This window comes from Vulpes vulpes, chromosome 16 (assembly GCF_048418805.1).
Source record: "Vulpes vulpes isolate BD-2025 chromosome 16, VulVul3, whole genome shotgun sequence".
Lineage (NCBI taxonomy): Eukaryota > Metazoa > Chordata > Mammalia > Carnivora > Canidae > Vulpes > Vulpes vulpes.
Window position 1 is genome coordinate 29,264,433 of NC_132795.1, and position 126,494 is coordinate 29,390,926.

The 126,494-nt window shown below is 42.0% G+C and overlaps 1 protein-coding gene across 4 annotated transcripts; it reads left to right on the forward strand.

The window, feature by feature from the left end:
• Positions 1-1,688: 1,688 nt before the first annotated feature.
• On the forward strand, positions 1,689-113,998 carry STAT4 (signal transducer and activator of transcription 4). Of its 4 annotated transcripts, none has more exons than XM_072742825.1 (24): positions 1,689-1,765; positions 21,601-21,729; positions 23,321-23,465; positions 72,170-72,268; positions 74,342-74,434; positions 75,534-75,612; positions 77,756-77,841; positions 79,472-79,623; positions 82,672-82,830; positions 83,541-83,633; positions 86,742-86,801; positions 87,112-87,129; positions 87,218-87,311; positions 89,142-89,186; positions 102,077-102,160; positions 103,963-104,061; positions 106,499-106,634; positions 108,344-108,393; positions 108,853-108,947; positions 109,245-109,381; positions 109,721-109,912; positions 111,275-111,341; positions 111,691-111,940; positions 113,714-113,998. In XM_072742825.1, the coding sequence occupies exons 2-23, from the start codon at positions 21,602-21,604 to the stop codon at positions 111,896-111,898; spliced, it is 2,319 nt and encodes a 772-aa protein (XP_072598926.1). In that variant the 5' UTR covers positions 1,689-1,765; position 21,601; the 3' UTR covers positions 111,899-111,940; positions 113,714-113,998. The 4 variants fall into 4 exon arrangements, with proteins under 4 accessions (XP_072598926.1, XP_072598924.1, XP_025858427.1 ...); XM_072742823.1 differs by lacking the exon at positions 1,689-1,765 and adding an exon at positions 16,876-17,092; XM_026002642.2 differs by lacking the exon at positions 1,689-1,765 and adding an exon at positions 16,876-17,092 and having other exon boundaries at positions 111,691-111,799.
• Positions 113,999-126,494: the final 12,496 nt, after the last annotated feature.

Genomic DNA, 126,494 nt, shown 5'->3' on the forward strand with positions numbered 1-126,494 from the left:
GAGGTATAATTAAACCACCTGAATTATCTTACAGGCACCTGTATACAGCTATAAGGAAATTATTTAGTATAATGAAAAGTGAGAGTTTACTTAAGCTTGTCAGATATCTTTATTTTTTTTTTAAGATTTTATTTATTTATGAGAGACAGAGAGAGAGGCAGAGACACAGGCAGAGGGAGAAGCAGGCTCCCTGCAGGGAGCCCACTGTGGGACTGGATCCTGGGTCTCCAGGATCATGCCCTGGGCCAAAGGCGGAGCTAAACCGCTGAGCCAAATAAAGCTTATTTAATGAATTATTATCCAAGAGAACATAGGCAATAACAAAAAGCCACAGAAAGTGAGAGAGATATAGAAACATGGTTGCAAGGGTAACAGTTTACTGATACATAAGAAAAATAAAAATAGAAGTGAACAGGCAAAAAGTCTGAAATAATCTTTTCACCACATGTTTTGTTTCCGGTTTGTTTTGCTCTAGACTATGAAAAAAAAAACAAAAAAACAAAAAAAAACCTGCTGGTAAAAGCGCTTCTAGTTGGTAGGAACAAGAACATATTGAAGTTAGCAACATATTCAAACTGTACAAAACAATGAGTTTTAAAAAGTCAGAAATCTGGGATCTACAGACAAGCCTGGAATGATACTTTTAACTGCAAGTTAAAAAAAAAAAAATGTACAAAAGGGCCCAAGCCTGTGATTAAAAGAGCTGTTTAAGACATTAATTCTCCTTTGAATTTTTGTCCTAGTTGTATCAAATCTTCCAAGTAATGGAAAAAGTAATCAAGACTTAGTTACATCCTAACTGTTTACTCTTTTGATAATTTTTAAAATAGAATAGTGAGTACTGATGAGATCATAATCAATATGCTCCCTGATGCAGCTATTTTCACTAGGGAAAAACCTTACCCACTGTTAGTCGTTTTTATTTTCTTTACATGTATTAAGGGCCTTGCAAAAACAAGTGTTTGGTGAATGAATGAGTGAGTGACGGATGAATAAATAAGAGCATGAAAAGCAGTCATCTAGTGACAGCCCTTTTTCTCAAAGGACCTAACAATCTTCATAGGCCCATGCTTGAAAATTCAGTTTTTTAAAAAAGATTTTATTTATTTATTCCTGAGAGAGACACACACACAGAGGCAGAGACACAGGCAGAGGGAGAAGCAGGCTCCCTGCATGGAGCCCGATGCGGGACTCGATCCCAGGATCCCGGGGTCACGCCCTGAGCCAAAGGCAGACGCTCAACCCCTGAGCCCCCCAGGCATCCCGAAAATTCAATATTTTAAGGACAGAAAATGGCATAGCATCCTCGATTGTTTTAATTCCCTTGGTTTTAGACCCTGGCACTAGTATCCGGCTCTTAGAGAACCTTTGTTCTCTAAACTTGCGATCGCGGCCTTGCCGTGGTTTCTCTGGCTCGTCTGTGTGATGGCAGCGCCAGCGCCAGCCCTGATGCACAGCTCTCATTTACTTAATTGTTTGTCAATGGATTAAAATATGCAGGTTGGTCTGGGGGGAAATGCAGTTCACGTAAAGCCAACACTTCGTTCTAGTCACATTTGTGGCTATTTTTCCCTTCGCTATAGCAGCTGAACTCACAGGTCTTTAATTTTCAGAACAAAACCGTTTTTCCTTTTATTTTTCAACCATTTTATGTTGGCTCTTTTCCCAGTATGCTGGCACTTCCTCCTCCATCCTCCACGAAATGTTAAAGGATAACAGATGTGACCCTGCAAAACTTCAACCAATTCAGCAAGTTCGCCGTGAAGTAAGTGGCCCTCCCCATAGCTTCGAGTGCAGCTTCTTGATCGACGACCTACTGTCCGTTTCGGTTCCCTCTCTGGGGCCCTCTGTCCTTCCTGCTGGTCTGTAGCCTGGGTACTATATTGATACTCTATCAATCAGGCAATAAGTGGTTGCTTCTGATAGGAATTCAACCGCGAGTTGCTCCAGGGGAAAGGAACTGGTTTCGAGGTTAAGTGGTAGGCTCGGGGCTTCAAGGCTCTGGATACAGTAGGCCTGGGGACGTATGATGTCTTTATTCAGTACTATGTGCTGTAGGTAGAAGAGGCCACTGATAATTCCAGGTGCTTAGCCCTCACCATCCTGGAGACGGGGTCACGAAGACGGAGCACCGGACAGGGGCCCCACCAGGCGTCCAAGAGCCTCGGTCGCTGCGGGAAACCAAGCATCGCCAGGAGGTGGCTTCTGTGGTCTTCCCAGTAGAGCCCACAGTGACGTGGGAATGTGGCAGCCGGTCTGGATGGTTCTGGGCTCCCATGCCCTGAAATGATAAGAATTCACTTTGAGAATTTGAATCAGCTGCATATTTGACCTTGAAACATGCCCAGGAACGGGGCATAGTGTCCATCGGTAGAAAGACCTAGGCCTCAGGGTGAGAAACCAAGGTTTCAGCGGCGCTGCTGAATAAACGCAGGTGAGTAAACCAGCCGGAGACAACAGGCCCTGTGAGCCCAGGTTTGCACAGTGCGGTGCACACCGAGGCGAGGGGCCGTCCAGATGGGAGGCTCTGGGCTGGCCCTCCGAGCCGCCCTTGTACCACCCTTGTCCTGCCGCCCGGCAGCCTCACAAGCGTGAAGCACCTGCGGCCAGGACATGTGCTCATGGCTTATCTCCCAAGAGAAGCACCGCACTGCCCTGGAAGCTCCCATCTAGGGAGAGAAGTGGGGTGTGGGTGCAGCCAGTGAGGTGCGCGGGGTGCCCAGGGCTGCCAGAGGAGGCCGGGGGGCAGTGGGACTCTGCTTCATGGCCTCGACCTCAACAAGAGGGCCAATCCCTCTCCGGGGATTACGCCCTTCGCCGGGGCGACGCGGTAACGGGAGCATCTGATTGTTCTCCTTTGCCACCCGCTCTATGAAATCGTTCGTCCTCATTACTAAGCAACACCCAGGGCCCTTCCTGGGGTGACGTCGGAAGTGTTGTGGGAACCTAGCCCTCTGCTGTAACCTCAGCTTCTGGTTTGAGCATCTTTAGAGGGTACCCCATTAAGGCACACCTCTCGTCTACCTGGGGCAGTTGCAGACATGGGCAAGGGGACGCTATACTTAGAGGACAAGCTACCACCATGCGATCGTGTCACCGTTTCACGTGCCATTGGACGTGGCCGCACATGGCAAGCTTCCCCAGCCTCAACCTGCAGGTGGGGCGCCACTGAGAAGGGACTGGAATAGACAGTCCATTACCCTGGACCTCGGTGCTTAGGGGAACGAGTGTTGTTTCATGTAATGAACGATGATGAACCCTTTCTGTCGTGATGGCGCTTGTCAGGACGCCGACCTGTCCTGCAACCTCCTTGTGAGTTCCTGCGGCCCTTGCTTCAAGGACGGAAGGGAATGCACAGGCCTTGCCTCAACGTAAGAAACGAGTTGGGTCTTTAGAGAACGTTCTCTGGAAAAACCAGCTGGCCAGCCAACGCAGAAGCAATAGTGGCTCTAGAAGTTTCCAAAAGAGAGGATCTCAAAGTGGCAACTGGTTTGGAAAGGAGAGCCAGGGGGCCTGTCCAGAGGTGCGTCCACACATGGAGCAGTGTCCTCCCTTAGCTGATCCGTGTTGGCAGGTGACGCGTGAATGTTGGGAGAGGAGCGAGACCCCGATTATCTTGGCTCTACCACTCTGTGTAAACCTGGACAAACCCACATAAATAAAGGGCAAAGACAGGTTCTCTCTCAGTTGACCAAATTCCTGGCTCTGGTCTCCCCTAGATATGAACCTCCTGGGGTCGCCCTGCGGGTATGGAGGGCGAGCAAGGCCAAGAGGGAAGGCCTGGAACCCTTGGACCAAAGGCCTGGGGCTCCCCTCGCCCACCCCCCGTGAGGGGCCCCCCACCGCCTGGGCCAGAGCCAGGAGCCAGCGAGGAGGGGCTTGGTCACTGACTCTGGAGACCCTGCGGGCCATCTCGGGGACGGATGGACGGGAGCCTAGAGAATCACAGGCGTCTGGTTTGCATGTGAAAGGAACCCAAGGCCCGGCTCGGCTGCCTGGGAGGCGGCTTCACTGGGGGGACAGTGCCCTCTGCTGCTTGGCTAATGTTCCAGCCTCCAAACTAAGGAAAGGACCATCTCTGCAACTCAACGGACACAGGAAGGTCTGTGTAATAAGACGGGCCATCCTTAAAGTTGCCCTTTCCCACCCAAAACTGTGTTGTCACTTGTGTGCGAGAGTTTCCCCCTTTGCTCTGACCTCGCATAGATCCGGTCAGAACCCCGCAGGCCCCGTGGAGGGGACAGCGTGGCTCCTGTCAGTGGGGACTTGAGAGGCCGACAACTGAAGGAGGCTGGAAACCCTTCACTTTTAGGATTTAGCTTCTTATTTTCACTCAGTGGAGCTTCAGACACAGGCTCCCCTTCTGGGATCTGTGGAGGCGTCTGATTGAGTTTGGTTCACCTGAGCTGGCTTTTGGACGGCGCAGCCCTCAATAATTTCTGTGTAAGAAGGAAGGATTTACCCCTTCCTTCGACTTTTTTTTTTTTTCATAAATCATTTATTTGTTATGGGTGGTCCTTTGCTTTGGGGATTTTTTTTTCTTGTGGCAAGGAATTCCAAGTGGGCAAAGTTCTGCTAGAGGCTTTTTCTGTAAAGAGAACCACAACCCGGGCAGGCCCAAGATAAAAAGCCTAGTGTGAGACACTGGCGACAAAACTAAACATGAAGCTGAAGTTCCACCCAGCTGAGTCTGCATCTGGTTGCCTCATTCTTTTAAGATCAAACTGATAAAGGGGGAGACAGAGAAAGTAGCTGTTCTCGTTCACATCTTCCAGATACTCCTTCCTCTCTTGCTATTTGAGGCAGTGTTTGCAGTGACTCTCCTTTGTCCCCTCCTCCTATTTCTCTCGTTTGGGGGGGACCCCGGGGAGGTAAGGGGCAATCACGTCTGGGGCTAGGGCTGGGAGGCAGGGCTCTGGCACAAGAGGGCATGAGGGTGGCCTTCACACGGGCGAAGGCTGCGCTGGGTTTCGTGGGATGTACTGGGGGGGCTGATGAATTATGCCTACCCCCGAGGTTTGCTTTTTCCTTAAAAATCACGCTTTGCAGCTTCTCCTGGGAGAATTTCCAGAGACAGAAGACGTGTAGGCGCCTGTTAGCACAGCCGTGCCCACCGCTTGGCGGCTAGGTGCATCTGGCCCAGGGCCTGCCTCACCGGGTGGCACCACTGCTGTCCACCTTGGGGGTCCTAGGCCAAGCCCTGTCACCTCGTCGTGCTCAGCCACTCTGCTCCTTCTGACCGTTGACTTTCCTCCCATCCCTTCCCAGCTCATTTCCCACAGTAGCCCAGGACCCCAAGGTCTGTGGCTCAGAGGTGCTGCACCTTCTAACATCTGCCCCCGCTTCCCTGCAGGGACTCCGACTGGCGACCTGGCTCAGAGCCACAGAAGGAATGGGTCTGCTCAGAAGGCAGATCCTGAAGCCCCCCTGCCCCCCTGGGACCTCAAATGTCCCACAAAGAAACTTAGAAGTAGGAGAAAGCATCCCTTCTTTCAATTAGATGAGGCCCCACATAGAGGCTCATGTCCTGGAACCAGAGCAGTTGGGACCTCAGTCCCCACTGAGCCTCCCAACTGGGCACCTTTGCGCAGTGAACAAACTGAACAACTGTTCCCACATGTCCTGGTACCAACTAGCCTTGTTTATCATGACTTGCCCAAGGCATCTTTTCTTTTGTTCAGGTTATTTTCCTCGCTTTCTGGGAGGATGCCGGTCAAAGTCCTTCATCGGTGTCTTAGCTTCTTTAGGCAAACAGAACATCCTTGCCCTCCGCCTTCCCGAGCACAATTCTTTCACTCTTCACTCTTTCCGTTAGCCATATCTCCTGTATTTTCCGACTTCTTCAATTCGTTTTGGCCTTTAACTCTTCTGTATTCCTGTGACACTTATGCTTAGTATTGTAGGTCAACTGAGCACTTCTAGTTTCCTATGTGTATTTTCTCTTCTCTGCCAGTTGATATAGCCTTAAGAAGATTCCTCCTTAAATCACTCTCATTGTGATAAGCACACTGCAGGAGCTCAGTAAATATTTCATACTGAATTGAATGGATTTCATACATAGCTCTGGTCCTTAAAAGAGTGTCTGGGGACTTCTGCTTTGAGCATGATGGGCTTAACAGGGATTAGAGTTGCTAGATAAAATCCAAGAAACCCCATTAAATTTGTATTTTAAACATACTTATACTATAAGTATGGGTCATACATATACTAACAAGTATTGGCTGTTGATTTAACATTCAGATTTTACTGAAAGTCTTGCTTTGTTCCCCTAAATCTGGCAGCCCTTCCAGGGGTGGCTTTACCCTCCTACCTTAAAAACTTAAATTAAAAAATATATATATATGAACAATGGTTTTCAGGCATTGGCAAACAGAGACAGTGAGAGAGAATGATCTCTGAGAGAAGTAAAGAACTGGGCCTTCTCTCTGCCTTATCTCACTCTCTGGAGAGCGTTTCCATACTGTGGCACAGAAGGAGGGAGCGCAAACAGAGCCTGACAGTCTCCCAAGATGAGAAGACAGAGTCAAGAGTTTGGGGAGGCCGAGTGGACTAAGTTTCACAGGGCCGTGCACCAGAGAAGAGACTGTGGACCACTGCCCCCGATTCTGCTGAGTATTGATTAGTGCATGTGTACGAAGGAACTACCCAAAGTTAGGGGAATAAAACCACTAGAAAGGAGTGAGTAGAACTTCTAGAGCTCATGCAGAGCTAAGGATGGGATTTACTTTCAACAACCAGAGTGGAGAAAGCTTATTATCCATAAGGAAGGTAGAAATTGTCAAACTGGGTAAAAAAGACCCAATTATATGCTACCTGTGGGAAGCCCATGTCAAATATAAAATAAAGTTGAAGGTAAAATATTGGGAAAATGGCATACCATACTACCATGAATCAAAGAAAGCTGAAGTGGATATATAAATACAAAATAAAGTTGACTTCAGAGCAAAAAAATATTATCATGGTTAAAAAGTCATTTCATAATCATATAGGGAAAAATCATCAATTGGACAAAAGAATCCCAAGTGTTTATGCACCTACACATAAAGCCTCAAAATACATGAAACAAAAAGTAACTGAACTGGAGAAAAATTCAGAATTACAGCTGAAGATTTAAACATTCCTCTGATAATAATAATTGAATAAATAGGCTAAAAGTCTCAAGTGAAAGAAAAATCCTAACACTATTAGCCTATTTTACCGAATTAATATTGACAGAACACCACCCAGCAGCCACAGAGAACACATTCCTTTAAGTGCATCCTAAACATTAGCCAAGATAACCATATTCTGTGCCATAAAACAACTCAACAAATTTAAAGTGATTTAAATTATAAAATATATTTTCCAACCACAATGGAATTAAGTTAAAGTAAATAAAAATATACCTAGAAAAATCTCCAAATAGTTGGATGCTAAATGACACACTTCTTTTTTTTTTTTTTAAGATTTTTGTCTATTTATTTGAGAGAGAGAGAGTGAGCGAGCATGAGCCGGGTGGAGGGGTAGAGGGAGAAGCAGACTCCATGCAGGGAGTCCCACGTGGGGCTCGATCCCAGGACCTTAGGACCATGACCTGAGCCAAAGGCAGATGCTTAACCAACTGATCCACCCAGGCACACACTTCTAAAATAAAACAAAACAAAACCCATAAATCATAGAAGGAATCACAAGGGAAATCAGAAAAGATTTTGAAGAAAATGAATGAAAATTTAACTCTAATATATCAAAATTTGTGAGATACAGCTAAAGGGGAAAGATTTACATGCTTATATTAGAAGAATCAATGACCTAAGCTTCTATCTTAAGACGCATGAAAAAGAAAAGCAAATTGAAACCAAAGTTAGCAGAAGGAAATAATAAAGGCAAGAGCAAAAATCAATGACAGAGAAAGCAGAAAAATGATAGAGAAAAATCAATGAAACCAAAAAGCTTGTTCTTTCGAAAGATCAATAAAATTGATCGGGATCCCTGGGTGGCGCAGCGGTTTGGCGCCTGCCTTTGGCCCAGGGCGCGATCCTGGAGACTCGGGATCGAGTCCCACGTCGGGCTCCCGGTGCATGGAGCCTGCTTCTCCCTCTGCCTGTGTCTCTGCCTCTCTCTCTCACTGTGTGCCTATCATAAATAAATAAAATAAAATAAATTAAAAAAAATTAAAAAAAATAAATAAAAATAAAATTGATCAACTTCTAGTCAGATTGTCCTGGAAAAAAGAAAGCCACAAATTACCAATATCAGGAAGGAGAGGGGTGACATTACTATATATTACAATTAAGGGAATAAAAAGAATATTGTTAACGAATTTATGCCTACAAATACAACTACTTAGATGAAATGGATAGCATATGTGCTGCTGAAGCCAGCCCTAGACAAAATGGATAAATTCTTTGTTTTTGTTGTTGTGTTTTTAAGATTTTATTTATTTATTCATAGAGACACAACTAGAGAGAGAGGCAGAGACACAGGCAGAGGGAGAAGCAGGGAACCTGACGTGCAGGGAGCCCTGACGCCTGACGTGGGACAGGATCCCAGGTCTCCAGGATCACGCCCTGTGCTGCAGGCGGCGCTAAACCGCTGCGCCACCGGGGCTGCCCTGGATAAATTCTTTGAATGATACAAACTGTCAAGCTCATTCAAGGGGAAATTGGTAACCAGAAGAGTTTTCTGTCTAATAAATTGAGTAGATCATCAAAGTCCTCATTGCAAGAAAAAATTGTAACTATGCATGAGGATGGATGTTAACTAGACTTACTGTGAAGATCATTTTACCAATATATACAAATATCAAGTCATTATGTTGTACACCTGAAATTAGTATAATGTTATATGTCAATTATACCTCAATAAGAAAAAAAAAATTGGGTTTGTAAGGTAAAAATTTCCACTAAGAAAACTCCAGGCAGGGATAGCTTTATTAGTGAGTTCTTTCAAATTTAAGGGAGAAATAATACCAATTCTACACAGTCTTTTCTAGAAAATTGAAGAGGAAGAAACATTTAACATAGTCTGAGACCATTATTACTCTAATAAAATAAAACAGACATTACAAGAAAAGAAAGCTACAGATCAATATCTCTCATAAAATAGTGCTTGAAAATCCTTTTAAAATAATAACAAATTAAATCTGGCAATATACACAAAGGAATATACATCACAACAAAATGAGGTTTATCCCAAGAATCTAAAACCAGTTTAACTTCGTAAAATCAATGTAATTAATCACATTACCAGACTAAAAAAATATGGTCATATCAATGTAAAAAAAAAATTCCAAAAAACAAGGAATAAAAGTGCACTTCCTTAACCTAATAAGGGGTATGTTTGAAAATTTTTGAGTTAACATATTTAATGGTAAGAGACTGAATGTCTTCCTCCCAAGATCGAGAACAAGGCACGGATATCTTCTCTCATCACTCCTATTCCGCATTGCACTGGAAGACCTAGGTAGTGTAATAAGACAAGAAAAAGAAATAAAGGGAAAATTGGAGAGGAAGAACTAAAAGAAGAAATACAAGTTTTCCAGAAATAAAACATTCACAGATAATATGGTGCATGCCGACAATTCCAAAGAATCTACAAAAACCCTCTGGAACTAATAGGGGAGTTTTGCAAGATCACAGGATACATTGTCAATATACGAAAGTTACTTGCAATGAACAACTGGAATTTGAAATTTTAAAAGACTATAAAAAGTAATTTGATATAACTCTAACAAAAATGTTTAGGATTTATATACAAAACATTAATGAAATACACCAAAGACCTCAGTAAGTGGAAAGATATACCACACCTCTTTTTGATTTGGTGTTCCTTTCTTTCATTTCCTTCAATATGATCACAATAAAAACCAGACCAGTCATTCTGAAGCCTGAGGAGAAAGAGGAGATATCCAACAGAGAAAAAAACATAATTTAATATAGATCATTAAATATGGGTCATTAGAGTTCATCAGTAGAAATCTTTTACTAAGCTCCTTTATTCTTTGCAAGTTTTGTGCCATGTTTTCTTCTCTCTCCCATTCTCTCCTCCTCTTTAGCTCCCTTTATATCTTTTCTTTTTCCCTTCGTTTCTTTTCTCTGCTATCTGCTCCACATTCCCAATTTCTATCTATGCCTTTAAATGGAGCCCTTTATCCATTTTTGTTTTGTTTTGCTTTCTCTTACTACCTCAAACAGCTTAACCAAGGATTTTTTTTTTTTTTCCTAAGCAAAGAGAGTCGAGAGGGGCGCCTGGGTGGCCCAGCCAGTTAAGCATCAGTCTCTGGCTCAGGAAATGATCCCAGTGCTCAGGCTCCCTATTCGGCAGGGAGTCTGCTTCTCCTCCTCCCTCTGGCTCCTCCCTGGCTTGCTCTCTCTTGCTCAGTCTCTCTCTCTCTCTCAAATAAATAAATGAAATCTTTAAAAAAATTTTGAGAGAGACAGAGGATAATCTCCTCTACCCTCTTCAACTTGGCGTTTAGATAGAATTGATGTACATTACATCTTTATATTGACTTTATTTAAGCATTTATAAACCTATAAATGTTAGATATTATTATAATTATCAAAGGTAGTGGCAGTCCTAGTGAGAATGAAGTGCCTGGACAAGGCAAGTCAGCTGAAAGAGCCCTCCTCAGAACAGACTAAGGTGGTGAGGCATTCCATCAAAGAATGGATGTAATACAAAGAAAATGACATTTCGTTCTGATCCACTAAATATTCAATTCTGAGAGAGACCAATATATGAAAAAGTACATTAAATGGAAACAGAAGAAGAAACAGAAACACACTGGTAAAACAGTCACCTTTCACACACTATAAGCAGGATGCTGTAGAACCACATAATTTGCTAAATGGTTTGGAAATCTGTTGGCAAAGTGGCCACCATCCCGGCACATGCAGGACTGTTAAATGCATGGCTAACCGTCCATATAGCAAGGCAAATCTGGAGAATCAGAGTATACGCATCATCTTTGATTAATAGACTATCCAATGAGCCTCTCTATTTTGGAATCCGCGTTTGGATCCTTAAACTTACTTCTTCCGTAGCTCTTTGGGAAATTCATTGCGTTTCTTATATGAGTAGATACGATTTTTAGTAAAGCCAATGATTACAAATGTTTCTGGAGCCAGACAGTCTTGAGTTTGACTCCGGAACCTGCCCTTTACCTTCTGATTACCGTTGACCAGTCCCTCTAACAACCTCATTAAGCCTAATCTCTTTGTCTGTTAGAAATCAGAATGATCCTTAATGCTTTGGAGAATTGTGAGGAATTGGTAAAAACAATGCCTGTAAATCTCAGCACTCCATCTGGCATGCAGTTGGAGCTGAAAAAAGGCTGTTGGTGGAATGTTGTGATTTATAAACTGCGGTGCTCCTGAGGTGGCAGTAGAGGGAGCACAGTCCTTGGAAACCGGTCCTGAGGACACAAGACAGGTCTTTAAAGCCCTTTGTAGACCTTGCCCCTGTTCTGCTGGAGCTTGAGGGACCTGCCTCCAGATGAGCTGAGACCCACACCACGCTGTCTTGTCCCAGTTACCCTCGCTGTCCTGCTCATTTGATCCTAGCACAGGCTACCGTGGAGTTCAGCATGTCTGTACATGCGCGTTCTCTGGACCCAGCATCGGACTCCCTCTAGTTTCTTAAGGACACATTAGAGAGGAAGCTTGGATGGGACGGGTAAGGTGCTTCCACAAACATGAAAATGAACAAATGTTTACATTCTTCGCACAAGAATTGGGAGAAGGTGAAGCTTGCTCACAACCAATGTCAGGGAAAGTGATAGCCCCTTCCCTTCTCCTCCCCTTGACTCCCCCAGACTCAGAGGCTGTAGAAAACCAAACAAGGGGTAGTGGAAGGGGAGGTGGGCCGGAGATGGGGTGACTGAGTGACAGGCACCGAGGGGGGCACTGGACGGGATGAGCACTGGGTGGTGTGCTATATGTTGGCAAATCCAGCACCAATACAAAAATATACAAAAAAAAAAAAAAAGAAAGAAAGAAAAAAGCAGTAAAGAACTGACTGTATCCTCTCGGCTTCTGATGCACAGATGTGAACCTGCCTATCTCCCTTGACCCCTCTTCATCTCCATTTGGAAACCCATCCAGAGGATGAGGAAGGAGAGAAGGGGAGGAGAGTTATCCTAGTCACTTTCAAAGCCTCCCAACTTGGTTGTTATGATTCTATTAAGAGCAGCTCTTATCGAGTGTTATCTTAAGAGTTCTTATCGAGCTCTTATCTTATTCCTTACACTAGATTTTTGAATCTTCCCAGCAATTTTATGGCGGGATATACTATCCCCTTTTTTACAGAGTTTGGGTCTTAGAGAGGTTACATAGCTAGAAAGTGGCACAGTCAGGACTTTCCTGCAAGTCTATAATCTGATATTTCCCAGTTAAGGGGAGGCAAAAAAAATTAGAAATAGAGATTTAACTAGGGGAAATGGAGCATGGATTCTAGGGGGACAAGAATCTGCTGTGGTCTTTGAGCTTAGCAAACTGGGGCTTTCACTACAATGTGCTTTTCTTTGGTTTTATTTCTCTTCTCCTACTTCTCCAGTCCCCCCTCCCCCCACCTTTCTTCTTTGTCTTTGACTCTAAGGGACTGATGAAACCAGGGTCCATGTAGGGCCAAGAAATTGGGGACCTGGCTATTTAGACTTAACTCTGACAAAGAAAAGTGGACATAGAGATACCTGTTCTTAGAAGCCGGGCTCAGTTCATGAAACAGGACGGTAGACAGAGGTTTAAGGAAGATGCTTTAACCAAGAAAAAAAAAATGTTCATTTGAGGACAGATTCCCTCATGATATACCACTGGATAAACTGATGATGGTGGATAGGATACAGTAGACAGAGCAGAGGTTTCAAAAGTGTCTGCAGATTCCCAGGGGATAGTCGCCAAGACCTTTTTAAGGAAAGGCCATCTGTCTGTGAAAATAAAACTATTTTTATAATAATGTTTTGCTTTTTCACTCTATCGACATTTGCACTGATGGTACCAAAGCAATGGTGGGTAATGTTGGTGCCTCAGTGTGAACCAAGGCTGTGATGCCAAATTACTCTAAAAGTCATTGTACTTTTTTTAAGATTTTATTTGCTTATTCATAAGAGATACACAGAGAGAGACAGAGACACAGGCAGAGGGAGAAGCAGGCTCCCTGGGGGGAGCCTGATGTGGGACTCCATCCCAGGACCCTGGGGTCACGCCCTGAGCCAAAGGCAGACACTCAACCGCTGAGCTCCCCAGGTGCCCCTCGTTGTACTCTTTATCACCACACACTTAAAACTATTTAAATGCTAGTTTAACTTATAATGTTTTCAGTAAAGCTGGAAAATTAATTTTATTACGTTTTATATTAATGTCTCCATAATATTCTAGCATGAGAAGTACACACATTAAGGTGTGGTGATCGTCTCAAGAAAAGCCCTTGTGTGATTGTCACAGAACATCATCCTTACTCAGAAGAATGACTTAAACTGTGGTTATTCAGACTTGGGTATTTGGAAGACGTTTTCCTGAAAATGAACGGTTTGTGACTGTCACTTCAGGGAAAACACTTGACAATGTCTGTCTCCAATAATAAAATTGAAGTTTTCAAGCAAAAATTAGAATATGGAAAACTTGCATCCTCCCTCTGGGCTTAACAATTTCCAGTGCTTAAAAATACTTTTCTAATAAGATCAGTGGCGATATTAACTAATACGGTTTTCTGACTTGTACGATGAAGTGTGTGAGCATTTACAAGATCTGCATAATATAGTGGATTCATGTTTTCCAAATAACCAATGTATGATATTACAAAATTGTATGGGTAAAATTTCCATTTAAAATATAAGATGTGCCAACAGATTTTAATGTGAGTGTATATATAGAGCTTACTGTTGGAGTTTCACATTCCACAGTGCAACCAACCCTTAAAAAACTATCACTTGTTGAGTTTTGTTGTGGTATCAAAGAAGGATCATCTGAAAAGGCTATTAAAATGCTCCTCCTGGGACACCTGGGTGGCTCAGCAGTTGAGCGTCTGCCTTTGGCTCAGGCCATGACCCCAGGTCCTGGGATCGAGTCCCCGCATCGAGCTCCTGCAGGGAGCCTGCTTCTCCCTCTGCCTGTGTCTCTCCCCTTCTCTCTCTGCATCTCTCATGAATAAATAAATAGTCTTTAAAAAAAATGCTCCTCCTTTTCCAATTACACATCAGTGTGAGTCCGGTTTTCTTCAAATACTTCAACCAAAACAATATTTTGCAAAAGATAAAATGCAGAAGTCTGCTTCTGCAGATTAAGAATCCAACTGTCTTTTCCCAGCCCACACGTTAGAGATTTTTAAATGTAAATCCATGCCACTCATTCTAGTTTTTTAATTTTTTTAATTAAAAAAAAATTTTAAAGATTTTATTAAGTAATCTCCACATCCAAAGTGGGGTTGGAACTCATAACTCTGAGATCAAGAGTCACATGCTCTGCCAACTGAGCCAGCCAGGCACTCCCTTCCCTAACTTTTTTATATTAGAAATACACTTGTTTTTCATTCAAAAACATTTATTTTAACACATAATGGGTTTATGATGATAATTTTTAATAAATAGTTTTTCCTCAGATTTATGATTAACACAGTAAATATGAATTTGATGCAGAAGAGTAACACACAAAAATTTTTGGAGTTGTCAACAATTTTTAAGAGGATAAAGAGGTCAAGAGATCAGTTTGAAAGCTGCTGAGGGAGTCCTGAGGCGAGGTCCTTAAAAGGAAGAAGAGAACGGAATTGGCTTTGTAGAGCAGGCGCTCAACAGTTGAATATAATGATGGTAAAGACGCACAAAACCAGTATGACTAACACTGGAAGGCAGGAAGTGAAAAGTGCTAAATGAGTGGTCTAGATCTGCACTCACAGGGGAGCCACCGGCCGCAGGAGGCTCCTGAGCATTCAAAGCGCCCAGGCCAAATGGAGATTTCCTCAAAGTGCCAATTACGCACCAGACCTCAGAGATTTAGTTTGAAATACGGAATCCAAAGCATCTCATTAGCAACTTTGATATGGATTCTATGCTGAAATGTTAATATTTTGTATTATTGGATTATTTATAGCCTTGAAATTCATTTTGCCTGTTCTTGTTACCTTTTCCAACGTGGCTACTAGAAAACTTAAACATGTGGCTTGTATTTTATTTTTCTTGGGCAGCACTAGTTTGGATGGGAAGTGTGATGAGAATTCAGAGCAGGGAAAAGTTGCTGTGGGTTGGGGTCATCAGTGAAATCTTCACTAAGGATGAAAGGATTTAAAAAAGAAAAAAAAGGCAAACCAAAAAACAGACTCTTCACTACAGAGGAGAAATAGAAGGTTACCAGAGGGGAGGTGGATGTGGGGATGGGTCAAATAGGGAAAGCGGATTAAGAGTACACCTATCTTGATGAGCCCTGGGTTGTTGACTTGTTAGACTTGTTGAATCACTATATTGCACACCCGAAGTTAATGTAATGCTGTATGTTAGCTACACTGGAATTAAAATTAAATTTATAAAAAGAGGGATAGGATTTCAGTAAGTAGACAGCTTGGGGAGGAAGCGGCAGTTGAAGGGAGCACCAATACTGAAACAGGAGAGGTTCTTCTAGGGAACAGAACAGACTCAACTGCCTTGGATCCTGGGCTCCAGGGTAGGGATGGGGGGAGGGGGAAGGGGTGCGAAGGGGAGATTCCCGGATAGGTTGGGACCAACTTGTACAGAATTTTGAGTGCCAAGAACTTAGACCTTTCAGGAGAGACTTGCCTCCCCAGAGGAAACCAGACTCTGCGCCTAGCTTATGGGATAACCCACATTAGGGACTTGCTGCAGGTGGGGACTGAGCAGCAGAGCCAGCAGCCACGACCAGGCCCACCTGGCGTGACGCCCAGTATGCTTGGGGAGTTGACCCACTTACTCTGGTGATTCTGGTGCGCGTGGGAGGGAGAGGGGTGAATTTAAGCAGGTGATCAGATCACAATGTCGGGAGGGAGAGGAGAACCCAGGAAGCACACCTGAGTGAGGGAGGCCCTTACCGGGGTACCTTGCTCTGACTCCTGTGTAAGCAAATGGGGCCATTCTTTCTGCCTCGGTCAGTCTGTCCTCCTTTATTTTGTCTTCATGTTCCTGAACATTAGTAGGATCGTGTGTGAGGAGTAGCCTCTAGCTCGGAGAAGAGGAAATATGTCAGATCACCGGGGTGGGAGGGCCAACATGTGGCCTCACCCAGGCTCAGAGACACCTGATGGAGTCACTCCGGGGGCTCCTCCGCACCATCTGTCTCTCCAGGTACAGAAGAGGTGTTAGAACCAGAGCAGGCCAAGGCTCCCTCGGCCCGTGATTCTAGAAGAGGCCCGTGTCACAAAGGGAGAAAAGCATCCCGTGGCAACCAGGTGCGGGGCTCCGCGCAGGTGCAGGTGGTAGGAGGGCCCCGCAGGTAGGAGCGGCCGGGCTCTGGGTTCGGCTGCCCCCCCCCCCCCGCTGCCCCCCGTGAGGGAACCCCGCGAGCCTGGAGCCCCAGAGGTCTCTGAGCCTGGTGGTCGGGTCCGGCGCCCCCTCCTCCCTAGGTGCCCCCCTCCTCCGCAGGCGCTCCCTCCTCCCCAGGTGACCCCTCCCTCCCTCCCCCCCAGGCGCCCCCTCCCTCCCTCCCTCCCCAGGCGCTCCCTCCTCCTCAGGGCTGGCGCAGCAGGGTGAGCGGCCTGGGGGGGCAGGAAGCCAGGGACCTAGGTGCTAGGTGCGGGCGGGGAGGTGTGCGGGCGAGCGCGGGAAGGCCCAAGAGGGGGTGCGGAGACCGGGCGGCCCCTGCCGCACCTGCTGACACCCGGGCGCGCGCGGGGTGATGGGGGGCGGGGGGGGGGGGGGCTGCCGAGCGGCTCCCGCCTGCGGTTTCTGCTCTTTAGCGTTTCTAGAAGAGAGAGTGGGTGGGAACCGACGCCGGTAAAGTCCCGGAGCCTCTGGGCTGACGCACAGGAAAGCCTCGAGGGGGCGGAGAAATGCAAATCCGCGGCTGACGACGGCGCCGGCGGCGGGTCCTGGGTCCTTGGTCCTGGGTCCTGGGACTGCGGAGGGCGCCTCCCACGGGACTGGACGCCACGCGAGGCCTGTCCCCGACGCCGGGTGAGTGGGCCGGGCCTCCTGCTCCTGCTCCTGCTCCTGCTCCTGCTCCTGCTCCTGCTCCTGCGTGGGATCCCCTGCAGCACGGCCCGCGGCCCTGCACGACGAGGGTGGGGGGGGAGGGTCCCCGCGGCCCTGGACCACGGGGGAGGGGGTGGTTCCGCGGCCCAGCACGACCGGGGGTTGCTCCCGTGGGCCCTGGACGACGGGGAGGTGTCCCCGCGGCCCTGCACGACAAGGGTGGTGGTGGCTCCCGCGGCCCTGCACGACGGGGGAGGGATGTCCTCGCGGCTCTGGACGACGGGAGGTGGCTCCCGCGGCCCTGCACGAAGGGGGGGGGCTCCCGCGGCCCTGGACGACGAGGGGTCTCCGCGGTCCTGGACCACGGGGTGGGGTGTCCCCGCGTCCCTGGACGATGGGGGGGGGAGGTGTCCTCGCGGCCCTGGACGACGGGGGGGGGGGGGCTCCCGCGGCCCTGGACGACGAGGGGTCTCCGCGGTCCTGGACCACGGGGTGGGGTGTCCCCGCGTCCCTGGACGATGGGGGGGAGGTGTCCTCGCGGCCCTGGACGAAGGGGGGGGGGCTCCCGCGGCCCTGGACCACGGGGTGGGGTGTCCCCGTGTCCCTGGACGATGAGGGAGCTCTGGCGGCCCTGGACGATGGGGGTGTCCCCGCGGCCCTGGACCACGGGGGGGTGTCCCCGCGGCCCTGGACGATGAGGGAGCTCCCGCGGCCCTGCACGACTGGGGGGGGCTCCCGCGGCCCTGGACGATGGGGGTGTCCCCGTGGCCCTGGACGATGAGGGAGCTCCCGCGGCCCTGGACGACGGGGGGGGGGGTGCTCCCGCGGCCCTGGACAATGGGGGTGTCCCCGCAGCCCTGGACGATGAGGGAGCTCCCACGGCCCAGGACGACGGTAGGTGGCTCCCGCGGCCCTGGACGATGGGGGAGTCTCCGCAGCCCTGGACCACGGGGTGGGGTGTCCCCGCGTCCCTGGACGATGGGGGGGAGGTGTCCTCGCGGCCCTGGACGACGGGGGGGGGGCTCCCGTGGCCCTGCACGACGGGGGGGGGGCTCCCGCGGCCCTGGACGACGAGGGGTCTCCGCGGCCCTGGACCACGGGGTGGGGTGTCCCCGCATCCCTGGACGATTGGGGAGGAGGTGTCCTCGCGGCCCTGGACGATGGGGGGGGGCTCCCGCGGCCCTGGACGACGGGGGTCTCCGCGGCCATGGACCACGGGGTGGGGTGTCCCCGTGTCCCTGGACGATGAGGGAGCTCCTGCGGCCCTGGACGATGGTGGTGTCCCGGCCGCCCTGCACGACGGGGGGGGGGGGGGGGGGGCTCCCGCGGCCCTGGACGATGGGGGTGTCCCCGCGGCCCTGGAAGATGGGGGAGCTCCCGGGGCCCTGGACGACGGGGGGGGGTGCTCCTGCGGCCCTGGACGATGGGGGTGTCCCCGCGGCCCTGGAAGATGGGGGAGCTCCCACGGCCCAGGACGACGGTAGGTGGCTCCCGCGGCCCTGGACCATGGGGTGGGGTGTCCCCGTGGCCCTGCACGACGAGGGGAAGTGTCCTCGCGGCCCTGTACGACGGGGTTGGCTCCCGCGGCCCTGGACGATGGGGGTGTCCCCACGGCCCTGGACGATGGGGGTGTCCCCACTGCCCTGGACCACGGGGTGGGGTGTCCCCGCGGCCCTGCACGACGGGGGGGAGGTGTCCTCGCGGCCCTGGACGATGGGGGTGTCCCCGCGGCCCTGGACCACGGAAAGGGATATCCCCGCGGCCCTGGACCACGGGCGGGGGTGTCCCTGCGGCCCTGGACGACGGGGGGTGGCTGCCACGGCCCTGCACGACAGGGGGAGGTGTCCTCGCGGCCCTGGACGACGGGGGGTGGCTCCCGCGGCCCTGGACGATGGGGGTGTCCCTGCCGCCCTGGACCACGGGGGGATGTCCCCTCGGCCCTGGACCACGGGGGGGGGGTGTCCCCGCGGCCCTGGACAATGGGGGAGCTCCCGCGGCCCTGCACGTTGCGGGGGGGGGGTGTCCTCGCGGCCCTGGGGGATAGGGGGTGGCTCCCACCCCCCCCCCCCCGGGCTCCTCCGGGCAGGACTGTGGGCCGGCGGGCCTGGCATCCGGAAGAGGTGCTGTGGCCCCGACGGGAGTGTGGGCCCCCAAGGCCTCGAGCTGCCCTTGGGCCGCACCGGCTGCCCCAGGAGAGTGGACAGGCACTCAGTTCTCAGAAGGGATGTTGCCCCGATTCCTTGTGATGGAGAATTGGCCATTAGAGGCTGAAGGGATGACTGCAGACCTCTCTAGGGGCTGCCTCGGGGGAGAGGGCCTCAGCCGCCCTCTGGACGCCCCGGGGCCTGGGACTGAGCTCCCCAGCTTTGCCACATGTTCAGTCCAGTGAATTCTCAGAAAACAGATCTTGGTCCAAATCATAGCAGTGACAATTGTAGTGGCATTTGCAGCTCCTGCTCTCTCACCAGTGCCTGGAATAAGTTGTCAAGGACCTAGTAGGACAGTGTCACTGTGGCACCGGAACTATTCCAGTTTTATGTGATCCGTTTATCAGTCTATCTGTGCGTCTGTCTATCTGTCTGTCTATCTCTACCAGCATCTGCAAAGACAACGGTGTCTGGTGTCAGGAGACCTCGGATTGGTCCTTGGGTGCTGTGCATCTTGGATAGGAGTCGTCTTCCTTGTCCTTCCGATTTTTTTTTTTCATTTCTAAAGTTGGAGTAAAATTTACTCTCCACCTGCCCTGTTCGTAGCCACCCCAGAATTGCCACTCCCTTGCCAAGCACTCGCTGAGCACTTACAACATGCCTAGAGTGGTGCATGTAAAGGTCTTCAAGATACGAAATGATGTAGAAATAAAACATTATTTCTTTTTCCAGTTCCTTTCTTTTAGCAAAGCATTCCTCTATAGATTTAGGTCAGAGAAAAGGTGCCCTGAGAATGGTTCCATTTGAAACCGGAGGAATATGTATATGAAATATATGAAATATGTTATTGTGACCTTATAGGCAAAATAAATCTTAACTTACTTACAAGGTAGGCCAAAATATTGTGGTGATTAACCATGTAAAAGTTTTGTTCCTTGATCTAAAATTGCTGATAAAACAATCGGAACTTTGGCTTTGGAAAAAGCAAAATACTGTAACTTAATTAAGACTGTGCTATTAATCCTCCTGTGTTAGGAAATGCCTAAAGCTTCTAAATTGGCCAGAGTAGGGTACTGTGGAGGAAACGCATGCTTTTGTTTTGTGACAGGCTGCCAAATACATATCAAGGGTGGTTCCCTCCTCAGTTAACCTGAGGGGTTAACCACTGTCAGGTGCACATCAGAGACTAATGAAGAGTAGACTTTAAAAGCTCTGCACAGTCATAGTGGATCATCATACAGAGAAATATAAATATATGTTGATTTAGAGATATTTCTACCTGAAAGAATTGGAGCCCACAGAAATGCATATGTGAAACTCTTCATAAGGCAAAGACCACATTCGACTAGAGGTCTAGGAATGCGAGCATGAGTCTGGAAGCCAGACACATCTGAAATAAAGAAGGGTTGGGAAAAAAAAAAAAAAAGAAGGGTTGGGTAGGAGAGACTTTTATTAGGGGCGATTCACGCGGAAAGTCTTACGAGGTTCTGAGAAGGTACAGTTGAATATGTTTGCCTTCTGGTTGCTCAAAGTCAAGAGTGCAGAAGAGTGCAGAGGGAGCAAGGGAAAGAAAGGAGTTTGTTGACAAAACAGATTTGTGTGACAGAGTGGAGGTGTTGAGGGGGAGTGAAAGCTTTCTGGAGAAAGTTCTGGAGTTCCTGTTAGACCAAAGCAGGATGTGGTTTGGGAACAAAGAACTTTTTTTCCTTTATTAGAGATGACTTAGGGAAAAGCTAAGAATTGCTTTATCTTTGGATGGAAGGCATTGTCTCTTTACTCTTGTCTTAAATAGGGTGACTATAAAAGAAAAATTTTTCCAGTTACTTAACTAATGGACGACATTGTCTTTCTTTGAAGTCTGAGCGAGGGACACCTGAGTGGTTCAGCATCTGCCTTCAGCTTAGGTCATGATCCCAGAGTCCTGGGTTCGAGCCCCACATAGGCTCGCTGCGCTCAGCAGAGTCTGCTTCCCCCTCTCCCTCTCCCTCTGCCTCTCCCCCACTTGTGCTCATTCTCTCTCGTGCTTGCTCACTCCCAAATAAATAAATAAATAATTTTTTTAAATCCAAAGGAAAACGCCCATGTACCACAGTAAATTTTTTTAAATACTTTATTTATTCATTTGACAGAAAAAGTGATAGCACAAGCAGAGGGAGTAGAGGGCAGAGGGAGAAGCAGACTCTCCGCTGAGCAGGGAGCCTGATGCGAGGCTTTATCCCAGACCCCAGGATCGTGACCTGAGCAAAAGGCAGGTGCCCAACCGACTGAGCCACCCAGGCGTGCACCATGTACCACAATCATTAACGTTATTTTTAAACTCTAATTTTACTTCTTCATTTATAGCATGTCTCAGTGGAATCAAGTCCAACAATTAGAAATCAAATTTTTGGAGCAAGTAGATCAATTCTACGATGACAACTTTCCTATGGAAATTCGACATCTGTTGGCTCAGTGGATTGAAAATCAAGACTGGTAGGATCAAACATTATTGTATTTTCCTTAGAGGCTGATATACAAATGCCTTATGCTCTATCCTTGTGAATTTATCCTATGATCTGCTTTTGACTGCATACATTATTTCAGATCGAGAACTTTCTTCAAGGATTTGGAAAGTTTCCTCAAAGGAAAATCCTTGTCCTTTCTGGGTTCATGTATTGTAGATGAAAATTTAGTGCTTCTGGCACTTTGGTTTTTTTGTAAGCCCAAATCCCAGTAATTTCTAAATATTAAAAAGCCAAGAAGTAAACCTATCGCTTACATCAATTTTCAACGTACAGACTCAATATAAATAATTATTTTTTCTTATTATGTTTTACAATCTTTCCTTAAAGCTCTGTTTATCATGTACAGTTAACCTTTTTTCTTTGAATAGTCCTCTTTTTTATTGTGATAAAATATACATAACATTTACCGTCTTAGCCATTTGTAGATAGTGGCACTAAGTATATTTACGTCGCTGTACAAACCATCACCACCATCCATCTCCAGAACTTTTTCATCTTCCCAAACTGAAACTCTGGCCTCATTAGCCAATAACTCCTCACCCACTGGCCCCCAGTCCTGGCAAACACCATTCTATTTTCTCTCTCTCTGAATAGGACTATTCTAGGTACTTCATGTAAGTGTAATCACACAATATTTGTGCTTTTGTGGCTGGTGTATTCCACTTACCAAATTCTTCCTGGGTTCATTCATGTAGAATGTATCAGAATTTCCTTCTCTCTTTTTTTTTTTTTTTTTGAAACTTCCATTCCTTTTTTTAAAAAAATTTATTATTTATTCATGAGACAGAGAGAGAGAGAGAGAGAGAGAGAGAGAGAGAGAGGCAGAGACCCGGGCAGAGGGAGAAGCAGGCTCCATGCAGGGAGCCCAATGTGGGACTTGAACCTGGGTCTCCAGGATCATGCCCTGGGCCGAAGGCAGGCGCTAAACCACTGAGCCACCCAGGGATCCCCCTCCTTCTCTTTTTAAGGCTGAGTGATATTCTATGTAAATGTATACCACATTTTGTTTATTCATCTGCCAATTAGCACTGGAGTTGTTTCTACCTTTTGGCTACTGTGAATAAAACTAACATGAACACTGATGTACAAATATCTGTTCAAGGACCTGCTGTCAGTTCTTTTGAGTATCTGCCCAGAAGTGGAATTTCTGTTTGTAACTCAGTGCTTATATTTTGAAAAGTATCTATCCTATTTTCCACAATGGCTGTACATTTCCCGTTCCCATTAGCAAGGCACAAGGGTCCCAGTTTCTCTGCACCCACACCAACACTTGTTATTTGAGGATTTCAGTAATGGCCATCCTACTAGGTATGAAGTAGTACCTCATGTTTTGATTTGCATTTCCCTAATGATTAGTGATGTTGAGTATGCTTTGAAGTGTACAGTTTAATTTGTAAAAACTTTAAGTGCTAAAAAAAAAAAAAACCAAACAAACAAACAAAAAAAAAAACTTTAAGTGCTTGCCACTGTGGAATAGATTTTACCAAAATTAGTATGGTAAAAAAGTAGACGTTTTACTAAGTTGTTTCCTGTTGCATAATAACACTTTTGTTTTTTAGGGAGGCAGCTTCCAACAATGAAACCATGGCAACAATTCTTCTTCAAAACTTGTTAATACAACTGGATGAACAGTTAGGTCGCGTTTCCAAAGAGAAAAACCTACTCTTGATACACAATCTGAAAAGAATTAGGAAAGTCCTTCAGGTGAGAATGCATTTTACTTTTTCAAAAATGTTTAGATTTATGTGTCTTAAATTCAGCCAAAAAATTAAATATGTACCCTTACGTTATTTTCAATTCAGATTTAAGAGGGAAAATTTGAATTCTCTTATCATGTTAAGTTTTGTGCTCCATTTTATTTTATTAATTAATGTTTGCTTTTTATGAAATTTTGAATCTGAAATATACTATAAGTGGGGAGGTATGTGTGATTTTAATGTGACTATTTACCAGTTATGTGTGATTTTAATGTGACTATTTACCAGTTATGTTTAAGACTGGACCGAAGATTTGAAAGACAGTAAGTTCATGGCTATCTCCTGTTTCTTCACTTGCCTTCTCTCTCCTAGAACAATCTAGTTAGTATTACGGTTGTATATATCCTTCCAGATTTGGCTCACGTCTCACCTCCCCCAAAAGTGTTTCTTGGTACTCTCTAGCCCCTAGCTCTAGGTTTCTAGCCTCTAGCTCTGCAAAGGTTTGGCCAGACAAAGCCCATCCGTCTGTGTTCCCACAATATATCTGTACCATGGCATTTAGTGTATTTTACATCAGTGTAAGTTCTGTGAGTTGTCTTCTCCCCCAAACTGAGAACTTTAGTATTCAACTCTGAATTCCCAGCGCCTGCCTCAAGACTGGATATATAGTAGATGTGTAATATTCATTGAAGAAGGAGCTAAATGAGTGAAGCGAGGGAAATAGGGATCTAAAGAATTAAGAGTAGGCTAATACTGAGTTAAACTGAGCCGTGCTAACATTCATAATGAACTCTGAATAGGAACTGCTGTAATATTTCCTGAGTGGCTATGCAATGTATCAGGCAACATGAAAAGTGCATCTGCCACTTTTCAGTGAGGCATTCTTAAAATCCCAAAGTTACAGTGAATATATTTTTAGAAATTTTTATCTAGACTGTAATAGAAATGTACTGGAAGTTACTAACATTTGTGGGAGGGACGTAGATGTTGTTCTGTTTGTTGTATGGATTTCACTGAGCTGTCTTTGCCCTTCTAATCCCCTACAAACTCGCAAAACACTTGGCCAGGTAGGAGAATAGCTTCTTACCAACAAAACAGGATTTTTCACAGTATAAAGCAAGCTGTCTCTTACAGGGATAAGACATTTGACCTTGGCTTCATTAGCTTAGTGCTCTAATCAATAAACTAAAACAGGGGTGGGCACATTGCTAAATATGAAGTCAGATGTGAGTAGGTCACTGCCTGTTATGAGGCCTCATGACTAAGAATGTTGTTACATCTTTAAGTGGTTGAAAAAGAATAAAAATAAATTAAGTTTGTGATGTGAAAATTCTATGAAATTCAGATTTTTGTATTTTAGTGGAATGTAACTATATGCTTCATTTACATATTGACTATGGCTGCTTTTACATTGCAGTGGCATTCTTGAGTAGTTATTGCAGGGATTGGCCCCCAAAGCCTAAAATTAAAATGTATGTAGTGTATCATGTGTGTGTGTGTGTGTGTGTGTGTGTCAATAATATTTATCTTGCCTAGAAGCAAAGATCTTACAAGTTACTTGGCTAGAAGGATGCAGATGGATAAAATGGGTGATGCATGGTCTTTGGAAATTCTGAAATTTGAAATTCTCACAATATGACCTTGGGCAATCACTTAATCTTTCTGAATTCTCACATCTTTTCATGTAAATGGGAATGATGTATTTTACATCATTTACTTATTTACTTTTTGGGATTGTAAAGAAGACTGGAGTTTCTATTCTGGCAAAAAAAATAGGCTTCCAATGAACAGTTTTTGTTGTTGACTGGGGAAAATAACAGGATTTTTCTTAGGTAAAATCAAGGGTAAATTTACAGCCCATCTTTTTTAGGGATGGAGATAAGATTTTGATTGAGTTCAAGAACCTGCAGTAACTCCCATTCACATTTCATCTCAAGCAAAAAGAGCAAAAACTCTTCTCGTATGTCACTGTAGCATCTTATGTCACCTCCAGCATCTTATCTCTGTAGACCCTTCCCAACAAACTGCCTCCAGCTCCCTTACCATCCCTGCCCCCCGAAAATAGATCTCCTCCTTGTTCCCAAACATACCAAACTCACTCTTGAAACTCTGAACCTCTTTCCATGGCTAGGAGTGCAGTGCCACCCTCCTTACCCCAGCCCTGTCCCCAGTTACTTCTAGAGGACCTGTGGAGGTCCCTGTGTATTAAGGAAATCTTCAGCCATGTTAGCCCGTATTCTCATCCTTCATGGAGCATGGGTTGCGAGATAACCAGCATCTCTTATGGCTGGATGTGTCTAAGCAGGTCACAAGCTCTTTGAAGTCAAAGCCTGACCTCCTTTTTTTGACCTCCCTGACTCCCTCCAGTACCCACTGTGGTTCTACTACGAACTAGGAACTCAAAGAACGGTTTGGTTGGTTAAGATATTTTGAACTGATAAAACATTGCTCTTTCATTCATTCTGTAAGCTGTCCTTATCGGGTATTTGCATAAATTCAGAATACAGTAAAAAATAGTAACAGAATACAGTAAAAAATAGTAATAGAGAATATTGTCAACTATTTTATTATTTATTCATGAGAGACACAGAGAGAGAGGCTGAGACACAGGCAGAAGCAGGAGCAGGCTCCCTGTGGGGAGCCCAATGTAGAACTCGATCCCGGGACCCCGGGATCACACCCTGGGCCGCAGGCAGATGCTCAACCACCAAGCCATCCAGCTGCCCAACAAGTCTTCCTGCTTCCTCAAGAATTAAAAGAGAAAAAAAGCCTCCTATCAAAAGTCTGTTGACACTGTGCTTATCTGGTTTGAACATTTTCATCCTCTGAGATTTTAAATGCAATCCATTTTAACTATTTTAGCAAAAAAGAGCAAACAATACAGTTCCAGGGGAATTAAACTGGCGTAAGACAGACTTAGTTCTTTAGAGAGCAGCTGAGGTCTCCGGTTTCAATATTGTGATTTACTCTGAGGTGGGAAGCAGCTGGGCAGGACGTCCAGCTCACCTTTGCCCCTCCCAGGGAGACAGGGGAGGCAGCGTCAGGTGGAGACTGGGAGCGAGGACTGCCTCGCCAATCCTGCCCTGTGAAGCACTGCTTACAGCTCCCACCAAGATGTTTACACTCTCTGAACTCAGTTTCTTCATCACACTAGTACGTACCCCAGGGGTGTTAGAAGCATTACAAAACTGTTAAGAATGTGGTAAGAATAGGATTTGCTAAAAAGAAATATATGCCTAAATCTTTCAAGAATGCTTTCTTTGCCCAGTTCTTGTTTGTTTTTTTTTGTTTTGTTTTTTGTTTTTTTTTTTTTTAACCAACAGACTATTTTTTAGAGCAGTTTTGGATTTATAGAAAAGCTTAGAAGGTACAGAAAGTTCCCTTATACTCCCTCTCTACCTGCCTCTCCCCAGTTTCTCCCATTAGAAACCTCTTGTGTGGTATGGTACATCTGTTACAGTGGGTGAACCTGTGTGGTACATTATTATTAGCTTATGGTCCAAGATGAGGTGAGGGTTTACTCTTGGTGCTGTCCAATTCTATAGGTTTTGACAAATGCGTAATGTCACATACGTATCCACCATTTCAGTTTCGATGCCCTAAAATCTCCTCTGCTCTGCTAGTTCATCCTTCTCTTCCTTACCCCAACCCCCTGGCAACCACTGGTCTTTTTACTTTTTCTCTAGTTCAGCATTTTCCAAAATGTCATATAGTTGGACTCATATGGTATTTAGACTTCAGATCGACTTCTCTCACTTAAGAATATGCTTTTAAGTTTCCTCCATGTCCTTTTGTGAACTGAGAGCTCATTTCTAATCATTGCTGAGCGATATTCCCTTATATGCAGCAGGTACTATAGTTTGTTGATCCATTTTTGGCAATTTCGAATAAAACTGACAGTAACATTCACGTGCAGAGTTTTGGGTGGGCATGTTTTCTCAACCCATTTGGGTAAACGCCTAAGAGTTTGCTGGATCTTTGTTCTTGGGCTTTCAATTGCAAGCCCCTTTTCCTTATTCATCTTCCTCACCATATCTCTGTCTGGTCAAGCTGCTGTAACGAATACAATTGATTGCATGAATTTTAAATAACGTTTATTTCTCACGGTTTTGGAGGAAAGGAAGTTATGGTATGGGCGGATTGGGTGCCTGATTCAGCTTCCTGGTTCAGAGACAGCTGTCCCTTCACTAGACCTCACATGGCATAAGTGGGGAGGGAATGCTCTAGGTTTTCTTCTATAAAGATGCTAACCCCATTCCTGAGGGCTCTGCCTAATCACCTCCCAGAGGCTCCATCTCCTAATAGCATCACATTAGGGGTTAGGACTCAACATATCAATTGAGGAGACACAAATATGCAGTCTATGACAACCTTCCTCTCTATCTTCTCCCACAGGATGACATTAAAAAAAAAAAACTAAAGTGGGAGTACCTGGGTGGCTCAGTTGATTAAGGGTCTGACTTGATTTTGGTTGAGGTCATGATCTTAGGGTCATGCACTTGAGCCCCATGTTGCAGAGCCTGCTTAAGATTTTCTCTCTCTCAGGATGCCTGGGAGGGCTCAGCAGTTGAGAATCTGCCTTCGGCTAAGGGTGTGATTCTAGAGTCCTGGGATCCAGTCCCCCACATCAGCCTCCCTGCATGGAGCCTGCTTCTCCCTCTGCCTGTGTGTGTGTCTCTCTCTCTCTCTGTCTCATGAAAATATAAAATGTTAAAAAAAAAAAAAGTGTTTCTCTCTCTCTGTCCCTCCCACCCCATGCATGTATGTGCACTCTAAAAAATAAATGAATAAATAATTAAAATGGTGCATATTCATAATTAAAAAATTGAAGTACAGAAAAAATGCAAAAAAATGTGCGATAATCCAAAATCTACTGCCTACATATAACCACATTAATATTTGATGAGTGTCATTCCAGATGTCTATACACGTATGTGTGGATAGAAGGTTGGCTGTTGCCGCTTTGTACCCAGTGGTCTCCAGAATCTTAGAAGTCTCCTGTGCCCCTTCCCTAATTCCACTCTGCTTTCTCCTCATCCAAAGTAACTACTAGTCTAAATTTTTCATTTACCAGTCTCTTCCTTTTTGCTACAGTTTTACCCCATATGTTGGCATCCCTAGACCTAGACAACATACTATATAGGTTTGCCAGTCACAGAATCTTATGTAAGTTGGATCAAAAGTGTATTTATTCTTGACAGTTTTCTTTCTTCACTTAATCTTGTTCCTAAGATTGACCTGTGTTGACATGTGCCACAGCAGTTCATTCATTTTCATTGTCACGTAGTATCCTGTTGTGTGAGTATCAAGGCCTACGCATTTCACTGTTGATGTGCATATGGGTTACTTCTAGTATTTCTTCACTGTTTCCAATGATGTTGGGCTGAACATTCTTGTTCAGCACATGTTCACCAAGGAGCACATGAAATGTGCATGAAATTCTCTAGGATAGATACCTAGGGGTGGAATTGCTGAATCATAGAGTATGTACATCTTTCATTGCACTTGGTAATCCCAAAATTGTTTTCCAAAACGGCGAAACCAGTTTATGCTCTCCTAATAGAGTCGTGGCTCCATATCCTTGGCATACCTGTAGTGGTCATATATCACATGTCAATCTGGTGGTGTATCCATCTTCTTTAGTTTACTTTTTTCTTTTACTAACTTCTTTATTCAAGTACTTTATGTTGAGTCTTTCTCTTTTTTTTTTATAAATGAATTTAACTTTATATATTTTTGAGAACTACTTTATATATGTTAACATGTAGTACTCTCACTATTTATTTTGAAATAATCCATAATTTCAGGATCGACTTATAATTTTAGATAAATAAAAACTGTCCCACTAAAAATACATGGAAATGCTAGAAAAAAATAGAACAGACTTTTATTTTTTTAATTTATTTATTCATGAAAGACACACACACAGAGAGAGAGAGAGAGAGGCAGAGGCACAGGCAGAGGGAGAAGCAGGCTCCGTGCAGGGAGCCCGACACGGAACTCAATCCCAGGACCCCAGGATCACGCCCTGGGCCGAAGGCAGGCACTAAACCACTGAGCCACCCAGGGATCCCCTAGAACAGACTTTTAATTGCATAGGTTAGTTCATCACATTAGAAGAAATTGTAGAACCAAATAAAAATTTTTTAACTATAAAACATAGCTGTAAATAGAGGCTGCACTGGAGACTGTCATACATCATTCCTGGATTCTAGAAATATAGATCCCAAGCAGGAGGGATATCAGAAAGAAAGAAAAGTTCTCAAAAGTAGCAAGAGAGATCAAATATATATATTACCCATACAGCAACGAGAGACAAACTAGAGCCAAATTTAAAACAGAAACGAGAGAGAGAGTAGAATGATTTCTTCACAGAGCTGGAATACAATATCCATCAATTCTATACCCAGAGAAATTATTATGCAACCTTGAAAGTTCACCACATAGATACTACTAAAGGAAATTGAGTAGAGATATTTAGGATGCATGGTCAAATTTCAAAAGTACCACTACAAGTGAAAATAGAGTGCAGAAGAAATTAAAAGAATAAAAAAATAAATATTTAGCATCTGTAAAAAAACATTGAAAGCACAACATGAGATATCAGAAAAAAATCCAAGTAATGTCTATTAAATGGACAAAACTCAGCAGTTATTAGATAAATAGTGGATTGTATCTAAAATATGAAATAACATAAGATGATGAGATCAGAGAGGTGTGTGAGAACTGTCTTGTAGAGAAGCTTGGGGGCTTGGGGAGGAATCCAAATCTTATTCTGAGTGTAATGAGAAGCCATTGGTAGGTTTGATCGGAATGTAACATGAACTGATCTCTGTTTAAAAAGCTCTCTCTGGCTATTAAACTGTTGTGAGTCAAGAGGAATTTGGGGAGACCTGTTAGAAAATTATGTTTATTTTTTTTTAAGTTAACATGTTGAAGGGGCACCTGGGTGGCTCGGTTGGTTAAGCATCTGCCTTCAACTCAGTTCATGATCCTGGTGTCCCGGGATGGAGTCCCACGTCGGGCTCATTGCTCAGCAGGGACCCTGCTTCTCCCTCTTCCTCTGCACCCACTCGTGCTCTCTCTGTCTCTGAAATAAATAAATGAAATATTAAAAAAAAAGTTAACATGTTGAAATCATTTTCTATTAATTTGGATTTATCATCACTTCTAAACTTCAAAAGCTTTGGCTTAATGTACCTATTACTATGTTGTGAGGGGCATAGGTACAAGACAATGTTGGTCAATTAAACTTTAAAAAACCCACTTAAAATATCCTTTTTTTGATCCACTTACTATTTTTCATTGTAAAATTTATGGTGTGGTTTTCTTTTTGTTACCATTTGCCAACCTGTAAATGAATTCACGTCTTCATTTTCATACTTCCCATGTCACTTTGTACTGGGCTTGTCTTTTGTAAATATCGTGTAGCAATCTTCACATTTGGTTGACAGATATTGAATGAGCCCTTACTATGTTACCAGTCACATTTTCAGCAGGAGAGATGCTATCGGAGGAAGTCATGAAGCTTACAGTCCAAACAATTCACACCTCCTATGTTTTGGTTTTTCACTTAGAGGAAATTCTATGGCCATTCCTCAAAAATTGGTGTTGGGCGGGTAAAGGGAAGCAGGCATCAGCAATCTTGTCTAATAATAGAAAAAAAATCTCCATCAATTAGAAGACTGTGCTCGGGGTTTTGGCATTAGCTCTGTGGTTAGCAGTCCCACCACCCACAGACTGTTTGTCACTGACCAGGGTAACGTTCTGTTAGTGAGAGTTTTAGGCCCTGTCGGTGTGGGGGCGCTTACAAGTGTAACCCACACCCCACAAGTTCTGTTCTCTGCCTCACCGTGGCCTCTTCCTCAGAGGGTTTCTCATTTGCGTTTGCCTGAACAAAAAATATGTGCCAGAGCTGAGGGCACCTTGAAAGTTGAGCGATGGGGAGTTTCTTCTCACCCCATCTGCAAAAATCCTATTGTTGGTCCTGAGTATCAGGTGGATTTTTCATATGACAAGGTGCAGAGTCAGAAACATTTTTGCAATAGGAAGGGAGGGGGGAGAAAAGCTGTTTGAGTCCTGATCTACTCCGAACTTGCCAGATCTTACCATCTAACTCTGCTGCCTTCTCAGGTCACTCCTCTTCCTTCCCCTCAGTGTACCACACACACAGAGAAGTGAAGGGGTGACCTCAGCCTATGACCTGAAAACAACCTGGTATCACCACTCGGTGTTAACTCTGAGAGAGCCGAGTGGAGGGTTCAGTCGTTCACATCACATGCCCGTGAGCTGGAGCCAGTGTTCCATTCACTCAGACAGTTGCCAAGTGCCAGTGTCCCAGTGCTCATATCCCACAGGCTTAGAGACGTACCTGTTATGCTGTTAAAGGTGAAACAGGAATTACTTGTCAAGATTCTGTTCATTGCATAATCGGGGATGGTCAGCAGAAGGCAGATGGTGTGCGTTGCCATTCCTTGTCCTGTGCACATCCAGCATGGTCAACTCAAGATCCTGCCCACCTGGAATTTCATTCATGAATCATTTTGTGTAAACTCCTCCAAGCCTGTCTCTTATCCAAGGCTGCCTGGATTGTTCTCCCTCCTTATTATTGTCTTCTCTAACAGTCTAGTACTTGAGTCGACAGTGGTATGTCCTTTCTCTGAATTCTGATTCTCTTTGAAATTTATGCCATAGTCCAGAGCTGCTTTATGCAATAGTTACTTTATGTTTGGTATACATAGGTTTTTTTTTTTTAAATACAAATGACAGCTTAGATTTTTTAAAGTAAGGCTCATGTAATTTGCTCTGGGGAATACTGTACCTACTGCATAGATATTTGTTGATTGAATATTAGTTTCATCATATGAATTTTAACATCAGGCTCTAATGATGGCTGAAAACGCAAGGTGAAGAGAACAGAGATAAAATCCTGATGTTCAAAATTTTGCGATTTAGAATGGGGACAAAAGTGCAAATAAATGTTTATAATGCAGTGGGGTAAGCACCATGACAGAAGTATCTACAATAATAATTGGCAGAGTTGGGAACATTTAAGGTGATTCTAGAAGGATGATTTGGGACTGTGAAGAGAAGAGAAGGGAAGAAAGGGAATCCTAGAGAAAAAAACAAGAGTAGGAACACAATGACAAAATGCTTATCCTCAACAAGCTAGGCACTTAAATCATTAAAAGGGAGTTCTACGAAGACCCCGAATGCCATGCTGAGCCATTTGGACTTCAGCAATGGGAAGCAATCAAAGGTGTTTAGGCCAAAGTGTGGCATGAATATATGTTTCTACCAAAAACATCCAGAGCTAGTTTTCTCTCTAGGACAACCTGCTCCTGATCTACTGTAGAAGATACTCCTGAGGTTGAAAGATTTTTCTTTCCTCATTCCAGCCCCTATATTTCCTGTCCTCAAAGGATTTGAATTTAGAGAACTGAGCCAGAGTTTGAATAAATTTTATTTTTCTTAACACAAAACCTAGCTGTAGTTTGTCAAAGGGAAATAAAAAGTAAGCTATTCATGTTTTGAAAAGTCAAGTTCAACCCTTGGTTTGGGAAACAGGAAGGCTACATGGAGCTGACATGGAAACTCCAAACATACTGATGTGCCCTGTGACTATAACAGAGGTTTAGGGAGGAGCTGTCAACCCCAGAGCGAGCAGCCGTGACCAAGAAGAAAATTGGATTTCTACGGCCTATAGTGTGATGACTAACCACGCCATCGGGAACGTTGTATAGAGACATAAATGTTAGCTGAGAAAGAAGATATGAGGATGTTTAGAGTCACATGTTGAATTTTGTTATCCCTTGGCATCATTTGCTAGGAATGTCATGGTGGTTGTGAAGAAAAAATTGGGCAGATATTTGCTTTAAAAGTAGAATTGTGTCATTCTGCTAATAGGTTTGTTTGTTTTTTTTAAGTTTTCTATTTTAGTTGTCCCTATTACATGAAGATGAAGACCCATAGGAAAGCTGCCAAACTGGCCTGAATCCATTGTGATCTGGAAGCTTTCCAGAAAGATACTTAAAGATAGTTCATAATCCTTGCAACCTTAAACATTTGCTTTTTGAAACACTTTTATGTACATTTTGCAGAAGTTAGTTTAATAAACAAAAGCATACAAATTAGAGAAAAAACAAATCCACTTGTCAAAAAGTTAGAAAACAATTGTCAGTTTGAAACCAATTTATGTTTATATTTAAAATTGTGGTTTGACTGAGTTATGATCATGTAAATATCTGAACTTAGTAGATAACTCATTTTAGTTCATGGGCATTGAGTGATTGCCTTCAACTGATCCAAACCACTTTTTTTTTTTTTTAAGATTGATTGATTGATTGATTGATTCATGATAGACATAGAGAGAGAAAGAGAGAGGCAGAGACACAGGCAGAGGGAGAAGCAGGCTCCATGCCGGGGAGCCCAATGCGGGACTTGATCCCTGGACTCCAGGATCCCGCCCTGGGCCAAAGGCAGGCGCCAAGCCGCTGAGCCACCCAGGGATCCCCATGATCCAAACCACTTTAAAAGCATTTGTTTTAATTTATCAATGAGATGTTCATAATAGGAAATGAAGTTGGTTTTGTCTTTGAGCCACCAGGCACCCTCCACACTTGTATTACTGCCAAGAGATGACCAAAGGACAAAAGATTTCCTTGATTAATACCTGTCTCTCTTCTTCTTCCCAAAAATGAGGATCGAAAGCCAAGTACTTGGTACATGGTTGATCATCAGCATTCTAAGACCATAGTTATTCTCTGATGGGTTAACTTTGGTCAAGAACATAGACCTTCACTCCCAGCTGCTGAGTGGGCTCCTAAGTGGGCTCCACAGTAAGGTGCTAATGTGGTATGGATAGCCAAGACGTATGTTGATGGCTAAAGAATGAGAAGACCCTTTGTCTATCTGTTTTCAGGAAGGTTCCTCTTTTATATCCTCTAATCTGGAATCTCTGCTTCAGTAAAAAGATCTAGGAGTGAGAAACAGAAATGGATAGCAGCCTTTCATACTTACCAGGTTCTCATAACCTACCTCATATCTGTCAGGATTTACTTTGGAAAAAAATTAGTGTCTCATTGGTTCTCTGTACCATCAGCTCACCCCATCTTCTCCACTAGCTTCTTGTATTTCTTTCCCTGAACAATAAAAAGTCTTCCCAGAGAAAGAGGCAAGAGATAGACATAGAGACTTGATGGGAACAATGTGGAGGATAGTGTGGAAGAGGTAAAAACAGGGGCATGGAGACATTTGGACATTATTGCAATAATTAAAAGGAAACAGGATGCTGGGCAGTGACAGTGGGGATGGAAAAAAAATGTGCTGGAGTTGTGAGGCAGTTTGGTAAAAGAATTGGCATGTAATGAGTGAACAGATGTGAAATCCATGAGTGAGAAATGAGAGATGACTGAAGGTTTTAGTTTGGGTTATTATGTAGACACTGTTGCATAATGAAGATTGCATTTGGGGAAGGAAGTGGGAGAGCAAGATGAGTTTGGTCAATTCTGAGTGGAGTGCAGTAGGAAGTTAATAATAGGAAGTATGGGATCCCTGGGTGGCGCAGCGGTTTAGCGCCTGCCTTTGGCCCAGGGCGCGATCCTGGAGACCCGGGATCGAATCCCACATCAGGCTCCCGGTGCATGGAGCCTGCTTCTCCCTCCGCCTGTGTCTCTGCCTCTCTCTCTCTCTCTCTGTGACTATCATAAATAAATAAATAAATAAAAATAATAGGAAGTAACCGAAAGTATTGTGTCTACATAACTGTCTCTTCCACAAGACTGAGAGGTCCTTGAGTTCATTCTCCTTTGCATCTCCAGTGCTAAACACAGAGCCCAGCACATAGTAGGGCCCAGTGTCTTGTTTAATAAATGAAGAGTTGACATTGAAAAAACAATTATTGCCTTACTGCAATAGGTATTTCTAACAAAATGGAGCAAATGTCATTCCATTATTGGAAATGCAGTTTAGAGCCCATAAGCAAAACATAGATGATAAGATTTTCTTATTGAAATCAGCACTTTCTGAAAATATTTTTCTTAACTTTTTCAGATATTTTTAGGCTATGTGGTTCATCTATGAGCTTTTTCAAATTCCTGCAAATCTCCAAAAAGTTTTCCAATATATTTCTGGAAAAAAAATTCATGTAAAGTGGGCCCATGCAGCTCAAACTCATGTTGTTCAACGGTCAACGATACATGTATTCGGGTCTTTTATATTCTTCACTGCTGCTTTTAAACTTCCCATGCAATTCCAACATATCTTTCCTTAAATTTATCCCAGGAGATATATGTACCTCTAGGTTTATTTACAATAGCCAAACAATGGAAGCGACCCCGGTGTCTGAATGAATAGAAGTTGTATAGTGTATAAACATATACTATATACACATGATAGAATATTACTCAGCCATAAAAAGAATGAAATCTTGCCATTTGCAACAACATAGGTGAAGCTAGACAGTACAATGCTAAGCAAAATAAGCTAGTCAGAGAAAGACGGAATATTGTATGATTTCACTCACACATGGAATTTAAGAAACAAAACAAAGGGGGAAAAAAGAGAAAGACAAACCAAAAAAACCATTCTTAACTGTAGAGAAGGAACAATTGGTTACTGGAGAGGAGGTGAAGGAGGATGGGTGAAATAGGTGAAGGGGATTAGGAGTGCACTTGTGATGAGCACTGGGTAATGTGTGAAACTGTTGAATCTCACTACACTGTACACCTGAAACTAATATGGCATGTATATTAACTATGCTGGGATTTTTTTTTAAAAATCAGTAATGGGGGTCAAAAGGTAGAAACTTCCTGGGACGCCTGAGTGGCTCAGCGGTTGAGCGTCTCTGCCTTTCGACTCAGACCGTGATCCCAGGATCTGGGATTGAATCCCGCATTGGTCTCCCTGCATGGAGCCTGCTTCTCCCTCTGCCTGTGTCTCTGTCTCTCTCTGTGTGTGTCTCTCATTAATAAATAGATAAAAATCTTAAAAAAAAACTTCCTATAAAGTAAATGAATAAATATGAATTCTTATTAAAAAAATCTAGGATTTTTTTTACATTTTATTGATATTTTGAGGGATATTTTTCTATTACATTTTTTTATATAATTATTGCTAGTCAATAGGAATACAACTGGTGTTTGAATACAAATCTTTCTGATCACTTTTATTGATTCCAGCTTTATGCAGACTCTTATTTTCTGTAGACTCTCATATTTGCAATAAGAAGAGATTTATTCTCTTCCAAATTTATGCTTATTTCTTCCCTTATCAGTTGAGATTTCTATTACAATATTGAAGTGAAGCAGTCATAACAGGTGAAGTGTTTTATTAAGATAATGTTTGCTGTAAGTTTGTAATGGTAAGGAAATTTCCTTATAATCCTGGTTTACAGAGATCTTTAGAAATCTTGATGAATATCACATTTTATCCAATGATTTTTCTACATCTCTTATATACTTATCTCTTTTAATCTATACTTAATGTGTGTGACATAGATTCTAATATATTGAACCATTGTTATGTTCCTGAGATAAACTTTGGTTTTTATATACTGCTGAATGACTTGCTAATATTTTATATAGGATTCACATCTACTTGCAAATATATCCTTTTCTTTTACAGTTCTTGTCTGGCTTTGCTTTCGAGGTTATACTAACTTTACAGAATGAGTTGGAAGTGTAACCTCTTCTTTGTTCTCCAAAGCTGAGTTACCAGATGGGATACAAAAATACAACCTAGTTTTTTTCTTTCCATATATATATATATAGTATATTTAAGGTGTTCAACATGCTGATTTTGATATACCTGCACATGATGAAATGAAATTAAATACTACAACCAAGCTAATTAAAGTATCATTTCCTTATGTAGTTACCGTTCTTGTGTGTACCTGAAATCTACCTGAAATCTGCTCTCTTAGCATATTTCCAATATTCAGGACAGTATTATTTACTATAGTCCTCATGCTGCCCTTAGATCTCTAGGCTTATTCAAGCTGTGTAACTGCAGCTTTGTACCCTTTGATGGGCATCTCCCATTCCTCTTCACCCCTGACCTAGGTCCTGGTAACTACAAAACATCCATTTAGAAGATTAAAGATTAGATTAAAGATTTAGAAGATTAAAGATGGAATGGCATCCATCTTTAATTTCTCTCAGCAGTGTTTTATAGTGTTCTTATGTAGATCCTTCACATCTAGAGACATACCATAATTTAATCAATCCTATAGAAATGAGCCTTTAGTTTCCAATTCTTACTCCACTTCATCTTTATAAGCGAAACGAAGTTTAAAACTTCCCATCTAACCTTTGTTTGTCACATTTAAGTGCTACAATTGGTATCTAACACCACTCATTCTCCCCTCCTACATTCTCATTTATAAGCACGAAATCAAAGAGCAAAGAAGGGCCCCCAGAGTGTCCCATCTTTTGGGTTTTAAAACCACAGCTGAACCACCTCAATCTGTTTCCTGTTATTTAAAATCTCTAGGGAAAGGCATGGTATACACAGACTTCAGAGCCTCTCCAAGGCCCTAACAACATGGGCATCAGGAAAGGGCTCTTTTTGTCATGCTGCTGTTAATTACAACATTTTCCCATTGTTCACTTACAGTGAATGGAGGAACTTACCTGTGAACAGAAGAATATCTGGCTTTTGAAAACTAGTTCTTCATGCATTAGAAGACAGAAATGTATTTGGGGGACTATTAATGCCCTATGTCTGTAGGTGTTTGTCACTCTTTTTAGCTCTGCATACAGGTCGTAATCTCCAACCTTGCCAGTCAATTAACAATCATGTACTGGTTGGTAAACTGCTGTCTATGAGGCCTTGTAAGAAGTGTGGTTTCAGGTCTCCTCTCTGAGGGAGCCAACTTTCCTAAGCTGTTGAACCTCAAACCACACGAATCCAGAGCCACGTAGATGGTTTATCCTGAGTTCCTTAGGTTATATCTTTTTGCTAATGTAGGTTACTATCATACCAACCCATTTTTAAAAAGATTTATTTACTTATTGGAGAGAAGCAAGTGCAAGGGGAGGGGGACAGAGGGAGAGAACCTCAAGCAGACTCCCTAGGAGCACGGAGGCTGACTCTGGGGGCTCAATCTCATGACTGAGATCAGAACCTAAGCCAAAACCAAGAGTCAGATGCTCAACCAACTGAGCCACCCAGGCACCCCGATAATACCAACCAATTTTTAAAGAACTTTATTTCTATTACAAAGGTGATCTGAAACAAAGTTTAGAAAATCAAAGATAAGTAAAAAAGGAAAAACTCATTTGTAATCCCATCTTTAACTGCTAACCACTGTTAATATTATAGTAAATTTCCTGCTGATATTTCTACTTACATATATATCTTATTTTAAAAATGAATACTGTTTTGCTCACCTTCTTCCTAAGCTTATTGCATTCATTTAAATGATCAAACTATCGTGGAATGGCATTCTATTCCATTAAATATTCTTTTTCAGCATCATTTGTACTCACCTATTAATTGAATATTTATTACTTTTTTCCAGTTCTTCACCAGTATAAACAAGTGAAGTACACATAGCTATTATCAAAAGTCCATTCATATATATGATTATTCTGTTAGGAGTGTTGGTCTTTTTTTTTTTTTTTTTTTTAGGATAGTAGGCCTTAACTCCATGCATCAAAATCACCTGTAGAGTTGTTTTTATTTTTATTTTTTTAAGATTTTACTAATTTATTTGAGAGAGAGAAAGAGAGCACAAGCAGGGAGGGGCAGAGGGAGAAGCAGACTCCCCACCACTGAGTGTGGAGCCCATCACAGGGTTCCATCTGGGGTTTGACCTAGGGCTTGATCCCAGGATCCTGAGATCATGACCTGAGCTGGAGTCAGATGCTTAAGTGACTGAGCCACCCAGGTGCCCCCGTAGAGTTGTTTTTAGGACAGGTATCCACTGTTGACATGAGTGTAAACATATACATTAATGAGGGTAACCCTAGGTACTGTATTAAACAACAGACAATTGGATTTTATTTATCATACACATAACAGTCTTATGTTTGGCTATTATGTGGATAAGAATATCTTACTCTTTTCCTTTTCATTGCTATTCAAGGATCCAAGTTCCTTCCATGGTGTGGCTTGGCTGTTCCAAAGGGGACTGCATGTCTTTGTAGATAGGAGATAAAAAGAAAGAGCATGAAGTCACAATCATATCTGGGATATCTTGGCCTAGAAATGACACACTGTCTGCTTTCCATTAGGAGGAACTAGTTGTCTGCCTCATGCATCGTGCAAGGAATGTTAAGAAATGTAATTTCTGGAAGGGCGACCATTTCCCACTTGCAAGGGCTTACTGCATCCTGTCAGAGAGGAAGCAGGAGTTTCAGTGGACAGTTCGGTTTGTCTGCTACGTTTAGTAAAACCATTTTGGAAAGCAATTTGTCAGTATCAAAGTCTGACGTGACTCAGCAGTTCCATTTCTGAATGTTCATCCTATAGAAATTCTCACACAGGTAAAGAGATGGATATCCAGACAAGAACATTCATGTTTTTGTTGTTTATGACACCAAAAATGTGAAAATAATCTCAAACATCCATCTTGAAATGTCCACCATGGTTAAATATGTTGAATTATTTCAATGCATGCAGTAACTACTAAAATATGATATCTGTGTTTCCTGAAATGGAAGGATGACTATAATATATGTTATTGAGTGGAAAAACAGAAAAAAATATTCCAGTGTGATTACCCGCAGGGAGTAAGGGGAGAAAGTGGAGGAGGATGGAGGCTTTCACCAATTTTTTAAAACTTTATTACTTGAAATTTTTTTTAAAAAAGCCCAAATCACATCACTATTTTCAAAACCCAGATTCCCAGACCTCACCCAAATCTCTGGAATCAGAATCTCCAGAAATTTGTTCATAAAAGCTTCACAAGCAATTCTGATAAATTGTCAAGGTTGGGACTACAGCCTTAGGATAAATTTCTAAAAGTGGAATTACTATGATATAAAAAATGTTTGGGCTTTGCTAAGAATTGCCAAATTGTCCTTTAGTAAAGTAACAATTCACATTCCCACCAGCAGCGTGGAAAAGCTGATTCCCTCATCAACACTGAGTGGTACAAAGTGTTGTAATCTTTGGTGTTTTGATACATGAGAAATGGTTTATCTGATTTATTTAGACATAAGGGCTAGCTTGTTGCATTTGGTTCTCTTTGGGGGGGGGGGGGGGGACATTCCCTTCTATCTTCCTCTTGAATTGTGCAGACTCATCCTCCTACATTAGGTTGCATTATAAAAATCATTTAGGGAACTTTTAAAACTGGAGACCTTGAGCTCCTCACTTCCAGTTCTGACTGAGCAGGTCAAGGGTGGAGTTTGGGAATATGGATGGGATACGTAGGATCCGAGAGTTTACAAAGGAGAGATGCATCCCAGGCAGGAGCATTAGAAGAAAAGGAAGCAGTGGTGGACTTAGAATACGGGCCTTTTGTATCCCTGGTGGAGACCCTTTGCTCGTGACTTGCCCTGCCCTCTGCCCAGGCCTAGGCCCCCTGACTTCCCAGCATCCACCAGGCTCCAGCCCTGGTCCTCTCCATGTGTCATCAAAAATCACATCGATTTCTCTTCCTCTGCCCTGCCACGGCCCGTGGTGGCCATGCAGCTCATCCTGACACTTAAACACACACTGCAATTACTTTAGATAGATGAGAATAGACTTACAGTAATAAAGATATAGTCTAATGACAGCTGGAGAAGGATTATTTCAGGACAAAAAGAAATGCCTCAGGATAGCCTGGAAAATAATCCTGCAATACGTTACTTTTGTGTCGACACTGAATTAGAAGCAACAGCAACTCTATAGAAGGTGAAATTTGAAGTCATACAGCCTTAAAGAATTAGAAACGAATGCTTCTCTGTCAAAGCAAGCAAAGGTCACTTTTTAATCTTCCAAACGGGCAGAGATTAACAACCCCTGATATTACCACTCATGGACGATTGTGGATTGAGCAACCCAGGTGATTCTTGTGATCAGACCAGTTTGGCAAAGAGTACCCCTCCACTGGTGTTCTCAGCGTTGTCTGCTTGTGAGAATCATCAAACACACGTTGAAAAATTAGCCATGCTCAGCTCCACCCCAGAGATTCTGTTTCAATTTTTTTTTTTTAAAGCTCCTGGGTGATTATAACATGTAGCTAAGACTGAGTCTCATTGTCTAAAATAATGCAATAACGCAAAACAAAACAAAAATCTTGAGCAGATTTTCCATATAGTTCATTATTCTTTATGCCGCTTTAAGAGGAGGGGATATAGGAGTTGCTTTTCTAGAGAAAGTAATGGATTCCCAAAGATTTATTTACTATCTCCCTCAAATCTCTTGTCATTTGTGAGAAGTTTTTCTGGGTACATTTATTTTCACTTATTCAGTCATTCAGTCAGTCAACAATTACGCATTGAGGGGGCTCTTTGCGGGAGCACTGGTAATGTTGGGGAGACCGCCCTCATGATGTGTGTGATCTACCAAAATGGAAATTCAATAATTGCAAGTAATTGTTATGCTGGAGCTGAATTTGTTAGTAGGCCTCTGTGGTGTCCTGCTTTACCCATGAAAGTTAACCATCATGGACCATTTCTAAAACATACCACCTTTGTCTAAATTGAATCAGTGTGACTTCAATAACTTCCCTTGAGTTTATTCTTTCTGGTTTGTTTGTTTGTTTGTTTGTTTGTTTATTTATTTATTTATTTATTTTTATTCCTTCTAGTTTAATGTAAATCTACAATCATTTTATTAGAAGATAATTTTCTAGGCTGCTCAAGGGTATTTCTTTCTAACCTGAAGTAATATTTCTCAAATTTTCTTAGGCTTTTTTTTATTATTATGACTAAGCTGATTCTTCTTTATCTGAACTTCAGATTGCATAGTAATTGTATAGCAAGAAGACCAGCTCATGAGGGGCACGCGAGTCCAGTTTGGGATGTAATGGGTGGTATGATCCTATAGAGAAGGGTGGCACCAGGTCATAGGTCTAAAAGCAGTACGTCATCTAACTGTTTTCCTCTTGTCAGCACCAGTGGACAAAGGGCACGTGGCATCTTTGCTCCACCTTGGGAATGAAAATAGTGAAAGGGAACCATAAAGATTTTCATTGTGTCACAGCTCTTACCAAAAGGGTTTCATGTTATGAGAAGAGTACATTCTAAGCAAATGAAGTTTTTCTGGTGATCCAACAACATTCAAACTTTTTCTGTGACCATACTGTTCATTTGGACCACTGGTATCATGAACACAGGTTCACTAGTCCCATTTAACTAATCCCCTACTCCTGCGAGCATTAGGCAGCTCTATGTAATGGACGCAATCTCATCTGACCTTTTTGTGTCTTGCTTGACTGGGCAATGAAGAACCCAGTATGTAAAATCAGAGTAAATTTTTTAGACCCTCCCAAGAAATGATATATGTTGATCACTGTACTTCTGCTGTGACATATATAGGAAGATACCTAATTTATTAAGGGCTTCTTCACTATCTTCGCATCAGTAGTAAGTTGTTATTTCTGAGGACTGAGGTCATGTACTAGTACTAAGTGTAAGTCAGAATCCTTACTGGAAACATGGAGCTGTAAGCTATTGAAACTTTGCTCGACTTGGGAGCAGCATTCTGTAGAAAGATGACTAAGGACCAAATAAGACACAACAGAAATGGCCCATGGGCTTTTGGGGAGTCCGATGAAGTGGCATCAAGCACAAAACCAAATCAGGTGTCTTCAAAACAGTAGAGCTTGCAAGGTGTTGAAGCACGAGTGATAGGTGATAGCCTGCACACATGCACCAAGCAGAGGGACACGGGTGGGGTGGGGGGAAACCCCCTTGCGCAGCGGTGCGTCCTGGTGCTAGACTGCCTAGGTTGCTGTGTTGGAAGTCACACTAGGTCATTACATGGAGTAATAGCTGCCCTGGTTTTCTTTGATTTCCTGTCTGCCTGTGAGCCCCAGCCTTTCCTCAGCTGAGGTACATCCAGTTTCTTGACCATGTGGGTCAGTATCGTCTGCACACCTGACTGACATCGTGAGGCGCAACATGGCCTCCAGCTAGCAGGGCTCCAGCTCATGAGAGAAGAAGGGGGAGCCCAGGGTCTAAGCAGCCACTGCCAAGGCAGTTGGGGTGCATGTTGAGGTCAGAACCCGTAAGCCCATCCACCTTCAGGCCTGCGTATGCGTGTCTCAGAAATGGCTTCACCAACAGACCAGAAGCTGGCAGAATGGAGATTGCCTTTTTGCGTCAGCGTGTCCTATGTGGAGGAGGAGGCTGTGTTCAGATACTTTTAGGAGTTCTTACAAGCACTAGGTGAAAGCACACAAGTAAAAGGAAGACCTCCCTTGTGCTGAGCTTGGCAGGAAGGCTAGAGTTCAAACTGTCTGTCATCCTGCCCAAAGTCATGAAAAAAACAAAAAAACAAAAAAACTAAGGACACAATACAGATTAAATCCAACTCCTCTTTCAGAGCCCAGATCAAATCACACTTTCTCCCTGAATCAATTCCTAACCCCCAAGAAGAATCATTTTCTTACGTGAGCTCTGCACTAAAGCTTTGTTCACACCACTAATAAAGCAGACATCTCATGGCTGCATACACATCTCCGTTTTGTATTAAACTGCAAGTTTGTGAGAGCAAACAGCCAGGAATCACTTTGACGAATGGGCTCTTTGTGAACCGATTTTTGATGAATTCACCTGCAGGTGGAATTATCATTTCACTCAACTTTGACTCTCCAATACCTAGCATAATTTCTGGCACATGGCAGAGGTTCCATAAGTGTTGGTGGAATTGAAAAACAGCTAAATATTTTTCTCTTTATAAAAATAATGCATTTCCATGCTTGTCAAAAAAATAAAATAAAATAAAAATATGGAATATAAAGGGAAAAAATCAATAAGGTTGCCTTTTCAAGCACACAGACTAATGTACATCAGCACATCAATTCTGAGAACAAAAAATAACAGTAGCAACGATGACAACACTGAAACCAAGATACATGAAATTTTGCCAGGGAAGGTGGGAATGTACCTTTACGCCCACCCGACTGTGTGGCTGCCCAACTGAGCTGGAAGGAGAATTGCATTCTCTTCCGTTTTCATATTTGCTGTCTCCCCACTCCCAAGGAATCTTCTAATCTCGTGTCCCTTGAAGGACACGATTAAGGCCAATGACCCTATGGCAGGTCCTTCAGGATGGTGGTGGGAGAGCCCCGGGCTTTGATTGCACACGGAAGTGGCGTCACATGTGATGAAGGGTGTCGTGATGGCGTTCTCGCTAGAACCGACTTCATATTTCTAATAAATGTTCAGCTGAAAACTACACAGAGGATGGAAAACACGAATTATGCAACTGAGAGTTGTGATTTCCTGTTGAGCTTTATGGAGGAGGTGAGAACAGAACAGTGAGAGAGAAACTATTCTTAAATACTTCTTTTTCGACGTATTGTCCTTCCCTTGGCTTCCCCACAGTCTACACTGTCCACAGCATCTTCTCCATGATGTTTCCTGCAGTGTATGTGGCTCTTTAGATGTGGAAGGACCAGGGACCTAATGGACATATCTGCAACAAGCACCCGGCAAACTCTGTGTTTTGGTGTGGTGTGGTGTGTGGTTTTAGGGAAAGGAACATCTTCTCGGTATCTGGTCTCACCACCATGACTTTGAGAAGACTTCGGACTATACATTTTTCTAAATTAAATGTCTTATCCGGCTTTAAAAATTGTATCAGCAGCTTAACATTGAGCACAACACTTACAGCTTGAGGTTTCCGAGACTGTCGTTGGTAATTATCCCTCCACCTCGTTTCTGATTCACTTGGGTAAAGTCAGTCTGAGGAGCTACCTAGGCCGTAAAACAACTGCGGCCCAGACTAAATTATAACAGCGGCTTCCTGTATGTCACACCTTTGCTCAGACCACAGTTTTCTTAAGAAATTATGTATTTTAAACATAAGATTTGATGACTTAGGGGAACCTCCTCCTGTCTATGGTAGTTCTGAGCAGAAGGGAGAAGCATGTCAAAAATGATATGTATGAAAATATTTTCTCTATATAAATCACTTTCTCTGTTTTAAAAACCTGTAACATTCTCTGCTGCTCTTGTGTAAACTTCCTCTGTGAAAAAGTTACTTTCTAAAAAAATTAAAAATGTCCACAGATCTTCATTATACAGGTTCCTGTACTTATTTTTCTCTATACTATTTCTCTGGTCATTTTGCTATAAAGTTTATCTTTAATTTATTTGATCCCAAAAAAAAAAAAATAAATAAAAAAATAAAAAAAAAATAATTTATTTGATCCCTTTTTAAATGGCAGCAAGGGCAGAAAATAAAGTTGGCTCTGACAGCACCTGTTGCCTTCCTACATCTCCCTGCAAGGCCAAGATTCTGCCTAGATTCTCTCTCTTTTTTAAAAATATTTTATTTATTTATCCATGAGAGACACAGAGAGAGAGGCAGGGACACAGGCAGAGGGAGAAGCAGGCTCCATGCAGGAAGCCCAATGTGGGACTCGATCCTGGGACCCCAGGATCAGGCCCTGGGCTGAAGGCAGACGCTCAGCCACTGAGCCACCCAGGCATCCCTGCCTAGATTTTCTTAAACCAATTCAGCCTTATTCAGATTTGGCTACCTTGCAGAAGTTTCTGAGTATTATTTGTATATAAAAACTTCTTTATTGTACAAATTCAACACTTTCCCTTCTCTTAAATTCAATATATTGTGAACAAGTTTTTGTCTCCAGGCCACAAGCCCTGCCCTGTGCCCTTACCATAGCTCTCCAGGGTAAAGGAACAACCACAATACAGGTCCTGAAAAAGAAGCTCAGCTTCTGAAAAGGGAAAGATGGGAGGAGATGATGCTGGTTTGTTTCTCAGCGCCCAGATTGGTGCCTGGCAGTAATCGCTGTTCAGGGCAAACGTGTGGACTAAGTGAATGAACACGGGGCATCAGTGATGCCTGACAGCAGCCACTGTGGGTGTGTGGGTAGGAGCTTCAAAACAGAGGTGTGTGCCGCTGCTGCAGGTGGCCAGCACCGTGGAAAATAGGAAATAGGAAAATAGGCGAGGGGGACATAAAAGCCTGGGTCGGTTGCCTTGAGGGCATTCTTGGCCCACTCCCGTGAGGCGTGGAGAGAAGGGCCAGAGCATCAAGAACCATGGGAATGCCTGCGTGGGAGGGGATGGTGAGCTGGCAGTGGGGTGTAAGTCAGAAAGAGTCTTTTTCCTTAGTCTTGGTTCTGCTGGGGGACTAGAAATTGTGTGTTTATTGTGAGGCACAGAATAATTATTAACGCATCTTAAGAAATGACCTTAGGGGCATTTGGGTGGCTAAGTCAGCCTTCGGCTCGGGTCGTGAGCCCGGGGTCCTGGGATCGAGTCCTGCTCTGCAAGGAGTCTGCTACTCGCCCTGCTTGTGCTCTCCCATTCTCTCTGTCAAATAAATAAGTAAATAAAAAAGAAATGACCTTAAATTTTCCTCCTGTGGTCTGTGCAGAGAGCCCTGGATCTGAAGGCACGTGTCTCTTATTCCACTTCCAGGGCTCCCGCTTATTAGTTGGTTGATCTTCCCTCTCCTGCCTCAGTTTTCTAAGCTGGAGGATGGGGTAATAATAAGACTTACCTCACTTAGTTGTTAAAAATAGGATGGAAAAGTGATGACACTAATAATAGAAGTTTTGTTTTTCATAGATTGATTCATTGCTTCTTTGGGGCTCATCCATACCTTACACCGTACATACGTTACACCACATTATCTGTTTATGTAAAAAGCATGTGTGCGTCCATGTACCTCTGCCTACGCATGTGTACATCTCAGAGCAATGGTGAGCGCCCACTGTATGCTGGGGGTACTGTGCCGGCTACTTTCATTGGGCCATTCAGCCCTCACAGCTCTGAGGTCATTGCTGCGGGGTCCTCCGGCTTCCAGGCGGGAAACCGAAGGCTTACAAGGGTCGCATAGCTAAGACCTGAGCTAACTAAGATACAGTCTCAGTTTTTCTGAGCCTAAACGCTGTGCCCCAGGTATTTTACACGTGTAGATAATTTCTCCAAATTTTGTCTTAATATTTCTCTGAAACGATAGTCTGTGATAATTTTAACAACTTTATTGAGATACGATGATCTTCAAAAATACCTATTTAAAGTGTACAACTTGGGCGCCTGCGTGGCTCAGTCAGTTCAGCGTCGGCCTTCAGCTCAGGTTGCAAATCCCAAGGTCCTGGGATCGAGTTCCGCATTGGGATCCCCATGAGGAGCCTGCTTCCCCTCTGCTTGTGTCTCTGCCTCTCTCTCTCTCTGTGTCTTCTGTGAATAAATAAATAAATAAATATTTTTTAAAAATTAAATCAAACCAAAGTAATCCAGGAGGGTACCCTAGACTGCATCTTACTCCGTGGCACAGTGCCTTGGAGCTGGGCCCATTACAGTTCACACATCCTTCCTTCGGTGATGGAGGCCTAAGTGGGCCATAACCCTTCACCTTCAGTGCGTGTACATCACGAAAGAATACTTTAAAGACAGACAGACAACTCTTTTTGCAGATCTGCACGTTGCAACCCCACATGACGCTTGGCTTCAGATGGTGTTGCACAAAGACCCGCGCGTGTTGGCCGGGCTGGTGGGCTGGCTCCCCTGAGCTTCCGAGGCCCCGTTTGTGTTTGTTTTAACATTTTTAACATTTATTGAGGATTCTTGCCCAAATCTGTCCATATCCTAATGGTTACAAACTTTCTAACTCTGCTACTCCTTCCAGTACCTTAGAGGGGGAAGAATCCCATAATCTCCAAATCCACAATAAAACAATGTTGGAAACTGCCGTAAGGATACAAGTGGAAAAACAATCTTTTCTAGAAACCATAGGACTACAAATTCAGGAAGGACGCAAAAATTTTTAAGTGAATCAAACTCATCAAATCATACACATGAAATGTATAGCTTTTTTTTTTTTTTTGTATAGCTTTTTTTAAAAAAATGGTACTCATACTTTATTCGAATGATTTTTAAAAAGAATCATGCCAAAGACAATCACGATTTTTGGCTTAATCCTGAGTTAAGAATATTAAGAATTTGCCCACAATGCATATGGCCTCCTATATACAACAGATGATGTTATATACAATTTAAAATCCAATACATTGGGGATCCCTGGGTGGCGCAGCGGTTTAGCGCCTGCCTTTGGCCCAGGGCGCGATCTTGGAGACCCGGGATCGAGTCCCACGTCGGGCTCCGGGTGCATGGAGCCTGCTTCTCCCTCTGCCTGTGTCTCTGCCTCTCTCTCTCTCTCTCTCTCTGTGTGTGACTATCATACATAAATAAAAATTTAAAAAAATAAAATAAAATAAAATCCAATACATTATGAATTTATGATAAGACCTCTGAGCGCTGGGCTGCAGACCCAGCCTACTCCCCCCAGCTCTACCACCACGTTGGGCTCCCAGTTAGTACAAGGGCTTTTTCCCGTTCCTGCTTAGCTCTTCTCTTCTCTTCTCTTTTATTTCTTTCCTTTCTTTTCTTTTCTTTCTTTCTTTCTTTCTTTCTTCTTTCTTCCTTCCTTCCTTTCTTTTCTTTCTTTCTTTCTTTCTTTCTTTCTTTCTTTCTTTCTTTCTTTCTTTCTTCTTTTCTTTTTGGTTTTGTGTGTGTGTGTTTGTTTTTAGCATTTCTCACATGCTCTCTTCCCAGCATCCGTCACAGAGGCGCGCAGATAGCCAGCTTTGGGATCTTTGTTGAATAAGCACCGAAAGGAACCCTCTTGTTCCCAGCATTGGCATCACACCAAATCCACAGATGTGCAGGTTGAGGACCAGCAGGCCTTGCTCCCAGAGAAGCATGAGGAGCGGCCCCTGGAGCCCCGAGCTGGGGTGTGGCTGGTTTGCCACAGGCCTTCCTGGGTGGCAGGGTCGGACTCTCCGTGGGAGCGGACAGCGCAGACTGGAACCCAAGGGCTTGATGACAATGGCCTTTCTCTGAATGGGCCCCCTTCTGGTGTTACTAAGGGCCATGTAGTGTTGACACACCCTCAATTAGTAAATCAAACGCCTTGCTGTCTGGGAAGCCCAGGGAAGTCCCAGGAGGTCCACCCGATGGCAAAAGCAGTCCCAAGTGAGGAGGTTCATTGGGCGGGGGTCCGGGTCCAGGTCAGGGTCACAGCCAAGCCCTTCCCCACAGGGGTTGCTCTGTGAGAAGCAGACGCGTTTGCTGTGTCTTTGATAAATAGCAAAGTAAACAAAGCTAATGTTTTTGTGATTTTCCATTTGAAACCAAGAGGTTTCTGGGTTTTTTTTTTTTTGCCAAATGGAAGATTTGTCATGCATGCAGTTTTATTTTTCCACATCGTTTAGTATATGTGGAAAATTCAATTAAGAAAAATGATTTTGTTAGTGAATCTCTATCAAATTTTTAAGGGCAACTACCCAGTGTTTTAGAATTTCAGGGGAGTTTCCATCAGTGAATAGCGCTTGTTTTGTGACCTTTTGGCTGGTTTAAACCTGTCAGGTCTGACCACAGAATCATGGTCCCAGGGCACACACTTGTTTTCTCCCACTAACCTATTCATCACCCCTATTTTGCTGATGCTACCCAAAAGATTTCCTTTTTTTAAGTAAGAAACATTTATCTGCGTAGTTTATGTAACTCGCCCGCATGAACTGAAGTGAAGTAAGCAGTGTTTCCCCGGTCCCTCCTCTTCTTCCCTCACCACCCCCCCCTCCTGTTCCCACATTTGACTTACCTGTCCTAACACTCCAAAACCACTTCCTGCACCCCTTTCTCAAGGTATCCCTGCGTGTAAGTAAAAGAGATCTGTTCCCAAAGGACATGCATCTAGATAGGACAACACTGTCACTATCATCACGTTTGTAGTTACATGTTCTCCTTCTTTCTGAAGAAGTTCCCTGATGTTTTGTTATGTCTCTATCCGTTCAACAATGAATAATCTCTTTATTTCATCCTTGATATGCTTCATAAATGGCAATAATACTATTCAGAGAACATGGAAATTACCTCTTTTTGTAAAATATGGTCATTAACAAAGAAACAGTCTATAGTAATGGGGGCTCTTCAGCCTATAGAAATTTGGGGGACTTCCCCACGTAGTAAATACCTGCTGAGAAACCAGAGCTGTCATTGTGATTCTCTTGCTGTGACTATACATTGGAACAGCAGGAAGGGATGGTAACAATCTGGATCCAAACAATAAAAAAACAGAGAAACTATGCTTTGAATACTTCCATTTAGCCTGGGGATACTGAAGCCACGCACAGTGACCTTAAGAAAAATTCCCACATCAAAGCCAAAACATGGAAACAGAATTTAAAAGTCATAGCATGGGGATCCCTGGGTGGCACAGAGGTTGAGCACCTGCCTTTGGCCCAGGGCCTGATTTTGGAGACCTGGGATCGAGTCCCACGTCAGGCTCCCTGCAGGGAGCCTGCTTCTCCCTCTGCCTCTCTCTCTCTCTCTCTGTGTCTATCATGAATAAATAAATAAAATCTTTAAAAAATAATTAAAAAATAAAAGTCATAGCATAATGCTTAAGTGCACATGCGTTCGTGAATCAGACTCTCTAGGTTGCCTCCTGGCTCTGGTTTACTAGCCAGGTGACCTTTGGCAAGTGACTTAATTCCTTTGCTCCGTGCTATCCTTGTCTTCCCCATCAAACAGGAGAGCAACAGTGCTGTGCCTTTATCATTGGGTTGTTGGAGAGCTAGACAGCAAAATGCCTGTAGAGCATGGTACCTGGCACTCAGAAAGTCCTCAGCAAATACTACTTAATATACGCCATCTACAACTGAGTATAATTGACATGTTTCCTTAAGATTGGCATCAGGCAGGAGTCTTATAAAGAAAAAATAAGGATGACTTGGTGGGTTTCAGCCCATAAACACGTTTGCAGCATATGTGGAGGCGAACACCCTGGGGGCAAAAGGGTGACTACTATGACACCGAAGAGCTCCAAAGAACGAGAAGGTGAACCTCTGAAGCTTTTAAACATTTTTCATCTTAGCAACCTCCCTGGACACTACGTAAAAAACAAGCAAACAAACAAAAACCACCTATATTTATTTTGTGCAATCACAACTTTCTCCAATGAGGTAAAACATAGAGAAGCATTTGAATTCAATAAATACACTTATCAGTACCAATCCCAGCATCTCTTTACTGACACCCTGGGGTATCCCCAAGCACTGAACATGTCCCCTTTTCAGACAGCAGCATCCTTGTGCAGTTTCTTTCGTCTTTCTCCCCTAGAGGATTCCAGGAATGCTCCACATAAAAAGTAGATTTTTCCACATACTGTATTACTCTTAACAGGATCTGGCCTAATTGGAATGCTGGGCACGGCGTCCTGTCACAGGGACGTGGTCTTGCTCTGGCCTAAAATGATTTGTTGACTCATACATACTTTTTTGCAGAAAGCTCCTTGAATTGGATGCATTTTAATTTTTTTTTTCTAAGCAGCTACTAAACCATGGAACTTAAACAGAATTAGGCATGTGTTTTGATTTGTCTTCTACTTTGCTAAGTTGGAAGAGTTCCCAGCATCAAGTGATTTATTTGCCAACAAAACCGCAAAAGCACAAATGAGACCCCAGAGGTTACAAGTTCTTTTGTAATATCTGTGTTCTGATGGATGGCTAATTATTTCTAGCTTGAGACAGGTTGATAGCAAAACAAGAATCAAGAGCTAGCATTCTAACACCATCTAATCCCAACTCCTAATGTTGCCGCTGATTCAGTTGAGGCCACAGTGACCCGATGGAGATGCCTCGGTAACAGCTGATTGACAGTCTCCCTCCTGCTCTTTCTTCTGCAGTTTTCACAGGGAGCCCCAGGGATACACCCACAGTCTCAGACCATCACAAGCCCCCTACCCTGATGCCGACACTACCTCACTCGAGGAGTTAGCGGTGATTTATTGTCAGTTCCTGTCTACTAGCAAGGATTGTTAAATACTATATTTAGGAACCAGGAACAATCTAACCGTCCATAAGAGGGAGATGGTTCCACAGATTGTGCCTAGGGAGATCATTTAGTAGCTTAACCTCATTTAACACCATCTTTTTGAAGACTATTTAATGATATGGAGAAGTAATCCTGGGGTGTTATTTATTAAGTGACAATACAAATGTACATCTCAATTTTATATCACACTCTCTATATTTAAAAATAATTTTAGGGATCCCTGGGTGGTGCAGCGGTTTGGCGCCTGCCTTTGGCCCACGGCAGGATCCTGGAGACCCGGGATCGAATCCCACATCGGGCTCCCGGTGAATGGAACCTGCTTCTCCCTCTGCCTGTGTCACTGCCTCTCTCTCTCTCTCTCTCTCTCTCTCTCTATCATAAATAAATAAAAATTTAAAAAATTAAAAAAAAATAGTTTTAAAAATCTGGAAGGAAAAACAAAATGTTGATGCTTATCTTTAGTGGGTAGAATTTGGGTTGGTGTTTATATACATAAATATACTCTTCTTGTGTTTTACATATTTTATTCAGTGGACATGGATTACATGTATAACCTGGAAGACAAGGAGTGTTCTTTCAAGCAATCCAATGTATTCATAATCAACTGGAAGAGGGGAGTTGGTAGCTGTACAAACTATCCTTTTTTCTTTTTAAGAGTATGTCTGCATGAATATGATGCATGATATATGTGCCATCCACTCATGACTTTGGCTGAGGAGTGGCTTGATCCAACTTAGATTTTAACAAGGTCGCTCTGGCTACTATGTTTAGCCAGGCTAAAGGAGGATACTAGTGGTACAAGAGGTGGTGAGAGGAGCTGGATTTCAGCTGGTTATACATCACAGTGTTCAATTTTAAAAACTATCTTCCCACAACCTATTATTTATTATGTGGTAGTTTAAATATATCTTTTTAAAAATGATTTAATTTATTTATTCATGAGAGACACAGAGAGAGAGAGGCAGAGACACAGGCAGAGGGAGAAGCAGGCTCCCTGCAAGGGGCCCGATGTGGGACTCGATCCCAGGACTCCAGGGTCACACCCTGGGCCGAAGGCAGATGCTCAACCACTGAGCCACCAGGGGCCCCTAAGTATGTCTTTTACATGTATTTTATCAATGGGACTTGTGATAAACCTAAAAAAACATTGAGTATAGCAGGCCTTCTTTTGGAAAGTAATACCAAGTCTGCTTTTACCTTTCCTTTTTAAACGCCTGCTCCTATACTAACAGTTGCTCTGTCTCTATGGAGAGCCACCAAGGTTTGAGACTAGGAGTCTCAAAGATTAATAGAGGCAAATAGATCAAAATTAAAAACTCAAAAGCATAATATGAAAAGGAGATGGTACCTAAGATAGGAAGGGTTTCTCAGGAGGGAAAAAGAGAAAGTGGGGTAGAATTAAATTTGTGTTGGACACAGGAAAGGATAGAATTGATACCACAGATAATAAATGGAGGATGTGGGAGGCACAGGTGAAGCACACAATGTAGTGATGTGGAAGAAAATGGTATATGGAAATCAGAGACAGAAGGGCCAACACAAATATAATTGAAGACACCAAAAAAATAGAACAAAAATAATCAAAAATAGGTTCTAGGAGCACCTGGCTGGTTCAGTGGGTGGAGTGTGTAACTCTTGATCTTGGGGTTGTGAATTTGAGCCCCACATTGGGTGAAGAGATTACTTAAAAACAAAACCTTTAAAATATATAGATATATATTTATTATTATATTATATATTTATGTAAATTTTATATCTGTATGTTCTAGAATACTTTTCTGGGTTGCCAAAAAAACCATTTGGAGGTAGAGTTGAGAGATTTAAAGTATGCTACACACCTTATTCTGACATGGAATTTCAAAAGTTTACCTTTTACTCCAGACACTATAAGTGAGGTTTGTTTTTTGTTTTTTTTGTTTTTTTCAGATTTTATTTATTTATTCATGAGAGACACACAGAGAGAGAGGCAGAGACACAGGCAGAGGGAGAAGCAGGCTCCATGCAGGGAGCCCGATGCGGGACTCGATCCTGGGTCTCAGGATCAGGCCCTGGGCTGAAGGCGGCACTAAACTGCTGAGCAACCTGGGCTGCCCTATAAGTGAGGTTTGAATCACAACACCATGTAGCCGCATCTTGTGATTAGTGCAAGTGAGAATGGCCGAATTAGAGAGGGAGCAACAGGGAATTGTGTATAATCCAGCCCATGGTATCAGTGCTGCCATCCATAGGGAGAGGAGCATGTATGAATGTGAAACTACCCACCAAGTGGCTGCAGTGGTTGAGAACCACTAGATCCAAAAATAGCTTTTGGTATATTCAAAGATTATTGCTAGAAGCATGTAAAACTATATGGATACCTTCTGAAAAAAAGTGGAGAAGGTGGAAGAAAAGGAGCAAAAGATAGGCAAAGGAAATAGAAAACCAGGTGGCAAAGTAAAATGAAATCATTAAATGTGGCAATGAATCCAAGTAGGTTAAGCTATCTTTATTTTTTTTATTTTATTCATTTATTCATGAGAGACACAGAGAGAGGCAGAGACACAGGCAGAGGGAGAAGCAGGCTTCATGCAGGGAGCCCGATGCAGGACTCGATCCCAGGACCCGAGGATCACGCCCTGAGCTGAAGGCAGATGTTCAACCCTGAGCCACCCAGGTGTCCCTAAACTGTCTTTAAAAATGAAGATTTTCACTCGGAATCAAAACAGAAAATTCAATAACATGCTATTACAAGCAACCCCCTAAAATTAGGTTCTAGAAGAGTTAAAAGTAAAAGGCAAAGGCAAAGATCTATCAGGCAAATACAAACAAAAAGAAAGCACCATCACTATGTATGATGTTATAATAATATCATAAAATAGAAATGAGATATAATAGCTGACATTAATTTAGTACTAAGGACGTACAACATCTCATTTAATCCTCACGATGGTTATGAGGTTGTTAGAGTCAAATTCCAGTCCAAAAGAAATCATCAGGGTAAATATAATATGACTCTTAGAGACAATTTTAAATGAACATCTACCATTCACAGATCAGTATGCAACAAAGCATTGTTAATCAACAAGTAAAGTAAAAGTTATAATAAACACAAGAAGAAGACACAAGAGACAAGTAGTAGTGGGACACTTTAACACTTTTCTCTGTCTCTGACCTATCAAGTAGGCAAAAACAAATGAACAGGATCTAAATGCTATAGTTTAATGAAGTTGGTTTAACAATAAATCACAGCATTTAAATGGTGAAAACTGCAAGTAATCTAAATACCAACTGGATAATTTATTAAACAAACCAGACTAGGGCTAGAATAACCATTAAAGCTATTAAAGTGATATTGTAGATGGTTATTACACAGTTAAAATACTTTAAAAATGATATTGTAGATGTTTTAATGACATCAGAATTATCAATGCAATGGAAAAGCGGATACATTTTGACATACAGGATGTGCTCTGAATTTTATTTTTTTAGAGTGTGTGTAAATATACGTAAATATACACACAGAGGAAATAAGCTAAATGGATATGTCAAAATATTGACATTGGTTATCTCCAGATGTTGTGATTATGGGTGATTTTATTTTCTTACTGAGTTTTCCACTTTAAATTTTTCTTCAAAGGGTATTTTGTCTCTGCAATCAGAGAAAAACACAAATGACCTTTGTTTAATGACCGAGTGTGATCTTACCAGCATCCCACTTGATTCTCACAACCTAGGAGAGAAAAGGTACAGATTTTATGGGGGAGGAAATCAAGGCTCAAGAGAGGTAACACAGGGGTTTTTTTTGTTTTTTAATGTCATAGTTAATGGCAAGACTCGGGTAAAATCCTGACTTCTGACCTCAAATCCTGAGGACTTTCCAGGGCATTCTTCTGGGTAAACCATGTCTCTCCATAAAGGCCTTGTACAAATGCTGCTGGTTTAGCATGTCAAGTGATCAAGGCCCTGAGGCAATAACATATAGTAACCCATACAGCCTAACAGGATTTTGCATCCAAGATGATAGGAGAAAGTGACTAGAATTAGCTCTAACTGATCAAGGAACTAAGGGAATGAGATCATACATTTTGCTAGAAGCTGGAAGTGGAAATAGTCCTGAAAGCCAGAGCTGGTCACCAAGAGACAAATTTTACCTGGTTAGCATCTTTTCTAGAGGTGCTCTGAGAGAAAAAGCTACTTTAAGCATAAAGGTGTTAGTGTGGCTTGCATTTTAGGCCACTCTAAAGACCACTTTTCAAGTGTCGCCCTGGGTATCTATAAACCAACAGTAGGATTCATTGTTTTAGAAATGCATCTGTGACCTGGCCTTATATTCACGGTTGAGTTATAGATCATTTGTGCACTCACTTTCCATTATTTATGAACTATTAGCAATTTTTCTGTTTCCATTTCTCTCAGGTGCTGGTTAAGTTGTAGTAATACCTCCGCTACAGTTGTAAAGAGATTGTGGATTTTTGTTCAATGGAAAATGTACAGGGACACTTTGAGGGCTGCTTTGTAAATGTCAACCTTCTTCAGAGACGGTTTTATTTTTTCGGATTGGAATGATTTTTCCACTTCTTGCTTTAGGAGTTTTAATTTTCTAAGTTTTGCACAATATGTAAATTAATATAAGTTTTTACTAATGGAATTTTTATTATAAGAATAGTTTGAAAACGTTTTCCAATTGCTTAATAACGCAAATCTTTGTAAATACTCAAACAACAATGAAAAGTCTAAGAAGAAACTAAAAATCCCCTGAAATTCCATCAAAATAAGATAATCACCATGAACATTTTGGTCACTGTCTTTTCATGCTTTTACTGAATACACACAAGTGATTTACCATAAATTCGGTATTATACGTGCAGCCTTTTTATTGCAAACTTTTTTTCTTTTTTCTCTTATTTCCATCCATGCCATCACCCCCAAGGATATCATTGTTAATCAATGTGTGCTCGTCCATACCTGTACTTGATTACTTAAATAAAATAGGAAAATGTACAATTTATCCCCATATATATTGTCTGTCTTTATGGAGTTTTATAAGTGGGGAAGTCAAGATTTTTGTCATTTGCAAAAATGAAGTTTTGTTACTTTCCGAAGTTTCCATCAGAGAAGCCTCTAGATTTTAACGGTAGCAAACGGTCTGTGGAGTGGCTGTGCCACAGTTTATTGAGCCATTCCCGTTAGGTGAGCAAGCACTTTGCTTCCAGTTTTTCTCTATCATAAACAGTGTCGTAACAAACAACCTTGTGCATGCATTCTTACGGGCTAGTGCTTGTCTTTTTATGGGATAGATTCCTAGAAATGGGCTTGCTAGTCAAAGGCATAAGGACTTAAATTTTTAGGTGATAGTGTCAGATTGCTTTCCAAAATAGGTTATAAAGTTGACATCAGTAAAGTGTATGAGGATATGAGGACCCTCTCTCCCCATCTCCATTAGCAGTAGGTATTTTATTCATTTTCATTTTTGCCTCCCTGATTGTTGAGAAATAATCTCTCTTACTATCTTACTTTTGCTTTTCTCTGACTGAGGTTGGGCATCCTTTCTCAAATTTATTAGTTCTTTGGATGTGCTCTTTTGTCAGTCTCTTATTTACTTCTAGTAGGCTTTCTCATCAATTTCAAAGGATTCTTTATATATTAGAAATAAACCCATGCTCATATAGTCAATCTTTGACAAAGGAGGCAAAAAGATACAGTGGAGAAAAGATAGTCTTTTTTTTTTTTTTATAAACGGTGCTGGGGAAACTGGACAGCTACACACAAAAGAATGAAACTGGACCACTTTCTTACACCACACACGAAAATACAAAATGTATACAAGACCTAAATGTGAGACCTGAAACCATAAAATTCTGAGAAGAGAACATAGGCAGTAATTTCTTTGGCATCAACTGTAGAAACATTTTTCTAGATATGTTTCCTGAGGCAAGGGAAACAAAAACAAATTAAACTATTGGGACTACATTAAAATAAAAATCTTTTCAGCAAGGAAACCATCAACCAGGGAACCTACTGAATAGAAAAAGATGCTTGTAAATGATAAATCTGACAAGGGGTTAATATCAAAAATATATAAAGAACTTACAAAACTCAACACCAAAAAACCAAATAAATCCAATTTAAAAATGGGCAGAGGACCAGAATAGACATGTTTCCAAAGAAGATATGCAGATGACCAACAGATACATTGAAAAGATGCTCAGCATCACTAATCAGGGAAATGCAAGTCAAAACCACAATGAGATGTCACCTCACACCTGTCAAGAAACAACAAATGTTCATGAGGATGTGGAGAAAAAGAAATCCTTGTGCAGTGTTAGTGAGAATGTAATTTGGTGCAGCCACAATGGAAAACAGTCCGGAGGTTGCTCAAAAAATTAAAATTAGAAGTGTGATATAATCCAGTAATATTGCTACTGGATATTTACCCAAAGAGAATAAAAACACTAATTCAAAAAGATGTATGCACCCCTTTGTTTATTGCAGCATTATTTTTAATAGCCAGGATATGGATGCATCCCAAGTGTCCATCCATAGAAGAATGGATAAAGAAAATGTGGTATAAATATACAATGAAATATTACTCAACCATGGAAAACAATTGAGATCTTGCCATTTGCAATAGGGTATAATGTTAAGTGAAATAAGTCAAAGAAAGACAAATACTGTATGATTTTGTTCTTATGTGGAATTTAAGAAACAAAAAAGAAAATGAACAAAAGACAAAAAACCAGACTCTTAAATACAAATAAACTGATGGTTGCCAAAGGGAAAGTGTGTGTGTGTGTGTGTGTGTGTGTGTGTGTGTGTGTATGAGGGTGTTGAAATAGATAGAGTACATTTATTGTGATGAGTGCTGGAAAATACACAGAATTGTTGAAACGTACCGTACACTTGAAACTAATATAACACTATGCTAATTATGCTTTAATAAAAAATTTTAATATTTAAAAAAATATCTTTCATGTAAAATAGCTCTTTCATATGATTTATTGATATTTTTCTCAGACTACCATGTGTCTTTTGGCTTTATGACATATTTTTCCATACAAAAAGTTTTCAAATGTAGTGAAAAATTCATCTTTTTGAATATAGTTTCTGGGGATCCTGCCATTGCTAAAAATCTCCCAACTCTTAAATTATACATGTTTTCCTAAATTTTACTCTAACATTTTTTTTTTAATTAAGACTTCAGTCTAGATAGAATTATTCATAGAGAAATCCAGCTTTTTTCTTCTGGATTGATAAGCAAGTATACCAGCAAGATTTTTTTAAGTAATCATTTTCCCCCACTGAACTGAAATACCACCTTTCATATTTTAATTTTCACAAATGATAATTTTCCATCACTCTCTGGTGTGTTCTGCTAATTAGTTAAATGTCAGTAGTATTGATTATAATGTGTATTTATGAATTAGAAATGTACTACCCAAAAAAAAAAAAAAAAACAAATGTACTACCCTTCATAGTATACGTCAGTATCCTGTATGGGAAATCCTCCTCCCTCTAACTTGGAGACCGTGACCTGGTGGTTGATTGGAAGCACACACGCTGGTGTCAAATTGAATCCTGGCTTCAAGTTGCTGAACATCTCATTATCTCAGTTTACCTATCTGTAAATTGGGATAATCCTGTGTATCACAGTTGTTGTGAAGATTAAATGAAGCAAAACATAAAACACTTAGAAAATTTCCTGACATATTTTAAGCACTAAAAAACTAGCTTTTGCAGTTTTTTAACTGTTGTGCAACATTTCTTTCATTTTAAAGTTATTGACGCTTCCCTCCAACCCAAACTCTCTGAAAGCAACTCTTGGGAGTCTAACTTAAATTGCATTAAATATATGTATTCATTTTGGGACAATTAACATTTTTATACTATATATCACACCCTGGAATTCTGTTTTATTTATCCTATGTTATGTTTTTAATTTATCCCCTTTTAGATCTTGATTAAATTCTTCAATATGATGCTAGTTTAACTCATATGAGTTGAACCTTTCTTGTTGAATTTACTCCTAAGTTTTAAAAAATATTTTTCATATTATTCTGATTGTAGCATTTTCCCCATTTCCTGTTATAGAGAGTTATGGCCAGTGTAGGGGGAAAAAAAAAAAAACATGTCATCTTGATTATGCATTCTAGACTTTTATTAGAGTCTCTTGTTTTTGCTGTACATACAGTTATTTACTCAGCAAGAGAGATGTGTGATGCCTTCCTTACCAAGATTTACACTTAATATTCCATTTTCCTGTCTTTATACTTTTGTCTTAATACTCTGTAATTAGGATAATGATGTGTCCTTGTTATCACAAGAGTACAGGTGAAAGGGTGACCAAAGGATATCATTAGACATAAGCACAGGACACTGATTCCTTTACCATCAATAAAAGATGTCTTACCTTACAGAAAGCAGGAGCCTCAGCTTGGGTGTGAACCCCCATGCCCTGGGGGACAACCCTTATGGTTCAAGTCTCCCCAAAGCAGCCTCACTATCTGTCAACCAAGTGAGAATCCCATCAGGCCTTTGAGAAGCAAAGTTGCCATCTCTGGCAAGATTTCATATCTGCTATCCTCTTCCAAGCAATCTCAAGACTCCAGTTTCATCTTTCTGGCTACTGGGGACACATGACTAACAAAATCTCCAGAAGGATTTAAAGAGAGAGGCCTGGGGGTACCTGAGGGGCTTAGTCAGTTATGCATCCAGCTCTTGATTTGGACTTAGGTCATGATTTCAGGGCTGAGAGATTAAGCCTCCACCCCAGGCTCTGTGCTGGACATGGAGCCTGCTTAAGATTCTCTCTCCCTCTTCTTCTGTCCCTCTTGCCGTCTCTAACAACAACAACAACAACAACAACAAAAAGACATAGGCCTTTACCAACATAGAGGTTGAATAATAGGCTTTTTCTGTTATTATCTCAGGAGGAGATTATCGTAATTTATTCACCCCACCGATGATCATTCAGCATGCATTATGAAGTTCCTACAAGGTGACAGCTATTTCCAGATTAGTCTTGAAGAAGAACAATCCCTGCTTTTTGACAGATGCAGAGTCTAGATGGGGAATCAGATATAGAAATAAATCATGGAAATGCTGTGTGAGATGTTTTATAACACAAGTAGGTACCAGGATGTGCACAGGATCCTCCTTACCTCCTTTCCTTCCTTTCAAGCTAACAAGTGAGCTTGTATTGTTTTCAGGGCTGCTAGAAAAAGACATGTCTCTGGATCATTATTATTCATTGCAAAAGCAGTAGTCTGAGCTTCATGACCATTTGTATCGGTTCCCCATGTACCCTGAGTTGCTAGGGTGATGCAGTGGGCTCCTCAGAGGTGTCTGCACACTCAGTGGATTGTGTTACAGGAGAAGAATACTGAACTTCAGGAATTCACTATTCTGATAGGTAGGGAAAGCAAGCCTGCCCTTCACCTGGGCTCAGTGGGGAGACTTTACCTCATTTAAGTTTGCTTGCTACAAATACAAATCTGAAAAATGAGTAAAGAATGGTCTGGGTCTTGCACTCTTGCCATATCCAGCAAGATCGTGCAGGGGACACCCAGGGTCCATGGCAGATTGCCTCTCTCTAAAGTAACTATAACTGCCAGAGGTATTAAGACCTCAGTTGTCTCAGGAAGTGATTGAATAATTTTGTAATCAAACACATGCTCCTTTTCTGTTGGTTGCTTTGTTTTTACCACTGCAGCTAGCTATCTTGAGGTTCCATAAAGAATGGTTAGTCCTTGAACAGATTTATCATAGAAAGTATTATAATTTCCAGGGAAAAATAAAATTAAGTGCATCTGTGGCTCAAGGGTTTTGGTTAAATTAAGGGGGAGTACATTTTTTTAAAGGCAGTAATGATTTGGTAAGGTCATAAATTAAATAAAATGCACCTAGATTTGAAGGGTTTCTTCTCCCTCACTTCCTAGTTCTATGACTTTTCAGAAAAGACATAGCCCTGAGCTTCCTAATATGTACCTTGCAGGCTATTGTCAGTATTAAAAACAAAGCTTGTAAAGCCCCTTGCATATAATAGGTGGTCGGCAAATGGCAGGTTCCATTATTATTATTATGTTCAAATATATAAATGGTAAGTGGAGTTTGTTAACGTCTACCTTGTGTTCTTGCTGTCATTTTGAGTTAAGCAGTTCATTTATCTCTTAATTCCAAAGCTGTGAATTGCCAAGGAGCATTGAATTTTGGTCGTCATAATGATCTACTAGGCGCCAAACTCTCTTTTCCTCCTTTCAAAGTTTCAAAGCCAACATTCATCTTTTACAAAAACCTTTGCCTAAATCAAGCAAAGAGAAAGATCTTATATGAAGAATGTACATATAATTTATCACTTCGTGTTTAGTTTTAATTTTAAAAATGACACATGCTTGATTATTTTAAAAATTCTAGTAATGCCAGATACCTGGGTGGCTGAGCAGTTGAGCGTCTGCCTTTGGCTCAGGTCGTGATCCCGGGGTCCTGGGATCGAGTCCTGCATCAGGCTCCCCATTTTGCTTTAATTCACTACATTTTAAAAATAGGTAGAGGAGCCAAAAGAAATATAGTTAGAAAATATAAGGGAAAAAACAACTTTTCTTATTATAGTAGCAGCAGTGAGTTTAATGATTGGGTGATTTTAGGCATAAAAATGAGACTTTATAGCCTTGACTTTCCAGACAAACTACAAAGTATGTATATATATAAACTCTAAGTATATATAAAATAGTTACCAAAAAAATACATAAATAAGATAAAATAGTTGCTATTCTTTAATTCACTGGGGAGCCTGCTTCTCCCTCTTCCTATGTCTCTACCTCTCTCTGTGTGTCTCTTATGAATGAATAAATAAAATCTTTAAAAAAAATTCTAATAATGCTGAAGAATTGAGGTAAAAGTGAAAATTTCCATCCCCCCCTTCCCATTTCCCCAAGGATAATCATTAATGACAGTTTGATGTCTTCCTGCCGAGTTTTTTCCTATGCCTAGATAGTGTGGTGTTCTTTTCTTCCAAAGATGGCATGAATTATGCTCAAGTGAAAGCATTATATCCTTATTATTATTCTAATTGCTAGCTTGTGGGTTTTTTTTTATTCAAAGAAGCTTTTATGTATTTATGTGCATGCAAAAGTTAGTCCTAAAGAGATGACAGGAAAGTCCCTACAGCCTATTGTCCTGAAAGCCCCAAATACATAGTCTTCCTTTTTCTGGAGCTTATATTCATGTAAATGCATTTCCTAGAACATAACTCAGTCTTCATTGTCTTTATAACCAGTCTTTTCTTTCATTTCTGTGAAACCAACTGGAAGATTTTCATCTTCTATTTGGCCATTTGTGAGCTTTAAACTCTCCTAACACCCCCAAGAGGCAACAAAGAAAACTCCATATGTTAATAGAAAGTAAGTAGAACTAAGGCATTAATCATTTCTATCCGTGGAGACTCTCTACCTCATGCTTTATCAAGAAAATCTATGTGGTGACGAGAGGATTTAAGGCTGACTGAGCAAGAAAGGCAGGTAAATTCTATTCATTTGAAATTTGATCACTCCTGGCCAGAGAAATAGCATAAGGATAAGTGAGAATTGTGGCTTCCATAAGATGATTTTAAAAATAGGCTTGATTTTTCTGGAGCTGCCTTGAGTTTACAGAAAAACTGAGCGGGAAGCACAAAGAGTTCCCATCATTCCCTCAGCCTCCCTCCCCCCTGCCAGAAGTCCCCCTGCATTAGCATCTTGTGCTCTCCGTGGTGCCTTTGTTCCGATGGAGGAATCAATAATACAGTGTTAAAGTCTGTGATTTACCTTAGGGCTGACTGTACGGCCAGGTATCCGCCACTGCAGCCTCTACAGAAGAGGCCCTGTGCCCTAAGAGCCCCCCCCCCGCGTGCTCCCTGTGCATCTCTCCCTCAGTCCCTGCCCCCCAACTCTGGGCAACCACTGATGCTTTCACTGTCTCCGTAGTACAGACACAGCCTTTTCATATTGGCTTCTTTCATTCAGCAATGGTTTCCTCTTTGTGTAGCTCGACAGCTCATTTCATTTTACCACTGAGTCCTATTCCGTCCTAGAGATGTACCATTTTGTTTATCCATTCACTATTGATGGACATCTTGGTTGCTTCCAAGTTTTGATAATTAGGAGTAAAATCGCTAGACACATTTGTATGCTAGTTTTTGTGTGAACATAAGTTTTTAATTCACGTGGGTAAATACCTAGGAGCCTGACTGCTGGATTGAATGGTAGGAGTATGTTTGACTTTGTGAGGAACTGCCAAACTATCTGCCAAAGTGGCTCTACCATTTGAAAGCTCCCATTGCACCACACCCTCATTGGTGTTTGGTGTAGCATGTGTTTTGGATTTAACCTTTCCAAAAGATAGTGTAGTGGTGTCTCATGGTGGCTTCAATTACCATAAAGGATAATTGTCTTCTAAGTCTCTTAGACAGGTCATTCTACATCTAAATCAACCTTAAGATGACCAGATCAGCTCTTGCTCAAATTACTGGGTTTTTCCCCATCCTAGACTTGCTCTTATGATTCTCATGAGGAAATACTAGGTAGAAACCATTATGAAAAATCATGTGCTCAGAATAAAGGGAAAGAAATAGTAAAAGGCTGATGCTGAGAGAGCATATTGTCAAGTAGAAACTGGCCAGTGTGTTTTGGGCAAGGATAAAAATAATCAAACAGCAGTATTTGGGAGGATAAAAGGGGAGAGAGCTAATTGGCAACCAGAAGTGTGCATATTGCCAATAAAAATGTGAATGAAAACATTTTACTCCGTAATTGGAGACGACTGTGTCACATCCCAGAGACACCATAAAAGAAGAAGTGTCAACATTTCGGTGTAGTATGGTTGTGAGTAGTTAAAAACAATGAGAAGTCACCTGTGGGGAGAAGAGCTGGTGTAGCAGAGGCAGGGGGTGCCCTCCTATATCCCCTTGGGCCTCATCATTTTCGTTCAATGTTCTGAAATGCCAGCATCTACATTTCTTTTGCTTCAGGGCTAATGAAGACTACAGTTGGTGTAAACATACTCCATTTCCCAAAACCCTTGGATTGATAGCTCTGTCACATGTTCTACACTGCCTCCCAGCCCATGTTAGACAATGACTTGATAACACCCCCTCTATTGGATGCCTTCTTTTCTTCGTCTCACTTATCCTCCCTCCCATAACTGTGTTTTTGGGATCAACTCCCAATTACACTTTTTGTACACTTTTTGTTGGTTACATGTTTCTTCAGAATCCCACGTCCCCATTGACTACTATTGACTCCCTCATTCAAGACTCCTCTGAAATTTGTCCTGGGACCCATCACTTTCATCCTGCAGTTGCCAAGTCCCGGCAGCCAGAAAGCAACATCTGATCATTCTTGCACAGTGCAGAGGAAATTAATTAAATATAGTGTTGACTGTTCCTCATGTGTTTGCATTTTAAAGGGGACCCTTGGAGAAATAACTCAGAAGAGTGAATGTCTAGTTGCAAAATCTGATTCTGTGCCACCTGAGTGGAGGAGATTATTTTGAGCAAGACTTCTCATATCCTTTACCTCTGATTCTGGTACTCCTTGGACCATTTGGGAGAAAAAAACAGATGAACTAGTCACTAAGTGACAAGTCAAAATTAGAAATCAGATGGAAGGGCAGGAGAAGAATTTGAAGGAAAGCCAAAGAAGTTAGCATAAAGTAGCAAAAAAAGAATAAAACAGCTTATTTATCAATTCTAAGACATCTTTTTTAGCATTTTAATCTCTGAAATGAAAATGCTTCTTCTAATCAATAGCATCTCTTACTTATTGTTGTCAGGTGACAAATGCAATGTCATTGTTGTTGCCTATGATGTGAAATTGGGTCACAGCTATTTGTGTTGTCACTTCGGTTGAATAATGTGCACTGTCGGCGTAGCATATGTTGAGTTTAATTGCTGTTTAAAGTGTCATCAATATAATACTGATTTAAGACTGAAACGAAAAGCTATCATGTATGCAGAATGGGATGGGAACAAATCAACAGGGTATAAATTTGATATTTGTTAAGCAAATTATTTGTCATTGGATGGATGATCCTAAATTCCATATTTTCATGGAAAGGAACAGTAAAGTCCTTTATAGGATGTAAGAAAGGAAGAAAGATGCACACAGGCAGAAGAAATTGTGTTATATTTTATTACTGAGATTCATGCAAAAGGATTGCCTATCATACACAAAGCAGTAGTGGCAAGAGAAATTGCCAGATTCCTCACAATAGGTGAATGAAATCTCCGTGCAATAGGAAACTTGAGTAAATGAATCATGTGTTGCAAGGAACTATGTGTAAGATGTATGATATCTATTTGTCAGAAACTTCCTCCTGATTTGGAACAGAATGCATTTAACTTCCACTATGCCATGAAGGAAAAAGTTAAATATGTGCTTAATCAAATAGGTAATGCCTGGGATGGGAATTTGTTTTCTTTGATGAGACTTAATATTACACTGTCAACACAAAAGGATCTTTCGAGTCTGAGTTTGAGTTATGGCAAGCAGTATGTCCCTGTAATCTTATAACTGCCAATTGCTGAAGTTACTGCCATATTTAATTTAATTTAAACAATGTCTAAGAATAAGAACTTCTTCAAAGATATTATTAGGAGTGGATCCAAAGAGTACGGGTAGTGGTTGAGCTGATAGAGGACTGGTTAGAAGGCTTCTGGAATAGACTCCCAGGAACCTACTCTATATTCTGGTCCTCAGTGATTTTATGGACATATTTCTGAACACTTAAATAATAATTTCATCTAAAAGTATAATGATATGGTTGTTAATCATGATGGCATGATAGGCCACTATGATCCCTCAGTGTTTCTGTCAACAAACCATATAAGGACCATTTGCAGACGGATTGTGAATCTGAGTCCTCGTTCTTGTCTGAAAATTTTCTACTAAGAACTTCTGATAAGATCAAGAAAGTGCCAGCATCAAAATTTACAGAATGGAGACAGTAGTTGTGCACACTTTAAAGATTTTTTAAAATTTATTTATGATAGAGAGAAAGAGAGAGAGAGAGGCAGAGACACAGGCAGAGGGATAAGCGGGCTCCATGCCGGGAGCCCGATGCAGGACTCAGTCCCGGGACTCCAGGATCACGCCCTGGGCCGAAGGCAGGCCCCAAACCACTGAGCCACCCAGGGATCCCCAGTTGTGCACACTTTAAAGAAATGCTGCATCACCGACATTCTTGACATCCTAGAGGACATTATTTTATTGAAAAATATGAATGCCAAAGACTCTAAGTTGAAGAGATTCAAAAAATTTTAATTCTAAATATGTGAAGAGGTTTTGGAATGCATTAACCAATTTACTTCATATGTATTTACCCTTTTTGTAATACACAGTACTGATATGTGATTTTTTAAAAAAAAATTTTAAAGATTTATTTATTTATTCATGAGACACACAGAGAGAGAGAGAGAGGCAGAGACATAGGCAGAAGGAGAAGCAGGCTCCATGTGGGGAGCCCGAAGTGGGAGTCCATCCCAGGACCCAGGGATCACACCCTGAGCCAAAGGCAGCTGCTCAACCACTGAGCCCCCCAGATGCCCCTGATATGTGATTTTAAGTATTATATCTCTGTAGAAATAAATCCAGTTCTTTCCATAAGTATGAAATAAAAATTCCAAGTGATAAAAAAGCATTATGTCATAGTTTATATTTTTGTTTCAAAGCTAAGAGCATCATTAAAGTTCAGTTCACAGAAATGGAAGGTTTGACTCACTTGTAATATATAAGTCTGAATGTGTATGACAGCACCACAAGGAGAAAAATCCACAGAATAGATTTTAATGTGCCTCTTTCAATAACTGATAAAATTAACTAGGGAAAAAAATCCACAAGGATGCAGAAATTTGAACAAAGCAATGAACAAACTGGGGTTAATGATCCTGTAGAAGACATTTTGCACTGAACAACTGCTTCTCCACAAGCTTACAAGAGGTCCATCTGCTGGGCCACAAAGCAATTCTCAGCAAATTCTAAGTGGCTGAAGTCACTCAGAACATAATCTCTGATTAGAATTTTTAAATCTATTAAAAAAGGGAATCCCTGGGTGGCGCAGCAGTTTGGCGCCTGCCTTTGGCCCAGGGCTCGATCCTGGAGACCTGGGATCGAATCCCACATCGGGCTCCCGGTGCTTGCAGCCTGCTTCTCCCTCTGCCTATGTCTCTGCCTCTCTCTCTCTCTCTCTCTCTCTCTGACTATGATAAATAAATTTTAAAAAAATAATAAATCTATTAAAAAAAAAAAACAGTTAAGGGGCACCTGGGTTGCTCAGTTGGTTAAGCATCTGACTCTTGGTTTCTGCTCAGGTCATGATCTCTGAGTCTTGAGATGGAGCCCCACATTGGGCTCCATGCTGGGCATGGAGCCTGCTTAAGATTCTCTCTCTCTCTCCCTCTGCTCTTAACCCCCCACTTGCATGCTCTCTCTCCTTCAAATAAAAAAATAAAATAAAATAAAAAGCTTTTTAAAAAAATCAGTTAAAAAACAGATAAGTAGAAAACCCTTATGTTTGGAAATTAACCAATACATTTCTAAATAAGACTTAGGATGAAGGTAAAATTTCTGATGCAAGTTAGATGTTAGAAAAGGGAGAAAAATGTTATCAATATTCATACAAGATATGATTTGTGTATATAGAAAATTCAAGATAGTCTACATATAAATTGTTAGAATTGTTAAGAGATATTAAAAACTCATTATTAGGGACACCTGGATGGCTCAGAGGTTAAGCGCCTGCCTTCAGCCCAGGGCATGATCCTGGAGTCCTGGGATCGAGTCCCATGTCGGGCTCCCTGCATGGAGCCTGCTTCTCCCTCTGCCTGTGTCTCTGCCTCTCTCTGTGTCTCTCATGAATAAATAAATCTTAAAAAAAAAAACTCATTATTAGAGTCAAGAGTTTAGCAAAGTTGATAGTTTCAAAATCAATAAATGGAAGTCAAATATATTTCTACATGCAGCAAAAACAATTGGGAAAGAAAGATAACATTTATTCTGTTATCAAAATACCAATTATATGGAAATAAACCTAATAAAAAATAGGTAAGATCCCTATAGATAATTATAATGCTTAATAGAGAGGCATTAAAGAAGACCCAAATAAATAGATTAGAACATAATTATAAAGAATGCTAAGTCTCCCAAATGTATCTAAAGATACCATGCCATTCAAATTCTCAACGTGGCTATATGTGTGCAGGTTGACAAGGTAGTTCTCAAAATTTATAGGGACATGCAAAGAAAGCTATTCTCCTTGACTTCAAAACTTATTATAAAGCTCTAATATTTAAAATAAGCTGTTGACAAAACAGAGATAGAATTCTAAGATGGAGTGAAGTTCAGAAGCAAACACATCCACGCGTGGACACATGATTTATGAAAGAACTGGCCCAATAGAGCATGGTGAAAAAGCAGAATGTTCAATAAATACTCTTAGAACTGAGTATCTGTATAGAAAAATGTGAAAAAAAAAGAAAAGTGTGAAAAGGACCTCATATTATTAACAAACTCCAAGCGAATTACAACGAAAGACAACATTATAAAGGCTTAACAGAGGAAAAAAGCTCCATGACTGCAGGTTAGGGCAAGATTTCATAAGTCATAAAAAGCATTAACTATAAATGGAATAATTAATAAGTTTGACTTCACTTAAAAACTTCCATACACTGCCTCTTGGGAAAAGATAAATCACCAATGTACTAACCATACATGAGACAGACACACAAAATGTGCAGTTTTTCTCTCTCTGACATTCTCTTCCTCCCACCAACATACACTCAAGGGTGTTGTTTTGGTTTGCTTTGGTTTGGTTTTGATTTTGGTTGCCTTTTTTTTTTTTTTTTGAGGTCCATATACGTGATAACTGAAAGGTGAACATGAGTACATCTTTGATATTTACAAAAATAAAAAGCACCAATTTGGTTTTTAATCTGTAATGATCAATTTTCCTTAAGAAGTTTTTGTCTCGTACATTTAAGTGTAAGGGACTAAGTCAGGAAAATGCAAAAAGGAAGTGAAAAGATAGCTTAGATGAACACAGTGGTGCTCCTGTGCATGAGGAAAAGCTGAATCAAAGGGAAGGTAAACAGTGCAAGTAGGAAAGGAAAATGAAAATGTGCACAATGAGGCTGAGAAGCATTGAAAGAAAATATCTGAATGATCATGGAAAAGCTCCTATAATGGTGAGAAACACAAGGACGAATAATGGTGATTTTCGGGGTCTTAGAGGAACTCCAGCTCTTGGACAGGAAGAGGAGTTTTCAAGTTTATGTGAGCAACAGAGCCTCCAAAGGAGCCCTAGAAGAAGCCATTTATTTTTAACAATGGAGTATTTTAAAATAAAGGCAAAATGAGGAAACGTTTTTCTTGGGAAGTTGATAGGAAGGTATATGGAAAACACCAGTAGATCAGAGAATTAACAACAGGAACAAATTCCAACGAGACAGAATCTGAAATTGTCAGCATGCAGAAATGGGAAATTTGGTGTATCTGCTCAATAAATAGGATCATTTGGATTTCTTTACCTCATGAGCTTCTGTCAATTCACGTCTGTTTTTTCTTTTGGAGCTCTCTGACTTAAGAGGGAAAAAAAGAGTTTTGAAGGCTGTAGAATATGGAAGAGTAGGAACTCAGGAACTTGGTATTTACCCTAGTTTTACAAATACAAGTCCTAATGAATGTGCATCATCTAAGAAAATTGTGGCAGCAGTGAAGGTCATAAAAATGTTTACAACCTCATTGCTTCCATTGAAAGACCCTTTAGTTTGTTCAATCTGTATAATCTTCCTTTTGATTAATTGTTAATTTTCCACTTTATGGATTGTTACTTTATTTTTTCAGTTATCGACCCTTTTGACCATTTCAGAGATAATTAGCATGTCCTTCAGAAAGGAGGGTAGAGGGAAACTAAATAGTGTATTTGTCTACATTTATTAAGCTCCTGTTAACCCTGGTTTGGAAAAGGTCTATTGATAAAGAAGTTTAACACTACTGACTAAAATGATGGTATTGTTGGAATTAGTCCTATAAACTCAGAAAACTCAAATACCTACAGGGTCCTGGCAGGTAGGTAAATTAGTGCCTGGGTTACTCAGTGGTGGGCACGATGGCAGCTGTGGGTGGACATGCTCCTTCTGAAGGGGTTATGATATTTAACTTACGCAGCATATCTAGTGGCTGAATTAAACCCATGGGCTGCCAGTGCAGCATCCTTAGGGGTGATAAAAAATGTATATGCCTTGATGTGATAAAAATATAATTCCTGAAATGTGTGATAGTCTTATTCCAGCAAATTCACGTAGTTAAAAGCTAGTCAACATGAACACCACCAAAGAGGGGCTGAAAGAGTGCTTTAAGCATACCATAAAGTACAAAGCGAACAAGTGGACAGCTGGGGCCACCCTGGTTCATAATTTGCAAAGAAGCAACTCTTTTACCTAAAACTTACCCTAAATAAATGGATCTTCTTGGGTGTGTGTTCAGGGCCTTTCCTACAGAGGTGTTCAAGAATTATTTTTAATTACTAAAATGATTTTTGAAGAGAGAGCAATATGCTACATAGGAGTTTCATTCCCAATACAGGTTTCTGTGGCTTTAGAGTGGATTGTGGAAAAAGTCCCAAATAATTTCATATATTTATTGGGAGATTATTTTTGATTTGTAAGTAGTGATGTTCTCCTATGATGTATATAGTTGAGCTTTTATGTTTGTTTTTGCTCACTTTTCTTCAGGGAAAATTTCATGGAAATCCAATGCATGTAGCTGTGGTCATTTCAAATTGTTTAAGGGAAGAGAGGAGAATATTGGCTGCAGCCAACATGCCTGTTCAGGTAATATTTTCTGAACTTGTGGTCTTGTTATGACCCTGAACTCAATTTTTTTGAAACATTCTTTTCTTCCCAGCCAGCTCCTTCTACCTATGTTAATGGTGCCTCCATCCTTCCAAGCACTTGGAGTCAAGGTCTTAGGATCATCTCTGAGTAATTCCTTTTCTCTCCCTTCATCCTGAGATAATTACCAAGTCTTTCTAGAGTTTGTTTCTGGAATCCTATCTATACATTCTTCTGTTTCCATTGGTCACACTCTTGGTCCATGGTCTTAAAATAACATATATAGTTAACTTCCCCCTAGCTGAATTCCTAACTACAATTTGGACTTTGTTTCCCTCAGCATGTTTATCCTCGGGGAATGACCTTGCTCAAAACCTTCCATGGCTTCTGATTTCCTACCCCACAAGTCCAAAACTACTCCACACCCAAAATGTTATCTTATAGAAATTCCATAAATACTTGCTTGTTGATTGTTTCAATGTATTTTACCCTGCCATATTTTAGATTATATGTTGTCACACTATCCTAAATGAATTCAGAGCCCCCATTAAAGACAAATAGATGAATCATTGAAGTTTTGGGTAATACTTTTTCAGTTAATCCTTATAAAAAGGAAAGAGTATGTAAGTAATCGATTTTTCAGATGAAGTCCTCCATAATTTAGCAGATCACACCACTATATTTATTTTTAAAGGTCCAAGAAAATATCTTTTTTTTTTTAGCTGTTAAAAATCTTTAGGCTTAGTTATGTCAGGTTGTGATTGTTTTTGGAGAAGTATGAAATTTTAACAATTTGTTCTTCATTTTTTTAGGTGAAGGATCGTATCATTTTTATTTGATTTAAATTCTAAAGTATAGTGCTTCTATAATAAAGATAGTTTGATTTAGTGCTTTTTAGGTAAAAATTAAGATGCTGTTACTACTAATATGTGATATTCTCACATATATCCTCTTATCTCCAGTCATTTGAGAGAGAGAGAGAGAGAGAGAGAGTGTGTGTGTGTGTGTGTGTGTGTGTGTGTGTGTGGTGTCTTCAAATGTCAGATAGCAGTCAAATTAGAAGCTACAAATAATCTGCCAGTACCACATGCTACCACAAGAGAAGCAATGGTTTGTGATTTTCAAACCTTCAAACCAATACACAAATATGTGGAAATATATATATATATATGAAATAAGAGAGAGGGATTTTATATTTTTTCCAATCTGAAGAGTGTGGTGTAGTTGAAAGAACATTTGATTGACCGCCAAGCACATTGTTTCTACTTGAGGGTCTTTCACTGATTTGCTCAGTCAAGTCGTCCGCCTTTCTAACCATGCAGAGCTCCTCACTGAACTCTAAGGTAGAGGGGTTGCCGACTTTCTAACTCTCATCTGGGTATCGATGTAGCTTGATACCTAAGGACACAGTCAGTGTCTCTATATCTAAAAACACTCAATGTTAGATTATTTGAATGACCAAGAAATGGTGCTTGGAAGAGTTGGTTAGAGTTTCTATTTAACCAGACTAACATTTTAAAATATTCTTTGGTAAACTCCCTTTGTTCCAGTTCCAGTTGTAAAAGTAAGTCTCATTCTAGCAGATTCAACATCCCTAATCCTGAATTTAAGTCCAGTCTAATGTAGTTTCACTATGCTCATTTTTAAATTACGTGTATTCATTTTATAGAATTACAAAAGTAACATAGGTCTGGTATAGAAAATTAAGAAAAGAAGGCTAAGCCATAAAATCATCTGTAATTTCACTTACATAATGATAATGTTTTGGTATGTATGTTCTTCCAGTCATATGTACTTGAGTTTACTTGTCTAGACATATATCCATATATTTATACATACACATATGTATATATATGGAAGATGGTTCATAAATATATGTTTTTATAATTTGCTCTATTTCTTAACAACTTAATTCCACTTTAAATGTCATTAAATATTTTTCTAAAGTATACTTTTTAATGGCTGTATGGTATTCCATATCATATGAATTCAAACCTCAGTTCAAGGTATACTACATTTATCATAAACTTCTTTTATTAGCATCATTGAAATATTAAGACATTCTTTTTCCAGGGACCTCTGGAGAAATCTTTACAAAGTTCTTCAGTTTCAGAAAGGCAGAGGAATGTGGAGCACAAAGTAGCTGCCATTAAAAATAGCGTGCAGGTAAGTGATCTCATAGGCCCCTAGCAAGGCTCGCCACCACCCCCATACATCTAGCTGTGCACCTTTTTCTTATAGACCCAAAGTTAGTCCATACAGAAATCGTAGGGCAATTTGATAATCAGTATCTCTCACACACTATGTTCATATTATGAACGATTTCTTTGAGGGGAGCTTTTCAGATTCAATTTACTGGAGACTGGGCCTACTCCACCAAACCTGAGGCCTCTAAACCTTTGCATCCGTAAGTCTCTATCTTCATCTGTAAAAGTGAGGGTGACCCCCAGCACAGGATTGTTGTGAGGACTACATGAGGTGATAGAAGAAAAGCCTTTAGCCCAGATCTTGGCACTTAATGTCTGTTATGTCTGAACACAGAGAGAACACTGGGTCTGGAGAAGAGCAAATTGAAATCTCAAAACAGAAACAGACAGGACACGTAGAGGAAGCATATAGATATTTTTCTAAGAAATAGGGAGGAAAAACGTAGACTGAATTGCCATAAACTACAGCAGACTAGAATAGAGACTTTAAGTGAGAAGATAGTTGGTACATTAATACAGTTATATGGAACTCAAAGGGAAAACGTATCCATATTCTCAAGCAACAAAAGATATTAGTAATCTCTAATGAGATTTCTCATTTAGTACCAAATGACACATAAGAGGCAAGATGCTGAAAGATTTCCAAATAATCAGGAAAAGCAAATGGAAGAGCAAATTTAGTATGGTTCTTCTAGTGCTAGTCAACCTTCATGGGCATAGCTCTTTAGAAATGTAGTTTCTATACAGTTAGGCCAGGATGTGATGGGAGGCTGGAAGCGCCAAACCGTGCATTTTGAAATACTGATGGGGACGCCCGGGTGGCTCAGTGGTTGAGCATCTGCCTTAGGCTCCAGGCATGACCCCGGGCTCCCAGGACCGAGACCCGTGTCAGGCTCCCCATGGGGAGCCTGCTTCTCCCTCTGCCTGTGTCTCTGCCTCTGTCTTTGTGTCTGTCATGAATAAATAAATAAAATCTTTTTTTAAGAAAAAGAATTACTGATGATGATGTTTCACTGACATGCTTAATTAGAACAGAGTATGTTTTCTTTTGCAAAAAGATGACAGAACAAGACACCAAATATTTAGAAGACCTACAAGATGAATTTGACTACAGGTATAAAACAATCCAGACAATGGGTAAGCTTTTATTTTGTCTATAATTCTACTTAGGGACATAAAGACAACATGACTAGAATTTCCTCTTCACTGACAAAATTGATAAATTGACCTACTTCTCTAAGTGAAGTGCATTTGTTTTTGTTTTGAAGAGATAGTGCAGGAGTATTGTGAGTCCTCCTTTTCTCTCAATATAAATATAAATATAAATATATATACATATACATATTACCAACCAATTTAAAATAAATTATAAAGCTCATGAGAAGTCACTCCTACTTTGGCACGCATCTTCAAAACCTAAAAACATTCTCCTATAGAATCAAAATATCATTATCATGCCCAACGGAAGTAATGATAGTTGCCTAGTATGATCAGGAAATTACTAATGTCATCCCTAGGTGAGTTTTTTAATATAATTTTTAAGATTGTAAATAGAAATGTGAGGCGCCTGGCTGGTTCAGTCAATAGAGCCCACAATTCTTGATCTCAGGTTCATGAGTTTAAGCCCCACACTGGCGTAGAGCATCCTTTAATAAATAATAATAATTTAAAAAATTGTAAGTAGAAATGTGATTCACTGTAGGAAATTTGGAAAATAGACAAAAGCATTAAAAAATAAAGTCACACAAAATTCCACTAAAATTCCAGATAAACGCTGTCAAAATGTTAGTTTATCTCCTTCCAGCTTTTTCCCTATATGTTCAAATACATATATATCTAGTTGCAAAAAAAATTTGAGATAATCCTTTACATAGTTTTGTGTATTGCATTCTAAAGTATTAAGTATTTTCCCAAATCATAAAAAATGTTCAGACATAATTTCAGTAATTGTATAAATGACAAAATGACACTGCAATTATTTGTCTTTTTGTGGTTGAACATTGAGTTTGTTTACAATTAGATGGAGCTTTTTTAAATGGAAAGAAAGAGAAAAAAGTAATGGAAAGGAAGAATGAGAATATTTACAAGGCCTACAATTTACAAGTAACAGGATTGATCATTTGAAGTTTGTTGCCATTAGTGGGACAACAGAGAAATTCCAATTAGTCTAGATTAGTTAATAGGGTTGTACCAATGTTAATTCACTGGCTTCGATAATTGTGCTATGCTTCTGTAAGAAATTAAAGGAAGCTGGATAAAGGACAAATGGGAACTATTTTTGCAACTCTTTTGTAATTCTAAAATTATTTTAAAATAATTAAAAAAACAAACTGGATAGAAATCTTTTATTTACAGAAGCGTCTTTAATCGTTGAAATGTTAGTTTAGGATTTATCTGGAAGGAAATGGATGATTAACTTTCATCTCAGATTTAAAAGCGGGGATGTTAGGATAGGAATCTTGTTTGGCATAGATTAGGAATGATTTGTTCTCCTGGCCCCTTCAGGATGTATTGACTTCAGTGAAATGATACTTAAAATATTCAGAGTTGCAGGACACTCCTAGACAGCAGTGGTTGGTATAGACAATCACTTGCTATAAACCAATAAAGTTAAATGTTCAAGTTAAATAATATACCGTTTATTGCACGTCTCCCATTTAAGAAGATAAACTATTTGGGGTTTTATCAGTCAGAAATTTTTCTTACTTTGTACTTCTAGTTTTATTGTGAGGCCAGCCCATTTTGCAAAGGAAAAAAAAAAAAAAAGGAAAGCAAAGGATTTAGTCTTTATTAATTCATGAGACTAAGTAGATAAAACTGTGATCCTTCCAGGCAGTTTTCCGTAATTCCTGGATAAAAAGTAGAGTGGGAACACGTGGGTAAAGGGGTCAGCAGGAGTCAAATATGATTTAGTAATAGGCACAAAGACAGGCTCCTTTCCTTTCCTACTTGGGCCATCCCATTAAGGGTTGTCATCAACGTAGAAGTATCTAAAAAGGAGTGCATTTCAAAAATATTTTTACCTCTGTCCCCATCCCAGAAAAAACCATGGTGTGAAGAATGGTCTTGTGTCAAGGTCTGTAAGGTAGAAAGCTCCTCCCTGGCTTGCTTGGAAGTGATCTTTCCTGGCAAATGAGCAGATAGGGACTTACTCTCAAGCTCATCTCCAAAGGCCGTATTTAGGCTCTTGTAGTTTAGGATTTAAGGATGGGGTTGCAGCAGACGGACAGAGAGCTTTGCCTTGGAGAAGACTCTACATCTTATCTCTTTTCCTTCACAGATCAGGGGGACAAGAACAACGCCCTAATGAATCAGGAAGTTTTGACTCTGCAAGAAATGCTTAACAGTCTCGACTTCAAGAGAAAGGTTAGTGAAGAACTTTAATTTGACCTTTTGCCTATCTTTCTCCTTTTCCTATATTTGCTGCTCCTACTGAAAAGAGTCAAGCTTTTGGATTCATTCAGTTCTATTTGAGCTGAATGAATAAATGGCAATGTTTCTAGGAAGAGTGCCATCCTGTTTGCCATGCTTCTCTTCCTAAGTTTACAAAGCTGGCCCTCTGTAGAGTTTATCTTGTTTATGCAGTACATTCACTGTAGCTACCATTAATTCCAAGGAGAACATTTTACCCAGTTTTTATTTACCACAATCTCAGACGTGACTGTTTTAGTTTCTGTACTTAATATGTTGATGTGGGTTCTGCTACACATGTACAATTAAAATATTACTTGATGGCTACTAAAATTTTACTAGAAAAATTTTACCAGTTTCCACTCTGAAAAATGGCCTCATGCTAAATAATTTCATAGATTGCAGGGTAGTTCATTGACAACTGAACACGTTCAATCTAATCTCCTTTCAAGGAAAGGAAATTTTTTGTGGCTCAATGAAATATTTTAAAAGAGGAGAAACATTTCTATTTCAACTTTCTCTATCTCCTTGAAAATAAATGCAATTGAAATTTGAGCAGTCACTGATAAATCAAGTGTTTATTTCTAAAAGCTCAGCTTCATTTTTTTGTGCAGAAATTTGTGTGAGCACAAATAAATGTAAAATTTATTTTCACCCTACATTATAAGCTTTAACAGTTAGATATCAGATTTTAAACATGCAAATATTTAATCAAGATGAACTAGTGGGGATCCCTGAGTGGCGCAGCGGTTTAGCGCCTGCCTTTGGCCCAGGGCGTGATCCTGGAGACCCGGGATTGAATCCCACATCGGGCTCCCGGTGCATGGAGCCTGCTTCTCCCTCTGCCTGTGTCTCTGCCTCTCTCTCTCTCTCTCTCTGTGACTATCATAAATAAATAAATAAATAAATAAATAAATAAATAAATAAATAAATAAAATGAACTAGTGTTTTTGTGCATAACAAATCTGTACTATATGTATAGCAAAATTAAGTGGTTTATCCAAATTCAATTGGCTTGTCACTAAATTGGGATATGAATTCACACCTTCTAATCCCTAGGCCTTTAAAAATTATACTTCTCTACTCTGCTTCCTTCAACCCAGATAAAGTCCTAAAAAGATTAACACAAAGAGGCTCAACTTTAGGCACTACATTTTAAATGCATATATTTATAAGAACATCAATTTAATGTATGTCTTTTTAAAAAGCAGAAGATGTATGACTAGAAGATGCAATATTGTCACAAGAGTTACAAACTCAATGTGTTTGGTTTTGTACTAAATGATACTAAATGATATTATGAGATGTTCTGAGATTGTGAACTGTGGTCATATGCTTCTTTCTTTGTAACATTTAATTATAATGATTTAATAGTTTGAAAGGGCAGTGCTATGGTAAATAGAAGGTAGTATCCAATAAAATATTTGGTGAGGATTTTATTTTATTGTTTTTGTTTTTTGTTTTTGGTGACGATTTTAACCAAGCATTTATCCCCCAGGTCAGACAGATTGTTTCCCGGATTGAATTATGAGTGATGTTGGTTGTATCTCATGAAAATCTTTTCAGTAGTCACCTTTGTTTTTAGGAAGCCCTCAGTAAGATGACACAAATAGTAAATGAAACCGACTTACTAATGAACAGCATGCTAATGGAAGAGTTGCAGGACTGGAAGAGGCGACAACAGATCGCCTGCATTGGAGGGCCACTCCACAATGGGCTCGACCAGCTTCAAAACTGGTAAAACAAATTGACTTTAGTTTCTAGAGAAAACCACAGGAAGTACAAAACTTCAGTGTCGCTCAGCCAGAGAAGGCAGGCTTAGACCAAAACATAAATTAATTCAGTTTATTGATGGTTTATTAGCAGCTGGGAACTCCACAGTTGAGAACAAATAGATGTATACGTACTTTTTTTAAGATTTTATTTATTTATTCATGAGAGACATATATAGAGAGAGAGGCAGAGACAGGCAGAGGAAGAAGCAGGCTCCCTGCAGGGAGCCCAACGTGGGACTCGATCCCAGGGTTCCAGGATCATACCCTGGGCAGAAGGCAGCACTAAACCTCTGAGCCACCCAGGGATCCCCTGTATACATATTTTTAATTGTATTCCCTTGGGGCGGAAAATAAAGCATCTATAGAAATCTATAGAAGGCATAAGAATTGCTTAGTACTCTCATATACTAAATTAACCCTAAAAGACTCCAATGAATTTTTGAAACCAGCAACGAGTACAACTTTCTCTAAGGACATAAGAAGCAGTAGCTTCAAAAGCTTGAAAAAAGGTATCTCAGCTTTTAAAGGTGTATTTTAAGAAAGTTGGAGTTAAACATTCTTTTTGTGTTTTCAACGAAGTGATTGTATTTAAATGAAAAATCTCAGATGGCTACTTCAACATGACATCCCCTATGCATGCACATATGCAATCATATACAGATACTGCCCATTATATTAGAAGAAAAAGTCTTGTATTAGAAGAAAAGTCAGTGACTTGCTGAGAATGCAGAATGCTGGCCTCCCAGCACCCTGGACTCCCCGAATCAGGTGCCCAGAGTCCGGGGCGAGCTGCCCTCCCCTCGAGCCCCCACCACCGGCCCCCTGGGGCAGTGGCACCAGCAGGTGGTATCAGTGTGCGCCCCGAGGGAAGGCGGGCACCCCGGGCACCCCTCTCTCATTTGTGATTCAGGCAACAACTCCAAGAACCGACATGGGGTGGAAGCCATCAGATGCCGCGCACCTGAAAACCAGCGGACACCGTGTGTGGGTCAACTGCCCTTCACTGAAAAACCCCCAAATGACTGGGATCTCACGGTTTGCTAGAGAAATGTTTCTGGAGCAGCAAAGCATCCCTGATGGCAATGTGACAGGCGAAGCTCAACACCCCGCCCTGCTCTTATTAGGGGGTGCAGGGGGCCTGGAGCAACCCGCCTTCCCAGTTCCCATAAGCAAAATGTAAAGGGTGTATGGGAAATACAGCTACAAAGGGTTTGGAGGGCTTGGAATGATTAGGTAGATGAAGGCAGGCTTATTAACTTTGGCAACGTCCACTGGGTATTTTAAAAGTCGGGGTTATAACTGCAACACGAACAAAAAAGCGAGCCTGCTCCCCCAAGGTCAGGCGGGAGGCCTAACTGGATGAGGGAAACAGCTGAAGACTCTGATCCACCAACTAGTTCTCAAGCTCCTGCTGGGTCCCCAGGCTATTTCAAGTCCTTTAACTTCATCCCTGGTCAGCCGGCCTCCTGGAAAATTAATGCCATGACTCCTGGGGTGAATGATCTCACGGGATAAAAGTGTGCATGAGTCAGAGCAGCCCAGGGCCCCAGCTGGAGGGTGCCAGCAGCTCGGGAGCATGGCCCGTGGATGCGAAGGGCCTGGACGCAGGGGCAGAAGGGAGGAAGGGAGTTCGGAGCAGGAAAAAAAAAAAGTTAAAGATAAAGTTTTCATCAGCAATGCAAAATAAATTTATCTGATGGAAGAACACTTAGAAAAAAATAATGAAAAAGAAGGGAAAAGTTCAGTTGAAATCTAAAATTGCTCTTAAAGGGTACAATTCAGGGCACCTGGGTGGCTAAGGAGTTGAGCATCTGCCTTTGGCTTAGGGCGTGATCCCGGGGTCCTGGGATCGAATCCCACATGAGGCTCCCCGGAGGGAATCTGCTTCTCCCTCTGCCTAAGTCTCTGCCTCTCTCTGTGTGTGTCTCATGAATAGATAAATAAAATCTTTTAAAAAAACAAAGGCTACAATTCAGTATAATGGAAATATATCATAACTGGGGCCACTGGCACTAAAAGCTCTGCCCTGCCAGGGCTACTTCTCAGAAACGGTAATAAATTGGGCAATTTTTAAAACATACTGATTTTCCTTGGAGGGATGCTTTGATTCTCTAACCTCACTATGATAATAAACAGTAATATACACAATAATAAAGTATAATAGAATAATAAAAATAATAAACAACAAAGGAAGCAATCAAGAACCTAGTAGATAACAGTGCTTATACCACAATCAGTGGGGGGTTGACAGATCCTTCCGCCACAGCACTATGTAGGGAGTAAACTTTTTTTTTTTTTTTTTTTTTTTTTTGGGAGTAAACTTTTAAGTAGAAAGAGCTGCTGTCAGGGTCAGACGGACTTACAAGTCTGTCCAGACATCCTGCCTCCTCTCTAGTTGATGGTCCCTTGGGTGTCCACTTCGGAATATCTCTTCCCTAGACTTCAGGCCCAAGTTCCCACCTCCATTTCCGAGGTGAAATCACCACACAGTGAGTAACACTCTAAGCCCATACCTTTCTCTAGGCAGATAATTTTTGGCTAATACTTAGGATTTGTAAAAACATTGGGGAAGGGAGTCCATTTCATATTGTTTTTGTTCTTTAGTATTCTTACACAACATTCTTCATATCATGTATCTTTAAAGTTTTAAATTTGTTCTTTCTTTACCCATTATTGAGTACCATATATATGTTTAACAGACTTTTAAAACAACTGTTAAAAGGGATTCGGTTCCAGAAGTTGACAAAATTTTATAAATGATGTTTATTACTACAGGTATCAATGACAAAACATTGAAAACATTTTCCATGTATTATACATCTCAGAGGAAAGAAGGGATTAGAGAAATAAACATAAAGAACTGTCACTAACCTTTAATGGAATTAAGTGAATGATTTTGTTAATTGAATAATTATTTAGGAATTTATTTTTTGCTAATGCAGTTAACAGTTAAAACAGTAGAGTGTTAAGTGGGGAAACCATCTGCTGATTTTGATTTGATGTTCAATAGCTTTACACTGTTGGCAGAAAGCCTGTTCCAACTCAGAAGGCAATTGGAGAAATTAGAGGAACAGTCTACTAAAATGACCTATGAAGGGGACCCCATCCCCATGCAAAGAGCACATCTGCTAGAAAGAGTCACCTTCTTGATCTACAACCTTTTTAAGAAGTAAGTAAATTTAAATGCATCATGGCAGCCTCCATCCCGTGGGGTTGTAAGGATATCCTGGCTGGGGTTTTGGTGTTCAGGCAAAGCAGGGTAGGGATGTGTTAAACAGTGAGCCTCAAGTTAAAGTGAATTGAGGCTCCAGAGAGTTCCAGAAACATTTCTGCTCTTCGCTATTTATTCATCACTTTTCCCAAAAACGGATTCAGTTTTCTATAAGCCAAGCACAACCTCCAGCTGAAGTTCATTTTTAACATTTTAGAAAAGAAGATTTCAATGACTTCTCAAGTATATATCCAAGATATGAAGGGTAGAAGCCATGTGTATGTGTATAAGCTCATCTAAAGAAAAAAAAAAAAAACACAACTATGTACCAGAAATTCTAATATCCAGTTCAAAGATGACATGAAATTAACTTTTTACTTTATGTTTAGTTTGATAAAAATAGGCTTTTATTCTCGACTCAAGAATAACAATTAAGAATTATTTACTGCTGTTATTTAAGGGACAATCTTTAGGCATTTTTTTCCATCTCCTAGTAATAATTTATGAGAAGCTTTTGGAAAGATTTGAGTTTAACAGAGGTTTGAATAGCTTGTAAGTATAGAAAATTTGGATTTCTTAAGAGGACAGCATCCTGTTTCTCTGTGGTTTTCAGCCTGACAATATTTTCAATGTTCTCAAATGATGTGCTTTATTTCCTTTTAATCTAGCTCATTTGTGGTTGAACGACAGCCATGCATGCCAACCCACCCACAGAGACCGATGGTACTTAAAACTCTCATTCAGTTCACTGTAAAGCTAAGGTAGGCAGCATGTGCTCTATCTTTCCATTTGTTTGTGGGGCCACGGCCACTGCTTAATTAAGACTAATTTCTCCCATAGTGCCTTTCATTCAACTCTTCTATATTAAATGCCTCCTGCATGCCCAGCACTGAGCTATGGTGGATACTCTCAGAAATGTTAATATGAGGGCCCTGCCTGTAAAGAATGTGACAGTAAATATAAAGACATGAGGGACATTAGCATGAACGCTTGGAATCACAATATGGGGCATCGTGGGATCAATTGCTGAAAAGATCAGTTGGGAGAAGACTGGAGAGTCTGGAGAAGTCTTGTGGCCCCTTTAAGGAAAGACCTCGCAGGAAGAGCAGAAAGGGAAGGAGAGTGGGATTGTAAGAGAGCCAGACTACAGAAATAATGACTTCCTGGGTCTGTTTTGCAAGCATGTGAAGTAGAGAGAGGCAAAATTGAGTAGATTGGGGACAGAATATGGAAGACTTTGAATATCTTGCCCAGGAAACAAAAAATAACATTCTTCTCCTGTGATTACCCAGCAACTAGCTTATAGGATTTTTATGAAAAATCTCAGCGTTGTAATTTTCAACATATCCTTACTATGTACCTGATTTAAAGATATACGACTTTCATGTTATTGTTGCTTTGTCCATGCATTTGGTCCTTTCCATTAGCTGAGTAACCAAAACATATCATTTTCCTTAACAACTTTTAAAATAATGAATTTGAGCTTGAACTTTTGAAGATTTTCATTCATGCATCAATCCCCCAAGGCCCCAAGTTTTTAAATTCCTAATCACTAAATCACCTCTGATAGGACAGGAAGTGGTGATAACACAGTAGATATTGATTTAGGGCCGCATGATAGGGTCTGTGATCACATATCACTATTAGAACTGTATTTTTATTTCATTTTATTAATTTCCATTTTATTGAAATGTATTGACATACAGCACTTGAGAAGTTTAAGCTGAACAGAGTAATGACTTCTGTAAACTGCAAAATGATTACTACACTAAGCTTAGTTAACATCTACCAACTCAGAACTCCATTTTTAAAGGAAAGGCATTTTTCTTCAATTTGCATTTTAAATACCTTACATGAAATTCTTTTTTTTTTTAAGATTTTATTTATTTATTCATGAGAGACAAAGAGAGAGGCAGAGACACAGGCAGAGAGAGAAGCAGGCTTCCCGCAGGGAGCTCGACCAGGACTAGATCTGGGACCCCAAGATCACTCCCTGAGCTAAAGGCAGATGCTCAACCACTGAGTCCCAGGTGTCCCCTGAAATTCTTAGTCATTGCCTTTGTGTGAATTTTGCAAGAACGTAAGAACCAAGAACAAAAGCCAGAGGACAATTTCTTTTAAAATGTTATGACTTTCAAAAGTTCCTTCTTCATCCTCACATCTCTATATAACCCAGAAGATAGTAACACTAAAGAGAAATAGGATAGAGGGGTGGCGGGCATCCTACTTTTCCTTGAGACACCTCTGTAGATTATATGATATGTTTAAGATTCTCTCTGGGACAAAAAGGGAGATGAGTAGAGATTGCTTAGCCAAGAGTTCTGAGTGGAAGAGGCCTCTTGAATGGGCATCGCCTTGCATGTTGTTTGAACTAATTGCCAGGGCTACTGACCATTAATTAGTCCCTGACTTGAGTGTTTCCACTTTCCTCTTCCACATTTCTGTTGGGTCCCTGTCCTTCTTCCCTGTACCCCTGTTCTCCACCATCTTGATAAATGATCCTTTACTTAGTATTTTCTCTAAAACCCCTCCCTACCATAGCATTCCATCCTCCTATTTCTAAGGGAAGGGTGACAAGGACTCCCTTCAGTCATCACCGTCTTCCAGTGAATCAGATTCTGAAGTAAGATCCTTACTTCACATGACCTTCTTACCTCTCACTGCTAACAACTACACACATCATATTCCCAACCCTAAAACCAATCCTGTGCTTTGTATAGGATAGTTAAGGAACATTTGTCACATTCTGCCCACACTTTTGCTTGGGCTATCATCTATGATTACATTTCTCCATTGCCCATCAGTTGCTTATCACCATTCTCCATATTCCATCTACTACTATATTTAGCTGGACTTCTTCCTTTGATGTATAGCTGTGTCCCCACACTTCTCCCTTCCCCAGTCTTCACTACACCAATTCTTTAGTACCTAGGGCTGTACTGGGTCTAGATGAGATGTTCAATACATGCTGAGAGAATGATTGGGGTTTGGGATGAGTGCATGATTGGAGTGAGTGAATGAGTGATTGAATTAGTATCTCTGAAATTAGACTGAACCTGCAGAGAGGATCTATCAGAGGTTACAACTCAGAGGAGTTGAAGAAAGCAAAAGAATAAAGGAGGAGCTGACACCAGAAGAAATTAAAAGAATTATTACTCTGATCTTTCATCACTTATTTGCTTGGAGTTAGATCTTTTTTAGTTATGCACATTTTTGCTGTCATTTTCATAGTGTATTTAAACATTGCAAATGCATTTGAATTGGAATTTTTCACATTCCGCCAAGGTCTGATCTTTCTCAGTATTTTTACCATAAAACAATGATCATCAAAATATTTAGTTTTCTAAACTTACAGTTTTTTAATGATACGAGAATAAAATGGAGTGATATTAATAAATTTGCAAAGAATTTTTCTTGTATTTATACATTTAACCCAGATTTGAGCTTTAGCCAAAAAAAAAAATATATATATATATATATATGTATGTATTTTTCTGACCTAGCCAATGTATTACCCAACACACATCAACTGAAAATACTTTCCAAATTTTTGTCAATATGATATTAAGTGACTGGTGTCAATATGAATTACATGACAAACTAAAGAGGAATTGGACATTTTTATTTTTACTTGTTTTTGTTTTATTTTAATTACAATATAGTTACTATACAGTGTTACATTAGTTGCAAGTGTGCAATACAGTGATTCAGTAAAGAATTAGATATTTTAAAAACACACTAACATATAACTAGAGATAACCTAAATTTGATTGTATATATGACATAAATATATTTAAATATTTAATTATAAAAAGTTTTTTAGCACTTTTAATTTTTGCCTCTGATTCTTTATTTATATGTCTTTCCAGACTATTAATAAAATTGCCAGAACTAAACTATCAGGTAAAGGTGAAAGCATCAATTGACAAGTAAGTTCTAATTTCATTTTGAAACATGAAAATGTGAGACTTTTTTAAAAAAGAACTTTCCTCATTTTATAGAATAATTTCAAACTTTTAAATGTATTTCTCTAACATTACATATCAATGTACTTCAAATATTTGACTTTGAAGTTCAAACATTTAATAGAACTCCAATGAAGACTTACTTTAAAAAATTTTACTATAAAGTCTTGAAATGAAAATTAGGACTATATTATACTGTCCCCTAAAGTATCAAGGAAAGTTTTTACTAGGTCTATAAAATAGCTCATTTTAAGGAATCTTCTTGATTTTACAGGAACGTTTCAACTCTAAGGTAAGAAATTCATTTTAGAATTGTTTTTGCTGTTCTCATAAATATATTTTACCTGAGAACGTGTAAATAGCTAAGATTTTCTCTCTAGCAATCGAAGATTTGTCCTTTGTGGAACTCATGTCAAAGCCATGTCCATTGAAGAATCTTCTAACGGGAGTCTCTCAGTAGAATTTAGACATTTGGTGAGTTCAATTACACAAGCTTCTCCCCCCTCCCTGAATCAGACATGTCTTTACAAATAGGCCTTGTAATTCAATGTATTTGGGGTTTGGGGGGTTTCTTATGTGAGATTAAGGGCCATATTGAGAAATAAAATATGGCGTCATTGAAATATTAAAAAGAGTAGGGAACTTTAACTCAGAAGTCCGGGTTCTCAACAATGGTGATACAGTACCTAAATACAGATGCCAGTTGGTCAATATATTTTGGTAATGATGACAGAGATAATTGGTCTTATAATGGAGAGGCATTCCTGATTTCATTTTTTTAAATCTCTCCAAGAAACGATATCCAGCAACCACATGTCTGGCCGAAGGTACTTTCATTTTAGGAGTAGCTTGAGGAAGCAACTGGGTATGACAGTTGCACGCAGTTTGCTTTGGCATGTCTAGAAAGCTTCTGACCCCGCCTCACCCGGTTGCTTCTTGTTTTTACCACTTCCTCTTAACCTAGAGTTCTCTTCCTGCTTTCTTTCTAATTCTTTGCATAGCTCTTAGATTCCCAAAGACTCTACTCCTTTCTTGTCGATGCATGTTACTCATTTAGGAAGTTCCTCACCTGAATGTTGGGGTGCCACTGAATCAGCCTCAAGGGGTCTTTCTTAAAGATAAAATTTAAGTTCACAGATACCTGCCTATGCAAGCTTATGGTTTTTGGTTTTGATTTTTGTTTTTGTTTGATCTTTAGTAGTGAAGAGTACCTTTTTAACTGAATCCCTCCAACGTGATACTGATAAATAAATAAAATGAAATGACGAGTCATGTATTATGTATCCTTTTAACTGGCACTCTTTTTGCTTAAGTTCAATTTCTATCCTTAAGAAATTTTCAACAATGGACAGTGTTTGCTAATAAATAAAGCTGTAAGAGATCCTTAACTTAGAGATGTCTGTCTCTCAAAAAAGTCATGTGGTAAAAAAAAAAGGAACATACCAAAAAAGGTTAGGTCTTTCTTCCAGCAGGTATAATATATAAATTAACAAAACCTTACTTTTTGCAGTCCTCATCTAGTTGCAAAGCATTTTTAAATATATTAATTTTTGCATAATAACTTTAATTGCTTTTTAATATAAAACTAAATGTAGAAAATCAGAGAGGAAAAAAAAAAAGAAAAAAAAGAAACTCAGAGAGGTAAAAATTGTAAAATTAAAAATCACCTGTATCTCCCTACCTTGTAACACTATTAACATCCATAGTTTTCATTCTCTTATACATACATGTATATGTACTTTTTAAGTGGGATCAGATTGTACATGCTATATAAATTATTGTCTGCCCCTCTGTTTAATTAAGTAACCTCTATCCTGACCATTTTTGTGTCAGGAAGTCTCTAATGCCATTTAGTAGCTTACTGTGCCATATGGCACACTATCCCATCGTTTGTTTTCCCAATCCTTTGCATTGGACTTAGTTTCACAGGGATTGAGAATCATCATGGCTTAGCTCAGATGATATTTTCCAGGTACAAGGGAGTGCTGAGCAGATTTTAAAACATCCCAGCATGATTTCCTCTTTCCAAAATGTTGGCTAAAAAGCGTAGTCTTATTAGTATGTCAACTTGCTCACTTACCTCAGTGAAGGTTTCTAAAGTAGGGGCATCCCATGAGATGAAACAGGAAGCTTCTTTTTAGGCAACTATGTTAGACATCTGGGTACTGTTCTTAAAGGAAAATTGTAGCCAAGGAATGACTACACTAGGTATGACCAACTTGATATTTAATTGATGATACTTCTCCATCTAAACACTGTTCTTTGTTTGTTTTTTGTTTTCTGGGTTTTTATATTTTTGCAAAGCAACCAAAGGAAATGAAGTCCAGTGCTGGAAGCAAAGGAAATGAGGTACAAAATGTTTTCTACAAGATAATCCTTTTAAGGAAACAACCCTATAATATCTTATTTTTACAAAGTTTTTCAACTGCCCTTTATCGTTAAATATAAAGTCAGACTTGTGTCTGTCTAGTTACAAATTAAAGCTTGATAATTACAGTGTAAGAAAGTTTGTCTTAAAAAGGAGAAAACAGAAATTGCATATAATAATACCTTCTTAAAAGAACAGCTATTAGCATTTGGTTCACGTCATTCTAGATCTTCATCTATGTATATATTAACTTACATCTATGTACATATTAGCTTAAGTGTATATACATATTGTTTCATAACCTGTTTTTCCCCACACATAACAATATAAGGTGAGCAGCTTTCTATAACCTTAATACTCTTGGAGATCAGCATTTAAAGTGGTTGCACTGTATTGCATCTTACAGGTGTGCCATAATTTCTTTAGTCAATCTTCCACTATTGCAAAATATCTTAAAATCACTAATTTTCCACAGATAAGAGGCAAGTCTCAAACTTCATGACATAGTATATGAAAATCACAGGTGAAAAACAATCCTATTAATTTATGGTATCAATTACCTTGCCCTTGTACTTAAGGTTTGCATTCCACTGGATGAACTGATTAACAGAACAAACTGATGTGGTCCAAGTGCTTGCATTTGGGTCCGTAAATGATAGAGTGGTCAGATCATGAATTGGAAGTGGCCTTGGAGATTGTCTGTTTAGTTGGCCTAGATGCCAGGGCATATGTGTACGCCCTACATATTTGGAATTAGAAAACCTGGATTTGAGTCCATTCTGACAGTGACTGAAAATGTGATCCTTGGCAAATGATCTGATGGAGAAAAATTGCATTTGTTTCCTCTAACGGATCAGGGTAGTAATGCCCAGCACTCTCTGCTCAGAGATGCTGTATATGTAAGATCATCTACATAATGTAGTTATAAAGCAGTGAGGCTTATTCCTGGTGTGGTGGTAAGGATTCAGTCTCCTGGCTTGACAGTCACAGCTTCTAAGAGAAATCTCTTTGAATTATTTGGAAGGGAAAAACACTTTATAAATCCAGCATTCAACTGCAACCAATCTAGCCCTCTCCACAAAACCACAAAGATTGACCACAAGAGGTTTAATGCTCTGCATTTTCCCTTCCAAGAATTCTTCATCCCCTTAATTGTGTCTTAAAGAGCATTTGCCAAATAGCACAGTCGCACCAAAGATGAGCCAGGGTAGAGCCTTGGCTTAGGGCAGAGCTGCAAACAGGTCTCTATCGCCTAGATATCACAGAAGCAGAGCTTTTGAGTTAAAGGATATTCTAGTAAACCAGATAGATAGGATTTATTCTTCCCACCTTATAGAAATCCGTAGAGATTTCCCAAATTTCCTAATTGAAACATTAGCACATTATAAATTAAAAAGTCATTTCACGCATCTCACTGGAACTTTGGCCAGTGATGCAGCGTAACATCCCTGAGTAGTATCTGCTAAGTCTGAATAGACTAAATACAGTGCTTTCTGAGCTTTTCTTAAGTAAAACAAATCAAATGGGAATAAATCTAAATAGCTCAACTCTCCAATACATTGTCATCTTTATAAATGTAAAATCAAAGTCTTTACTTGGGTTTCCCTAGAGATGAAAATCCATGTAAATCATCCTCTACTATAGAATAACCAAGCAATGTCTTATTAACACTGTCTGCGTATATTACTGCGAACATATTTCCTCTTGTTTTCTGATTAATACCAAAATCATGCAGTCGTGTCAGAATGATTTTATCCTTCTTTTCCCCCCTCGTTTGCCAGCTCAGTTTTATTCTAAGCTAATTCCTTGAGCTCCCCCTGTTGATAAAATTGTAAGATGACGCCTGGGTACGTTTAAAACACACCACAAGACCCCGAAATCGTTTCCTGTCCTACAGAAACAACTGAAAAGTCACAAAAGATATGAAGTGGCCTCAGAAAGATGATCAAAGGATCAGGGGCTTGGCCAGGCAGTAGGAGTGATCAAAAGAAGTCAGGAAAAAGCTTGGGGAAGATCTAGTGATAAAGTAGAGTTCATAAAGTCATAGGGACAGAGGTTGTAGTAACCAAAATGTCAGGAAATCAGGAAGCTAGGACATTATACCTCATTTTCGAAATTCGGATAGATGTTGCTTATCTGTGAGCACCTGCAGTGGGAGTGATATGGCCTGATAAGAATTTACTGAACAAATTCTCCTGTGGCATTTTCTCTATACTGGGCAATAAGAGCTTCACTGACATTGATTGATGTACTTCTTGTGACAGTGCTATGAAGTGGATACTATGAGCGTACTCATTTAATGAGGGAAACTGAGGCACGCAGGGGTCGGGCCAAGATTCAAAGTGAGGCTCCCATGTCCATGCTCTTGGCCACTATGCCAGGCTGCCTCTGGCATCAGAAAACCTGCGCTGGGAGAAGCGGCCCTGGTTGGCACTGCTCTGTGACCCCCTCCTGCCCCTTGCTCACACGCTCGCTCCATCTGCTGGGATTCCCATCAGGGAGGCCTTTGCGAGCATGCGAGTAGCACCCATCCTTTCTCCAGCTGCTGCTGTTACGGTCTCACCCTGCCCACCCACTCAGAAATCACGTAGCCATCTCACACCAGAATCCTTAGAGAGTTTAGAAGAAATTTAAATTAGTGCTTTCTCAGAAAATGTTGTTGACCTCTCCCTTAACTCCTCCACCCGTCAGTTGGGGATTGGAAATAGCACCGTGTCGGGGTCTGCCTCTCAGAGGCATTACTGACCCCCCGTTCCATTACCTGAAAATGGGGATCACGTTGACCTGCACTCATGGGGTGGTTAAAAGGACCATGGGAGATGGGACGTGGGGAGAGTCGGCTGCGCTGCGCTGATCAGAGCCCCAGGGCCGCCCATGTGTAAACAACAGGTATTGACCCCGGTGGAGAAGTATCTGTAAAGATGACCCTCCCTCCTTACCTCTGCCACCTGCCAAAGTGCTTGGATGTTCCCTTTCAAGGGCCCCTGGCACATCCTTCTCTGATTCCAGATCCCTGAGCTCTCAAAGCACCATGTATGTGCTTGGCCTGCCCCTGTGTGTAGCACACGCGCACACACGCACACTGGGCACCTCAGTTCTGCTTTTGTGGTTGTCAGAACTTGGACTGGATACTTACTAAAAGATTGGGAACACACCAAGATACCATGAGTGTTGGTTTCCCCAGGGTCACCCACTCTAAGCCTCCTGAGCACCCCATATGGGGCTATTTGACTCACAGTGTCCAAAATGAGGGGGTCGGTCAGGATGTGCTGGGGGTCTCAGCTGTAGGATTAGGTAAAGGGAGGAAGTTGCATTAGACCCGTACTGTTGCAGAACAAGCAAAGAGGTTCCTTAGGAGCCACCTGTGGATTGGGGGAGGGGGTGAAAGGTGGAGCTCTGGGTCACCCACCCCTGTTCAGTCGCTCTATTTTATATATTTTACAGATTGGAACCCAGGCAGTAAAATTCTTTTCAAGAATACGTTTCAATATTCTTGAAATTTGAAATATTTGAAAACCATTGGATTTAGACAATTTCTGAAGCTTTTTTGACTAAGGCTCTATAATATGCAAAAGTGCAAACTAGAGTATGGTCTTTACTTTTTTGTAAAAAAAAAATGAATTTAATTTTAATAATTTCCTTTGCAATTTCACAACACCCCCTCCACGGGAAATCTGTCGATGTGCTGTCGCAAAATCAAGGCTAGCAATTATTGCTTCTTTCTCCCCCCTTTGTTCTTTCTTTGGAAGAGCCACCGCCAAGAAACAATCCCATCTCCTAGCAAATGGCTAAACTTGGAAGGCATCAGGTTGTCCTTGTAAAATAAACATTCCCAGGAAGCAGGCTTTCCCAGAGGTCCTTCTCTGGCAAAAAGCTAGCTAGAGAGTATTGTTGAAATGTGGAAACTGTTTGAACAGGCAAGCTGGAATGCAGCCTCTCGAGTTTGCTCTCTGTCATGGGCTTTAACTGATAAATGAGGTTTAGCCACAGACTAAGGTATCGGGTAATTTTGTTTATATGGTGGGAAGTCATGAAGCCTAAAGAAGCTATTAGTAGAGCCTGGGTGACTTGACATTCATCGAACAAAAGAGCCAAACAGATGTTCTTTCAAGGTTTGCTGTTCTCAAGCACAGATACACGTTCACGCGCCAGCCAGCCCAGCCGTTGTCACAGAAAGCCGATTCCCTTCTGAACAGTTTAAGTAGTGGCCACACTTTTTAAGAGTGACGTTGATACAAGAATGACACTAAGTGTGTAGACTTTGTATGGGACACCTTCCGTATAGTCCCCTTATTTTATGGGCTGAGAATTAGTTGTCATTCTCCATTTATTTCCTGCGGTTCTGTGATTGAGGTCGGTCTCTCGTGTGATTGTACCATTATTTCCCGCTCGGATCTTTGTTTCCCAGCATCCAGCTCAGTGTCTGGCACATGGTAGGTACTCAGAAGGTGTTCATTAAGTGAATAGATTATCATTCATGGTTTTCTAGTCCACGGAGCAACATTATCACAGATTATGGCTTGTTTAGAGATGAGCAAGGAAGGCCGCCTGGGTGGCTCGGGCAGCTAAGTGTCCCTCCAGCTCTTGACTGCAGCTCAGGTCGTGGTCCCAGGGTGCTCAGCGGGGGTTCTGCTGTTCCTCTCCCTCTGCTCTTCCCCCACTGCTTGTGCGCTCTCTCTCTCTCTCTCTCTCTCTCTCAAATAAACAAATAGAATCCTTTAATTAAAAAAAACTGAGCAAGGAATTTAGATGAAAATTTGCCTTATCCCAGTGTATTTTCTTAAAAGAGGTTTCCTCAAGTCCAGAGTCATAACATATGACTTATGTTATTCACATATTCTAGATTTAATAGCATGATAATATGTTTATTCACATATTCTAGATTCCCAGGGTGTATTATTAGGCATAGAGCATAGGAAAGAGAAAAAGAATATGGTGACATGTCTACCTGCCTTTCATAAGGTTGTGTATTTTCATGTCCAGGTGAACCTGGCCATGTGGTTATGGCAGATGATGCAATGTGTGCTTTTCTTTACAAGTACAGTGAAGTCAATCCATTTACGTCATTCAGTGCCGTAGACTATAAACACCACAAATAAGGATATTTTAAATCCATAATCATCTCAGATGATTAGAGTGGCTTTTAAACACAGCCATTAGTGATGCATCTTATCTGTGATGTTTTCCCCAGTCTCCGAGGAATGCATCCTGGCAGTGCGAACTTGAATAGTAGCCCTGGCCTGGATGGCACTGATAAAGCATAAAGGCTGTGATGGGTGGCCATGTGAGCTTTGAAAGTCAGTGGTGCTTCTTTTTGTCAGAGCTGCTTTTCTCCAGGCACGTCTATCATATAGTGTTGACTTCCTTGCTGTATTTCACTCTAAATGTGCCTCACTACTGCATCCGGGGCTTTAAGTCATCATTAGAAATTAGCTTGAGGGGCGCCTGGGTGGTTCAGTTGGCTAAGCGTCTGACTTCGGCTCCGGTCATGATCTCAGCGTCCTGGGATCGAGCCCCACATGGGGCTTCGCACTCAGCAGGGAGTCTGCTTGAAGATTCTCTCCCTCGGCCTCTTCCGCTGCATTCCCTCTCTCTCTTGCTCAAATAAATCATCTTTTTAAAAAAAGAAACAAGTTTGGATCACTGAGGAAAGCTCTTGCCATCCATATTCCAGTTCAGTAAAGTGATGAGTAAAGCATGTCGTCTTTTTCCAAAGTTCATGGATAACTCTGAGTGTCATTGCTCTGTCTACGGAGTCCTGGTTTCTCACACTTGGGATGGTGAACATACAGGCCCCATGACACAAAGGCCTGAGGAAATTATCCATAATGAGTAATTAGATCATGTGTGCATTTAGTTGTGGAAGTTAAACTCTAGAGACTTGTATGGGGGAGGGGTGGGGCCTCATAGTCAAAAAGACTCCCGTTAGCTGTCCTCCGGCTGTGGCCCTCCTGACAGAGAAGGACGTCTGTGGGATCGAGGCAGTGAGCTTCCCTGGAGTCCCAAGCGCAGATGGCACCATCAGTGCAAACTTGTAGGTACAAGCAGAGGCCTATGGGCCACACTGGTTGGTGAGACCCCTCACAGAGGTGGAGGAGAAGGGGGTGGGCAATGGTCCAGAACGGCCCCGCTGGCCAACTAGGTCATATGAAACTTAGAGGTCAAAGCAGGAGCTATATCATATTTTAACAGTTTGTTAACTTGATTTATAATGGTCAAATGTTTACCCGTGTGGTTTGTGGGTCTCCATCTGTGTGCTTGCCTCAGGCCTCTTAAGTGTCCTACACAGGCTTGCCTCATCCTGTCCACTGAACTTAGTGAGAATGTGAAAGGAACCCGCTAGTAAACATGCATTGCAGATTCTTCGTTTGTCTCAGGATTTGCATAGTGGAAGCACGCTATGGGGCAGTGAGATTTTCTGTTTAAAAAATGTGGGTTTTGTTCAATTCTGTGTCTAAACGGAAGCTGATGACTTCAGCCTACTTGACCAAAGAAATAGTAGTGTATTTCTTTCAACACGGGAGGGGTTTGGGCGGGGACTGGCTGTTTCATGCATTGGATGTACTGGGGGTAATTTTAGGAGGGGTCTAAGGGATTTTCAAGCGAAATTTCCATTAGCATAACTTTCTACTAACCCAGTAAGAAGCAGTCCCACTCCTACCTGAGGTCGATGTAAGGTACCACAGTGTTCTAGCCCAAGGAACAGAAGAGTCTTTAATTCTCTACTTCTTTCTCAGTAACAAATCCTAAGTGTGACATTCCTCATTGTCAATAAAGTCTTCCTCATGCAATTGTCCTTCATATCATCATATTAGAACTAAAATCTTTATTATTTGAAATTTAATATAAGTAGATTATAACTTGTTATTAATACATATTCAATTTAGATAATTTCTGCTAGGGCTGACTCTGACACCCTTAATGCCACCCCGACTCTTCTAGTCTCAATAATTGCTCATCTGCTTACAGGTTCCCACAGGGTTTGTTTGTTGTTGTTTTAACATTGTTTAAGCCTTCAAGGTGCCTGGGTGGCTCGGTTAAGTGTCTGGCTCTTCATTTCAGTTCAGGTCTTGATCTCAGGGTCATGAGTTCAAGCCCCATGTGCTGGGCATGGAGACAACTTAAAAATATTTATATAAGTAAATTAAAAAATAAAATTCTACACCCATCTCCAAATTTTGCACATCTCTTTTGAGACTAAACACAATGTGGATATAGCACATTGAGACTCATTGTCTCACAAGTTCCACCTGAAGTTCTTGTTATGATGCAGAATCTGATTCAGAAGGCTTGGGATGAGGCCAGAGATCCTGTTTTCCTACCAGCTTTCAGGTGCTGACAGTGCTTCTAGTTCTGGGCATACAGCAAGCTGCTGTACGATTTCATTAGAGGAAAAACAGCAAAAAAAAATTAAAAATTAAAAATTTAAAAATTTAAAAAAGAAAAACAGCAATTTCTGTCCCACTTCTTCCCACACCAAACCTACTTTCCAGAGGTGATCATTTTTTGAGTCAAAGTATTATGCTAACATACTAATATTTCTTGATTTTTAAAAAATTTCATATACTTAACTTCTGAATTCTTTCTATAAAAGATTAAAGTATCACTATCACCAGTTCTTTTTTCTTTTTATTTCACTGGTTCTTTATATATATACATTTCCCCCCATCTTCACAGTATCATTATAGAACATATTTTGTTTTAGTCAATGTATTCAACACTTACATTACTTTGAATAAATAAAAATTGTTAACAGCTGAACCACATATCATAGTATAATTGCATTTCCATTCTTGTATTACTTCTGACTTTCCCTGGATTTATTAGTTGCCTCAATTTCTTTTTCAATCAGTTTATTTTACATACCTGTCACTAATGTGGCCCAAAATTTTTCTTTGAAACTTGAAAACTTCTTTTTTTAATAAGGATTTTTAAAAAGTTTTTTAAAATTTATTTATCTGAGAGAGAAAGAGAGAGCCCGTGCTCAAGTGGGGGAGGGACAGAGGGAGATGGACAAGCAGACTCCCTGCTGAGCAGGGAGCCCCATGGATGTGGGAGGGGTCTTGCTCTCACAACCCTGAGGTCATGACCTGAGCTGAAATCAGGGACACTTAACTGGCTAAGCCACCCGAGTGCCCTGAAACTGGAAAACTTGCTGCAATATGATCAAACAAGTCAATCTGTGGGGGTTTTTTCTTTCCCTTGGGAACACCCCCTTGGGAGCCCTCCATCTCTTTCTCTAATTTGAGCTGATTGCCCTCTGATTCTGTTGCCCAATTATTATTATTTTTTTTAGTTCTTAAAAAACTTCCTTTCACCATCATCCTAGGAACTACATCTTCTACTTTACTAGAGACTGAAAAATTATTCTGTAAAGTGATCGTACCCACTCCCATCAACAGTGTATGAGAATTACCATTGGATTATGCCTTTGAACTTTTTTCTATTCCATTTTCTCTATTCTGTTTCTGGAACTTCTGTTAGTTTGTTATTAGAGTTTGTGTATTAATTCTTTACTCTCTTTTCTATCCTATTTTTTTATTCGATTTTTGTTTGTTTCGCTTTCTGGGACATTTCTTTCACTCTATTTCCAGTCCTTCTGCCAACTTGTCTATATCTCTTATTCTATTTATAATTATTCATTATTATTTTCTGAACGTTCCTTTTGATAGCATCTTATTCTTGTTTCACTGGTGTGATATATTTGTTACATCTATTAATAAAGATTTTGCGACATCTTTAAGAGCTTTTTAACGAACACACACATGCACAAGTAGAGAGAGAAATACAATAAACCTTCATTTATACATCACCTGACTTCAACAATGATTAACAATTGCCTATCTTATTTCATCCATTTTCTCCCTATAGTCCATAAACTTTTACAGGATCTTCCTCTTTTCTGCATAATATCCCAGTCCTGCCCTCCGCTTGGCCTTGTATCTGAAATGCAGAGAGCCTCTCTAGTTCCTCTGATTCATCCGCTCTAGAGAGTAAACCTGTCCTCCTTCAGGGTCGGGGACGGGTGGGGACCTCATTGCATGGGCTCCTAACTGCTCCCCTGTTCAACCCTCTGCATTCAGGCCTCACAGGCTCAGGTGTTTGGAGACACCCCGGTTCTGCCCCTTATTGCCACCCTTATACCACACCCCTTCACCTCTCATTCAGAGATCTAAATTACAGTTTTATTTAATGAAAAGTAAACAAAACTCCAGCTGTTACTTTATTGAAGTTTCTGGAGGGAGCAGAAGAAAATACATTTTCTACCTGCCAATTTTAACCAGAAGGAAATCTTGCTTTCTTTTTAAACAAAATTCATTATGACATTGACTTGTTTCTGTTATATCTATATACATATGCCTTGATTTTATTAATAGTTTATAAGCTGAAAAGGGCAAATTTTAAAGAATTAAAAATACAGAATTGTCTGCTTCTTATTGATGAAAATATGCTAGAATTTTCAGTAAAAGATTATATTGTTAGGGAGACTTAAAAATCATTCTGTTTGTGGAAATGAAGATTTCTCACTCTGTATAGAGTCTACATAACTTTTTAATTTTTTTTCAAGAGTTTATTTATTCATGAGAGACACAGAGAGACAGGCAGAAACAGGCAGAGAGAGAAGCAGGCTCCCTGCGAGGAGCCCAATGTAGGACTCGGTCCTGGGACCCTGGGGTCATGCCCTGGGCCGAAGGCAGGCACTAAACCACTGAGCCACCCAGGGATCCCCTTAATTTTTTATTTAAATTCAATTTGCCCACATATAGTATAGCACCCACTGTTCATCATATCACATGCCTGCCTTACTGCCCCCCACCCACCTCCCCTTCAGCAGCCCTCCATTTGTTTTCTGGAGTCGAGAGTCTCATGGTTTGTCTTCCGCTATTATTTTTCTCCATTCAGTTTCCCCTCCTTCCCTTATATTCACATGTGAGTGAAACCATATGGTGATTGTCCTTCTCTGATTGACTTACTTCACTCAGCATAATACCCTCCAGGTCCATCCACGTGGAAGCAAATGGTGGGTATTTGTCGTTTTCTAATGGCTGAGGAATATTCTGCTCTATACACAGACCACAGCTTCTCTATCCATCATCTGTCGATGGACACCGAGGCTCCTTCCACAGTTTGGCTATTGTGGACATTGCTGCTAGAAACATTGGGGTGCAGGTGTCCCGGCGTTTCACTGCATCTGTATCTTTGGGGTAAATCCCCAGCCAGGGCAATTGCTGGGTCATAGGGCAGGGCTATTTTTAACTCTTTGAGGAACCTCCACACAGTTCTCCAGAGTGGCTGCACCAGTCCACATTCCCACCAACAGTGCAGGAGGGTTCCCTTTTCTCCGCATCCTCTCCAACATTTGTTGTTTCCTGCCTTGTTAATTTTCCCCATTCTCACTGGTGTGAGGTGGGATCTCATTGTGGTTTTGATTTGTATTTCCCTCATGGCCCGTGATGCGGAGCATGTTCTCATGTGCATGTTGGCCATGTCTATGTCTTCCTCTGTGAGATTTCTCTTCATGTCTTTGCCCGTTTCATGATTGGATTGTTTGTTTCTTTGCTGTTGAGTTTGATAAGTTCTTTATAGATCTTGGAAACTAGCCCTTTATCTGATAGGTCATTTGCAAATATCTTCTCCCATTCTGTAGGTTGTCTTTTGGTTTTGTTGACTGTTTCTTTTGTGGTGCAGAAGCTTCTTATCTTGATGAAGTCCCAATAATTCATTTTTGCTTTTGTTTCTCTTGCCTTCATAGATGGATCTTGCAAGAAGTTGCTGTGGCCAAGTTCAAAAACAGTGTTGCCTGTGTTCTCCTCTAGGATTTTGATGGAATCTTGTCTCACATTTAGATCTTTCATCCATTTTGAGTTTATCTTTGTGTCTGGTGTCAGAGAATGGTCTAGTTTCATTCTTCTGCACGTGGCTGTCCAATGTTCCCACACCATTTATTGAAGAGACTGTCCTTTTTCCAGTGGATAGTCTTTGCTGCTTTGTTGAATATTAGTTGGCCATAAAGTTGAGGGCCCATTTCTGGATTCTCTATTCTGCTCCATTGATCTATGTGTCGGTTTTTGTGCCAGTGCCACACTGTCTTGATGATCACAGCTTTGTAATAGAGATTGAAGTCAGGCATTATGATACCCCCAGCTTTGGCTGTCTTTTTCAACATTCCTCTGGCTGAGATCTTTTCTAGTTCCATACAAATCAGGATTATTTGTTCCAACTGTTTGTAAAAAGTTTATGGTATTTTGATAGAGATTGCATTAAATGTGTAAATTGCCCTGGATAACATTGACATTTTCACAATATTAATTCTTCCAATCCATGAGCATGGTATGTTTTTCCGTCTCTTTGTGTCTTCCTCAATTCCTTTCAGAAGTGTTCTGTAGTTTTTAGGGTAGAGATCATTTACCTTTTTGGTTAGGCTTATTCCTAGGTATCTTATGCTTTGGGTGCAATTGTAAATGGGATTGACTCCTTAATTTCTCTTTCTTCAATCTCATTGTTAGTATATAGAAATGCCACTGACTTCTGGGCATTGATTTTTTATCCTGCCACACTGCCGAATTGTTGTATGAGTTCTAGCAACCTTGGGGTGGAGTCTTTCAGGTTTTCTGTGGACAGTATCATGTCATCCGCAAAGAGGGAGAGTTTGACTTCTTCTTTGCCCATTTGAATGCCTTTTATTTCTTTTTGTTGCCTGATTGCTGAGGACTTCCAGTACTATGTTGAATAGCAGTGGTGAGAGTGGACATCCCTGTCATGTTCCTGATCTTAGGGGAAAGGCTCCCAGGGCTTCCCCATTTAGAATGATATTTGCTGTTGGCTTTTTGTTGATTTCATGATATTGATGTATGTTCCCTCTGTCCCTACACTTGAAGAGTTTTAATCAAGAAAGGATGCTGTATTTTGTCAAATGCTTTTTCTGCATCAGTTGAGAGAATCAAATGGTTCTTGTCGTTTATTAATGTGATCTGTCATGTTGATTGATTTACGGACATTGAACCACCCTTACATGCCAGGGATAAATCCCACTTGGTCAGGTTGAATAAGCCTTGTAATGTACTGTTGGATCCTACTGGCTAGGGTGTTGGTGAGTATTTTGACATCTGTGTTCATCAGGGATATTGATCTGTAATTCTCCTTTTGGGTGGGGTCTTTGGTTTTGGGATCAAGGTGATGCTAGCCTCATAGAACGAGTTTGGAAGTTTCCATTTCATTTCTATCTTTTGAAACAGCTTCAGTAGAACAGGTATTATTTCTTCTTTAACTGTTTGATAGAATTCCCCTGGGAAGCCGCCTGACCCTGGACTGTTGTGTTTTGGGAGGTTTTTGATGACTGCTTCCATTTCCTTACTGGTTATTGGCCTGTTCACGTTTTCTATTTATTCCTGCTCAGTCTTGGTAATTTATAAGTTTCAAGGAATGCCTCCATTTCTTCCAGGTTGCTTATTGGCATATAGTTGCTCATAATACATTCTTCAAATTGTTTGTATTTCCTTTGTGTTGGTTGTGATCTCTTCTCTTTTATTTATGATTTTATTCATTTGAGTCTTTTGTCTTTTCTTTTTAATAAGGCTGGCGAGGAGGTTATCTATCTTAATTTATTCAAAGAACCAGCCCCTAGTTTCATTAATCTTTTCTACAGTTCTTCTGGTCTCTATTTCATTGAGTTCTGCTCTAATCTTTAGAATTTCTCTTCTCCTGCTTGGTTTAGGTAAATAACTTTTTTAAATAATAAGAGGGAACGTTCCATGACAGGGAATGTTTGGGGCATTTACTTTAAGACTTTACTAATTTTTGTAGAAGCAGGCCTAAGAATAGATAGCAGGAGTGCATTTGTAAGATAAAAAATTCTTTCTTTCTTCCTTAGGGCTGTCACATGGTAACTGAAGAGCTTCATTCTATAACTTTTGAAACACAGATCTGCCTCTATGGCCTGACCATAGATTTGGAGGTAGGTGTCAATCAACTATTTACTAATAATATTTTCAGTAATTGGCTGACATTTGTAGATGAAAGTTGAGTGTTTTTAGGTTTTAGTACATTCTCTATTATTTTTGTTTAGAATTTTGTTTAGAAAATTTAATTTAGAAAATCAACATGTCGTTTAGTTACTAATTAGTCAACATTCTACTAGTAGAATGTATGCCATTCTGGTTAAATATAAATGATAAAATCTCATGGGCATTATCAATGCAATATCTATTTAATAATTGCTTGCCCAGATTGCATGTTTTTGGTTTGTTTTCTGGGATCTTCTGAGTCATGCCTACTCAGTGGAAAGCCTAAAGAGAAATAAGTAAGCATCCTTAAACCATGTCACATAGTGATATATTTTTAAAATTTTAACTTGTCCACAAATCCCTCAGAAGGAAGGTTTTTCTAATGTAATGAGTAAAGACAAATGATAGGAACATTAACAATACGTTGTTTTATTCTCTTAACAGTCACCATTGGGGGATCCCTGGGTGGCTCAGCAGTTTAGCGCCTGCCTTTGGCCCAGGGCACGATCCTGGAGTCCTGGGATCGAGTCCCACGTCGGGCTCCCGGCATGGAGCCTGCTTCTCCCTCCTCCTGTGTCTCTGTCTCTCTCTCTCTCTCTCTCTCTCTCTCTATGTCTATCATAAATAAATAAATAAATAAATAAATAAATAAATAAATAAATCTTTAAAAAAAAAACAGTCGCCATTGTACTCAAAGAAGGAATAAAGAAATTTTGAGGATTAAATTGAACATGACTGACTATGAGCTCCTTGAAAGCAGGGCATCATGACTTTGTCACACCATTGCCAGTAACTTACTCAATGCCTGGCACATAGTAGATGCTCAGCATAGGTTAAATAAATTAATGAATGGGTGCATGAAGGAACACACACAGTTTTACACATCCCAATATGATCTTATTTGTGAGAGGTATTGTCTTAGAGATCTGCCTTTCCATTTTTATCTTATTGAATGTAAATCTATAAACATTTTCCATGAATGCCTTCCTTATCTCTTTTTCCTAAACCTCTGTTTAGGAAACATGGGCCTAAGAGCCCATGTTCATGAAAATGTTTTCATGGGCTATTAGGGTTGGTGTTTCCCTGTCTCCAGAAGTCTAACCTCTGTTATCGAGAAAGGACTAATGTGGGTTGATTAGTTTCTCACACTAGTCTGTGAAAGCCTTTTTATTCTATGAGGTTGAGAACTACAGTACCAGTGTAGTTCCACAGCAGACTGGACAGCTCTGTTTCTAATAAAGCTTTGTATTCCAACATTGCTTACCTCTTCATCTTCTGCAGTGAAAATGCCCATGTCCTGTACTGACATTAATTAGATGTCAGATCATAAATTGAATATATTGATTCACTTCATGGATTAATTTGAAGTTAAATCCTTTATAGTAACTTGTTAAGAGAACAGTTGCAAAATCAATACAAGCTCTAATTGGCTGCATTTTAGGCCATTTATAATACTAGAAAATATAAATATTTTTATGATGTCAAGGGAAGATACTGGAGAAGTTAACTGGCCAAGCACTCGGAAAGGATTCCCATTTTTATGGCTTCTTTCATCCCCATACCTTCATTCATATATGCCTAGAAATTTCCCGTACCTTCACAAGTCATTTCAGTAACCAGGGCAATGTAGACACCAGGATTAAAGGAGTAGAGCTGGCTTGATATGGCCCTTTAGGAGACAGGGTCAAGTATAAAATCAATGCAAGGTGCAACTACCTGTAATAACTGTGCTTTTTTTTTTTTTTTAACCCAGACCAGCTCATTACCTGTGGTGATGATTTCCAATGTCAGTCAGTTACCTAATGCTTGGGCATCCATCATTTGGTACAATGTGTCAACCAATGATTCCCAGGTAGAGTCTATTCCTATTTCTCCTCCTTTAATTCTATTTGATTTGTTTTATTGTCCAAAAACCCATCTGCATCAAAAGATATATATATATATATATATATATATATATATATATATATATATATGTTTTGAATATATAGTCATATATCTATATATATTAAATTTAGCATGTTTTCGTGGATTGTTTTATTCCAGAGAGTTCCAATTATATTTAGTTGTATGAATCCTCTCTTACGTTATATTTAAAGTGATATGTTCTGATGAACTTGGACGCTGGGAGAGTTCTGGCTAGCAAAACGGACAGGCAGGTATTTGTTACGTCTGAGGATCTGGTCAGCTCTCAACTATGTACATAACAGTGAGTTCTAGGCCCATCCTGTGGCTCTGTTAATTGGGCCATGGGGAGACTTCTCGGTCTAGAATTAATGTCTGACTGCTATGTGTACCGCCTCAACTACTTCCGGTCACACCTCCACACAGACTTTTATTTAAAGGTAGCAAATTGGTTTCCTTTTTTTTTTTTTTTTTTTTCAAATTGGTTTCCAAAGAAGTAACTAGAATATTAACCAGTCTTGCCTAACTAACCCTCTGACTATACAAATTTTCAAGTTGATTATAGATTTTATCCATTCTAGGCTCAAGCTGGGTTTTAATGCCATCTGGTGGTTATTTGAGACATTGATCAAAAATTGGCTCCAAGTTCCAAAGCTAGCTGAAAACAGAAACAGATGCTCTTCTTAAAAGACAACCAAGGGAAACGAGTGGCAAAAAAAGATGTCTGCCCTTCCCCTTGTTCCCTCTTACAAAATTTCATTATGTTGTCCTTGAAACCAGCAAGGCCTAGAGAAAATGGTTCAAATGTAAAGAATATTTATTCTTACTTCAAAGCAAATATTCACTCTTAAGGGAAGAATTTTTTTTTTTTTACCTTAGGTCCTAGCAATAAGAACCGACATGATGAGTTAGCTCTATCTATCTATCTTTTTTTAAATGTGCCTAATAGGGAAATAACATGGAATATGACTCAGCTCTATTCCTTCTCATCTTTGGTGCCCTGGCATCTGAGATTAACTGTAGAGAGGGAGGCTGCACAGGGTACATGGTGCCTCACTTCCTCTCAGGCTGCAGTGAGAAGAACAGGACTCACTAGAGAAATCATCTGGTCTTTAAAGCCAAGAAGAGCCTACACCCTTGGATTAAAGGATATTCCCCATGAGGGGCTACACATATTCAGAGCTTTTCATTCAACTTTGGGATGTAGGAGAAACGATGGATCACTTCCCTGTCCTCTGAGTACAGCACTGTTGCGCTTAGCTTTCTTCAGCATCTTTCACCAAAGTTGTCACACTAGCCACCCCAGACTCTATTCTGCTCCTGGATGAGGAATGTGGAATGCAGATCGCATGTAGCTCCTACAGCGTAGATGCACAGCCTACTTACAGAGTCCAGCATAACAACAAACTCTGGTTTTTCTTCTTCCCTCTCTTCTGCTTCAAAATCTAAGCTCCCAGACCTCGATTATATTCTATGCTTTTTGGGCATTTATCCAGACACAATTGTCTGGTTCAAGGAAAACTGCATCTCTAGAAATTCTTTCTCTCCATTCCTCCCCTTCCTATCTCCCACTCCTTGTTGGATGCTGTGTCCTCTTTCACTCCCAACCTTCTGACACCTCTTGGATTGGTTCCTTTTGTTGCTGCCCAGCTTAGCTCATGCCTCTCCTGAACTGTACTAGATTACTCAATTCTTACCCTTCTTCTCTCCCTAGAACATCTTTCTTGGCTTTCACACCTTCTGCTTTCCAGTAATCTGAGATGAAATCCTCTCTTTCACAATTGTTGACCCAGTTTCTGGTACAAGCAGTCTTATTTGTAGTTAGTCATACAGAAGATTCTCTTGCCCAGATCAAAAGAAAAGATTACTGTATGACCCATAAAACAGGACTCAGGTTAATTATGAGTTCGTATTTGTAAGGTCACCTACTTTAGTTTGAGACTTAACTATTTTTGCGCTTTGGGATTCTTCATTCGGTCAAGGTGTAACTTGTACCAACCCATGATAAGCTAATTATATAATTGATATAGGTATTGTTGAAGATTGATATTACTTAAGAAAAGAATATTTGCCCAGTGACTTGTTGGACAGTATTAAGGACTTACCTGAGTTGATTGATAGCCCACAGTCCAGGGAAAGTTAAGAGATGCCCAACGATTCTTTCAAGAATAACATGGAGACATCTATTGTATTGGACTCAAGGATTAAGGAACTCTTCAGGAAAAGACAAAAGCAGCGTTAGTTTAAAAGCACAGCAGAGATGAAACAATAATCTGTATTAACTTAGATTGGCCTAAACAGTTTAAGACAGGAATTTTATATACTGAATTATAGTGTGTTCAATGTGATCAATGAATATAATTATCATTACAACTCTATTTTAGAACTTGGTTTTCTTTAATAATCCTCCATCTGCTACTTTGAGTCAACTCCTGGAAGTGATGAGCTGGCAGTTTTCATCCTATGTCGGCCGGGGCCTTAACTCAGATCAACTCAATATGTTAGCAGAGAAGCTTACAGGTGAGAGCTTGTAGACGTGAAGACTTGCCTCTGTTTGGGGTCCTCAAGCATTTTAAAGAACCAGGTGATACTACTACTTATTCATAAGGAGGATAGTCACAATTTATTGAGCACCTACTACATCGCCAGGCACAGAGCTAAATGCTATGTTATATTTTTTAGGAAAGGCTAACTCATTACTCTATCCGTTTTAGAGATGAGGGTCCTTCAGCTCAGAGGTTAGTGCCTGGCACGGCTGCATAGCTAGTACACAGCACAGCCAAGACACAGGCCAGGCCGGTCCAGTTCCAAAGCCTCTTTCTTTCCATTCCACTCTCCAGTCTCCAGGGTGTTTCTATGCCATTTTCACTGAGTGTAATGTGAAGTCTTAATGGTGCCTTGACTTTCATATTAATATCACAATGGTCATTAACCAGCTGGACAACAGCTGATTCCAGGGCCAGGGAATTTCATAGAAATTAGAAGCCACCCAGATAATACTTAATTCTCCATATCAAGAAAACTCAGTTTTGGGCGCCTGAGTGGCTCAGTCGGTTAAGCATCTGCCTTTGGCTCAGGTCATGATCCCAGGGTCCTGAGATGGTGCCCCACGTCAGACTCCCTGCTCAGTGGGGAGCCTGCCTCTCCCTCTCCTTCTGACCCTCCCCCTGCTTATGCTCTCTCATGCTCTCTCTCTCTCAAATAAATAAAAACAGTCTTTAGGAAAAAAAGGAAAGACAATTTCAGTTTTGATTAATAGTTTTTTAAATTTGCAAAATAGAATTATTGGTACTTCAGATAGTGACTATAGTGTAAGATTTTTCTAAAAGAATTTTTTTTCTAAAAGAATTTTAAAAGACATCTATATTTTGACAAGTCTGGGGTAAATACATTTAGCACCAAAAAAGAGTTAAGATTAGATTTGTATACATTTCTAGTTAAAGTAGGGCCAAAGATGCATTTGAGCATCAGCAGTGAAATACTAGGTGACTTGGCAACTGGTGCTGGGTTGCCACTTGGACCTACTATCTGATCAGTAAATCAGATCTTTGGGGAATATTTAAAAATTTAGTTAATGTAAATTTGCTTTTTGAACTTACATAGTTCATAAACTGCATTTAGTAAACATTTGTTGAATGAATAAAGTTTTCAAATATCCTTTCACATCTTTACCAGATTATCCTTATAATTTCCTTAAAAATTGAGATACTCTTGTACTGTGTCATTGCCCTGGACCATAGTCAGATGGCTCCTTACTGCCTAAAGGACCTCGAGTTCATTCTTTTCGTAGTAATAATTAGGAGTCCTGATAATCTGTCTTTATCTAACTTATATAAGTTTATTTTATGTTTATTGACCAACATTAGGCAGCTCTCACTGTCTCCTATATAAGCCTTGTTCACGCCCACTGTGCTCCATCCTACGTTATTCTTACTAGAGTGTGGTTTCCTCCTTTTCTTCTGATAATTTATATCCTATCCAATCATGAGGGCCTGGCACTAGACACTCACCCTCTTCCTAAAGTTATCTTAGCTCCTGCACTGAAAGGAATTTTTTCTTAGATAATTTCGTGATATCTTACATTTTTACTCTTTCTAGCATTAAGTACACTGAAAACCCATAACAGATGCTTAAGAAAATCTTGAAAGGGGCTGGGGAAAATCTAAATTGAGCACCAAATGGAAAAGCCTAATTGTTAATAAAAATCTCATTCTTTTCTTTCATTTTAGTCCAATCTAGCTACAATGATGGTCATCTCACCTGGGCCAAGTTCTGCAAGGTACAAATAGGGGAACAAGAATATCATTAAGATTTTTTTTAAGTAGTGCTTCTTCTTAAGCCTCTTTTGCATAATCTGGGATTTTGAAGATTTCCTGAATGCAGTTTTTTTTTTTTAACTCTAAACTATTTTCTTGTTTAAAGGAAGTATTCCGGGGTGCCTGGGTGGCTCAGATCAGTTGGGCAGCCAACTCTTGGTTTACACTCAGGTCATGATCTCTTGGGGTCTGGGATTGAGCCCCATGTCAGGGTCCCCACTTGGTGGGGAATCTGCTTCAGGATTCTCTCTCTCCCTCTACCCCCCCCTTCTCCCTCTCTCTCTCTCTGTTTCTCTTTAAAATAAATATTTTTAAAAAAAACGTTTAAAGGAAGCACTTCATTGAAAACTGGAACTTGAACTATTATTTCAACATTACTATTGAAATAATCATTGTCCTAACATGTTTGTTTATTGCAATAGGAACACTTACCTGGTAAATCATTTACCTTTTGGACATGGCTTGAAGCAATATTAGACCTCATTAAAAAACACATTCTTCCCCTTTGGATAGATGGGTGAGTTACAGACTATATTTTCCACATGAGTTCATTAGATTCTTATTTTTATGGTATTGTTTTTTTTTTTCCTTTTTTTTTTTAAAGGATGTTTAGCGATGGGGGGTGGGGGAATAGTTCAGTTCTTTCATTCTTCATGGAGTACTGATATTTACTTTAATCTTATAAGAGTATTTCATTGACTTTTTATTGTACTCAGAACAAATTTAAGTCAGTTCTTTGTGAGTGAAACAAATACAGATGTAATAAATTACAGTGTTTGCTCAGATAAAACTTGTGCCATTGCTCTACTTTTAGGTATGTCATGGGCTTTGTTAGCAAAGAGAAGGAGCGACTCTTGCTAAAGGATAAAATGCCTGGAACCTTTTTGTTAAGATTCAGCGAAAGCCACCTTGGAGGGATAACCTTCACCTGGGTAGACCATTCTGAAAATGGTACATGCTCACTCTTGTTTGTACATGTGAATTAGCATCGAGTTTGGCTGTCGGCATTTCAGTTTTCAGAAGTGTGTAGCACGATGTTCTGTTTTCCACGTGTTCAGGGGGCTTTAACATCAGTTGTTAGAGTTGTCCCCGAAGAGGGTACCTTGAGTCGCTCACAGCCCTGTGTGGGTGCCCTCCATCGCGTGGCAATCTCTAGCCACACCGCACAAAAGGGCCGGCAGTGTTTTAGAGCCAGTTAAGTGAAAAATGACGTGGGCCAGAAGAAAGTCCACAAAGAATTGCCGGCAGGAACCTAAATGTTCCTCCCCGACCCCCTGTCTGTGTTTCCAGGAGAGGTGAGATTCCACTCGGTGGAGCCCTACAATAAAGGCCGGTTGTCTGCTCTGCCGTTCGCGGACATCCTTCGAGACTACAAGGTTATTATGGCTGAAAACATTCCCGAAAACCCTCTGAAGTACCTTTATCCTGACATTCCCAAAGACAAAGCCTTTGGTAAACACTACAGTTCCCAGCCGTGCGAAGGTTAGCTTCTTTGCTTGCTTGTTGTCTTCAGACCTTGACAGATACCCTCATATTGGAGAAAAGTAAATGCAGCTCCTCTCCTTATGTTTACTTCGATTGTCATTGAGACCCAGGGAGCACGTGGAGGTCAAGGCCTTAGAAATGAAGTAGTGTGTGGGCAGTTCCCGAGGAGGGACAGCTGGGGCCACCCAACCCCGCACAGGAGCTAGTAATCCACGGCTTCCAGCAGCCAGACTTCTGGTGGCCCTGGCAGCTTCTCACAGCCACTTGGAGAGTGTGGGCTTCCTCCTTCCTAAAACAAAAGTGCCCTGACTTCCTGTCTATGACTAGGAGAGGGGGAAAAAAAGAGGAGGTAATGATTAGAAAGCTATTAAGAGTTAGGGAAGTCTGTTTTCAGCAAAAGAAGCCTGGGGTTTAAAAGCTTTACATTTTCTACCTTACAGTAGTCTCCCAACTGAGGTGCTTGGTTCACTTGCCGGGAAGGGCCCGGAGGTCACTGCTTCGTCCCCCACCTACTGGCCGACTAACAAGTCTTAGCGCACCTGCCTTTCCGGGTTGTATTCCAAGGGGCTAAAGTAATGCCTGACCAAAATAAGCCTTTGGGAAAAATATTTGTGGGGTTTTTTTTTTATTTTTCTTTTTCTTTTTTTTAAAGATTTTATTTATCTATTCATGAGAGACATAGAGAGAGAGAGGCAGAGACACAGGCAGAGGGAGAAGCAGGCTCCATGCAGGGAGCCTGACGTGGGACTAGATCCCCGGTCTCCAGGATCACGCCCCGGGCTGCAGGCAGTGCCAAACCACTGCGCCACCGGGGTTGCCCTGGGAAATATTTGTTAAATACATGAAAGAATATAAATAAAATTAGCTGTATAATTGTAATGTTAAGTTTCCCGTTCTGTGTCTCTAATAAAAGTGTATGCAAGTCATTATCCATTACAATGTCCATCTATAGCAACCTAACCTATGAGCACCGTCTTGTGGAATATCACACAGTTGTCACCCACAGACACTGATTGTGGCTACCCTACTGACTCACTATAAATCCTACAATACTCAGATCAACCAAATATAATCAAACTTAAACATAACATTGAAGACAGGTGATATAGGTGACTCCCACTTCTTCTCATACATCCCAGAGACAATCATACGTAAAGTCAGTTTAGGCCTGCCAAGAGATTTTTCTCTTCTTGCACATTTTATGTTCATAAACACTGTTTCATCTATTCAGCCAAAAATTTTGGCGAGTCACTAAACAATCAGAATATCTCTCTTCTTTTAAGGTTACTTATATTTTCATAGACTTTTTAAAAAAAATATATCACATTGATATCATTTTTTCCTGCCTTTCTTTTCCAGTCTCACGGCCAACAGAAAGAGGGGACAAAGGTTATGTTCCATCTGTTTTTATCCCCATTTCAACAATGTAAGTAACCTTAGCTACATGTAAAATATCTCTTACTGAATTTATCTTTCTTTAAAAAAGCATTTCTACAGGAAATCTTAGGCTAGAGCAGAGTACGTGTACCTGACAATAAAGCATTTTAACGCTCAGTGTCCCACCCACTTCAATACCTAGAGAGCCGGCCCTCAGGAAGCCCCATAGCGTGCCATGACTAGAATCCTAAAGCTGCCATTTTATATGTCATGTAGTTCAGGGGGAGCATCTCGGTGTCACAGATAGATGAAGCCCCAGCAATGAGTTCCAGCCTCAGCGTCTCACCACAGCTATTATTTTTAATCCTTTTCAACATGTGCCTTGTGATCTCTTTAAGCCGAAGCGATTCAGCTGAGCCACATTCTCCATCAGATCTCCTGCCCATGTCTCCAAGTGTCTATGCAGTGCTGAGAGAAAACCTGAGTCCCGCAACAATTGAAACTGCAGTATGTTCCCTTTCCTTTCCATTGCTGGTCAAGGGCACTCCTGTGAAGCACATGTGCTACCTGGTAATCAGAGGGGCTGAAGTTCTGCCTGAGAAGTGAGAAAACACTTCTGTCGGACCAAATCCATGAGCAAAACGCTGGGTGTGTCTGTCTGTTCCTGTGGGTCACTGAGGGGGTCTTGCCAGCAGCCGCTTTCACTCATTTGAACTCCTTTAGGTTCTTGCCGCCAAAACCAGCAGAGGGCAGATACTGCTCTTCCTTACTCACATACACCTTGTCCCCACTTCTCCCATTGGCTGCACCACTCCCCACCACCCCCCACCTTAGTAGACCACATACATTAGTCAATATTTATAAGCCCAGTTCAATATTTATTTTATTTTTTTAAGATTTTATTTATTTATTCATGAGAAACAGAGAGAGAGAGAGAGAGGCAGAGACACAGGCAGAGGGAGAAGAAAGCTCCATGCCTGACGTGGGACTCGATCCCAGGTCTCCAGGTTCACGCCCTGGGCCAAAGGCAGGCGCTAAACCACTGAGCCACCTGGGCTGCCTGCAATATTTATTTTAGTTGAAGGATCACAAATTCTGATTTTTTAAAATTGTTACTTGTATTATTAGTCTTGTCCCGGGGCTTCTTCAAGTAGTACATGAATTACAGTCAGTAGCAGCGTAATAATTCTCTCCTGAGAACTGAATCACAATCTTAAATGCAGTAATGTGACTTAGGGTGCATCCTCTCTATTGCTCGTCCCCAATACCATCAAGAGATTCCATTTACATACAAATGAACATACTAGAACAATAGAATCTTAGAGGGATCCTGAGCCCCAAGAAATTTGTATCTGGTGTTGGGGAGGAAAATTTTTGCTTTACCCTTCGAGGTTCTTTTTGCTGATCTAAGAATTAAATTGACATGAGACAGATTGATAAGAAAAAGTAAAACAATTACTAATAATTACTAACTAAAAATAAATAAAGTACTAACAGGGAACCATAAGAATATGAGGCCCACACACAAGCAATTGAGGCTTATATGCCATTCTGAGCTAAGGAGAAGCGGCTAAGGTCTGGGACTTCAAAGAGAATGAAGACAATTCACGGGAATATGAAAAAGAGTAAATATTTCATACATGTTTGCTGAGCTATACAGAAACAATGGGGCAAAGAGAAGAATTTTAACAAATAGATTTTTTAAAGTTCCTCCCTGACTACCACACCTAGTTCATTTTATAATGTCATTATCTATGGGGATCTGGCTCCCTTCCTGAGCCAGATCCTCTATCTAGATTCTTTTAGACCATTAGTGGGAAGGTCAAAGTTTCTTCCTAAGCCTTTTAGTTCTTAAACATAATCAGCCTAAAATAATTCACATGCTAAAAAGGCACATTTTGGGGTGGCAAATTTTGCTCCTCTACACGGGTTGTAAATCAAGTGAGTTTTAGTCCTCTTGAAGATTTCTAGAGATGGGAAGCCCATTGTCCCCTTTGGCAGCTTATTCCAATGTTAGTTGTCTTAAATCATTTAGTTGTGAGAACTTTTGCTACATTTTTATACACATTTCCTCATTACTCTTTTTTTTTAAGATCCTATTTATTTATTCATGGGAGAGAGAGAGAGAGAGAGAGAGGCAGAGACACAGGCAGAGGGAGAAGCAGGCTCCGCGAAGGGAGCCCGACGTGGGACCCGGGACCCAGGGGTCACGCCCTGGGCTGAAGTAAGGTGCTCAACCGCTGAGCCACCCGGGCTGCCCTCATTACATTTTTGTGGGATAAAATTTGTGAACACTTACTAGTTAATTGGTAGAAAGATTATGAAATATTTAGTAGACAAAAGGGTGTTTACCTAAAAAATTATAACTTACTTGCAAAATCTTTATTTTCCTCAAAAGTCATTTTCATTTTCCAATTTTAGATGAAGTCTCCGTATTCTGCTGAATGACAGGATAAACCCTTGACTCTCAGAAGAAGGAAGCAAATGAAAAAGCTTAAAGACTGATCTTTGCCAACAATCATATCTTATTTCTTCAGCTTTGTATATACCGGTTTCCAGGAAATGGTTGAAGTCTGAAGCTCTGCTTTCACTGACGTGACACCACCAACTGGGAATGTCCTGGTTGAAATGCTAAAAACCGAAGCTTCATATAAACTTGCAAAATAAAACACTTTAAGAAACCAGTGTTAATATAATATTAACAAATGACTCATTTGTATTTGCTTCATTTCTGATTTTGTTTCTTACATGTTACTTCTGACTTCGTCTCTAGAAGGACTAAGTGTTAAGATTTCAGAATAGGTCAAGAATGACAGACTCACACCTACATCACTCAAAACCCAGCAAGAAGGCCTGAGAGTAAAGCCAAGTCGGCTAATGTCCTGAGTTCTAGCAGGTAAAAGCCATCACCCTAGATACCAGATGGAAGGAATGACAGGACATAAGAGCAGCAATTTACAGGGGGTCCTGGGTGAATTGTGAAGCCTCTTGATAGCCAGATCAATACTGTCTCAACTTTGGGGTTCACAGCTGCTGGTTCCACTGCCAGGCATGACCTCGTCTCAGGGGAAGGGTTCCATCATCATCCTCAGCTGGTATTCTCAGGTAAATTGCCCCAAAAGCAGATTCATAGGTAAAAATTTCATGAAACAAGGACGACTCTAGAAGAGGTTGGCCTAGGTGAGCCCTATGATCCTTTCCAGATCTCTTAGTCCCCAGTCCCATGAATCCAGTCTGAGCCTGCGAAAGGACTTGAGGATGAAGAGAAGCTCATCCCTTTGGTTTTTTTGGGTGATGAGGGGGGGAGGGGGTTTCTGGAATGATGATGCAGGTGTATGAGCTGCAGGTCTGTTTAGATCCTTGCCTTGCTTCAGTGGTGCCTTTGCCCAGATGCTGCCCTTCGTAACGGTGTGGGGTCCCCACTGCCCAAGACCTGGGGAGGTCTCTGTGTCTCAAGCCCTGGGGAAGCTGTTGAGCTGGGTGAGGAGGTCATGATGCCAAGGCATCTGCCCAGCCCAGCTACAAAAAAATCTTGAGGCAAGTGTTCAAGGTGAGGTCTGACTGCAGCGTCAGACAACAGCTCCCTCTGGAGCTCTCTAACTCCTTCTACCCATCTTCTGTCCCTGAGGCAAGCCAGAGAGAGGCTAACATTTAATGGAAAAGAATTCGAAGAAAAAAAAGGTTTTACTATAACCTGCCTTCTCAGAGATTCCATCTTACCAATCTCATCCATTCTATCTACTCACATGGGCCCAACTGGATTCTGTATTGTTCTTCCAGCACCTGCCCCAAAGCCAGCAACCTTACTCCTTTGCAAGCTCCCGACAGTCATCTTACGTGGTCCAGGCGTCTGTTGGATGGAGGGCCGTCCGGCTCACTTGAGGTGCATTCTCCTAGTGTCTCCTCCATATGCCCTATTTCCTGAAATTCAATGTATCAGTTGGCAGCAAAAGTAGAGGAGATCACCGTAAACCTTATTTAAAGCTATAGGATATTTTGAATTGTAAAATGATTATTATAGTTTTGCCTTTAAAGAGGTAATCTCAAAAAAATAAATAAATAAAATAAAAAATAAAGAGGTAATCTCCTACCAGGAAATACTCAACTGGATTCGGAAGCTTTTCACTAATGAAATGTAGTAAAAGTATGATGCACCCTTATTCAGCGTGGTTTTTAGAACCTCTCAACATAGAGCCTGGTAGCAGAACGCCAAAGTTCCACATGGGATCTCAACCATCGTTGTCGGAGGGCAGACAACACAAGGACGTGTGTAGTGTGCTCCCTACAGTAGAGGCAGAGGCCATCTAGTAAGAGCTCAACATGTGGTTATTTGTACTTAGATTCGGGAAATCAAAACCAAGTTCTTTATGACAGCGTAGAATTAGGGGATTTTGTCCAAGGATTCCTGGAGAACACCTGCAGTTCAGGATGAGCTGTGCCACTTGAGATGAAGTGCAGTGAATGGGAAGGGAATTTAGATTACATCCTCCAAATCCTCCTCCAGGATATTTTTTTTTGTCACAACTGGCAACAAACAAGTAGCATTTAATGAAATACAATGTAGATTTGTTTTTTTAAATATTTTTATTTTTTAAAGATGTCATTTATTCCTGAGAGACCCAGAGAGAGAGAGAGGCAGAGACAGGAGAGGGAGAAGCAGGCTCCATGCAAGGAGCCCGATGCGGGACTTGATCCCGGGACCCCGGGGTCACACCCTGGGCCAAAGGCAGCGCTAAACCTAAACCGCTGAGCACCCCTGGGCCGCCCTGTTTCTTGTTTTTTTGTTTTGTTTTGTTTGTTTGTTTATGATAGTCACAGAGAGAGAGAGAGAGAGAGAGGGCAGAGACATAGGCAGAGGGAGAAGCAGGCTCCATGCACCGGGATCCTGACGTGGGATTCGATCCCGAGGCTCCAGGATCGCGCCCCGGGCCAAAGGCAGGTGCCAAACCACTGCGCCACCCAGGGATCCCTTTTGTTTTGTTTTGTTTTGTTTTTGTTTTTTAAATATTAATCACATTTTCACTTCTCCCCTCCCCCACCCCAGGCTGACCCCAGATGTCCACTCTGCTAATCCCTTTGCAAATTCTTTTTCACATGGGCTCACTTGGACCGACTGCACTGAAAGTCACCAACTTTATCTGGAATAAATGTTGCAAGGAGGCAGCCCCCAGGGGATCTCCTCAAAGTCCTACGGTAGCAAGGAAGGCCTCCGGAGGCCCATAAGGAAGGAGCGGGCCTGTTTCTGGCAAACTCCAGGGCTTTTCTTTACCTCCTACATTCAGGAGCCCCAGGAGCTCAGACAGGATTTGAAGTCCAAGCAGTCCCGTTCTACTCTCCCCACGGGAAACCATGTACAGGCTTAGCCAGCCGCCTGTGCACACACCCCAATTTCTGGCAGATGCTTTTCTTTTTCAAAATGACCCTGAGCTTTGATTGACTTGACTGCATTTTTTTTTTTTTTTGGAAGAGTCAGGTATGTATTAGAGAGAGTCTGCGTCCGTGGGGGTGGGGGCAGGGGCAGGGACCTTGCAGCCACCCCTCCCCCCCCCCAGGGGACCGGGAGCGGAGCCCCGCGGCTGTGGCCGCTGCCTTCTGGCTCTGGCTGCAGCGCCGCACACACGCAACTGGACCCCCTTCCTGGCCACCCGCCGGGCGGAGCAGCTCCAGCAGGGCCCCAAGAGGAAGCTCCAGAAACACGAGGCACAACCACCCCGCCACCTGCTACAACAAATGCGACAACTCTGCTGCTCCCTGTTGTAGACCAAGGGCCCCGCTGAAAATAAACCCCACGGGTGTCCTGGCTTGATGATCTTGGAGGGGCTCACGGGCCTGCGGGCACTCGGGCTGCGGGTGCAGCTCTGCCTTCACAGACTCCCAACAACCCCGGGGTGTCCTTCGGTAGGAACGAAGGCAACGAGCCGAGGGCCACACAGCTGTCCCCGGTCAGTTGTGACCATTTTGAACTTGCCTTCATCAGACCCACTGATGTACTGAGCCGTGAACACGTAGATGACCAATGACCGTGTCACAAAGTTGGCTTTTAATACTTTGACATCTGCATTTCAATGCCGTTGACTTTCTATTTAATCTCTTGCATTTTATTCAACTAAAAACATTACCCTCTGAAGGAGTCCACAGGTCTCATCACACCGCCGAGGGGCATGTGGCACAAAACCTAAGCATCCCAGCTCTTGGGGCACCTGGGTAGCTCCACCGGTTAGGCTTCTGCTCGGGCTCCCCACTTGGGGGAATCTGCTTCCCCCTCACCCACTGCCCACCCCCCCCCCCCCCCCCCCCCGTGTTCTTTCTCGCTTTGTCTCTCAAATAAGTAAAATCTTAAAAAAAAAAAAAATCTCTGCTCTGGGTGAGGACCACAATTCTCAATGGATCTTTCCAGAGTTATGTAGTCTCTTCTTAGTGTTCAACTCATCCCCCATTTCCTCCCCCAGCAACGGCTTCTCACCCCGCGGGACATAAACACACACAGGACTGAACTACTTTCTGTTTCTTTGAGGGCCTGGCCTCCCTCCCGCCCCCTGCACTGCATCCTCTCAATTCTTCAACCCCATCCCGTCCACGCCGCCACCTGGACAATGCTCCCCCAACCTCCAGGTTCTAAAAAGCCTCCTGCCCCCAAATGTGCACACGCGGAGGACTCTGGTCACTCCACCCTCCTCCGTATCCTGCGGATGCCCCAGCATCCTTGCTACCACCTCGGTAGGAAAGGCGTATCGGCGGTCTTCCTCATGAGGCTCTAAGCAAGTTCTGCACATACAGGGACCAAGAAGCCTTTGTTCCCAGTTCTGGCCCTAAAATCTAGTCCAATCTGCTCCCGAATAAGTATTTGTTGACAATTTAATATTTGAGCACATAGAGGACAATTAGTTCCTTTCCCTCTATTGCTCCCTAACCTGCAAGACTAAGAATTCTCTTTACGACCCTCCAAATTCCAAAATTATGGTGAAGAACCCCACCCCCCACCCCCCCACCCCTCCCCACCCCCCCGTGAGTGGTGAGTGGGCCCAGGCCTAACCCTGAGGCAGCCCATCCAGGCACCTCCCATGAATTCAAGCAACGAAAACATTCTGTTTTTCCGAGATAAGAAAACTATCCCCCGCCTCGCCCTGACTGGAAAAGTCCCTGAATATGGTCGTGTTGACCTTTAAAGAAATCAATCACGTCATAACCCGAATGCTATGCTACTCCCGCGTTTTCTTTGCCTTTAAAAGATGCCTGTAATTGCTAATCGGGGCTCTGCCACCTCGGAGGCGGAGAGCCCGTTTGCGCAAACGTTTAATAAACCCTCTTGCTTGTTGCATCTGCCTGTCTGGGGTCTGAGTCTCTGGGGCGTCCACCGGGACACGTTGGCACCTGTGAGCAAGGGTCCAACAATGGAACAGTCACTAATACTACAGACCGATTAACCAAAGTATGCTTGTCCTTGCTTTCCTTCTACTTCGCCTCGTAATTTCCAGACTCTGTAGAAGTGCTCTGGATTACATTGTTTGATTGTCAGCTCATCCGAACTTCTCTTTAATTCAGGGATCTTATGTGTGCCTCACATCCCAGACATCTGCCCCTCCAGGAATGAACTAAGTGCTCCTGAAATTTCCCTGAACTCCGCCTCTATTGGACCCTTGGCCTTCCTACTCCTGGGCCAGGTGAAAGCTCTTACGTGAGGCTTCAAGGGCATTCACTGAGATGCCTGAAGGCTCTGCTAGGCCCAGTGGAGATGGGGAAGAGGTTGGAAAGGGGGCAGACGAGTGGGGCTCCCCCTGAAATCCTTCGGACAGGGTTTCGGAATACTCCTGCTCTTTCTTCTCCCAGCTCAGGAGGTCTAGAGCCCACGTGGAGGTCTGAGTGGTTGAATTAACTGTGATTCTTGATTTCATGCGCTCAGTGCTGTCATGCGCTCATTAAAAAAAATATTGATGGGTAGCCCAGGTGGCTCAGCAGTTGAGCACTTACCTTAAGCTCAGGGAGTGATCCTGGGTCTGGGGATCAAGTCCCACATCCCGCTCCCTGCACGGAGCCTGCTTCCCCCTCTGCCTCTCTCTCTCTACCTCTGTGTGTGTGTGTGTGTGTGTGTGTGTGTGTTTCATGAATAAATAAATAAAATATTTTTAAAAAAACATTGAGGTTGCCTATCAGGGACTGCCTTTCTCAACTAGGGCTTCCCATCTGGACCATAAGACACAGTCGGTGATTTGCTTGACTATTTTCCCGGCTGTGCCAATGCCGATACGTGGCTGTTCCACGTGCACAGGAGAGACAGGAGCTGCCACGCAGGCTCCCTGGGGCACCAGGCCGGATTCTCCCCCGGAGCCCGGGCTGAAGCAGCTGTCATGGGACAGTCCTTCCTGTTGTGCGGGGAGATTAAAACACACAAACGACACGTTATTAAATGACAGGTACCGTGGAGACTAGAGTAGCTGCAAGAAGTGGTGAGTGAAGGTCTCTCTGGGGAGATCATGTGATCTGAGACCTAAAGAAAGAGCAGGAGCAAAAAAAAAAAAAAAAGAGCAGGAGCAAGTCCACGGACACGGCCGGAGCCTGGAGCCCAGCGGCCTGAAAGAACAGCACAGGAGGCCTCCACTGAGAAAATCCTGAGGAACAGGAGGCCACAGGGAGGGGAATGCGGTGAGGGGAACTCAGGGGAAAATATGGGCGGGCGACAGGGGAAAGACCACAGACCCTGCAGGTCCCTACAGAAAGCTGAAGGCTCTGGACTTTATTGAAAGGGCTCTAGGAAAGAATGGTGTTATTGTTTTCGTTCCTCCATTATCTAAGTTTTCATTTGTAAATGAAAGTAAATACGTAACAAGGTTTCTGTGGAAGAACTGGCCTTTCCTTCAATTTCACGCTAACTGCATTAGTGCACAACCTGAGCCGCTGCGCAGGGCGGGCGCTCACAAGGGCTCGTGCTGGGATTAAGGCTCTACCGCTGCCTTCTTGAAATTCTTGTAAGTGTTGAACACGAGGCTGCGTGTTTTCATCTTGCACGGAGCCCCGCGAGTTACCGAGCCCGCCCTGTCCTTGTAACCGCGGGAAGTGAACCTCCATTTGCACCGAGGGGACCGTGTAAGAGCGCGTGTGGGGCCCGGGGCTGGAGGCCGAGGTCCCTCGCACACTGGGAGCCCTAGCTGGGGCCTCTGTCACCCTGAGGACCTGGTACCCTGTAGCTGGAGCTGAGCCCAAAGGAACCCGGGGCGAGCCCCCCAGAACCCTTCAGTAGGTCACGCAGGTGGCAGGCGGGGCCCAGCCAGCTTGCCCGGCCGTCGAGCTTGTGAAATCGGGGTGCCGCGACCACCCTGTGCTCCCCGGGACGTCTCTCCCACTGCCTCAGGCCTAACTGCCCCGGGGGGTGGTCAAGAAGACCCGGAGGACAAGGCGACGCCTCGCTGTGGGTGCGGGTGCGGGTGCAGGTGCGCGCCGCGGGGAGAGGCCCTCGGTTCCCGCGCCCCGGACCGTGGAGATGCGGCCCTGGCTCCGGGGTTCCGTGCTGCGGGACGGAGGAAGGGGGGGGTCCGGGCTCAGCCCCGTAGGGGGCATTCCGCTCCGTCCCTCCCAAGCTAACCGGCACCCCCCCAGGGCGCAGCTGGCGGGGCGCAGGGCAGGTACCCGAGGACTGGGGGGGGCAGGGAGCACCGACCCGGACGGGGGAAGGGGGTGTGCTGACCTGCAGCGGGGGGGGGGGGGGCTGACCTGCAGCGGGGGGGGGGGGCCCGGAGGCGCTGACCTGCAGCGGGGGGGGGCAGGGGGCGCTGACCTGCAGCGGGGGAGGGCCGGGGGGGGGCTGACCTGCAGCGGGGGGGCAGGGGGCGCTGACCTGCAGCGGGGGAGGGCCGGCGGGGGCTGACCTGCAGCGGGGGGGAGCCGGGGGGGCGCTGACCTGCAGCCGGGGGGGGGGGGGGGGGGCAGGGGGCGCTGACCTGCAGCGGGAGGGGCTGACCTGCAGCAGGAGAGGGCGGGGGGCGCTGACCTGCAGGGGGGGGCCGGGGGCGCTGACCTGCAGCGGGGGAGGGCCGGGGGGGGGGCTGACCTGCAGGGGGGGGCTGGGGGCGCTGACCTGCAGCGGGGGGCGGCAGGGGGCGCTGACCTGCAGCGGGGGAGGGCCGGGGGGGGCTGACCTGCAGCGGGGGGGGGGCAGGGGGCGCTGACCTGCAGCGGGGGGGAGCCGGGGGGGCGCTGACCTGCAGCCGGGGGGGGGGCAGGGGGCGCTGACCTGCAGCGGGAGGGGCTGACCTGCAGCAGGAGAGGGCGGGGGGCGCTGACCTGCAGCCGGAGGGGGGGGCACCGACCTGCAGCGGGGGGAGGGGCCGGGGTCGCTGACCTGCAGCCAGAGCGGGGGGGGGGGGGGGGCGTGCGGGAGGAGCCCCGGGCCGCGCCTGCGCACTGCTCCCCGCGCCCATTTACTTTCGCTTTTCGGTTTCCTACCACTTCGGCGCCTTCTCGCTCGCGGCCGGTTTCCCCGAAAGCACGTGGACGGCTCTTCCGCGCGCTGCCGTCCCTCCCGCCGCGCCGGTGGCGGAGCTGCGAGCGCCCCCTCCCGGCGGCCGGCGCGCGGGACCCGCAGGTGCGCGGGGGCGGCCCGGAGCGCAGGTGTGCCCGTGAGACTCGCGGAAGAAAAAGAAAAAGAAACAAATTTATATAGTGACCCACCACCCGGAAACTTTGACAGTTTCAAATATTTTCCCTCTGTCTCTCCCTCTTGCCCAGTGTTCCCTGTATTTACGTTGCTATATATTCCTGCAGTAATAGAATGACGATTTCTTCCCTGTATTTCAGTTCAATTTTCTACAAGGGTATTTTCCAATAACTGGTCTTCGAAAGCATAACGCTCGTATTCAGGCATATGAATATCAAAAACCCAGAGAACTACAGGGGAGTTCAGAAATCCCTTATTTTAATCCCGCCGTGTTAACAGATTAGCAAAGATGCCTTCCATTGATTAAGGGTCATTTCTCCCGTTGGAGAGAAGTTACCAACGTACCAACGTGAGTACAACATTGGAAAAATGTGTCGCAAATGCAAAATGGAACTGTAGATTTTTCTAAACGGATGTGTCGCTGCAACTTTGAAACAGACCAAGGCCATCAAGATGGGACACCGAGGGAATAAGTTGTTCATGGGTGTGTCAGTAAGAACACACAGCATAGTGTCCTACTGGGGATCAAGAGACCCCAAGGAAAATATTTGTGGGGGGGCTGGGCACCCCCTGAGAAATTCCATTTTATAATTCAATAGTAGGATGCTTTTCTTTCCCCCATAAGGTCTATATCAGTGATCTATTGCTACATAACAAACTAAACTATCCTCAAAACTCAGGATAAAACAAGCACTGCGCATCATTGCTTGTGAGTCTGGGGCACACTGGGCGGTTCTCCCCGTGGGGGTCAGGGCTCCGATCTCGCTCCCACGCCTCTGAGGCCCAAGCTCTGCCAGCTGCAAGGCTCAGCGGTGTTTGGGGTGCTCTCTGATGTTTCAGCCGGCCCAGCTGACTTGCCTTGGAGGACAGCAGGGTTTCTGGAATCGGGTACTGTGAGGTCCCTTGAGGCCTGGGCTCAGGACGGCGCAGTGTCACATCTGCTGCACAGTATTGGTCAAAGCAAGTCACAAGCCAGCCCAGATTCAACAGGTGCAAAAATAGTTCCCACCTGTTGCTGAAAGGAGCTACAGAGTCACATTGCAAAAGTAAGTAGATTAAAAAAAGGAATAACATGGCCCTTGTTAGGAGATCCTAATTTCTTATAAAAAAATATTTTATTCATTTATTCATGAGACACACAGAGACATAGGCAGAGAGAGAAGCAGGCTCCCTGCCTGAGCTGAAGGCAGACACTCAACCACTGAGCCACCCAGGTGCCCAATCCTAATGTCTTGTGATGAGAATTATATAACTGACGATATCTATCTTTTTGCCCTGGTTTGCAAACTGCGCTGTATCCTTTACATTTGTAGTTCTTGTAAATATAATTAAATAAATATGACCGAGTGATTGGAAATAAAAAAAAAGGGATGAGTGAACAATAGGAATGATATTGTCTTCTGGATGACTCTCAAAGCAAAAATAAATTCGCTTCAAATAGATCTGGGGTGGTTCCTAAAAATCTTTTCACTGTAACGTCATGTTAATTTATGAGCTACTACAGTGCTTTCGGTTACTTATAAAATGTAGTTCCACCATCTCAGACTCTCCTCTAAACACCAGCTGGGGGGCGGGGGGAGGGGGAGGGGGAGGAGTCAGTTTCACCTTACTTGCCCTTTCTGATGGATTGCTAGTAACTGGCCAGATACAGTGCGCAAAGGACTCCCAAGCTGGCCACTGGCAGCAAAGAGCACCCTGTCATTTGTTGCCCTTTTTTTCCCCTTTCAAACCCAAATACAGGTCTTTGCAATTACTGTGTTTTACCAGGTTTTATCCCGTTGGTTTCAGCATAGCAACACTCTGCTGAAGATAATTTAGACTTTTGATTCTGTCATCGGTGAGGCAGTCAGCTCTTCCTGTGGGCGGGGTAGTGGGGGAGAAACCGCAGGGACTTCCAACAGGGACCACAAACAAACACCCCTTCCTCATGGGGCTGTGGGTAGGCTGCAGCAGTTCTGCTCCTGGCAGAGAAAGTGCACGAGGGCATGTTGATCCTACAGACATTCAAGGTCTCGGGTGGGTTATACCTGAGTGTACCTCACATCTGCTTATATTCCATGTCACGGCCATGTCACGGCCAGAGTGAACCAGGGCAAGGAGTGGGAAGGGAAAGAAAAAAATGGAAAAATAATGCAATCTACCAAACATGGTATTAGCTTTTTTTTTTTTTTTTTTTTTTTTTTTTTTTTTTTTTTTTTTCCAGATTCATGTCTTTTGCGAAGTGGGCACTGTTAGTATAGAGATATGGTTTCCTAAGCTGACTATTCCAGGGAGCCATCACACATTTGGGTTTTCCACTTCTGGATCTCTAGTTCTTTTATTTGGTTTGGTTCTGTATTTGGTTGCTTTTTCAGCAGTTGGTATGTTAGTCACACTTAGAAAATACATAAGCTTGCCCTCCTGGAACTTAGAATCTTGGAGAGAATAAGGCTTGAAGACTTCAAAAAACATAATATAGGGACTGTTGACATAAATGGAGACACATATCATGTTATTTCAGAGACGAGATTAATCACCACAGGATTAAAAGGTTCCAGAAGGAGAATATAGGATTTTGGCTTAGTTTTAAAAGTTGCATAAAGATTTGATATTCAAAGTGAGTAAGGGGCAGCACATGCCATTGAGTAAGCACAATACTTGCCAATGGTATGAGCAAAGGGCCAGAAACAGGCAAATTAAAAGCTTGGGGGTGGGAGTAAAACAATGGATAGAGTTTCGTTGGGTCCTGGGACAATGGGGGACAAGGCCAAAAGGTAAGAACATTCTGTGGAGGATCCAGACTAGCAGAGCTGGTGTTTATCCTAACTGCAATGAGAGTTGTCAGGGTTCTTGAGTAGGGACTGAGGGTATCAATGTGGTTAACGTTTTCAAGGACTTAATTTGGCAAACAGTGGAGAGGAAAGGGAAGGGAAGACGGTAGTCGAACGGGTGTCTTTTGTCGCATTCCAGTTCTGAAGCGATGAGAGCTACGGTGGAGTTTGGTCCATGACAGTAAACGAAGGACAACAAAGGCACAGGGAAGGAGGCATCCACAGAACTTGATAACAAGTGCTGACTCTTCCTAGAGGCAGATTTTCTCCAACATTGTCTTGGGTCCTAAATGCACATAAGTAGGGGGGGAAGGGCGTTTTTTAGTGTCCTGGCATCTCTTTTCACAGAAGGCTGCCACTTTGGTGCCAGGGGTCATTGCTATGTACTGGCTTTGCGAGGCTGAATATGTGACAAGAAAGAGCATAAGCATAGCTTTGGGAGCCTACTGAGATCTTTTTTGTACCCAAGGGCGTCTTATTCATGGCTTGATTCAAGTTCCATCTACTTGAAGGCGCCAACTTATCTTGTGGGCATACATTCCAAGAAGATCTCATCTAGGCTGGCCTCCTGGATGCCAGAAAAAAGGTTGAGAGAAAGGGATGTTGCCCCAAGGGACTTTCCAAATAGAGAACTGCTGGTGAAAGCCCCGGAGTTTGAGGAAAGGCAAAAATGCTGAAGTCTGGAAAAGAAAGAATAGCAAGAAAGACAGGATTAGAGGAAGAAATGGGGAACCAGGGCTTTGTAAGCTATATTGAGAAATTTGAATTCGGTAAGAAAAACCATCATAGGATTTTGCAAGTGGCAAACACATGATCTGCTTTGAAATTAAAAAAAAAATCACTCAAACTGTCATAGGGAGAGCGGATTAAAAGAGCATTAAAGGCAGGGCACCTGGCTGCCTCAGTTGGTATGGCATGAGACTCGAGCTTGGGGCTGTGAGTTCAAGTCCTATGATGAGTTAGAGATGATTTTTTTAAAAAAATTTAAAAAGGGGAGGGGCAATTAAGAGCTTAAGTGAGGGGCACCTGGGTGGCTCAGGGGTTGAGCACCTGCTTTCAGCTCAGGGCGTGACCCCCAGGGTCCTGGGATCGAGTCTTGTGTCAGGCTCCCCGCAGGGAGCCTGCTTCTCCCTCTGCCTGGGTCTCTGCCCGTCTCTGTGTCTTATGAATAGATAAATCTTCAATTTGAAAAAAAAGAGTTTAAGTGAAGCAGCCATTTGGGAATCTACTGCAATCATCAAAATGAGGAAAATGTGGGGGATGGTGTAGGAGCTGGAGACAAGTTGTTGGGACTTGGGGCATCGCCAGCAGGAGCACCGAGCGGGCTGGAGAACAGGTGTGCGGGGGCGGAAGGAGCCCACGCCCAGACCCCGGGGGCGGCGTTGCTCTGACACGTGCCAGTTCTTCCAACAGGGGGCAGGTTTGAGGGGGCAGGTGTCCAGAGGGGGCAGGTGTCCGGAGGGGGCAGGAGTCAACGGGGCAGGTGTCCGGCGCGGACGCTGCGCGTGCGGGGAGGAGCGCGGGAGCAGGAGCAGGTGCGGGAGCAGGAGCAGGAGCGGGAGCAGGAGCACCTGCCTCCAGAGCGGCACGGCCGCTGCGCGCGGGGCCGTCGGGTCTCCAGCGCAGCCCGGGCTCGTCCGCACCTGGCCGCACCTGGCCGCCCCCGACGCCGCCTCGCACCGCGGCCCGAGGTGGCGGGGGGGCTCACAAGGGCCGCGCTGGGCGCCAAGCAGGTGGCCCCGCG

Bases quoted from the DNA above. Each gene is read 5' to 3' on its own strand.
- STAT4 (XM_072742825.1), top strand. From the start codon at position 21,602: ATGTCTCAGTGGAATCAAGTCCAACAATTAGAAATCAAATTTTTGGAG. The intron at 108,948-109,244 runs GTGAGTTACAGA...CTCTACTTTTAG, and splicing joins CTTCCCCTTTGGATAGATGG to GTATGTCATGGGCTTTGTTA. The intron at 109,382-109,720 runs GTACATGCTCAC...CTGTGTTTCCAG, and splicing joins GGTAGACCATTCTGAAAATG to GAGAGGTGAGATTCCACTCG.